The sequence below is a fragment of the Symphalangus syndactylus genome, chromosome 11, assembly GCF_028878055.3.
Source record: "Symphalangus syndactylus isolate Jambi chromosome 11, NHGRI_mSymSyn1-v2.1_pri, whole genome shotgun sequence".
Classification (NCBI taxonomy): domain Eukaryota; kingdom Metazoa; phylum Chordata; class Mammalia; order Primates; family Hylobatidae; genus Symphalangus; species Symphalangus syndactylus.
In genome coordinates, this window is record NC_072433.2 from 75643314 (window position 1) to 75787492 (window position 144179).

The following is a 144179-nucleotide window of genomic DNA, read 5'->3' on the forward strand; positions in this document are numbered from 1 at the left end:
ACATCTTATTTACCCCTCCCAATAAAAGACAAACCCTTTCTGCCTAACCTTTAAGGTGCATGCAAATCTTATGGTCATTCTCTCTACTGCAACAGTTCCTTCAACCTTCCTCTACACCCTTGCAATACTCCTTTCGAATAAAGTCTGTCCTTAATAAACTCGGGTTTTTTATTTGACACCCTTTTCAATTATGAAATGGCTAAGTGTAAAGAATAAGGGGACTGCCGTTTCTTTAAATGACAGGTGTTGATCTTGTACAAGGAGACCCGTTGTGTCCACCTGGAGAGGCTAGAAGTATTTCTAAGATCTGAAGTTCTTGGCCACTGTTCCGCGGCTGGAGAAGAGGGCAGAGAAGAGGTGACTGACCTGGCAAGGTCAACTCTGGGATCACCTGGCGCCACAGGCCATACACAGTAAATGGGCCATGAACAGGCAGGCTACCCAGTCCATACTCCCTGACAGATATGCCCCTACCTCCGGCCCGCTAGTCTCCCAGACAGGTAGGCGTAATGCTGCTTCCTCAGGGGCTCAGACACCCTGGGATAGGTGGTGGGTCCTGCCCAGCAGCTCATCCCAACGTCTCAACTCACTCCATTCTGAGCAGAGCACCTGATGGCTCTTTTCACAGGACTGACCTCCCCGCCCTTTTCGCCCCACCGTTGTCACTCCTGCCCTCACAGAAGAACTCACCATGGCGCCTAGGATAGGTCGTGGACCAGACAACCTGGAGTCGCCGGGGCAGTCCCACACCTCTTACCTCCCGGTCCTTGAGCCGAGAGACTCTCAAACAGCAAAAGAGAGGGTCTTCCGGCTCTGCCGGAAGTTGTGCGCGCGCGGGACAGGAAGTTCCTCCCTTCTCCAGAGCGCCGTCGACCCCACGCCACGCAGAGGTGAAGATACGCAGGGCGTCCTCTAAAGCAACTTCCGTGGGTGCCAGGTTATGGGCCGGGGGCGGTGCTGACCTTGAGAGCGCGGAGGAGGCGCAGGCGCAGCACAGGTACTTGGGCGGGTGGATCGCCGTGCGCTTGCGAGGACCCTGAGGTAGGTTGGGTGGTTTCAGCAGGAACGCATCCACTGTCTGAGAGGTAACGGAGGCACACGTTGGTGTGGGGAGCGGGAGGGGAGCGGGAGGGGAGCGAGAGGGGGGCGGGAGGGGGCCGGGGGTGGGAGTGAGGGTGCGCGATGGGAGTCGACTCCAGACCCAGGTGATTTAGAGAAAGTAAAGACCACGTTTGGCTGTCATTTTGTCTCAGCTTAACTGACGCCCTCTTTTTACCCTCTAGTTTTCCTGACTCGGTCCCTTATTAGCATATCCACATTTCCACAGACCTGTCCGTCTGTTGCTTCTGTTCCCTGCCTTAGTGGGTACCGTAGCTCTACCCTCCTTCAGGGCAATGGAATCTCATAGTGAGAAGTTTCTTCACTATTCACAGGTGGCAATTGAAGCCGGAAGAACATCTACCAAGAGCAGAGAACCCAGGAAGAAAATTCTGCCTGTTTAATACGTTCCAATATGGACGTTTTCCATATAGATATCTATCTATATAGATAGATGCTCTGGGATCTGACAGTCCTGGACACCTGCATGGCTGTGTGCTGTGGTCTTTGCCTAGCCTGCGGTTCACTGTTGCTCTGGCCACCACCTCCCCTCATGTACAGACTGCTTCTCTGCTCTGCCAGTCTTGGCCCCCGTCAGGCAGCGGTTCACTCCCTCACCAGGGATGTCTAGATAGATATAGATAGATACCGATAGATAGAGATAGGTATATAGATAGATAGGTATATAGATAGATAGATAGATAGGTATATAGATAGATAGGTAGATAGATATAGATAGGTAGATAGATAGATAGTTATAGATATTTAGATAGATATATAGACGTCTATCTATAGATATATCGATATATATCGATATATCGGGGTTCTCAGCCGTCCCAAAGAAGCTTGCACAGGGCCAGTTGCTTTATGTCAGGAAAGGGGACACAGACTTAGTGTATGAGGGTTTTTTTCTATAGATATATAGATATCTATATGAGATGCAAATCAGTGAAACTCTCATACACCCTTTAATTTTGTGTTTTTTCCAAACTCTATTCCATTCAACTTTTTCTGCCTTTTTATTTGATTATATTGAGACATCGTACTGGAGGCAGGCTTGAAATGGATATATAGAGCACTTTCAACTCAGAAACCTGTCTCATGACTTGGGGATCCTTACTTAAGTTGTAGCTGTTAGTAATTTCATCCATAAATTCACTTTGTGCCATAGTGTGTTTTGTTATGAAGTTGGAATTGGAAAGGGAAACTAGGAAGTTTTGGGAGAAGTTAAGAAGGTTGAGTAAGCAGGCGTTGTTATAGATACTAAATTTCACCCTGCTTATTAAAGTACCTGGAGGGTATGGTATCCAAGCTGTAAATGGCCCAAAGGAATCGGGGTTCTCAGCCATCCAAAAGAAGCATGCACAGGGCCAGTTACTTTATGTCAAGAAAGGGGACACAGACTGAGTGTATAAGGGTTTTTGTTTTGTTTTGTTTTTAGTTTAAACTTGGTTTTGTGGGGGGACGAACATCGTGACAATTAAAGAAGATCTAGGAATCGTAAGTACTGACAGAATAGCTGGAGGGAAGGTGGGACTGGAGAATAGTTTGTGAAACAGATCCTGCTGAGGATGAATCCAGAACTTCCTGAAGGGTTCCGCCTCTGCTGTGTAGGGACAAGGTTGTAAATAGACAAGCCACGGGGCACCTGCAAATGGTAAGTGTGGTAGAGAGGGGCTGGAATTGTCTGTTGGTGTATCTGTGGGAAGCAGCTGCTATCCTTGAGGAAGAAAAGATGGAGAAGGTAAGTGGCTATCAACCTGTCAGAGACAACACATTCTGTGAAATTGTACTCTTTCATTTCTGACACTTAATATCTGTCCGAAACCTGGCAGTCAATGAGGTTTGCAAAGTATCTTCTTCTATGTGACAGTAAAACTGGAATTACTATCAGAATGGAATCCATTCCTGCCAGAGTAAAACCATGAAACGAAATCGCAGTTTTGATTATCTGCTTATCATTTTTAATGGATCATGGAGTTCAGTGTTCCTTATGTGGTGTATGGCAAGTTGATAAATAACTCTTGATTAATATCCCTTAATGTTCTATTTCACACAGTTCTCTCAATTACATGTGAAAAATCTGTTATATAAGTAATGCTATTTAATGATTGAAATGGATATATGTTTTAAGGTAGTGTCACCCAGTCTTTTTTATTTTGTAGAATAATATTATCTATTGGTTGCCTGCCTTGAAGTACAATAATTTCCCTGTTTCCATTATTTAAAATAGGTGGGTGTCTTTGACGAAGATACAAAGAAAGGGGATAGTTATGAAAGGGAAGAAAAGATAGATGGAGATGAAAAGAAATTCAGTAGTTTCAGCAAGGGAATTAGGAGCATAATCTTTGAGAAAAGTCTTGGTTGCTTACCATTCGGGCTTTGTGAGGAGTTGAAATGTCCTGAGTGAGAACTGTTCTCAAATGCTTTCAAGACCAACAAAAAGTTAGATACCCACACTGACCTGGAACTCTTTCAACCGTTAAGATATATCACTTTTTCGCAGTTTAGTCCATATTTTTTACAAAATGTTCTGCTTAGTTTTTCTGCTAAGAAGTTACTGTTTCTGAACAAGGATAAGTGTCATATACTTTCATTGTAATTTTTTTTCCCTAACATATACTGTTTTCCTAATTAGACTATGAATTCCTCCACAGCTGGGACCTTGTTTTGTTTTCTCGCCTTCCCCTTAAGAAATATCATTTAAGTGAATGTTGTAAACAGTTACTTCATTTAAATTGCCCTTAAAATGCTTTATGACCAAGACGTTATTTGTAGTAATACCTATAATGGTAAAAAGTTTGTTGCAGTCTTACATACGATAAGATTGATCAGTTATACATGCTTAGTGGAATTTTATCTAGCTCTTCTAAAGAGCCATTAGATAGTCTTTCTAACGGGAAATGTTTATTGTCTAAGTTGAAACAGCATTTTAGGCCAGGCACAGTGGCTCACTCCTGTTATTGCAGCACTTGGGAGGCTGAGGTGGGAGGATCACTAGAGCACAAGAGTTGGAGACTAGCCTAGGCAATATAGTGAGACCTCTTCTCTACAAAAAAATTTAAAAATTAGCTGAGTGTGATGGAGTGTGCCCATAGTTTCATCTACTCAGGAGACTGAGGTGGGAGGATCACTTGGGCCCAAGAGGTAGATGTTGCAGTAAACCAAGATCATGCCACTGCACTGCAGCCTGGGCAACAGAGCAAGATCCTGTCTCAAAAAATTAAAAAGCATTTTATAGACTGCATGTTTGTGCACCCCTCTCCCTCCGCACCAGAATTCATATACTGAAGCCCTAATCTCCAATAACATGATATTAGTAGGTGGGGCCTTTGGGGGGTGATTAAATAATGAGGGTGAAGCCTTCCATGGGATTAGTGCCTTTACAACAAGAGACCCTAGACAGCTTGCTTCCCCTCTTTCTTTGCCCTTCACCATGTGAGGACACAGCAAGAAAACAGACAACTACAAATCCAGGAGATGGCCTAATTTGTGCCAACTATGCTGGCACTCTTCTCTAACTTCCCAGCCTCCAGAACTGTGAGAAATAAATTTCTGTCGTTTAAATCACCCAGTTTATGGTAGTTTGGTTATAGCTGCCCATATTAAGACAGCAGGATGCAAAATTGTGCCCAGTATGATTGCTTTGACATGAAACAAATTTTAAGCACAAATTGTAAAAACTAACCAAAATATATCAATCCCCACTGCTGGCGTTAACACTCTAAAACAAACTTTGTATGTTGGGGGATTTTATTTATTTATTTATTTATTTTTATTATTATTATTTTTTTTATGCTGACCAGAGTGGCTCATGCCTGTAATCCCAGCACTTTGGGAGGCCAAGTCGGGCAGATCACTTGAGTCCAGGAATTCAAGACCAGCCTGGCAAACATGGCAAAACCCCCTCTTTACAAAACTATAAAAATTAACCAGGCATGGTGGCACACCCCTGTAGCCCCAGCTATTTGGGAGGCTGAGGTGGGAGGATCGATTGGGCCTGTGAAGCAGAGGTTGCAGAGAGCTGTGATGGCACCACTGCACTCCAGCCTGTGTGACAGAGTGAGACTATCTCAAGAAAAAAAAAAAAAAAAGGATGAGGATTTTTTTTTTGTTTTCAACATGCTTTTTAACATCCACTATATTACTCTCATCCTTCTAGGTTGGAAAAAAATATTTTAAATGTTATTCTGAAGTATATTGCAACCTTTAACAATTCAATAGACTTCTGAATTTTTATTTTCATGTAGCTTACCACAGTTGTTTCTAGGAATATATCACATAGCTGATTAATTGGTGAAATAACCCTTGCAATTTTACACAGGTTGTACAATGCACATTTTCAAGGACCACTCACGTACATAATGGGAACTTGGCTCCATTTGATATTTTTTGGTATCAAGAAAGTCTTTAAACAACCAGTACCACCAAGAGCAGTAAAAAGACAAAACTGTCTGAAAGTACCTATCTGTTTAAAACTTTAATTAGCTTTATCCATCCATTAAATATTTATTGAATATCAAACTGTATCAGTTACTCTTCTACACTCTGAGGAAATAGTGGTAAATAAAGCAGATATTGTGCCTACTATCAGGAAATTTACATTTTAGTAATAATAAGTCATAAATTAACAAAAATAGAAGATAGTGGTAAGTACTAGGCATGAAATTCAAACATGACTATTTTAGATTAGGTGATTAAAGAAACTAAAATACCATTTAAGCTGCTGTGTAAATGACAAGAGAATCCAGCTTTGTAAAAATTGGGGAAACCTTTGCTTGCAGAAGGGACAACTGCAAAATCTAAGGCATGATATAGCCTGGAATATTTCAGGAGCCAAAAGAAGGCCTGCATGATTGGAGAATAGTGACTTAAGAGGCAAATACTGTAACTTTGGAGGGATAGGAAAGGGCTAGATCATGTTACCTTTGAAAGACAGGAAAGAGTTTAGATTTTATTCTATGTGCAATGGAAAAAAAAATTAGAGCATTTTAATGCAAAGAGTAATATAATATATTTTTAAAATCCACTTTGGTAATTTGTTAATTGGAGTAAAGAGTCTGCTTACATGTAACATAATTACTAACATACTTGGATTTAAATTTGTCATTATTCTTATTTGTCCCACCTCTCATATGTTCATTTTGTCTTCTTTTGCCTTTTTGATTTTTTTTTTTCTTAATTAGGCCATAGCACCTGATATTCCCAGGCAGACTCTCATCCAAGTGCCAATCAGCCCCAACCCTGCTTAGCTTCCCAGATCAGATGAGAACAGACATATTCAGGGTGGTATGACTATAGACCTTTTAGATTATTCCATTTTTTCTACCTCATAAGCTTGACAGATATCTTTTAGTATCTTTTTACTGTTCACCTCAGGTATTAAAACATGGAACCTTGGTTTATCATCTTTAAGATAATTTCGTATTATACTTCTTCCAGGACAGTGTAAGGACCTGCAAACACATCAACGTCATTTACTGCCCCACCTCGTGTTATATACATTGTATATTCTTGATGTGTATTTCCTAAATTCTCAAGGCATTTTTTTATACAATATGAATTTACATTTCCCAAACATTTACTTTTTCTATTGTGTTTTGTGGTTCCTGGAATCTGAGCTTCCATCTAACATCTTATTTCTTCTTGAAGGACATACTTTAATATTTCTTTGAATGTCTACTGGTAACAAATTCATTCAGATTTTCTGTCCTGACACTGTCTTATTTTACTTTCATTTTCTAAGAACCTTTTTACTGAATTAGCAGCTATTTTATCATTTTGAAGATGTATTTTATTCCTTCTGGCTTCCATTATGTCCTCTAAGACATAATGTCCATTTTGTTTTTTTCTCTTCAAAGGTAATCTTTTTTTGGATGGCTACTTTTAAGAGGTTTGTCTTAAGTTTGGTGTGCCCACATGTGTTTTGTGTTTGTTTTTGTGTATGTGTGTTTTTTTTTCTTCTTTGAGATTTATAATGTTTCTTGAATCTGGATGTGATGTCCTTAGGCTGTTTAAGAAAATTCTTAGCTCTGTTTCATCAGACATTGCTTCTGCCTTCACTCTCCTTTCTCCTCGTCTTTTGATACTCCACTTACATGTGTATTTGACTTTGTCCCTTGTATTTTCCATTTATTTTCCTGTCTGTTTCATCCTGAATATTTCTTCTTAAATTTCAGTTCACTATTTTCTCTTAGTAGTCTCGAATTTGTTAAAAAAAAAAAAAAAAAAAAAAATCTCTCTTAAAGCATTTATTTTAGTTATATTTTTGGTTATCAGTTCAAACATTTCTACTTGATTCTGTTTTATTGTTCCCAGTTGTTTACCCAATATCTCAGTCTTTTATTTCCTCAAACATACTAATCGTAATTATTTTAAAACCTGTATCTAATAACTATGGTGTCTGCTATTATCTGACACTTTTCTTGTTTCTTGCTGTTACCACATTGTCTTGCTTTTATGTCCCTTATTTTTATGTTCTTTTGTATTATTTATTTTATAAACATTATAAATATATAAAACTTGGCTTAGGTTATGTTTTAATTGAATGTCAGAATTGTTTTGATTGAATTGTATATGAGGAAACTATACTTTGAAGTACAATATGGTGGTATTTTCTAAAGAAAGAATTTATGTCTCCTGGCAAGACCTTTGGACACTAGTAATCCAAGATCATCTTAATCCAGTTAGTGATAGAGACAATTAGAATATAGGCAGGTCTACTTCCTGTTCATACTTGCTGTCACAATGTAGACCTCTGAAGTTACAACTCAAGCATGCAGAGTTTACCAGATCAGGCCCTAAACTTCAGTTTTTGTCTTTTTAATTATATGAGTTAGAAGGTCTGTTCAGCTTTTCAGCCATCATCTCAGGAATCAGAAGATACTCCAGAGGAAAAGCTAATATAAATGCTGGATTCAACAACTCTGTTTTTTCCTTCTGAATATTTCATTGTCTCTAATGCTGTCAGATTGTTTTATATTTTGTCCAAACTGAGCGTGGTGGCTCACGTCTGTAATTTCAACACCTTGGGAGGCCAAGGCAGGACCATCCCTTGAGGCCAGGAAGTTGAGACTAGCCTAGGCAACATAACGAGACCTTTGTCTCTTGGAAAAAATAAATAAATATTATTCGAAGTGAAAATGGGGATATTGTTACAAACGCTGTAGAGATTGATGAGAAATTATAAACAACTTTATAATAAATGGGAAAATATAAATGAAGTAGGCAGTTCCAGAAAAATGTAACTTTTCAAAAGCCAACAAGTAATGGAAAATATAAATGGTAGGATGTTGATGTAATCATGATGCCCAGAGACTTTTGCCAAACCTTCAAAGGACAGATCATTACAGTTTTACACAAACCATTCCACAGTATATTCCACTTATATACACAGTATATTCCACTTATATACTGTGGAATTAGCCCTTACTGCCCTTATCAAATTTAACATCAGGGTTACAGAAGCTTAATATTACTGCCCTGATTTTATTAGGGCACTAATGATTTGATAAGGGCAGTAAGAATTACAGCCCTGTCATATTCGCAAAGACAAAAATCCTAAATAAAACAGACCTCAGAAAATGTGTTTTTAAGAAAAGATAATAAAACATGATCAGGTTGAATTTAACCCAGGAATGTATTTTGTTATATTAAAAGATTAGAAAAACTATCTGGCTATCTGAACAGATGCAGGAAAATAAAACTATTTGAAAAAATTAACAGACATGGATAAACCTTTGAGCAAATTAGAATTGTGTAGAACTTCCTTGAGCCAATAAAACCTACAACAACAATATTTTAAGATGAAGTATTTGAAGCAGTCCATTAGAATCAGGAACAAGTACTATGTTGGAGATCCTAGCCAGCATTATAAGGCAAGAAAAAAGATTAAAAATTGGAAATAAACATAACTTAGTCTACAGATAAATTATTGAAGAGCTTTGCAAGGATTCTGAATATACTATTGATATGGTTTGGATCTGTGTCCCTACCCAAATTTCATGTTGAATTGTAATCCCCAGTGTTGGAGGTGAGGCCTGATGGGAGATTGGATCATGGGAATGGGTTTCTCGTTAGTGGTTTAGTACCATCCTCTTGGTACTGTCCTTGAAATAGTTCTCAGGAGATCTGGTAATTTAGAATTGTGTGGTACCTCTCCCCCTCTCTTGCACTTGCTCCCCCTTTGCCTTCTACCGTGATTGGAAGCTTCCTGAAGCTGCCTCAGAAGCAGAAGCCACTGTGCTTCCTGTACAGCTTGCAGAACTATGAGCCAATTAAACCCCTTTTCTTTATAAATTACTCAGTCTCCAGTATTTATAGCAACGTGAAAACAGATAATGTGACTATCAATATACAAAAGTGAATTGCATTTCTCTCCAGCAGAAATGAACTGTTAGAAAATGATTTTTGTAACATACCATTTACTGTATTCCTTTAAAAATATAAATTATCTATAGGTAACAACAAAAGGTATAGAAGACCTCTGTAGAAAATTACAAAACTTTATTGACAGGCATTTAAAAATGTCTAATTTTAAAATTGCCATGTTCAATTATTAAAAGACTGGAGTTATGGCAGTTCTCCCCTGCACAATGAAGGTAATTGCAATACAAATCCCAAATGAGTTTTTCAAGGAGCTTGACAAACTGATTCTATAGTCCGTATGACAAAGAGCAGAATTCAGGATACTCTAGGAGCAGATTTAAGGTAGAATTGACTTGTAGATATTCGTAACAGCAAAAAAATTAAAACAACTCAAATATCCATCAAAAGATAAAATGTTTATCCATGAAAAGATACTCAAAAAGTGACACATTTATATAATGGGATATATTTGGCGGCAAAAAGGAATGAGCTAATACCTGCTATAATGTGGATAAACCTTGAAAGCATGCTGAAATAAGCCAGTCACAAAAGACCATGTATGATTCCATTTAAATAAAATGTATAAAGTAGGAAATGTATTGAGACAATAGACTGTGGTTGTTTAGGGCTTACAAAGTTTGGGGTGATGGGGGCCTGAAGTAGTGATAGCTAAAGGGTGTGGTTTCTTTTTGAGGTAATAAAGTTCTAAAATGTATAGTTGCACATTTCTGTAGATATACTAAAGTCAATTCAGTTGTGCACTTTAAATGAGTAAATTGGTATGTGAATTGTACCTCAATAAATCTGTTAAAACTGTAGTAATTAGGATATTGTAATACTGGCTTAGAGATGGAAAAATTGATTTATAAGGAATCCTGATTGTAAGGAATCTTGACTTATGGCAGAGATGGCATTGCATACCAGCAGGGAAAGCTAGAGCATTTCAATAGATGATGCTGGATATTCATATGGAGGAAAAATGAAATTGGTCCTCCCTACCTAACCCCATACAGAAAAAGTAGTTTCAGATGACTTTAAAATATAAGTATGAAAGGAAAACATATTAAACCTTCAAAAGAAAGATTGCAAAATATTTTTATGATCTTGTGGTAGGGAAATGTAATATGTATAAAGGAAAGTATGTATGTCCAATATGTTAAAGTTAAAAACCTCTGTTGAAAAGACTCCATAAACCTATGGAATAGTGGTTAATTTCAGTCATGCACAGGAAACATACAAGATGAGCCTGGAATACCTTGTTATGCAAGATAGCAAGGAAGCTATTATAGACTACGAGAGTGTCATATCAAATGGACTCAGGAGACAACTGAAAATCATCCTTCTGGCCATAGATGAGACCATTTGAGTGTCAGTAAAGACAGTAATTGCAATTGATTGGAACATATCAAGTGTCTTTAAATCTGAGTACATAATGATTGTAAAACAAACAGCATTTAGTTGGTCAACAGTAGAAGATGCTGTTGCATCAATTCATTATTTTGAAAACCAGTTTTGTTTTGTTTTTAAAGTAATTAGGCATTTGTCCTGCCTTTTGTATGTGAACTGTAAGTAGCCACATAGTAGATGAGGAGAGGGTTCTCTTTTTACATGTATTCTAGCTAATAAATGGAGGAATGATAGAAAATTGCCATTTTGAAATTCCTAATGAACAAATGGATTTATTTATTGCATTTCAACAGCTGCTAACATGACAGACAAGAAAACATTATATGTTTCTTAATGGAAAAACACCACTACTGATTTTAAAGTCTTATAAAAAATTTGACCCTGATGCTAATCAGGTCTTTAGATCCATCCAATTTGCAGAAAATATAAACACCATTAAAACCTTAAGCCAATGAAACCTACCACAATGTAATATTTTGGAATGGAAAATATAAATGAAAAATCCAATTTTGGAGAATGTTGGGACAAATTAATTTCAACAAATATGTTGCAGGAGAAAAGGAGAGAAGAAGGACAAGTGGAGAAAACTGTAGATTACAAGAGACTTAGTTCAATATGAAGCAACCTGTGAATTTGCATTAGTTATCTTACTGTATAACAAATCACCCTAGCTTAAATCTAAAAATATTTATACACTTTCTTAGGATCCACAGGTGGTTTAGCTAGATATTCTGGCCCAAGGTGTCATGAATTTGCAGTCAAGATGTTGGCTGGGCTGTAGTCTGAAAGTTTGACTGGTGTTAAAGGATCTACTTCATAGAGGGCTCATTCACAGAGCTGCCTGTGTTTTCTCACAACATGGCAGCTGGCTTTCTCCAGAACAGGTGATCCAAGAGAGAGACAGAAACCATCATCATTCAAAGTGATATAACATTACTTCTACTATATACTGTTAGTCACACAGACATTTCCCTGACAATATATGGGAGGAGATTACACAAGAGCATGAATACTGGGAAGCTGGCTGTCACAGTTTGGCCCCAATGATTGATAGTTCTTGATTTGCAAAATATATTCATCCCCTCCAAAAGCTCTCCAAAGCTCTCATCTTACGACACCATTAGTTCAAAGTCTAGAAATCTAAATCAGTTCCAATTGTGGATGACACTCATAGGTGTACTTAAGTACAGCTCCTCAAGAAGAGTTCTTTTTGATCTGAAGACCCATACACTAAAGACACAGTCTCTGCTTCCACATGTAATAGAAAATGAATGGGATAATAAATGTGGACATGTATATTTAAAAAGAGGGAATATTGGAGGTACATAGGTTCACAGAAATTCTGAAGCCCACATGGGCACAGATTGGCAGTTCCTTGGTCAAGTTTCAAGGCCTAGAATTCTCTTAGCTCTGCCTTCTGGGATCTTGGATCTACTCACTGAGTCACCCTTTCTTTTTCTTGTTTACAGTTCTGCCTGCTTTCTGCCTATAGAAGCTTGGATGTCCCACAAGCTTCTTTCCATTTGGTTCTCTCTGTGCCTTTCAGTCCAGGCTGGCCGTGTTTCTGCTAATAGACTTCTCTTAAGAACTTTGTGGCTCACTTGTGAATTTTGAGTTCACTCCATTAGACAAAAGCACATCTCTTCCACATAAACTCTACCTCAAGCTTTTGCTGATGAGAATACCCTTAAACTTTTTAAAAACCTGTGATGTTATTCAGAGATTTTCTGAGAGACATCGTTTGTCTGATGAAAATACTCTGAGGCACAACTTAAGATCTTTCTGAGCTATTAAAGGACTTTATAACTACAGCCTCAACTTTATGTTTCACTGGCAGTGCCCTAGATTTGCTTTTTGCTCAGAGACATTCCCTAATTTTAGCATCATTTGTCATCTGCACAGGCTGGGAATCTTCAAATCCAGCAAGTTTTGACTTGTTTTTGTTTGTTTGTAATAGAGTGTTTTTTGCTGTTTTGGCCAGGTGATCTTGGACTCCTGGCTTCAAGCATTCCTCCCACCTCAGCCTCCCAAAGTTCCGGGATTTTAGGAATAAGCCACCATGCCCAGCCATGGCTCCTTTTTGTTTAACAGTCCTTCCTTTGACGGTCTCTCTCCTTACTATAAGCAACAAGAAAAAATACACATGAAATATTTAACACTTGGCTGACAACCTCCTTTGCTAGATCAATCAGTTAATTAGGCATTTTTCTACTTTGTACATATCTGTGGATGACAAATTTGCTAAACTTTCTGCCATTATGTAACAAGGATCTCCTTCCCTGTAGTTTCCAAGAAGAGTTTTGTAATCTGTTAAGATGTCACCTGCAGCCTCCTCAAAGGTTATCTATTTTGCTTCTATAAAAAATTTCTTCAAAGCTCTTCAAACTTTCATTAACACTCTCCTCCAAGTTCTACCTTCTGCTCACTGCCAGTTTCAAAAGCACACTTACATTTTAGGTTTTTGCTAACACCCCACTTGTGAGTACCAAAATATATACTAATTTTCTATTGCTGCATAATAAACTGCCCCAAAATACAACATGTAAAGCAATAAACATTCATTATCTCATGTAGTGTCTGAAGGTCAAAAATCCAGAAGCAGCATAGCTGAGTCGTTCTGATTCATTGTCTCTTGTGAAGTTATCAGTCAAACCATCAGCTGAGACTGTAATCATCTGATGTTTTAACTAGTACTAGAGGATACACTTTCACATGCTATTGTCAGGACACTTTAGTTCTTCAGTAGCTATTTAGCAGAATACTGCACTTCCTCACCACATGTACCTCTTCATAGAGCTTCCTGGCTTCCTCTAAAACAAGTAATCCGAGAGAGAGAATCAGAAGCCATCATGGTTTTTTATGCCGTTTTTGACCTAGCCCCCAAAGTGAGATATTATTACACAGATATGTAGCCAACCTGTCACTGATATGGTTTGGATGTGTGTCCCCTCCAAATCTCATGTTGAAATGTGATCCTCAATGTTGGAAGTGGGGCTGGTGATAGGTGTTTGGTTCATGAGGGTAGATCCCTTATGAATGGCTTGGCGCTGTCCTTGTGGCAATGAGTGAGTTCTCACTATGTGAGTTCACACAAGAGCTGGTTGTTTAAAAGAGCCTGTCATCTCTTTTGCTCCCTTTCTCACCATGTGACATGCTGCTCCCCTTCTCTTCTGCCATGACGAAAAGCTTCCTGAGACCTTCACCAGAAGCAGATGCTGGTGCCATGCTTCTACAGCCTGCAGAACTGTGAGCCAAATGAAGTTCTTTCCTTTATAAATTACCCAGCCTCAGGTATTGTTTTATAGCAATGCAGAACAGACTAACAGACACACACACCAACCAAGTACAGTATGAGAAGGGATTATTGGGTGCCATTTTGGAGGTTGTCTACCACAGGATTTTATCTGTATCATTATTCAAATTTCATTTTTGAAAAATTTTGTAAGGGCACATTTATAGAAATACGAATGCTTGTTTAATATTTGATGATATTAGGGAATTAAACCATTTTTGTGTGATCATAGTAATTTTTAAAGATTCCTTTTAGAAATACATACTGAAATATTTAGAGATGTAGTGATATGTCTGGGGTATGCTTCAAGATAAGAGATGCAGAAAGTAGGTGGTAGTATAAATCAAGATTGGTTATGAGTTCAGAATTGTTGAGTAATAGGTATATGGGGACTAAGTATTCTGTTCTGCATACTTTTACATGCAGTAAATCCCCACTTTTCTGTAGAGAATACGTTCCAAGACCCCCAGTGGATGCCTGAAACTGAGGATAGTACTGGACCCTGTATATACTGTGTTTTTTCTTTCCTTATTGAGAACTTTTATGTTTTCACTTAAAGGAAACACTTTACAGCTTCTCTTTGGCATATCCAAATTGCCAGCATCACCGCTCTTGCACTCCGAGCCATTATTAAGTAAAGTAAAGAACACAAACACTGTGATACCGCTACACTTGATCTGATAACCAAGAAGTCTACTAAGTGACTAACAGGTGGGTAGCATATACAGCATAGATACACTGGACAAAGGCAGGACTCACATCCTGGGCAAGATGAAGCAGAATGGCAGAGTTCATCATGCTGCTCAAAATGATGTGCAATTTAAAACTAATGAATTATTTCTGGAATTTTTCAGTTAATATTTTTGGACATGAGGTGACTGCAGGTAACTAAAACCATGGAAAGCAAAACCACAGATAAAGGGATACTATGGTATGTTTTCATTTTCCATAATAAAAAGTTAAAAAGGAAAAAGAGACCATAGGAAAATAAAAGACAAGTCACAAACTGGGAAAAGATCTTTGCAACACATATGACTATTGAAAGGATTAGTATTCACACTGTGTAAAGAACCACTACAATTCAATGAAAATGAAGATAATGCTCTCCACCCCAACAGGCAATTCATACAGGAGAAAACCTGAAAAGATACCCAACCACAAGGAAATATCATTTCACACCCACCAGATGAACAAAAATGTAAAAGTCTGGCAATATTACAATTCTTATACATTGCTGGTTGGAGTATGAATTGATATAATCAATTTGGGAAACAATATGGTATTATCTAGTAGCTGAAGATGCACATCTTCTGTGACCCAGGAAAAATATATAGCAGGAGACATGAGCAAGAAAATTCATAATGGCATTTGTAACAGTAAAACGTGGAAGAAAATCCACTGTCCATCAACAGTAGAGTGATTAAATACATTGTATATGCTCATACAGTAGAATATAGTGGTGGAAAAAATGAATTACGAGTTCATGGACATAGATAAATCTCTAACAAAATGTTGAGCAAAAAAACAATTCTCAAAAGAATTTTACAGTAGGATTCCATTTATATAAAGAACCAATGAAAGTAAATAGCCTACGGGTACAAACATAAGTAAATCTATAAATTAAAGCAAAAGAATGATAAGCACAAATTCAAGACAGTGATTTCATCTAGCTACAGAGGGAAGGGAATGAAGTAAGGAAAAGGTGAACAAGGAGCTTAAGAGTATGATAATTATATGTGTTGGTTTGGCCAAACAGTCCTGGTTTACCTAGCACAGTTGTGGTCTGCTGATTGCCTGGTGTAATGATTAATAGCACTGTCACTCCCCAAATTGTCACTGTTTGGATAATAAATTATATGCATCCTTTTTAGAGTAAAAGTAACTTTTTTCTCCTTAAACTGGATGGAGGGCATGTGAGTCTTTATCATTTTTCCTTATACATGTATTTTTAAAATATAATTTAAAACTAGTCAGTATTTTAAAATATAACTAAAAACTTTAGTCAGTGTTAGTCACTGTGTTAGTGACAACACAGTAAAAAAAATTTGTAAGACAAATATAAATAGGATCCAAATGAAATTCTTTTCATCTGGGTGGATACAGGGATGAATAACATACTGTGTGGCTGGCATTGTATTAAGCTTGTTACCGATATTACTTCATAGCAAGACTTTTAGGTAGGCATTATTATCTCCATTTTACACAGGAAGAATCTAAGACACAAAGATTATACATAATTTAACCAAAGTCATATTATATGTGACAGGGCAGAATTTGAACCCAAGCAGTGTGACTTCAGACTACATGCTCTTAACTACCATGCCAGAGTCCATAACAGATTTTCTTAACCTTTTTTATGCCACAGATCCCTTTGACAGTCTGGTGAAGCCTATAGAGTCCTTTTTAGAGTAATGTTTTTTGTACATCAAATATAATGCACAGGATTATAAATAAAATCAATTATACTAAAATATGATAATCAAAATATTTAACAAATGTATACTATACCTGTACTTTTTATTAATGCATTAAATAATAAAATCTAGCAGGTCTAATGTATAATTTTGAAATAATACTAATTGTATCTTGAGATATCTACAAATCTAGTAGTGTGATAGGAAAATGTTTGTGATTTTTATAAGTGAAAAAGTCACCAAAATACTTGTAATAACACTGTGGTTTTTTGCATATGTTCACAATGGAAAGAAATCCTAAATCTTACTTAGAAGTTAGCAAGAATTATAATATTTTTCCCACCCCAATTCATGGCCCTCTACTTTGTGATCTTATTTCATAGGCTTTCTGACATGTTTTGCTTCAAAGAGGTCATATTTCCCATCCCATTTCCTATCTTCTGGTTTGGGATTACACTCAAGATGTGACGTACAAATAGATTAGTGTATTAGAAAGAAAATATTTTTCCACATGGCGAATTTTAGTGGAGGCTAACAAATGAGAATGTGCTAAAATAGCCATGTGTACATATAGACAATGGGAAGTTTGGAACTGCTTTAGCGTTTTATACAAAAGACTTAAAACTAATTTCAGCTGGGCACTGTGGCTCGGGCCTGTAATCCCAGCACTTCGGGAGGCTAAAGTGAGAGGATTGCTTGAGGCCAAGAGTTCAAGACCAGCCTGGGCAACATAGTGAGACCCCCCACCCCCATCTGTACAAAAAAATTACAAAATTAACCAGGCATGGTGGCTCACACCTGTGGTACCAGCTACTTGGAAGTCTGAGACAGAAGGATGGCTTGAGCCTGGGAGGTTGAGGCTATAATGAGCCATGATCATGCCACTGCACCCCAGCTTGGGCAACAGAGTGAGACCCTGTTTCCAAAAACAACAAAAACTGGTTTCAAATATATTGCTACATTGGAATTCTCCATAGAGGAATTAATTTTTGATAGCACAATGCCCTCAGTATACTATTTGTCAATACCTATAACAATGCAACAAACAAAAAAGAAAATTTAAATAGCTGGACCACATTAAAAGTTTTATTGGGCTAAAATCAAAAACATCTGACAAGTTTTTGACTTGCCCTTCTCATGATTTCATGTCCCAGCAGAGCAACTGGGAACCTAATTCTGACCAACAAGGAGGAATTGTTTGGCTAATTGGAAGTGACAGAAACCTTGGGAGAAAGCAAGCGCATACCAAGGATAATTATAAGAAGGTAACATGGGCCCTAAAGGATAGTGTCAAGAAACCTGAAACCCCCAAATGAGGTGAGACTTGCAAAAAATGCTAAGAAGGGCAAAGAACAGGCCTTTTAAAATTCTGTTCAGAACCAGAAGATGATGAAGAAAGGGAAACGCCCACTAGCAGCTTCTACTGTAAGGTTAGAGCTGACAGAGAAAGAACTCCTTAACTACTATTTGCTTCATTCTCTACAAAGGAGACTAGAGAAGTGGGTTGACATAATAGAAAGAACATGTGTTTGTGGGGCCAGGCAAACCTGGGTTTAATTCTGTTTCAACACTGTTTAACAAAATTTATGGGAGGCTATTGTTTTGGATTGGGCTCCTGCACTAGGCCCCTCCAGACCAAACCAAAATGGAGTCACTCATACTAAAACTCCAGGTCACCAAACCAAAACTAAGTTGTTTATCTGACCTTCCAAGAAATCAGGAGGGAGAAAACAGCCAAATCTCCAAACAGGCCAATTTTAATCAGCGTGATAAGGAAGTCCTCTCTTTTTTAACCCTATAAAGAAAGTAACATTTTGAAATGATCAATATACTTTTTATTCCTTAGTTCTGCTTTCTTTAGCCCCTTTCTGCCTATAAAACCCACTTCCTCTGCTCAACTTACTGAAGCAGTATTCTATTGTATAGAATGAGATGCTGCCCAATTCTAGAATCACTAATAAAAGCCAATTAGATCTTTACATTTGTTGAAATTTTGTCTTTGACAACATTACTAGTTATATTATTCTGGGTATCCTTTTCCCCATCTATAAAATGGACATATCAATATCTTTCCCATAGGATTTTTCTCGTTAATAGAAGTAATACATTCAAAACACTGAGCCAGGCTCACACCAATGAGCAACTTAATATTACTCAGAAGCATATTATAGATATTGACAGAAAGCAATACTGTTCCTAATTAGGGGAAGAAATTCTAAGAGAGTACCTAACAGTTTGAATTTAGATTACAACATTTGCTCTGGGTATTTTACATTACAGCCTTTGGGGGAAAAAGTACAAATGAGATCTGAGAACAGTGGTACTCATCTTTGAGGAATTATGGAAAACGTAATAGAACACTAAACATGGGAAAATATCAGCCTTCAGGTTGAAAAGTGGAAATCTCAATCCCTGAATTTTTTTTTTTTAACTAAGTAACTTTTTTACCCATTGGTGTCATTTAACCAAAAGAAGAAGAAATTCCAAAAAAAAAATCAACTGAAACAAAAGAATAGACTGAATTTGCCAAAGGAGTGCTTAAAATGGAGACCTTAGTCTTCAAAGCTAAGGTGATGAGAAAAGAACAGGTCTTAAATTTCTTCAGAACTTCAAGAGGCAAAGCTTGAAAGAAGAAAAAATTTTATTCTTAGGTAAGATGTAGGGGTAGAATGGTGGCCCCTGCAAAAGGTAAGCCTTCCTCCTAATCCTAGAATCGTGGATGGTACCTTATTTGGATAACAAGGTCTTTGCAGATGTAATTAAGAACGTTGAGATGAGGAGATCATCCTGGATTATCTGGTGGACTGTAAAGTCAATGACATGTATTCATATATGACAGAAGAGAAGACATGGAGAAGAGGAGGGGGTAGTTGTGACCGTGGAGGCAGAGAATGGAGTAATGTGATCATAAATCAAGGAATGCTGACAGCCACTAAAGCTGGAGAAGGCCAAGGACAGATTTTCAATCCTCCCGTAGAAGTACAGCCCTGCTAATGCATTGATTTTGGACTTCTGGCCTCAGAACTGTAAGAGAATAAATTTCTATTGTTTTAAGCCATCGGTTTGTGGTAATTTGTTACAGAAGCCCTGTAAAATACACAGAGTTCAAAGAGAATCCAATAATATCTCTAAGAGACTTGTGTATTAGTCAGGGTTCTCCAGAGAAGCAAAGCCAATAGAATGATACATGTTGTTAAAGCAAATTAAAATGGAGACCATGCCTGAAGAATCAGACAAACCCAGTTAGGCCTCATAAGTTAACCTTGCTTGATTTGCAAACATAATCTAAAACTTAACTGAAGCTATTTCCGGTAAATGAATATAGCACAGAACTTAAGCTCAATCAATCAGAAGCAACTTTATAGTTATGTAGCTAGGGACTTTCCAAGAGGATGACCAAAGAAGGAAATGATATAACTGTAACCAATCAAATATTTTCTTTGCTTTCATGTTCCTCCTATAAAAGTCTCCCCACTGCATTCCTTCAGCAGAGCTCCCAAACCACTTCTGGTTTAGAGTTGCCCAATTTGTGAATCACTGTTTGCTCAAATAAACTCTTTAAAATTTTATTGTACCTCAACTTATCTTTTTTAGATAGATAATAGATGATAGATAGATAGATAGATAGATAGATAGATAATTTATTATGGAAATTGGCTCAATCACAGAGACCCAAGATCTGCCATCTGCAAGCTGGAGAACCAGGAAAGCCAGTGGTGTAATTAAGTTCAAGTTCAAAGGGCTGAGAACCAGGAGAATCAATAACTTAACACCCAATGTAAGGCCTGAGAATGTGGGGTAGGGATGCTAGTATAAGTCCTAGAGTCTGACTACTGCAGAACCAGGAGCTCTGATGTCCAAGGGTAGGAGAAGATGGAGGTCCCAACTCAAGAAGAAAGCAAATCACCTTTTCTTTGCCCTTTTTGTTCTATTTGGGCAGGCTTCCAGTGAATTGGATGATGCCCACCCACACTGGTAGAGCAGATCTTTAGTCAGTCTTGATTCAAATGCTAATTTCTTCACATAGGCACACAGAAATATTGTTTTATCATCTATCTGGATAGCCCTTAACACAGCCAAGTTGACACATAAAATTAACCATCACAATTAGGTTTTCCTGGGCTGGAGGGAATGGGAGATAATGAAATGGGTGCTGGAGGGTAGAGGAGGTCTAAGGGACTTCTTGGCGGGACTATGAGAACCAGAATGGAATGAGCAAATTACAGACCCCACAGTCTCTGCTCTGACAGAGATTGCCAGAGTTTGAAATAGACATGATAGGGTTACTACAGGTTACCAGAACCGGGAAGTCATGTGGCAGCCAAGGTAATATCCATAGATCACCCAGAGAGTATTTCATGTGATCAGAGTCTCTGTTTAATTGACAACTGCTTCCCACTTCCCATCCCCTTCAGGTGTAGCAGGAGTCACAGCTGTCTGTATGCAGGTACTTTACTCGACCTCATTCAAAGTAATAGGAAAAAGTACTTTTTCGGTAGTCTAAGTAGTCACAAACCCTAAGAAATACAGAAAAGATTATAAGGACATCTACGGGAGTGCCAGTGATATAAAATGATAATCCATATCACATGGAAACCCTCCCAAATAAATAATCTTTATTTGACTAGGACTTTATTCATTCAGCTGAGATTCTCCAACACCCCTGATAACCAGCCAGGACCATGCTGATCCTAGGCAACAATCTAAAAGGAATAATTAAAGGATGCTCTGGGAGCATCTATAAGAGAAAGCAGTAATCAATCAAATACAGCATGGGTTTATCTATGATAATTTATTTCAGTCTAATTTAATTTTCTTTCTGATAGTGTTACTAGGCTAGTCAACCAATAAAATTCAGTAGGTAATATTTTTCCCATGCCCATGAGGTATTAGTGACTTTTTTTTTTTTTTTATCATATCCTTGTGAGTAAGTTGGAGGGGTTGAGGAGGCTAGATGGTAGTACTGTCAGAGAAGGACTTAGCATCCAAAAGGTACTGACTCCTAGATGGCAGTCAGCCTCTCCAGAGGTTTTTAGTATAGAATTACAGTCCTGGGTCATCTGTGTTTCATTGACTTAAAAGAAAACATAGAATTCATATTCATCAAATTTTTACCTGATTCAAAGTCAGGAAGGATAGTATTTTTTCCAAACCTTGGAACAGCTTGATGTTGACTCTGGGCTAAATTCTATATGGGCATAATTAGAATCAATAAAATTTTGAGAGTCTATAACAATATAGGCAGAGTCCAACAAACTAGTAGGATTTTTAAGTTTATTCACTCATTTAGATGTCACAAATTTCTGGAATATCAACTCTGTGTAAATGTCTATGTTAGGCTTTAGAATATGAATAAGGTATGTTGGACTGCAGGAGTTTAAAATCTGGTGAATAAAACAAACTTGTAAACAGATAAAATATAACAAATATTAATTATAAGGCATTATATTTAGCATTATATTTAGTAAAAAATAAAAACTACATTTAATTGTATGATATGGACAGGCACTGGCATGTGTGAAACACCTTTAGACATTTAATAAGCTGGAAAAAATAATATTTACCTTAAACATATACAGCTGGTACAAACATAAAATAGTAATTTTGTGGAAAGTTATTATGTACAAGCCATACTATTTAATGCAGCAATTATCTTCTAAGAATCTACTTTAAAAACAATCTAAAATATATTCATAATGTTTTATATATATATATATATATAAGGAAGTTTATAATCAAATTATTTATAATGGCAAAAAAGTTTAACATGAATGATTAAAAAGATAGTATAGCCATATGATAGTGTCATAATCATAAACAGTTATGTCTCTAAAAAACGGGTGTCTGAAATATTATGTCATATTATAGAATAGCATGTTATAGTCAACCAGAAGTCTGGGAAAAAATGATTTTTTTACTGTAAAACCTCTTGAATGTTTTGAATTTTGTGCCATGTGCATGTAACACATTCAAAAAATAAACACAATTTTAAAATAAAGGATTCAACTTAAAATTTTAAAAATACACTTACAGATAGTTTTTAATGATATAAAGAAATACTCATGATATACTAAGTGAAAGGCAAGGACATTACATTATTTCTTGCAGTAGTTATGAATAATTGGAAAATGTATATACTCTGGCTGTATTACTAGGAATATTTTCTTCAGTATTTTGCACCGTAAGAAATCTAGGACTGGTTTACATAAAAGCAAGCAGAATGATGAAGAAACTCACCTTAAGAACGGCTGAATGAAAATGTAAATGTTTAGCCTGGAATGTATACATATGAGATCATGATGACTGTTTTCAAGCATCTGACGTCCTGCCATGTGAAAAAGTTATCACGCTTCCACTGGAAGGTCTCAGAGGATGGAACTAGACCCATTGGCAGGAGCTATAGCAAGCCATTTCAACTCGATGTCAAAATACTTGCAGACTTAGTCACTTGTTTATATGTCATTTCAGTTCAATGTCAGGAAACACATCCAAAAAGAACAGGGCAAAAACTGAGTGGTTTCCCAGTCACTTGAAAGATTCAAGCATAAATTATCACTTCCTTGATCGGACATTATGGAAGAGATTCAAGCATCGGAAGTGTGGTTTTTGGGTGTGATTCCAGCTGTACGAGAAGCCATTTAATCCCCCTGGAACTTAGTTCTCTGTAGAATGGGGACGTTTGACTAAAGTACCTCTATTTCTTTTTGAGCTTTAAACTCTTTTGATTCTGCTTTAGAGTAACAACATTTTTCTCTGTTCCAGATTTATATATCAGCTTTTTATCAATTGAAATAAACCACCCTAGGCCGGGTGCAGTGGCTCACACCTGTAATCCCAGCACTTTGGGAGGCCGAGGCAGGTAGATCACTTGAGGTCAGGAGTTCAAGGCCAGCCTGACCAACATGGTGAAACCGCATCTCTACTAAAAAATACAAAAATTAGCCTGGTGTTGTGGCAGGCGCTTGCAATCCCAGCTACTCAGGAGGCTGAGGCACAAGAATTCCTTGAACCTGGGAGGTGGAGGTTGCAGTGAGTTGAAACCAAGCCACTGCACTCCAGTCTGGGCAACAGATTGAGAGTCTGTCTCAAAAAAAATAAATAAATAAAATAAATAAGCCACACTGTACTTGTGAAGATTAATTGAGATGTTTAAAACATTATTTGCAAAAATGCAAGACATGATATAAGTGTAAAGCATTATTATATATCAAGATAATTGACCATTAGAAAAGTGCAAATTAACACCTCAATGAGATATCACCAGACACCTGTTAGAATGGTTAAAATAAAAAGTACTGATGATATCAAGTGTTGACAAAATGCAGAGTAACTAGATCTCTCATACATTGCTGATGCTAATATAAAATGATACCACCACTCTAGAAAACAGTTTGGCAGTTTCTTATAAAGTTAAACATGCACTTACTATACAACCCAGTAATACAACTACTGGATATTCATTCTAGGGAGATCAAAATTTACACACAAAAACATGTACATAAATGTTCATATCAGCTTTATTTGCAATAGCCCAAAATGAAACAATCAGATGTCCTCCAATTGATAACTGGTATAACCCTATCATGAAATCCTACTGAGCAATAAAAAGGAAAGCACTATTGATACATACAACAACTTGAGTGCATCTCAAGGCTGTTATGCTGACTGAAATAAAAGCTAATCTCAAAAGGTTATGTATTATGTGATTCTGTTTATATAACATTCTCAAAATGGCAAAATCACAGCAATGAAGAACTTATCAGTAGTGCCAGGGGTTAGGGTTGTGGGGAGGGTGTGACCATGAGTGGGCAGCATAAGATAATTTCTCTGGAGTGATGGAATAGTTTTATATCTTGATTGTGGTGACCATTATATTAAACAATTGCATGTGATAAAATTATATAGGACTGTATGCCAAAAATAAATTAATATGTTTATGTTTAAGGTCTGGAAAGCATGGAAATTTGTATCTTCATTCACTTTTGTTTTCGTGGACTCTTTTCATGTTTGAACTTTTCATAGTATGAGGTGTCTTATAATCTATAATATGGAATGTTTCTCATATGAATGTTTTTCTTATTGAAGAATGCCATAGAAATAAGGGTGTGAGGTATACTTACCTGACAGGGGAATTTTACTCCTTTTATTTTATTTACTTATTTATTTTTAAGACAGAGTCCTGCTATGTTGTCCAGGCTGGTCTTGAATCCCTGGACTCAACAATCCTTCTGCTTGGCCTCCCAAAGTTCTGGGATTACAGGTATGAGCTACAGTGCCCTGAGAGTCCTTTTTAAAGTAGTAGATGCTCAAATGTGGAATTAAATTTAGGCAAAGCTCACTTTTATTTATACATAAAACAACTTCAGCCGGGTACCTCATAACGACATTTTGGCCTATGTCTGACCTTACATACAATGGTTGTCCCGTACGATTATAATGAAGCTGAAAATTTTCTATTGCCTAGTGACATTGTAGTAATTGTAATGTAGCACAACACATTGCACGTGTTTGTAGTGATGCTGGTGTAAACAAACCTACTGCATTGCCAGTCTAGTATAAAAGCCTAGCACACACAATTATCCATAGTATATAATACTTGATAATGATAACAAACAACTGTCACTGGCTTATATGTTTGCTATACTATACTTTTTATCATTATTTTAAAGTATATTTCCTATACTTATTAAAAAAAAAGTTAACTGTTAAGCAGCCTTAGGCAGGTCTTTCAGGAGGCATTCCAGAAGAAGGCATTGTTATCATAGGAGGTGACAGCTCCCTGTGTGTTGTTGTCCCTGAAGAACTTCCAGTGGGACAAGATATGGTGGTGAAAGACAGTGATATTGATTATCTTGACCCTATGTAGGCTTAGGCTGATGTGTTTGTGTCTTCATTCTTTTTTTTTTTTTTTTTTAGATGGGGTCTCGCAGTGTTGCCCAGGCTGGAGTGCAGTGGCACGATCTCGGCTCACTGCAAGCTCCGCCTCCTGGGTTCATGCCATTCTCCTGCCTCAGCCTCCCAAGTAGCTGGGACTACAGGTGCCCACCACTACGCCTGGCTAATTTTTTGTACTTTTAGTAGAGACGGGGCTTCACCGTGTTAGCCAGGATGGTCTTGATCTCCTGACCTTGTGATCCGCCCGCCTCGGCCTCCCAAAGTGCTGGGATTACAGTATTTAAAACATTTTTTTAAATAGAAAAAAGGCTATAGCATAAGGATATAAAGAAAAAATATTTTTATCCAGCTGCACAATGTATTTGTGTTTTAAACTGTGTTATTACAAAAGAGTTACAAAGTTTTTAAAAATAAAAAGTTTATAAAGTAAAAAGTTACAACACATCAAAAGATAATACACCATGATCAAGTGGGCTTTATCCCAGGGATGCAAGCATGGTTCAACGTATGCAAATTAATAAGTGTGATGTCAACAGAATGAAGGACAAAAACTTTATGATCATCTTAACAGATACAGAAAAGCATTTGATAAAATTTAACTTCCTTCATGATAAAAACTCTCAACAAATTAGTCATAGAAGGAACATACCTCAGCATATTAAGGGCCATATATGGTTAACCCAGAGCTAAAATCATACTGAACAGGCAAAAGCTGAAAGCCTTTCTGCAAAGAACTGGAACAAGACAAGGATGACCACTTTCACCACTCTTATTCAACATGGTACTGGAAGTCCTAGCCAGAGCAATCAGGCAAGAGAAAGAATTAAAAGACATCCAGTTGGAAAAAAGGAGGTCATATATTTTCTCTTTGCAGACAACATAATCTTATATCTAGAAAAACCTAAAGACTCCACCAAAAAGGCTGAGCATGGTGACTCATGCCTGTAATCTCAGCACTTTGAGAGGCTGAGGCAGGAGGATCACTTGAGCCCAGGGGTTCAAGACCATCCTGGGCAACATAGTGAGACCCCAATCTCTAAAAAAAGTTAAAAACTTTAGCCAGGTGTGGTGGCACATGCCTGTTGTCCTAGCTACTTGTGAGCCTGGGGTGGGAGGATCACTTGAGCCCTGGAGTTCAAGGCTGCAGTGAGCAATGATCATGCCACTGCACTGTAGCCTGGGTTGTGACAGAGCAAGACACTGTTAATAAACAAAACAAGACAAAACAGATTCCACCAAGAAGCTCTTAGAACTGATAAACAAATTCAGTAAAGTTTCAGGATCCAAAACCAACATGCAAAAATCAGTAGTGTTTCTATACGCCAATAACAAACAAGCTGAAAAATACATTAAGAAAGCAATTCCATTTACAATAGCTACAAAAAAAAACTAAATGTAACCAAGGCGGTAAAAGACCTCTATGCCATAAACGACAGAACATTGATGAAAGAAATTGAAAAGGACACAAACAAATAGATATCTCATGTTCATGGATAGAAATAATTAATATTGTTAAAATGACCATACTACTGAAAGTAATCTACAGATTCAATGCAATGCCTATCAAAACACCAATAAAATTACTCACAGAAATAGAAAAAAAAATCCTAAAATTTTATGGAACCACAAAAGGCCCTGAGTAGCCAAAGCATTCCTGAGCAAAAATTACAAAGTGAAAGACATTGACCAACCAGACTTCAAAATATACTACTAAGCTATAGTAACCCAAACAACATGTTACTGGTATGAAAACAGACACATATACCAATGGAACAGAATAGAGAACCCAAGAATAATCCATCTATTTATAGCCAACTGATTTTTTATGAACATGCCAAGAATATACATTGGGGAAAGGATATTCTCTTTAATAAATCATGTTGGGAAAATTGGATATCCGTATACAGAAGAATGACACTAAATTCCTATCTCTCACCATATACAAATATCAATTCAAAATGAATTTAAAAACTTAAATATGAGACTCCAAACTGTAAAACTACTAAAAGAAAACACAGAAGAAACACATCAGGATGTTGGTCTACATTGGTCTAGCCAAATATTTTATGGCTAAGACTTCAAAAGCACAGGCAACAGAAACAAAAATAAATAAATAAATGGGATTATGTTAAACTAAAAAACTTCTGCACAGCAAAGGAAACAATCAACAGAGTGAAGAGATGACTTGTAGAGTGACAGAAAGTATTTGCAAACTATTAATCTGATAAGGGACTAATATCCAGAATATACTAGAAACTCAACAGGAAAAAAAAATCTCATTAAAAAGTGGGTGAAGGATCTGAATAGATATTTCTCGAAAGAAAGCAAGCAAACGGCCAACAAATACATGAAAAAAATGCCCAACATCACTAAACATCAGGGAAACGCAAATCAAAACTACAGTGAGATATCATCTCGCCCCAGTTAGAATGGCTATTATCAAAAAGGCAAAAAAATAGGTGTGGTGGCATTTGTCTGTGATCCCAGCTACTCAGGAGGTTGGGGCCAGGAATTTAAGCTGCAGTGTGCTATGATCACACCTGTGATCACTGCACTCTAGCCTGGGTAACATAATGAGAACCCATCTCTAAAAAATACTAATAATTAAACATTTTTAAGAAGACAACAAAAAAATGCTGGCCAGGATGCAGAGAAAAAGAAACATACGCTGTTGGTGAGAATGTAAATTAGTACAGCTATTGGCCAGGTGCAGTGGCTCATGCCTGTAATCCCAGAACTTTGGGAGGCCAAGGTAGGCAGACCATTTGAGGCCAGGAGTTCAAGACCTGCCTGGCCATCTCTACTAAAAATACAAAAATTAGCCAGGCATGGTGGGACACACCTGTAATCCCAGCTACTTGGGAGGCTGAGGTGGGAGAATCATCTGAGCTTGGGAGGTGGAGATTGCAGTGAGCCGAGATCATGCCTCTGCACTCCAGTCTGGGTGACAGAGTGAGACTCCATCTCAAAACACAAACACACACACACACACACGCACGCACGCACACACAAAAAAACAACAACAACAAAAACAATACAGCCATTATGGAAAACAGTATGGAGGTTTCTCAAAAACTGAAAATACAACTTCCATATAATCCAGCAATTCCACTACTGGGTATTTATCTCCCCAGAAGGGAAATCAGTATATCAAAGAGACATCTTCACTCCGTTGTTTATTGCAGCACTATTCACAATAGTCAAGGTATGAAATCAAACTAAGCATCCCGCAACAGATGGATAAAGAAAATGTGCTATATATACACAATGGAATACTATTCTGCAACAAAAAGGGAATAAAATCCTATCATTTGTAGCAATATGGACAGAACTGGAGGTCATTATGTTAAGTGCGATTAGCCAGGTACAGAAAGACAAATATTGCATAATCTCACTCATGTGGGAGCTAAGAAAGTTGATCTCATAGAGGTAGAGAGTAGAAAAAAAGTTACTGGAGATTAGGAAGGGTGTGGTGGAGTGAGTAAAGTGAGGTTGGTTAAAGGGTAGGAACACACAGGAAGAAGGGATAAGTTCTAATGTTTAATAGCATGTAGGATGGCTATAGTTAACAATAATTTATTGCATATTTAAAAATAGCTGCAAGAGAATATTTGAAATGTTCACAACACAAAGAAATAATAAATGTTTGAGGTGATGGATATCCTAAATACATTGATTGATCCTACACATTGTATGCATGTACCCCAGAAATATGTATATTTATTAGATATAAATAGTTTTTTAAAAGTTAAAAAGGAACAAAACCATGAAAAATTTATAGTAAGCTAAGATTAATTTATTATTTAAGGAATATTTTTAAAAATAAATTTGGGGTAGCCTAAGTGTACAGTGCTTATAAAGTCTACAGTACTGGACAGTAATGTCCTCAGCCTTCACATTCACTCACCACTCACTCACTGACTCATCCAGAACAACTTCCAGTACTGCAAGCTCTGTTCATGGAAGTGCCCTAGACAGGTGTACCATTTTTAATCTTTTATACTGTATTTTTACTGTATCTTTTCTATGTTTAGATACCAAAGTACTTCCCACTGTGTTACAATTGCTTAGAGCATTCAGTACAGTAACATGCTATGTTTATAATCTAAGAGTAATCACCTATACTGTACAGTCTAGGTGTGTAGTAGGCAATACCATCTAGGCTTGTGTAAGTATATTCTATGATTTTCCTACAACAAAATCACCTAATGATGCATTTCTCAGAACGTATTCTTGTCTGTTAAGCAACGTGTGACTGTGTTTTATTCTTATTTTTAAATTTTACAATCATCTTTTCAGGAAAACCTCTGGGAAAAAAATTATACCAAAATTTTCACTGCCCACTCAAAGTGGTCTATTTTTACTGTTTGTCTTACAACTGAAGAGACTATCTATGCCTTGCTAAATTCTACTTTAGCTGCTGAGTCTGTCTATATACTTAATAAATTTACTTTCATTCAAGTTACATAATAAACATAGGAGCTTACAATTACTTTTCTAGGATAAAATCTATGCAGGAAGTTTGTCTCCAGAGAGGAATTTTTGCTGGGTGGCACATGACTGTAATCCCAGCACTTTGGGAGGCTGAGGTGGGAGGATCACTTGAGCCCAGGTGTTCAAGACCAGCCTAGGCAACATTGTGAGACTCCATATCTACAAAAAAAAATTTTTTTTACTAACTGGGTGTGGTGGCATGCACCTGTAGTCCCAGCTACAAGGGAGGCTGAGGTGGGAAGATTGCTTGAGCTCAGGAGGTCGAGGTTGTAGTGATCTCTGATCACACTGCTGCACTCCAGTTTGGGTGACAGAGTGAGACCCTATCTCAAAAACAACATAAAAAGTGGATTTTTAATAAGATAATCCTTATGGATACTAAAATATTAGCTTTCCTTGGACAGTGTAACTTCCCCTGTCAATGAGATTACCAATGTTTGCCAGTATTTTCAGTCTTCCTGTCTTTTCTGGATATGTAAAATTTTACATTTCTTAGTTCTGCAAGTTGAGCAGGGCCATGTGACTAGTTCTATCAATGAACAGTGACCAAAGGTGATATGTATCACTTCCATGCCAAAGCATGTAAGAGTCAGTGTATGATTTGCCCATCCATACTGTCTTTTCTGGAACGAAGAGCCCTGAGATATCACATTGAAATGGAGACACCAGAAAAAGGGAGCAATCTGGAATGTTGAGTCACTATGTGAAGGGCTGACATGGAGAAACTCCTGCACTCTCGGCAGATTTGCCTGAGTAAGAAACTGTCATGTGATAGGACTCTCAGATTTTTGTTTAGTTTATAACTATCAGCATTATTCCCTAGCCTATCCTGACAAACAGAATCTGTACGCCAACTTTGTTGTGTTAAAAGTTTTCATGGCCTTTTGTGCTCCCATACATTAGATGAACAGTTGTATATACATTTTCAAATTTTCCAGCAAGAAAGTATTTAATATGATAAACATTTCAATTAATAATTTGTTCTATTAGTCTCTAGTACCAACTTAAGATGTCAAATTTCTAATCTAAATGAACAATACTTTTTTTTTTTTTTTTTTTTTTTTTGAGACGGAGTCTCACTCTGTCACCCAGGCTGGAGTGCAGTGGCGCGATCTCGGCTCACTGCAAGCTTTGCCTCTTGGGTTCACGCCATTCTCCTGCCTCAGCCTCTCCGAGTAGCTGGGACTACAGGCGCCCGCCACCACGCCCGGCTAATTTTTTTGTATTTTTAGTAGAGACGGGGTTTCACCGTGGTCTTGATCTCCTGACCTCGTGATCCACCCACCTCGGCCTCCCAAAGTGCTGGGATTACAAGCGTGAGCCACCACGCCCGGCAATACTTTTAATTTCATATATAACTTTATCTCATACCTTGTGTTAATCATTACCAAACAATAGAAAGGGTACATTTTTGTTGTTGTTACTATTGTTATTGTTGTTGTTTTGAGATGGAGTTTCATTCTTGTCACCCAGGCTGGAGCGCAATGCCACGATCTCAGCTCACTGAAACCTCCACCTCCCATGTTCAAGCAATTCACCCATCTCAGCTTCCCAAGTAGCTGGGATTACAGGCACGCACCACCACGCCTGGCTAATTTTTGTATTTTTAGTAGAGATGGGGTTTCACCATGTTGGCCAGGCTGGTCTCGAACTCCTGACCTCAGGTGATTCATCCACCTCGGCCTCCCAAAGTGCTGGGATTACAGGCGTGAGCCACTGCGCTGGGCCAGGTACATTTGTGTATGCAGTCTTCTTTTTAAAATTTTTAAAAAGTATTATTTTAAAAAATATTTTGTAGAGACAAGATTTCGCTATGTTTCCCAGGCTGGTCTCGAACTTCTGGCCTCAAGCAATTCTTCTGCCTCAGCCTCCAAAAGTACTGGGATTACAGCATGAGCCATCATTCCCAGCTATACAGCCTTCTAATTTACTAAATAACGTTGATGTGCTTGATCATGTTCTCTGGAAAACAGACCCTGAGATGGAGATTTGCATACAGGAATATTTATTCGAGAATGCTCTTAGAATCAACACTGGTGAAACGCAGGATTGAGTAGAGGGAGAAGTTGGCTGTGATGTACTTACAATAAAGCCTAAGCTGACCCTAGGATGGCTCTAAAGCTAGAGAGGCACTTTAGAGGCATCCCAAATGAAGGCAGGGGGTTGAACCTCTGTATGTACATCAGTGGCCACTCATTTATCTAATGGCTGACTCCTGGAAATGAGTGTGACCTTGAGTAAGGCTGAGAGCAGTTCCTGTATGGAGCTGATATTTTGAGAGCTGTCAGCCAATGTCATTCCCAGAAGCTGAGCAAAGAACTCTTTCATCCCTGAAAAGGAATCTGGGTAGTATAGCTGTGTTCAATATAACTGATAATCATAAAGAGACATGTATCTATCTGAAGTTGTTAGATGATCACCAACACCACCGCCACTACCATCATCATTCTCATCATCATCACGTTTACACTGACAACTTTAGCACGTGCCAGGCACTTGTCCTAAGTGCTTTGAAATAATATATTGTGTAATTCTCATGTTAACCCTATAATATAATCTTAAATGCTTTTTCCTCAAAAATAAAAACAATAAAAGTGCTTTTTCTGCAACACATTCCAATCCAGAATGCTTTACTAATGACCATTCAGTAATTTCCATTGTATGTTATTTTATCCATCATGAATAGCCCCATTTGGTGATAGTCATTGGCCAAGATAGTTACTTTTGCTCATGGTTTGCATCTTCTAAATAATGGATGGTATTAATGATGTCTGTAATTTACTTTCAAATAAGTGATCATAGATAATATGATATTGTGTGGATATATGTGTGTGTGATATTATGTGTGTTAATTTAGGCTATAAGTGCACTTGTTTGCCATAATTAAGAAGTCACATTCCCATGTGTGGTCAGAAAATATTTAATCAAAAGACCACACTCCAGAGGAAGCTATGTCAAGTGCTCAAGTCATACTTATCTTGAACAACATTATAATTTTTCTAATTAGCATATTGAATATAAGCAATGTGGCAATGTGTTTTCACTGGTGAAATTAGTGTTGTTCAAAGTATGTGCGTTGGCTAATATATTTTAGACGTCCTGCCTTTGCAAAATGGGATGTAAAAATCTAGTAAGCATCATAATCTTTATCTTTAGGAATGGCATCCAAGGTTTGATTTCTAAAATGTCCTGTGTATCTAGCTATTGATTCCATGGATTCTGGTTGCCTAAATCCTGCCTCAATATTGCCACATTTGCCTTAAATGAACTTTCATACATGTGGTAGTCATATATGGTAGCCAGCCTCCAAGTTGGCCCTCAGTGACCTGACACCAATGATCCTTACTGTTCATCTCTTTTTATAGTCTCTTCCCATATCAAATAGAGCTGGTCTGTGTAACTGATAAGATATTTTGGAAACGTGAAGATTAATTTGTCAGTCATGTGAGTGAGCCATCTTGGAAGCAGACCATCCAGTTCCAGTTAAGCCTTAGGTAACAACAGCCCTGGCCAACATCTTGATTCATGAGAGACCCTGAACCAAAACTACCCAGCCAACCTACTCTCAAATCCCTGACCTACAGAAACTCTGATATAATAAATATTTACTGTTGTTTCAAGTCACTAAATTTTGGGGTAATTTGTTGTGCATCACAGATAACTAATACATGAAAGAGTTGGATGTTAATTGAGTTTATTGAAGAGATTATATGAATTGTTTTGTGTATGACTCCCTGTCAATAACTGTTTAATTTTTTGAGATGGAGTCTCACTGTCCCCCAGGCCGGAGTGCAGTGGCACGATCTTGGCTCACTGCAGCCTCTGCCTTGCAGGTTCAAGTGATTCTCTGCCTCAGCCTCCTCAGTAGCTGGAATTACAGGCATGTGCCAGGACGTCCAGCTAATTTTTGTGTTTTTTCAGAGACAGGGTTTTGTCATGTTGGCCAGGCTGGTCTTGAACTCCTGGCCTCAAGTGATCTGCCCACCTCAGCCTCCCAAAGTGCTGGGATTATAGGCATGAGCTACCACATTCAGCCATAGGTTTTAAATGTTTGTGTGTACAACAGAATTTGGCCCAAGACTTGTTTTATCATAACTTAGTAGCCAACCCTTTCACTCAACAGTTGGTGACTACCTTTATCTGTCAAAAAGAACAAAATAGTTGTGTGTGACCAAACTTGCTTAGATCGTTTTTGCAAGAGAGCCATATTGATTTTTCTATGATAAAAAAATCAAGCCTATGATAGCTTGATTCAATCCACTTCTCTTTATCACCCTCTTCACTCCAGTCCAGTCATCTGTCACTTGGTCTATTACAATAAACTTTTAACTCATTTATTCATATTCATTGGTCTTTTTCCATCCCATTGTCAACATTAAAGTTAGAGTAGGCTTTTAAAAATACAAGCCTATTTATGTAATTTCCCCCATTTAAAATCTTTCAGTGCTTGGGCTGGGCATGGTGGCTCACACCTGTAATCCCAGCACTTTCGGAGGCTAAGGCAGGAGATCACCTGAGCCCAGGAGTTTGAGACCAGCCTGGACAACACAGTGACTGATCTAATCTCTAAAAAATAAAAGATTTAGCGGAGTGTGGTGGCACAGCCCTAGCTACTAGGGAGGTTGAGGTGGAAGGGTTGCTTGAGCCCAGTAGTTCGAAGCTGCAGTGAGCCATGATCATGCCACTACACTCCAACCTGGGTGACAGAGTGAGATTCTATCTCTAAAAAATTAAGAGTAAAAATAATAAAATAATATAAAATCTTTCAGTGCTTGAAAAAATAAGGCAAAGACATAAATTAACATGACCTATAAAACCTTTCCATCCTTGTCTTGCCCTCTTATTTCTCTTACTGTCTGTGACCCCACCTCACACTGGCCTTTTTTCAATTACTAGTACTCTTTCTGTTCCCACCTACCACAGAGAATTTGTACACGGTGTTTCTTCTGCCTTGAAATCTCTTCTTTTTCCTCTTTGCCTAGTTTAAGGCTGCCTATCTTTCATATCTAGTGCATGTGTGAGTCCCTCAGCAAAACTTACCCTAATCTCCCTGATTGATTCTCATAGCATGATACATCCCTCCTTTGTGTGCCAGGAACATTGCAATTTTACATTTGTTTGTGTAACTATTTGATTAATGTTCATGTTGACTGCTAGGCCTTACATTCTATAAAAGTAGGTACCATATCTGATATCACTCACTCATGATGCCTTGGAGTCTACCACAGTGCTGAAAATATAGTGCATATTTGATAAATATTTGATGAATATATGAATAACTGATTGACTAATTTAATGAGTTCAGGTGGCTACTAATGTCACTTCAGAGTGAGAGTGCCTAGTTTCAAATTCTGGCAGTTCCTAACTGCGATGTTAGGAACGATTTTATCTCATTTTTCCTTCGATTTGTTCTCTGTAAATTGGGAATAATAATTACCTTATAGAGTTTTGAAAGGATTAAATGAGCTAGTATACATTAAGGACTTAAAGCTGTCCTTAACACAGCAAGTACTTTATGCATATATGATAGCTACAAGTATGATTATTAACATCCTTAGTCAATCTGTCATACTAGTTCCTTAGGCCATGGCCACCAGTTCCTTGGGTAAATTCATTCTTTACTTGTAGATGCCAAATTTCAACTGTCTGTGTAAGAAACAAGAAGCTATGTCAAAGACACAAATTGAGGGTGGAAGCATATAATTATTTTTAGGTGGTGCAATTTTGACTTAGGTATATGGATGCTAATGTTAGCCCCCACATCACTGATATTTATTTGATATTTACTATTTATACAAAGAGACCAAAGGAGCAGATTTTGTATTTAATGAGGGAGAGCCTCAAAGAGTTCTATACCTACCTTTTAGTAATGCATCGCAAAGAGTTGAGTCCACCATCTCTCCATAAGTTTTTGCTTTGGCTATTAATTTTTGGGATTCCCTTATTAATCTTTATTTGAGCTTCAAATAATGGCAAAATATTAACATCATATAAAATGCTATTGCTCTCTTTGGGCTATAGACCTTCCACACTAAGGCCCTGACTTTAAAATGCTAAAGCAATAGGTTTATAACTTTTGAATATTATATGTTAGAAACTATTAAGATAATGTTCCTTCTTATTAAACAGTAGAAATGTTCTTCATGCTCAGTGCAAAGGCAGCAATGGTTGGATTTATTTACTTGCTAATGCTTTTTACAGAAGTCTTGAATGTTAGCATTTTATTATATTCAGGGTCTCCACTTACAGACATGTCCATTGTAAGCTGCCATTGATTTAGGCAATAGGTCATAAACTGAAGAGTTGTTTTTGGTTAAGTGTTACCAGTGATGCATTCTGTTCTTTGTTTACTACCAACCACGCAAAACAACACTTTGTACTTTGCAAAGAAACTGAGATCACCCAGTCCTTGCAACTTAGGTCATTTCAGTCTGGGTGAAAAAAAAAGAACTCTTTTCAACTCTTTGCCAGTTCCTCCTGGCTTTTTGAGAAGGAGATACCGCTGAAAGAAAATAGATCAAAGTTACATGGGACTAAGGGCAGATCACATAGCTATACTTTGTAGTCTGTTGAAAACAGAACTAGCTTTACTGGAAAAGAGATCTACTGTTGTAGCTATAAGGGGCAGAGGGAAGGTTAGAGGGAAGGTTACTAACCTAAAAATCCAACCACCATCCCTCTACTAGTTTGTCAGACTTTAATATTCCACCATCAGAAATTCATTTTAAAACATAATTTAAAAGATTTTAAAAGATAATTCCTTAAAGCAGTCACCTGTGGAAAAAAGTGAATTCTCTATCAAATCCTTTTCCTGAAAGTGAATTTCCTGAAAGCACTAAGACTAAGAGGTAACACTGGCTCCTGAAGTTCAGATTTGACTGTAGGGGTGCTGTGGAGAGAAAAGGTTGGAAGAGCACAGACTACTTTTGAAGAGAGGCTAGCAGGAAATCTCTGGCCATGGAAAACAGTGATTTCAATGTAAAGACTATGAGGAAAAAGAGAAAAAGAAGTGGATTTTTTTTTTAATTTGCTGTTCTGGACGTCTCTAATAGAAGAAAGGAAACATGTTACCTCTGCTGAGATAAAATGAAGGGACACTCAGACAAAATTGGAGGGTCATTATCTTTTCATACCTAGAATGTGAGAACAACTTCACTTCCCTAAATATTCTGGTCTTTAGTTTTTGTCTGATTATTATTATGCCAAATTCATTCCTATTTATAAAGTGATTAGTATATACAAAGCCGCTTGAAAGTAATAAAAAGAAAATTTTAAGTTTTCGATTTTGGGGGAGCTCTCCATGGGTACTCTCTCCTAGTAATTCTTTCATCAATATACAAATCATTTACCTGTTAAGCAAGACATAATAGATTAAGGGTCTCTCCATGATAAGTGAGGAAACAGGTCACTTTGTCTTGTAGTAAGGAACCAAGGAAAGTAAAGATGGGATGAATAGACAAGGAAGGAGGCTGGAACAGATTTATAAGTTTAGTTTTTATTATGTCCTTGGTATTTGCCAGTTGAACTAGAAAGGAAAAGCTATGTATGAAAAAAAAAAACTATCACCTTGTGCTAAGCAGAGGAATTTTGTTGCAGAATGAAAATTTGCTAATGGATATAGGAGATATAGAAATGGGAGGAACAGAGTGGTTGTACCCATTTAAACTCCACCAACAATATATAGAAGTAGCAGTGCTGATTTTGAAAGTATGTAATGGAATCTGAGTATGGTTTTAATTTTCAGTTCCCTGATAAATAATGATATTGAATTCCTTTTAATTTGCTTGTTGGCTGTTTAAATATCTACATTTATGAAAGGCCTACTTGAATCTTTTGTTCATTTCTTAAAACATTGAGTTGTCTTTCTCTTACTGATTTGTAGTCAAGTTTTATATATTTTGGGTACAAGTCATATGTCAATAGTTGTTTTACATTTTTCTTCTCCTAATCTGTCGATTATTGCTCACTCTCTTGATGCGTTTCAATGAACAGAAGTTTTTAATTTTAATGAAGTCTATTTGATCAAACTCTTCTTTCATGGTTAATGCTTTTTGTATTTAAGAAAACATTGCCAGGGAGTATTCCAAGATGGCCAAATAGGAACAGCTCCAGTCTGCAGCATCAATCACACTGGGAGCATTTGTTAGTTTTCCTTCTAACAGTCAGTACCCTCAGCTGCAGGTCTGTTGGAGTTTGCTGGAGGTCCACTCCAGACCCTGTTTTCCTGGGTATCAGCAGTGGTGACTAAAGAACAGTGAATATTGGTGAACCGCAAATGCTGCTGCTGATCGTTCCTCTGGAAGTTTTGTCTCAGAGGAGTACCCGGCCGTGTGAGGTGTCAGTCTGCCCCTACTGGGGGGTGCTTCCCAGTTAGGCTACTCAGGGGTCAGGGACACACTTGAGGAGGCAGTCTGCCCATTCTCAGATCTCAAGCTGCATGCTGGGAGAACCAGTACTCTTTTCAAAGCTGTCAGACGGGGACATTTAAATCTGTAGAGGTTACTGCTGCCTTCTGTTTGTCTGTGCCCTGCCCCCAGAGGTGGAGGCTACAGAGGCAGGCAGGCCTCCTTGAGCTGTGGTGGGCTCCACCCAGTTCGAGTTCCCAGCTGCTTTGTTTACCTACTCAAGCCTTGGCAATGGTGGGCGCCCCTCCCCCTTGCAGTTTGATCTCAGACTGCTGTGCTAGCAATGAGCGAGGCTCCGTGGGTGTAGGAGCCTCCGAGCCAGGTGCGGGATATAATTTCCTGGTGTGATGTTTGTTAAGCCCACTGGAAAAGCGCAGTATTGGGGTGGGAGTGACTCAATTTTCCAGGTGCCATCTGTCACCCCTTTGTTTGACTAGGAAAGGGAATTCCTGACCCCTTGCGCTTCCTGGGTGAGGCAATGCCTCACCCTGCTTCGGCTCACACATGGTGCGCTGCACCCACTGTCCTGCACCCACTGTCCGGCACTCCCCAGTGAGATGAACCTGGTACCTCAGTTGGAAATGCCAAAATCACCCGTCTTCTGCGTCGCTCACGCTGGGAGCTGTAGACTGGAGCTGTTCCTATTCGGCCATCTTGGCTCCACCCTATAGCTGGATTTTTAAAGCCCAGTTATATATGGGCTTTATTTCATTAGAAGGATTTATTTATATTAATTGTGATTTTGTTTATTCCTGCCATTTTATACGATTTACAACTTTTTTCTTTTATGCCATTTGTGAAATTAAGTTGCTTTCTTCTTCATTTTAGTAGCATAGAAATTACACCTCTGATTTTTCTTCTGCTCACAAATATTTCAATTTTAACCACCATTTTACATGTATTATTCTTCAACTCCTATAGTTAAGCAGCATCTGTGTCTTGCCCTTGATCAATTTCACTCCCATTGGTCCTCTTTCTCCTACTACTGCCATGTTGTATCATTCCAGGTGATAATAATCTGGAATTAATTTATTAATTTTATTTCCAGTTCAAATAATTGTTTAGAATTAGTTGTAGGTATTTCTGATTTTTTTTTTTTTCACATAACCTCTGCGGCTACTGCCCTAGAACAAACCATCACCATCTCTGCTTGGCCCTTTCCTGTAACCTCTGACTGGCTTGCCTACTTCAGTTCTTTCCTTCTGTACCCCCTCCCTCATGTTCTTTATTTGCCACATAAAAGCAAGAGTCATCCTTTTTTAAAAAAATGCAAATTGTGGTAGCACACCCCTGTAACCCCAGCTACTCTGGAGGCTGAGGCAAGAGCATTGTTTGAGCTCAAGAGTTGGAGGCTGTAGTGTACTATGATCACTCCTGTAGATAATCCACTGCACTCCAGCCTGGGCAACACATCGAGACCCTGTCTCTTATTAAAAAAAAAAAGAAACCTACAAGTCAAATTGTGCCTTAAAACTCTCTTTTGGCATGTCATCACATTTAGAACAAAATTCTATGTCCCTAAGTCCTTACCCTGCCTTCCTAGAAGGCTTTAATGATCTGTCCCCTCTGCCTTCGGCCTTCACTCTGCTTTGGTCACTGGGACCTTCTCAGTCCTCAATTCACCAAACACACTCCTGGATCAGGGTCTTTATACTTACGTTCACTCTGCCTGAAATGCTCTTCCCTCAGGTGAGCACTTGGCATGCTCACATACTTCTTTCAGGTCTTTGTTCAAATGCCACCTCCTCAGAGAGGCTTTTGCTGACCAACCTATTCAAAATAGCATCCTCTGGCCCCACTTTACACTCTAATTCCTTACAGTGCTTTATTTTATTCTTCATAGTACTTATCATTATCAAGCATATATCACTTATTGTTTATTTGCTTGCTTCTTGTCTGTTTTCCTTACAAGATTGAAGTCTTCATGAAGGTAGGGACTCTGTTTTGCTCACTATGTTATCCTTAGTGCTAAAAACAGTGCCTGGCACCTAGTAGGCACTTTTTACTTAATATCTAAATCAATACATATATGAATGAGTGAATGAATGAATGAGTGAATGAAAAACTCCAAGTCTACTCTCAACTTTGCAGGAATTCTTTTTTAAGTATCAGTCTGATCCTGTCTGGCTTCTATCTTTTGTGCTTTTATAGATTCCTTAAAATTCTAGTCTGCCAATAATACCTATTCTGATTTAAGTAAAGTTATGAGATTCATTTTGTTTTTATTTTTTTCTGCAGAGATAAGCAGATTGATAAGCTCATCTTGATCTTTGTCAGTATATTTAAATCATTGGTTAGGATAATTTTTAGCATGTTAAACTTTAGGGCTCAGAGACTCTTTAACTTCCTCATGTTACAGGTTGTAAAATGAGACTCAGAGAAGCGGTTCAGTTTACCCAAATCCCCCTACAAAACACAGCTCTAAATAAATACTAATTCTGGGCCTCTGCAAAATATTGTGCAGGCTCACTTGCGAGGCATGCAGGAAACTCAACAGCTGTCAGAAAGAAAGCTCGGAAATGGCAGAAGGATCTCAGAAATAATCTTAGCTGTAAGGATTGGCCTCGAAGACGGTGGCATCATTTAAATCATAGGGCTTAGCAAACTCAAGGTGATGTCTTGCCTCAAGAGACTTCGATCAGTTGATAGGTGAATTGCAGCAATGGAAATCTCCAGTGTGCTCATTTTTCATTAGGGCAGGGGGAAGAATCTTGGTTCTGGGAAATCTACCACATGATGAGGAATTAGTGATTCAAGAGACAAGATTTGGGCCCCGAATGAGGGGTTGGCAAGGGTTATACAGTTCACTTGTGATTCAATCAGGAGCTTATCTTAACCCAGAGATTCCTTTCTAGTGGTAATAACTCTTTTAACCAATAAGAATATGTTTAAATCTATCTATGACCTGGAAGCCCTCCCATCCCACCCCTCGCTACCTCCAGTTTTCTTGCTCTTCCATATTGAACCCATGTAAATCTTACATGTATTAATTAATGTATTATGTGTCCCTAAATATACATAAAAGCAAGCTGTGGCCAGGCGTAGTGGCTCACACCTGTAATCCCAGCACTTTAGGAGGCCGAGGCAGGTGGATCACCTGAGGTCAGGAGTTCGAGACCAGCCTGGCCAACACAGTGAAACCCTGTCTCTACTAAAAACACAAAAATTAGCTGGGCGTGGTTGTGCACACCTATAACCCCAGCTACTCAGAAGGCTGAGGCAGGAGAATCACTTGAACCCAGGAAGCAAAGACTGCAGTGAGCTGAGGTCGTGCCACTGCACTCCAGCCTGGGAGACAGAGCAAGACTCCATCTCAAAGAAAAAAAAAAGCATGCTGTACCCTGACCACCTTGGGCACATGTCACCAGGATCTCCTGAGGCTACATTCTTAACCATGGCAAAATAAACTTTCTAAATTGACTGAGACCTGTCTCAGATATTTTGGGTTCAGGAGTAGTATAGAACGCTAGAAGTTATACCTCCTATCTAACTGTAATTTTGTATCCTTTAATAAATCTCTCCCTATCTCCTCCTTCCCATCTTTCCCAGCCTCTAACAGCCTCTATTCTATTAGGTTGGTGCAAAACCTGTTTTATTAGGTTTGCACCAACCCAAAATCAACTATTTTACACTTCCACATATGAATGAGAGCATGCGATGTTTATCTAATTTTCTGTTACTGGCTTATTTCATGTAACAAAATGTCCTTTTGTTTATCCATATTGCCGCAAATAACAGTATTTCATTTTTTTTATGGTAGAATAGTATTCTATTGTGTTTATATAACATATTTTCTTTATGCATTCACCTGTTGTTGGACACCTAGGTTGATTTTATGTTTTGGTTATTGCAAATAGTGTTGCAATAAACATGAAGGTGCAGATGTCTCTTTGATACACCAATTCCCTTTCCTTTGGGTAGGTGCCCAGTAGTGGGAATGTTAGATAAATGGCAGTTCTATTTGGAGAGATTTTAGGAATCTACATACCGTTCCCATAGTAGCTGCACTAGTTTACATTCCCATAAGCAGTGTGTAAGAGTTTCCTTTTCTCCACATCTTCATCAACATTTGCTATTTTTCACCTTTTTTTAATCACCATCCTTACTGGGATGAGATAATACCGCATTGTCATTTTGATTTGCATTTTCCTAGTGATTAATAATGTTGAGTTTTTTTCATACATTTATTGGAGATTTGTATGTCTTCTTTTGAAAAATGTTTGTTCATTGCTTATAGGCCTTTTGGCTAAGATCAAGTGAGAAATGTCTGTTCAGATCACCTATCCATTTTATAATGGGATTGTTTGCTTCCTACAGTTGAGATATTTGAGTTCATTGTATATCCTGGATATTAATCCCCTGTCAAATGAATAGTTTGCAAATATTTTCTCTCATTCTGTAGGTTATCTTTTCAATCTGTTGATTGCTTCCTTGGCTGTGCAGAAGCTTTTTGGTTTGATATAACCCCATTTGTTTATTTTTGCTTTTGTTGCCTATGTTTTTGAGGTCTTATTCACAAAATCTTTTCCCACATCGATGTCCTAAAGTGTTTCCTTTGTTTTTTTTTTTTTTTCCTAGTAGTTTATAGTTTTGGATCTTACATTTAGGTCTTTGGTCCATTTTGAGTTGATTTTTTTAATAGAGTGAGAGGTGGGGGTTTAGTTTCATTCTTCTGCATATGGACATCCAGTTTCCCCAGCACCATTTATTGTAGAGACCGTCCTTTCCCTAATGTATGTTTTTGGTGCCTTTGTCAAAAGTCAGTTAGCTGTAAATGTCAGGATTAACATCTGGGTTCTCTATTCTGTTACATTGGTTTATGTGTCTGTTTTCATGCCAGTACCAGGCTGTTTTGCTACTACAGCTTTGTAGTATATTTTTGTTCTTTTTGCTCAGGATTGCTTTGGCTTTTCAGGGTCTTTTGTGGTTCCATACAAATTTTAAGGCTTATTTGTTCAGCCAGGCATAGTGGCTCACGCCTGTAATCAATCCCAGCACTTTGGGAGGCCAGCGTGGGAGGATCGGTTGAGCCCTGGAATTCGATACCAGCTTGAGCAATATAGTGAGACCCTGTCTCTACAAAAAGAAGAAGGAGGAGGAGGAGGAATAGAAGGAGAAGAAGGAAGAAAGAAAAAAAAGAAAAATAATTTCTTCTAATCCTGTGAAGAATATCATTGGCATTTTGATATTAAATCTGTAGATCACTTTGGGTAGTAATAAGCAGTATGTTAAGTGAGTACCTTCTTGTTTTTTGTTTGTTTTTCTAAGACAGGATCTCACTTTGTCACCCAGGCTGGAGTGCAGCAGCATGATCTGAGCTCACTGCAGTCTTGACCTCCTGGGTTCAAACATCCTCCAACCTCAGCATCCTGAGTAGCTGGGACTTAGGCACACATCACCACACCTGGATAATGTTTTTCTTCTTTTTTCTTTTTTTTTTTTTTTCCTCATGATGGAGTCTGTCTCACTCTGTTGCCTAAACTGGAGTACAATGGTATGACCTCAGCTCACTGCAAACTCCACCTCCTGGGCTCAAGCCATCCTCCCTCCTCAGCCTCCCAAGTAGCTGGAACTACAGGCATGCACCACCATGCCTGGCCGATTTTTGTATTTTTAGTAGAGATGGGGTTTCACCATGTTGCCCAGGCTGGTCTCAACTGGGCTCAAGTGATCCTCCGCCTCCCAAAGTGCTGGGAGTATAGGCACAAGCCACTGCACCTGGCATGTTTTTTTTAAAAAAAAAAAAAAAAAACAAGAGAAAATTATCTTTAAAATTAACAGTTAAGGTGAAGTTTAAAAGAGTATTTGTCATCCTAATAATGCTTCTTAGTGTTTTTCTTCAATAGGAGCCTTTCTTGTCCTCTCGTTTTTCACGTTAGATGAGATCTAAACACACATCAAAACTGGGATTTGTGTAACAGGTGAGGAAAAACCAATGCTCTTTCACTGTACCCAGGCATTAAATTTGACCCCTAGCACTCCTGGAAAGGGACAGTTTTCCTACTGACTTCCTGATATGTACCTAAACTGCATGTGATCTCATCCTTTTTTGTAAAGAGCAATAAAATATTTCATTTAATACAAGAACACCTTTCATCCAGCCTCATTCAATTTTCTAGGTTAATTTTTGCTTTCCATTCCTCCAGGATGCTTAAAATAAGAAGAGTAAATTCCAAAACCAACTCTGTTCGTACTAGAGCAAGGCTGAGCAAAGCATAGCTGACTACGTGCACAGTGTCAGGGGCCAAGCAAACTCTTCAGCCCTCATTTTCTGGGGACCAAAAGAAGCTTCTGTGTTCTTGCCCTAGGGCTCACCCTTAGTGCCTTCTAGGTAAAACTGCCTTGGCTTCCCTCTGCTAATCAGGGAAAAGGTGATTGGATGGAGTCATGTTTCACCTGAGGTATTTTGGTCCCTTATCTGAACCAGTCATTACATCTTAAGGCAGTTGTAACTAGGCTGCTATAATGATCTGACAAAAGACTTATTCCTCCAACATTACCAGTCATTAACTTTCCAAGACAAGATGTGACATGCCACAGCCCTCAGACAGTTCATCCAGAAGGAGTCTCTTCTTGACAAATATAATCCCTCTTCACCTTTGTTCATGACAATTTTATTTCTTCCATGGTGTCAAACTACCAATTTTTCCAAGTCAGCATTCCCTAGTTAGACCAAGGGACTTTTTCCACTTCAAAGGGAGGTGCTGCTATCTTTTCACTTTTGATTGTTCCTTACTTTAATTGTCTTTCCTAAAATAGTAGTTTTAAGTGGATATATATTTAAAGTAGCAAAGCCTGATGGCTTATTTTTGCTGCAAATTTTACAGTTCTATGTATAAAAGCTTGCTTTAATCATATGTCACTACGTCATGTTCAGTATGCACAAATAAAAACTTATTCTCCAGATATGATGTCAGAATGAATAAAAACTAACAATTGGGATATTTGCCTAAAAGTAAAAAAGAAGCAGGACACTTGGTGTGTACTCTTTAGTTCTTAACTTTATTTGAGTAACTTTGCCTACCCTGAAAATTATAAAATAATTTCTTTTGTAAAAATAAGACCATTGCTTCAAAATATCTCTCTTTTCCCCTCCAATGGCTAAATCTATACAAAGCTATAAAGTTGATAATCAAAATTGAAAACAAGCAGTTCTCTCTAAAGTTAGAACTGCAATTCCCTTGAAGGGTCTCATGAGATAGAATCCAGGTGCAACTCTCTGCAACGTAGTTTTAGATTCTGAGCAGAAGCAAAATAGAGCATGATTCCTTGACTTAAAATGTAACTAAGCAAAGAACACAAGAGTACAGAGGAAACTAAGCTGGTAGAGTCAGGGGAAAGATAAGTGACAGAGAGCCTGATGGCTTTCCAGTAGTCTGAGATGGCAACTTGAAGAATGGTCAAGGAAAGGCATTCAAAGTCAAGTTCCAGAACTGACTGAATGGAATCAAGAAAAGTGGACTGGGCAATTGCCAGATGCTGTCTGAAGGCATAAGGGTATGGACTCTTGTACTGGACCTGGATTCTCTCCAGATAACCTTCTCTAGATTATATAATGTCTGGATTTTAGAATGGCAAAGTTCAACGAGTTTATCTAAGGTTAGTTTAAGATGAAAAATAAAAGAAAAGAGAAAAAACTAAGAATCGCAGAAAGGGTAGTAACCTCAACATCTTGTTTAATGAAGAAGGAACTCTTATCTCTCTTGAAGTCATTCACATTGGGTCTACCATAGGATTTCTCCACATAGTAATGAGAGCTGAATTAATGAACTCTGAAGAATTAAAAGAGATCAAGTGCTAAGATCTCAGTGATGGGTGGTACCTAAAGAGGTGAGGCTAAGAGGAGAAAGAAAACCCCCTGGGGGAGATAGAGAGTAAGGGTCAATGAATATAGAGGAGTAAACTCAAAAATAGCATTTAAAATTTATTATTAGCCTGTAGGTAACTTTTAATTCTTCAGTTACAGAGAAAACCCCCATTTTGAGGTTACAAGGATTTTCTTTTCTTAAAAGTGTTATTAGATGTGTCCTACTCCCCCTGTATATATAATTTTTTAAAATAATAGTCTGGATTATGAGCTGAAAAGTCTAGTTATTACCATGTAACTGTTTTATGCAATGTGATATAATTATTTACTAATTGTTCCATATTCTCTCATTTTTGTTTTTTCTCTCTTAATTTGATCTTCAGTACCTCCAAGGTTGTACACATATGCAATGCTTACAGGCCTCAACTCTGAAGGCTATTAGAGCTGAGTGTAATTCTTAGCCTCTCTTATCTCTGTGGCCTTGACCTAATTACTAATCTAAGTTTCAGTTTCCTCATGTATAAAATGGGAATAATAAGAATATCTTTCTCATAGGGTTGTGCCAAGGAATAAATAATGTAAAATGAATAAAATAATGTAACTTAAATAAAATATTTCCAGTTTGTGATAAACAGCACAGCATTTAAGTTTGCTGATAAAGGCTTGTCTACCTTATTTTCTCCTAACATATATGCCCTTTTTTTTTTTTGAGACAGAGTCTCACTCTGTCACCCAGGCTGGAGTGCAGTGGCACATTCTTGGCTCACTGCAACCTCCGCCACCCTGGCTCAAGCCATCCTTCCACCTCAGCTTCACAAGTAGCTGTGACCACATGTGCCCACCACCACGCCCAGCTAATTTTTTATATTTTTGGTAGAGATGGAGTTTCACTGTGTTGCCCAGGCTGGTCTCGAACTCCTGAGCTCAAGCGATCAGCCCAACTCAGCCTCTCAAAGCTCTGGGATTATAGGCATTACCACTGCACCCAGCCTATATGTGCCTTTAACTCCATTGTAGAAGGCATATTGTGTAGAGTGTATTCTATTTGTTTATTATCACATCATGTGAAAAGTTCAGGACTAATTTTAACAAAATTTGACGTTGTGTTTATTACGGTCTGACTGAAACTAAAGATTCCAAAATGCAAATAATCCCTCAGGGCAGCTGAAACTAAAGGACAACATGTATGACTACTCTTAGAAGAGGCATGCCATAAGCAACAACACACAATGGAAGGGAATAAACAAGCAGTGGTTTCTGAGGGTCGGGGACTCCAAGTGGCAGTTAATTTGAATTGACTGCTTCCCACTTGGGTAACTCTAGGTATATACTCCAGAGGAATTAGTAGCAGGAAATTCATTCTTTTTTAATATAAATTTCTTTTGATAACAATGTATTCATTATGAGGACATGAGCATGGGAAAGAAAAGCTAAGATGTTAAACAGTTGAAAATATTTACATAACTTCAAATAGTTGCAAATACAAAGCCAAAGAGAAGTAGATTGAATTGCAGTTTCTAAAGAAACTGTTGGACCCAGCCACTGAGCTTTCTCATCATTCTCCATGGTCCTCGAACCTCTGCACCCTCCTCTTCCATCCTCTCCCCAAACCTGGATAAGCAATGTAAAAGCAATTTCAGTGTTTAAGTTGAACTGTGGTTAGTGTAGCTGAGTCATAGAATAAACTGGACAGAGCCATTCAAGGAAAAAGAAAAACACGTACTAAAATTGAAGACAAACATCACTCAATCTATAATGCATTTTCAGGAATTCATGTATGTGTTTTTATATATAAGATATATAAATATAATATGCATAAATATAGTCACTGGGCAATCACCAGAAAGTATTTAAGGTAACTTATATGCATTGCCAAAATCTGTGATATGTCGTATTTTATTTAGTGCGTCCAAATACCCTAATTATTACTAAATGGAAGCAAGCTGATAAGCTGCAAGCTATCTCTAGAAAATTGTGCATGAGACTATGTTAGAAATCTTCCAGGAATAGAAGTAAACAGAAAACAACTAAGATTGGTTGTTTGCATATTTTTAGTTAATATTAAATTAAAATGTACCATGTAGTTTTCAAACCTTTGATTTAAGATATTAAACAAAATTTTTTTGTTTTAAATGTGAAGAGTACCTCCTCCGAAGAATTCCTAAAATAAAACAGAATGCTTAATTACATAAATAACTGTGATAAAGCTGTGTTTCATTGTTATATTTGTCTGGCAATAAATGAGGGATTTCAGTCTTTCATTTGACATCTTTTAGAAGTACTAAATTTACCAAATAAAGTAATCAATCATTTTTATTTTCTTATATACTTTCAGAAACTAAACAAACTGGTGGTTTTATTAAGCATTTATTAGCCTTATTGTCATGTTACAGATTTAATATTAAATATATTGCTTATGTGTTGTGAAGATTTGAAAAATATATTCTAAATGGAAAGAAATAGGCTATTTCTTGAAAAACAGAAGAAATACAAAACTAAAAAATATACATGTTCAGTTCTACTAGGATTTGAATATATATCCCAAAACGCATGTGGTGGAAACTTAGTACCTGATGCAACAGTGTTGGGAGATGGGACCTAATGGGAGGTGTTATGGGAGGTGTGGGACTCTGTCATAGCAACACAAAACAAACTGAGACAACTTGCCATAAAATGTAAGCTTTTTTTTTCAGAGAGGGAGAGAAAACAAAACAAAACAAAACAAAACATTTTTCTCCTTCAATCAGAGTTTAAAAAAAAAATCAGTGGCCAGGTGGGGCGGTTCACGCCTGTAATCCCAGCACTTTGGGAGGCCGAGGTGGGTGGATCACGAAGTCAGGAGATCGAGACCATCCTGGCCAACATGGTAAAACCCTGTCTCTACTAAAAATACAAAAGTTAGCTGGGCATGGTGGTGTGTGCTTGTAATCCCAGCTACTTGGGAGACTGAGGCAGGAGAATCGCTTGAACCCGGGAGGTGGAGGCTGCAGTGAGCTGAGATCGCACCACTGCACTCCAACCTGGCGACAGAGTGAGACTCCATCTCAAAAAAAAAAAAAAAAAAATTAGTTACTTGGGGCTGACAATGGGAAGCATAACAGCGACAACGGCAGATTTAGTTGTTTGATATTGTTTCTGTAAGACTTAACACAGCATGTGTGAGATATTGTCCTAGCCCTCAGCTCTACTGCACTCTAAGGCACATGCAGGCATGCAGTGGTAGACAGTTCTGGTGCCATGTGATCGAAGATTTAAAATGCCAGGAAAACAGAGATTGCCCATAATTTGGTAAGCAGTGAAGAACAAATGAAAATTAAAGGGAAAAGAGGGGCTTATGCTCAGGAAAATAAATTCTAATGAAAGAATCCAAATAATTTATTTAGTGTGAAAAACTGGTAACTAAATGAATTTGAAATGAAGACTTTGAAAGACAGTGTCTAACTCAGACATGGACCAATAATCATGTAATCGATAAAGGACCTCACAAATGGGATCATAACTGGTATGTCACAGATTTTTTAGATGCAAGTAAAATCTTACGTAGAGGAAAGCTGAGGTTGCAGGAAACCTGGTCAGTAGTTTTCAAACATTTTTATTTTAATAGTAAGTATTTAAATTAAAAAATAACAATAAAAAAGAAATGAATATATGCAATATCTTGTCAAGACCAGTGAGAAACATCTCATTGGGTGCTTCTCATAGAGACAAGGGCACCCAACAAGTTTCAGTATGGCCCCACAGCCCACAACTTTGGCTTCTCTGCATTTTGTTTGTTTGCTTGGTTTGTTTTTTATTTTGTTTGTTTGTTTTTTAAGGAGACCAGGCCTCAATCTGTCACCCAGGCTGGAGTGCAGAGATATGATCATAGCTCACTGCAACATGGAACTCATGGGCTCAAGCAATTCTCCCGCCTCAGACTCCCGAGTAGCTGGGACTATAGGCATGTGCCATCACACCCAGCTAATTTCTCTGCATAACTTTAGGGCACTGCCCAACTCAAGTAATGAGAGCTAAAAAGATGACTTCTCCAGGTACTCTATATTCCCTTGTCAGTGATAAACCAGCCTGGCCTTTTCAAAGATGCATCCTTAGATCTTTGCAAATTTCCAAATTACTCAATACTACCAAAGTATATAATTATTCTCCCCTACTCTAATATAGCATATTATAATTTTATCAGAGTAACTATACATGCTATTAGTCGAAAACTACAAAAACATCATGAAATGCTAATGCTAGGTAATTCTTTAGGCTCACTTGTTACCTACAATACTTTTACCTTCACATCAACCTTGCATAATAATGTAACTGTTTAGATAGTCTTTTTTAATGCATGGATTTTTTTTGGTTCAATAAATAAATTTTTCCCAGCTTTACTGAGGTATAGTTGGCAAGTAGAAATTGCATATATTAAGGGTGTATAATATGATGTTGTGGTATATGTATATATTGTAAAATGGTTACCACAATCAACCTAATAAACATATCTATTGCGTCACATAGTTATCTCTTTGTGTGTATGATGCAAATACTTGAGATCTTCTCTCTTAGCAAATTTTAAGTATACAATGCATTATTATTAATTATAGTCACTATGCCATACATTAGGGCTCCAGAACTTGTTAACCTTATAGCTGCAAGTTTATACCCTTTAACCAACATCTTCCCATTTCTCTTTTCCCCTAACCACTGGTAACCACCCTTCTACTCTCTGTTTCCATGAATGTGACTTTTTTAGATTTCACATATAAGTGAGATCATGCAGTACTTGTCGTTCCATGTGTGGCTTACCATAATGTCTTCGAGGTTCCTCAATGTTGTCATAAATGTCAGAATTTCCTTTTTATAAGGGTAAATAATATCCACTGTGTGTGTGTGTGTGTTTTGTGTGTGTGTGTAGATCACATTTTCTTTATTAACTGATCAGTTGACGGACACTTAGATTGATTCCATATCCTTGCTATTGTGAATAGTCCTGCGGTGAACGTGGAAGTGCAGCTGTATCTTCAACATATCAATTTTATTTTTCTTTGGATATATATATTCAGTAGTGAGATTGCTGGATCATACAATGGTTCTATTTTTAATTTTTTGAAAAACCTCCATACTTTTTTCCATAATAGCTGTACTAATTTACATTTCCTCTAACTGTGTATGAGAGTTTTCTTTTCTCTACACCCTAACCAACACTTGTTATCTTTCGACTTTTTGCTAATAGTCATCATAACAGGTGCGAGGTGGTATCTCATTGTGGTTTTGATTTGCATTTGCCTGATAATTTAAGATATTGAGCACCTTTTCATATACCTCTTGGTCATTTTTATGTCTTCTTTGGAAAAATGTACATTCAGATCTTTTGCCCATTTTAATTTTATTTTTAATTTTTAGTTTGTTTTTTTTTTTGACAGGGTCTTGTCTATCACCCAGGCTTTAGTGTGGTGGTGTGTCACTGCAGCTTCAAATGCCTGGGCTCAAGCAATCTGCCTGCCTGAGCCTCCTGAGTAGCTAAGACTACAGGCACATAGCACGATGCCCAGCTAATTTTTTTAACTTTTGGTAGATACAGGATCCCACTATGTTGCCCAGGCTGGTTTTGAACTCTTAGCCTCAAGCAATCCTCCCTCTTCAACCTCCGAAAGTGTTTGCATTATAGGCATGAGCCACTCTGCGCATTTTTAACTCAGGTTCTTTGTTTTTTCTGCTATTAAGTTGTGTGAGTTCCTCATATATTTTGGATATTAATTCCTTTTATGGCTATGTGGCTTGCAAATATTTTCTCCCATGCCATAGGTTCCTTTTTCATTTTGTTGATTGTTTCCTATGCTGCGCAGAAACTTTCTAGTTTGATATAATCCCTTTCATTTATTTTTGCTTTTGTTGCCTGTGCTTTAGGTGGCATATCCAAGAAATCATTGTTAAGTCCAATGTCATGGAGCTTTTCCCCTGTGTTTTCTTCTAGGAGTCTTAATAGTTTCAGATCTTATATTTAAATCTTTAATCCATCTTGAGTTGATTTTGTGTATGGTGTAAGATAAGGATCTGATTGATTGATTTTCTTTTTTTTTGCATCAGCATATCCAGTTTTCCTGATACCATTTATTAACGAGACTATTCTTTCTCATCATTGTGTATTCTTGGAGTCTTTGTCAAAGATTAGTTGACCATATATTAGACAGAGTCTTTTGCATAGTCTTTTCTGTAATCTCATTTTTGGTTTAATGCTGGATTTAGTATTTCACTTCAAAGTGCACATAAGCATAATAGAAACCAAACAATCCACAATTTTATTCCCAACATTAGAAATTATCATGGAAACATGGTAAATGGTTTCACAAAGTTCATATTTTCAATTCTTTATGTTCTTTTAAGGTTTGATAAATTCTTATTTTTTGATGAAATTCTTGAATCAATAAAATATTAAATTTGAAGAAAAATGCTGTCCATGATAAAGAGAGCACATGCACACGCGCATGCACACACACACACAAAAAAAAACAGACATACAGATATGCAAACACTAGCAACCACAAATACAGACTTTCTCTAAGGAACTCAACATGCTTCACAGATGATTCTTTATCATTCATATTAATCAAAGACAGATGATCTTCATTTTAGTTAATGCCTTTAATTTTCCACACAGCCAAATTTTTTGCTGACCCTCACTGCTACATAATTTAAGCTTTGTGTCCTCTTCATCCCTTTGCATCATCTTCTGAGAGGAGAATTAGTAAATAACAAAAACACAAAATTGGACAACAGATCTAGATAGGGCACAAAATAAATTCTCAATGGTTCATAACCTGTATAATCAATAGGTGACTATGCTATTTAATCTCATAATTCTTTTGTGAGCTAGAATGGGAATATGTAGTTTGCTAATAAGGAAACAGGCAAAGAGAATATATTCACTATGCTAATTCCACATGATTTATCCAATGTCACCCAGAGCTAACGCTCAGCATAGAATTGAGTGATTATTGAGATAATCCAAACAGGGCATTGGATTACTAAAGAAGCACATGGATCTCCTTCTCAGAAAATTTAAAAATAGGATTGGTGCTCATGTTGGCTTTGCATAGAGATAATTTTTTTCAAAAGATCTGATTATTAACTTCGGGAAAAATAACTCCTTTTAAAATAGCATTAGGTATTTCAATTCATATTCAAAAAATGTGTTGTTTTTTGTCTATTAGACTCAGTGCTGGATAGGTGCTGAAGGCAGCAACATAGAGACCTTACCTTCAAGGGACTTTACATCTAGGAGAGAGTACAAAATATATGGAAATAGGTATAAAATGCATATAGCAATGCTAGTGCTGCAAGAGAGGTGCAAAGAGAAAGGAGTGGTTGTGTTCACCTTGGAACCTGATAAAGGAGAAGGCAGTGAACAAGGGTGAATCAAGACTCGATATGAGTTCGTCATTACTGAAGTTATATAATGGGCACATGGGGATTCGTTGTGCAATTTTGTTCATGTCTTTATACATTTAATTTTTTCATAATAGAAAATGTTTCTTAAAAGGGGCTTCATGAAAGAAGTGGCATTTGAGAAAGACCTTGACAAAAGAGCACTCTTTTGATAAGCCGAGGTAACTTCTATAATAAACAGCAGTCCTATATCTTATGTATCACAAATGTAAAGCTTTTAAAATGTAATGTTATTAAAATGTTCAACACTTTAAGAAAGGAAGAGAAAAAAATAGGCCAGGCATGGTGGCTCATGTCTGCAATCCTAGCACTTTGGGAGGCCAAGGTAAGAGGATTGCTTGAGGCCAGGAGTTCAAGAACAACTTGGCCAACACGGTGAGATTTTGTCTCTTAAAAAGAAAGAAAGCAAGAAAAAAAAGTCCAGGTAGATGTGTAGTTGAAAATGGCCTAGGCTGTTTGTGTTTAATGCTGTGATGCTTAGCGGGCACATAAAGCATCTATTGAGGTATAGGAGAATGAGATGGAGCTAAGAATTATTTTTATTATTGTTGTTTGATGATATTGGATGTTAAATTGTGACATTTAAAATTATTACAGCAGTTGATAGCCTAGCCATCAGTGACTAGCGTGACTTGATTAGAGCTTTGATTATGGGGGAAAGAAAGAGACTGAAGTGAAGCCGATCTGAATTCAAATTCCAGTTAGGAAGATTAGTAACTGTTACAGAGTTCAGGAGGGGTTATGCAATGCGGAAATACAATGACAATAGAAAAGAAAAGGAGAGGACAGAAAAGAGAGGGGCTGTAGAGGGAGAATATTAGGATAATTGATTGAATTGTGAGGAGAGAGAGGGAGGACAGAAAAGAATCAAAGATAAATTCAAGAATATGTTCCCAGTCTGGGTGCACAGAAGTAGAGATGTCAGGGTCCAGATTAGTAAAGACAAGGTAGGTTTACTCATAACTGGTCTGAAGGGTGAGGAAAAGGACACCTAGATAGAGGTGACCAAATGACAGGAAAATACTATGCCTCTGAAAGAGAAATGAGAGATCTAAGGTACAACCTAAGGACCAAGTTAATAAAACTGTATTGTGTTAGGGATTTTTGTTAAATAACTAGATTTTAGCTGTTATTGTCACAAAAAGAAGTAACTATGTGAGATTATAGATACGTTAGTCTGCTTCACTGTAATAGCCATTGCATTATCTATGTTTCTATAGTTATCTATATGTGTTCCATAATATCATGTTGCAAACCTCAAATATACACAATAACAGTATTTTAAAATTAAAAATAAATAAGACAGAGGAAGAGAGAAGAAACTTTGGATTTACTCACATGGAACAGATCACCGAACATAAAATTGCTGAGCAGATGATTGAGTAAAGGAAATAAAGAGGGCTGTAAACAAAATCTTGGAGAATTAAGGACTTGGCTTTATATGAGAAAAGAAAAAGAGCAAAAGACAGAAGATAACTCAGACAATAATAATACCACTAACATCTTGTGTTCACTCAAGGTTGGGTAATGATAAACATTGCCAAATTTCAATGGTTTAAAATAATGAAAGTATATTTCTTACTCAAGCAACAGTCTAATGTGGATGTTCCTTGTTAGGTACCTCTTCTCTCAGCAGCAATGCAGGGACTCAAATTCCTTCTACCTTGTAGTTCTGCCCTTCTCTACATCCTTGAAATTCTTTCTATTCAGTTAAAGGATAGAGAAGCAAATGGAAGATCATGGTAGGAAGGCTTTATGGGTTAGCCCTGAAAGTGATGTGTATCATTTTGCCCACATACAGTCACCTGGCTGTACCAAAATGCAAGGCAAAACTAGTTAGAATCCATCATGTCTTATATTTGTATCACACAGCTTTTAGAGACCTCTCATATATGTTACTATATAATATAATTTCATGAAAGGCCATAAAGCACAGTGGTTAAGGCCAGGCATGGTGGCTCACACCTGTGATGCCAGTGCTTTGGGAGGCCAAGGCGGGAGAATTGCTTGAGACCAGCAGCTCAAGATCAACCTGGGCAATATAGTGAGACATCCTCTCCTTAAAACAAGTTAAAAATTAGCTGGGCATGGTGGTGCGCACCTGTAGTCCCAACTACTCAGGAGGCTGAGTTGGGAGGATCTCTTGAGCCAAAGAAGTTGAGGTTGCAGTGAACCATGATTGCACCACTGCACACCGGCCTGGGCAATAGAGCAGGCCTATAGAGCAATAAAAAATAATAATAAAATTAAAAAGCACAGTGGCTAAAAGCATGCGCTCTGGAGTTAAAATCACTGAAATTTGTGTTCTGGCTTCACTATAATATTTAGTAGCACAGGGATTACCTAGAGTAAACTAATGCACCTTTCTGTATCTCACTTGTAAAATTATGATAATAACAAAATCTAACCCATAGGGTTGTTAGGAAGTTAATAAATGTTAATAAGTATTAAATGATACTTATTAAGGAATTAGTAAATGTATAAATAGTTTATAAATAATAGTGCCTAGCATGTGTCTGGCATGCAGTAAGTACTCAGTAAAAATTAGCCATCAGTATCACATTAGGACTCTAGCAATTTAATGGTGGAGTAAGCATTAAATAATGTGAAATGTAGAGAGTCAACAGCAGTGACTAGAGAAAAAGTCATCAATTTGTCCATTAAGTTACATGAACACTGCAGAAAATTCTGCTTTGTTGCAGTTAACACCACCCAAATAAGAGACAAGAAAGGCAGGATTCCCAACTACCATCAATTTTCAGTTCACATATTTAGAACTGCAGAATAAATGATCTTTGAGAAAAATCACAGGATATTGCAGTCAAGTTAAACAAGAAGGTTCAGATAGGGTCTTACTCTAAATGTCTTATATTGAAGTATGTAAACCATATTGTGGAGAAAGGGTGCTTATCAATTTAAGATTCACTTTCTATCCTTCCTTCTCTCAAGATGAAATCTTTTAGTAGGTCACAACTAGTGGATCTCAGTCAGTTAATTTTACCTCAGCAAGTAGTTGGCTGTAGTTTATATATACATTAGTGTAAACATCAATATTGCCCATGGGGGTTTCTTGATTTCTGGAAGCTTCACTTTCTTCCTTGTATTTTATTGCTCCCTCCCCAGGTCTGCCATATAATATTTCTGTTCTGTCACTCTCACGGTTTCTTGGTAAATGTCCAAATATCTTGCCTGTTTTTAAAAATTGTATCTTAAAATTAAACCTTTTGTTGTGACATGGCTGTAGATTCACATGGAGTAAGAAATATTAAAGAGATTCCAGTATACCCTTTACCTACCTAGTTCCCCTTAGTGGTGGCATCTTAGGAATACAATATAGAACAATATCATAACCAGGATATAGACATTGATACAACCAAGATACAGAATACTTCCATAACCACAAAGATCCCTCTGGTTTGCCCTTTTATAGCCACCCTTACTTCTTTTCCATTGACCCCTTCCTAAAGCTCTGGCAACCATTAATCTCTTCTCTAGTTTTATAATTTTGTCATTTTAAGAATGTTATATAAATGGCCGGGCACCATGGCTCACGCCTGTAATCTCAACAGTTTAGGAGACCAAGGCAGGTGGATTACCTGAAGTCAGGAGCTTGAGACCAACCTGGTCTACATGGCAAAACCCCATCTCTACTAAAAATACAAAAACTAGCTGGATGTACTGGAAAGCACCTGTAGTCCCTGCTACTGGAGAGGCTGATGCAGGAGAATCGTTTGAACCCGGGAGGTGGAGGTTGCAGTGAGCTGAGATCGTGCCACTGCACCCCAACACTCCACCCTGGGTGACAGAGTGAGACTCTGTCTCAATAAAAAAAAAAGTTATATAAATGTAATAATCAATGTGTAAATTTTTGGCATTTTTTTCCACTCAGTACAATTCTCTGGTGATTACAGTAGGTTGTTGTGTGTATCAATACTTTCTTTTTATTGCTGAGTAATATTTCATGGTGTGGATGTACCAGTTTGTTTTACCACAGAGACCTGTTGAAAGATATCTGGGTTATTTCCAGTTTTTAGCTATTAGAAACAAAGCTACCAAAAATATCAAAGTACAAGTTTTTGTGTAAACTCATGTCTTCATTTCTCTAGAATAAATGCCGAAGAGTGAAATTGTTGGGTTGGAAAGTGTTTGCATGTTTAGTTTTTAAAGAAACTGTTAAACTATTTCCAGAGTAACTGTACCATTTTTAATTCCCACCAACGATGTATGAGTGATACAATTCCTCCTCATTCTTGCCAACATTTGGTGTTGTCACTATTTTCTCTTAAGTCATTCTGTTAGGTGCTTAGTGTTAGCTCATTGTGATTTTTGGCATTTCTCTAATGACTAATGATGTTGAGCATCTTATTTTTATCTGCCCGTCTGTATATCTTCTTTGGTGAAATGTCTCTTCATAATTTTTGCCTATCCATGTTTTAATTGGATTCCTTGCTTTAAAATTTTTTTTAACATTTTTATTTTAAAAATAGAGATGGGGTCTTGTCATGTTGCCCAGGCTGGTCTCAAACTCTGGGGGTTAAGCAATCCTTCCACCTCATTCTTCCAAAGATCTGGGTTTACAGATGTGTTCCACCATACCTGGCCGGATTCTTGGCTTTTTTACCATTGAATTTTAAGGGTTTTATACATTCTAGATCCACATTTTGTCAGGTACATGGTTTCAAATATTTTCTAAATAGGGTATTTTGCTCATCAAAGTTTTAAATTTTAATCAAATTGATTTAGCAATTTTTTTCTTTTATGGATCATGCTTTGGTGTTGAGTCTAAGAATTCTTTGCCTTGCCCTTAGATTCCAGAGACTTTCCCCTATGTTTTTTTTTTCTAAAAGCTTTATAGTCTTATGTTTTATATTTAATTTTGTGATCCATTTTGAATTACTTTTTGTATAATATATGGGACATAAATTCAGGTTGGTTTTTAAAATTTGTTCTTTTTGGGGGGAGAAGGTTGCCTATGGTTTATCAATTGCTCCAGCCTCATTTGTTTAAAGGGCTTTTTTTCCTTCATTTAATTTATTTTGCACCTTTGACAAAAATCAGTTGGGCATATTTGTATGGGTCTATTTCTGGGTTTCAGGTTCTGCTTCATTGATCTATAAGACTGTCTCTCCACCAATACCGCATAGTCTTAATTTCTGTAGCTATATAATAAGCTTGGAAATCAAAGCTTATTTGATTCCTCCCACATTACTTTCTTTCAAAATCATTTTAGCTTTCTAGTTTCTTTTGTGTTTTTTGTTTTGTTTTGTTTTGTTAGTTTGTATATGCATTTTAGAATAAGCTTATCTATAGCCACAAAAAAACCTCGCTGGGATTTTGATAAACAATCCCAGAGAGACAAAGATATGTGTCCATTCAGACAGATAATTCATGTGTTGTTTTGAATTTCACTGAGTTTCCTTAAAACAGCTATTTGTCTGACCGATGGCTGTTTTCAGGAGACTCAGTGAAATTCAAAATAACACAGAGAATGAATTTGGAATCCTATCAGATAAATTTAACAAAGAGATTGAAATAATTAAAAAGAATCAAGCAGAAATTCTAGAGCTGAAAAATGCAATTCACATACTGAAGCATGCATCAGAATCTCTTAACAGCAGAACTGATCAAGCAGAAGAAAGAATTCATGAGGTTTAAGACAGGCTATTTGAAAATATGCAGTCAGAGGAGACAAAAGAAAAAAGAATAAAAAACAATGACACATGCCTACAAGATCTAGAAAATAGTCTCAAGTGGACAAATCTAAGAGTTATTGGCCTTAAAGAGGAGGTAGAGAGAGATAAGGGTGGAAAGTTTACTCAAAAGGATAATAGCAGAGAACATTCCAAACCTAGAGAAAGATATCAATATTCAAGTACAAGAATGCTATGGAAGACCAAGCAGATTTAGCTCAAAGAAGACACCTCAAAACATTTAATATTCACACTTCCAAAGGTCAAGAATAAAGGAAGGATCCTAAAAGTATCAAGAGAAAAGAAACAAATAGCATACAGTGGAACTCCAGTATTTCCGGCAGCAGACTTTTCAGTGGAAGCTTTACAGGCCAGGAGAGAGTGGCATGACATACTTAAAGTTCTAAGAAAAAAACTTTTACCCTAGAATAGTATATCCAGTGAAAATATCCTTCAAACATGAAGGAGAAATAAAGATTTTCTAAACAAAAGCTGAGGGATTTCATCAATACTAGATCTGTCTTACAAGAAATGCTAAGGGGAGGTTTTCAATCTGAAAAAAAAAGGACATTAATTGGTAATAATAAATCTTCTGAAGGTACAAAATTCACTGGTAATAGTAAATACACAGAAAAACACAGAATCTTATAACAACAATTGTGGTGTATAAACTACTCATATGTTAAGTACAAAGATTAAAAGACGAACCAATCAAAATAATGACTACACCAACTTTTCAAGACATAGAAAATACAATAAGATATAGATAGAAACAACACAAAGTTAAAAAGTGATGGGACAAACTTAAAGTGTGGAGTTTTTATTAGTTTTTTCTTTGCTTGTTTGTTTATGCAATCAGTGTTAAGCTGTCATCAGTTTAAAGTCATGGATTATAACAAATTATTTGCAAGCCTCATGGTAGTCTCAAATAAAAACACATACAATAGATACACAAAAAATAAAAAGCAGGAAATTAAAACATACCACCAGAGAAAATCACTTTCACTAAAACGAAGACAGGAAGGAAGAAGGAAGAGAAGACTACAAAACACCAGAATACAAATTACAAAATGGCAAGAGTAAGTCCTTACTTATTAATAATAACATTGAATTTAAACAGACTAAACTCTCCTATCAGAAGACATAGAGTGGCTGAATAGATTTTTTTAAAAAAAAGACCTGGTGATCTGTTGCCTACAAGAAACACACTTCACCTACAAAGACACACACAGACCAAAAATAAAGTGATGGAAAAAGGTATTCTATGCAAATGGAAACAAACAAAAGCAGGAGTAGCTATATTTATATCAGACAAAATAGATTTCAAGACAAAAACTATAAAAAGAGAAGAAAATGGTCATTATGTGATGAAAATGGGTCAGTTCAGCAAAAGGATATAACAATTATAAATATATATACATCCAACACTGGAGCACCCAGATATATAAAGCAAATGTTATTAAAGCTAAAGAGAGAGATAGACCTCAATATAATCATAGCTGGTGACTTATACACCTCACTTTCAGCATTGAGCAGATCAACCAGACAGAAGATCAACAAAGGAACATTGGGCTGAATGTGCACTATAGACCAAATGGACCTAATACATAATTATAGAACATTTTATCCAATGGCTGCAGAATACACATTATTATTATTCTCAGCACAAAACAAGTTTAAAACATAAAAAAGGAAATAATATCAAGTATCTTCTCTAATTACAGTGTAATAAAACTAAAAATTAATAAGAGGAATATTAGAAACTATATAAACATGGAAATTAAATAACATGTTTCTGAATGACCAGTGGGTCAATGAATTAAGAATTAAGAAGCAAATTGAAAAATTTCTTGAAGCAAATGATAATGGAAACACAACATATCAAAACCTATGGGATATAGCAAAAGCACTACCAAGAGGAGAGTCTATAGCTATAAGAGCCTACATAAAAACATAAAGAAACTTCAAATAAACAGCCTAATGATGCATCTTAAATAACTAGAAAAGCAAGAGCAAATCAAACCCCAAATTAATAGAAAAAAAATAGACCCAGAAACAAATCCATACTTCTACAGTGAATTCATTTTTGACAAAGGTGCCAAGAACATACATTGGGGAAAGAACAGTACCTTCAATAAATTGTACTGGGAAAACTACATATCTATAGGCAGAAGAATGAAGCTAGACCCCCACTTCTCATCACGTGCAAAAATCAAATCATAACAGATTAAAGACTTAAATCTAAGATGTCAAACTATGAAACTACTAAAAGAAAACATTGGCAAAATTCTTCAGGAAATTGGAGTAGGCAAAAGTTTCTTGATTAATGCCCCTCAAGCACAAGCAACTAAAGCAAAAGTGGTCAAATGGTACCACATTGAGTTAAAAAGCTTCTGCCCAGCAAAGGAAACAATAAAAAAAGTGAAGAGACGTCCCACAGAATGGGAGAGAATATTTGCAAACTATCCATCTGATAAGGGATTAATAACCAGAATATATAAGGATCTCAAACAATTCTACAGGAAAAAAATTCAAGAATCATATTTAAAAATGGGCAAAACATCTGAGTAGATATTTTGCAAAAGAAGACATAAAAATGACAAACAAGTATATAAAAAGATGGTTAACATCATTGATCATCAAAGAAATAAAAATCAAAATTACAATGAGATGTTATCTCATCCCAGTTAGAATGACTTTTATCCAAAAGGCATGCAATAACAAATGTTGATGAGGATGTGGAGAAAAGGAAACTCCTGTACACTGTTGGTGGGAATGTATTAATATATTAGTACAACCTCTAAGGAGAACAGTTTGGAGATTCTTTAAAGAACTGAAAATGGAGCTACCATATGATCCAGCAATTGCACTACTTGGTATATATCCAAAAGAAAGAAAATCAGTGTGTCAAAAAGATTTCTTCATTCTCATGTTTGTTGTAGCAATATTTACAATAGCCAAGATTTGGAATCAACCTGTGTCCATCAGCAGATGAATGAATAAAGCAAATGTGGTGTATATACTATATGGAGCACTGTTGGAGCACCGTTCAGCCATAAAAAAGAATGAGATGCTATCATTTGTAACAACATGGATGGAACTGTAATACATCCTGTTAAGTGAAATATGACAGTCAAAGAAAGAAAAACTTTGCATGTTCTTACTTATTTGTGGGAGCTAAAAATTAAAACAATGGAACTCATGGAGATAGAGTGTTGAAGAATAGTTACCATAAGTTGAGAAGGGTAGTTAGTGGGTAGAGGGAAGGGAGGACAGCTAATGGGTACAAAAAAACAGTTAGAATGAATAAGATCTAGTATTTGATAGCACAACAGAGTGACTATAGTCAATAATAATTTATTGTACATTTTAAATGTAACTAAAAGAAAATAATGGGATTGTTTGTAACACAAAGAAGAAATAAATGCCTGAGGTAATTCATATCCCATTTACCCTGATGTGATTATTATGCATTGTATGCCTATATCAAAGTATCTCATGTATCCCATAAATACATACACCTACCATGTACCCACAAAAATTAAAAGTAAAAATATTTTATATTTTAAAAAGACAGGAAAAAGAAAAATAAATGCAATTGATTTTTGTATGTTTATCATATATCCTGCAACCTTGCTGAACTCACTTATTAGTTCTAAGAGTATTTTATAAATTATTTGGGATTCCCTATGTGGATCATCATGTCACCTGCAAATATGGACAGTTTATTTCTTCCTTTTCAATCTGTGTAATTTAATTTCCTTTTCTTGCTTTATTGCACAGGCTATAACTTTAAATTCTAGGTTGAAGAAGAATGGTAAGAGTGGACATCCTTGCCTTTCTCCTAATCTTAGAGGGGAAGCAGTCATTCTTTCATCATTAATTATATTATTGTAAGTTTTTGGTAGTTGCTCTTTATCAAGTTAAGGAGATTCCCTTCTATTCCTACTTTTCTGATATTTTTTTCTCTCTCTCTGTGAACATGAATGGGAGTTGAATTTTGCCAGAAGCCTTTTCTTTGTCAATTGATATGATCTTGTGATTTTCTTCTTTAGTCTGTTTAATAGCATTGATTTGACTGATTTTGAATATTGATTTTTAAATATTGAACCATCAGCTGGGCATGGTGGCTCACACCTGTAATCCCAGCACTTTGGGAGGCCAAGGTGGGTGGATTACTTGAGGTCAAGAGTTTAAGACCAGCCTGGCCAACATGGTGAAACCATGTCAATACTAAAACTACAAAAATTAGCTGGGCATGGTGGCAGGCGCCTATAATCCCAGCTACTTGGGAGGCTGAGCAGGAGAATTGCTTGAACCCGGCAGGTGGAGGTTGCAGTTAGCCAAATCGCACCACTGCACTCCGGCCTGGGAGACAGAGTAAGACCCAGTCAAAACATTTAAAAAAAAAATAAAATAAAAATTGAATCATCTTTGCATCCATTGATAAACTCCATTAGATCATGGTGGATAATGTGTTTTGTATATTGTTAAAATTTATTTACTAATATTTTGTTAAGGTTTTTTTCATCAATATTCATCAACGATTTTGGTCTGTAGTTTGTTGTTCCTGTTATTGTTTGTACTATCTTTGTCTAGTTTTGATATCATAAAATGAATCGGGAAATATTCTTTTCTATTTTCCTGGGACAGATTGTATAAAATTAGTGTTAATTCTTCTTTAAATATTTGATACTATTCTCTAGTAAAACTATTCCAGCCTAGAGGATTCTTTTTCAGGAATTCTAAGTTATCAATGTCCTGAATAGTTACAGGCCTATTCACATTTATTTGAGTGAGTTGTGATAGTTTGTTTATCAAGGAATTGTCAAATTTATGTGTGTTGTGGTCCCTTATTATCATTTTGATGTCTGCTTCTTCTGTAGTGATATCCCCTGTTTCATTTCTGATGTTTGTAATTTATGTCTTCTCTTCTATTTTTTTTGCCAGTCTTGCTAGAAATTTGTATATTTTATTGATCTTTCCACAGAACCAATGACTTGCTTCATTGATTTTCTCTGTTTTCTGTTTTCAACTTCATTGATTTCTGCTATTATCCTTATTCTTTCCTTCTTTCTGCTTGCTTTGAAATTATGTTGCTCTTGGCTTTTTAGTTATTGAAGTGAGAGCTTCTACTGTTGATTTGCCATTTCCCATTTTTCTTTTTTTTTTTGAGATGGAATTTCGCTCTTGTCACCCAGGCTGTAATACAGTGGCGTGATCTCGGCTCACTGCAACCTCCGCTTCCCGGGTTCAAGGGATTCTCCTGCCTCAGCCTCCTGAGTAGGTGGGATTACAGGCGCCTGCCACCATGCCTGGCTAATTTTTTGTATTTTTATTAGAGACAGGGTTTCATCATGTTGGCCAGGCTGGTTTCAAACTCCTGACCTCAAGTGATACAGCTGCCTAGGCCTCCCAAAGTGTTGGGATTACAGGCGTGAGCCACTGCACCTGGCCTCCTTTTTTAAGTTATACGTTTACTGCATAAATTTCCCTCTAAGTCCTGCTTTAGCTGTGTTCCACAAATCTGATGTGTTATATTTTCATTTTCATTCAATGCATTTTTTAAAATCTTTGTCAGAAAATTCTAACATTTCTGTCATCTTGGTATTGGCATTTACTGGTTGTCTTTTTTATTCTGTATGAGATCTTCCTTGCTCTTAGTATGAATAATTTTTAATTGCAGCCTGAACATTTATATATTATGTTATGAAACTCTGGATATTCTGTAAACTTTTTGTTTTAGCTGGCTAATTTTTTTTTATAGTGCTCTGGCAGGGAAAGTGAGGGCATCACCTCATTACTCCCAGCTGGAGGTAAAAGGTCAAGTTCTCCACTCCAGCTGGGCATAGTGGCTCACGCCTGTAATCCTAGCACTTTGTGAGGCCAAGGCAGGAGAATCACTTGAGCCCAAAAGATTGAGACCAACCTGGGCAATGTAATGAGACCCCTAACTCTACAAAAAAATCTTTTTTAATTAGCTGGGCATGGTCGTTCATGCCTGTAGTCTCAGCTACTTGGGATGCTTAGGTAGGTGGAAAGCTTGAACCCAAGAGTGGGAGGCTGCAGTGAGCTATGATTGTACCATCGCACTTTGGCTTGGGCAACAGAGCAACACCCTCTTAAAAAGAAAAAAAAAAAGAAAAGAAAAGGAAAGAAAGAAAACAAAAGTCCTCCACCCAACCTCTGTTGACACCTGAGCAGGAGACACTCCTTGTCACTGATGGGCAAAGGTGGGAGTTCCAGCTCCCCAAGGTGGTCTCCACTGACACCCTTATGGTAATAGTTTCATTACCAGGGGATAATAATGAAAGTTTGGCTCTCCATTGGATTTCCTCTGGTGTAGTCCCAGCATAGAGAGGAAGGAATGAGTCATTACTGGCAGGTGGGGGTGAAAATCCAGGTTCTCCATTTTGTCTCTACTGACAGGATGGGGATGGATATGCTCATCACCTAACTGGTGGGATAATAGCTAGCTCCTTCCTTTCCTTTTCTAGTATCATCCAGGCAGGAATGTTAGGGATCCTTATTACAACCTTACAAGAGTGAAAATCTAGGCTCCCCACTTGGCCTTTACTGATGGAGGTGGGGGTGGGACCACAGTTTTTTGTGGGGTTCAGCTAGAGTAGAGTGATTATTACTTATATAAGTTTTTAGTCTTGCTAAGTTATTCCTTTTCTGGTTCTTTGGTTAGAGATAGCAAGTTTTGTTGGATAATTTTTTTTGTCTGTGCCTATTAACATTTTCAAGTTTTCAGGTTCTTCAGCTCTAAGAATGGAATATATGAGGCAAGAAGAAAACCCAGGGAACTTAACCACTGTGGCATTCCTCAGGTTCTGTCATCTCTAGTCAGTCTGCCTTCTTCTCTCCACCTTCTAGAATCTTCTTATATTTGTCTCATCTATCATATTTATGGATTTTATTTGTACTTATTGGAAGAAATAGGGGAAAGTACTTCCACTCCATTTTCCAAGAAGTAGAAATCTCCTGCCTATTTTTTATATGGCACTATTGTAGCTATTTTTATTTGTAATTTATAATTTGTCATTTTCACACTTTACCAAATTTGTTATTATAATTTGTCATTTGTCATTATATTATAATTTGTCATTTTCAAGTGACAAATTTTCAAGTAATCCACCCACCTTGGCCTCCCAAAGTGCTGGGATTACAGGTGTGAGCCACCATGCCCAGCTGATGGTTCAATATTTAAAAATCAATATTCAAAATCAGTCAAATCAATGCTATTAAACAGACTAAAGAAAAAAATCACAATACTATAATTTGTCATTTTCACACTTTACCAAAGCCCCATAGGTTTGTTTTGTACCAATTTGGAAACTAGTATTCTATTAGATTAAAGTTTCAATTGGAAATTTTAAAACAAGGTCCTCACTAAATGAAAGTCTGGATCAACTTGGAAAGTTTTTCGTTTTATTTTTTATTTTTTGAGATGGAGTCTCGCTCTGTCGCCCAGGCTGGAGTGCAGTGGCACGATCTCAGCTCACTGCAACCTCTGCCTCATGGGTTCAAGCAATTCTCTGTCTCAGCTTCCCGAGTAGATGGGATTACAGGTGCCCACCACCATGCCCAGCTAATTTTTGTATTTTTAGTAGAGACGGGATTTCACCATCTTGGCCAGGCTGGTCTTGAACTCCTGCCCTTGTGATCCACCTGCCTTGGCCTGCCAAAGTGCTGGGATCACTGGCGTGAGCCACCGCACCCAGCAGAAAATTTTTTATACACGCACACTGTATGTATGTGCCCCGTGAACAAAGGACAAATTGTTGTTCAGGAATCCACGGACAAGGTGATCATAAATAGACTACAAAGAAAACCTTGATAATTTTTAAAAATAAAAATTATACAGACTTTATTCTTCACTATAAAACAATACAATTTAAAATTAAAAACAGAAGATTAAGCAAAAACAAGTACTCAAATACTTGGATACATGAAATCTCATAATCATTGAATTAAAATGATATCAAAAGTGCTGTTTTAAAACAAACATAAATATGCTGTTTTTAAATTTTTTCTGCAGGTTTAAAGACTTTCATAAGAAGTTTCAAAAATTTACACTGTGAGAATTTCATTAATTTGAATACTATCTCATTCTGCTGTCTTTGCTCTGCATTTGTGAAGGGAAGGCATTTCATGGATGACTTTGGCATTCGTCATAATGAGAACAACTTCCATGGTGAATACTAACTGGAAGAATTGTGTGTTTTTTAATGGTTTGGAACATCACTCCTGGCAGCACCTTGGAGACTTATTTTTTAACTAATTTATGCTCACGAGGTCTGGACTTCAAGAGCATGTGTCCATTCAAACCACTTATACACTTTAATACAATCTCTATAATAGGAGTTATTCATGTGGTTATTTGAAGCCTGGTGGTATAATCCTCTCATATGATAGTGTACTTTTGTGAGTCAGAAGTCAACATTAAAAGGCTCACAGAGTTAATTTAGGTTCTGTCTGATTCATCACTCAGCTAGTCTTTGCAAACTACAGGATACTGTTGTTGGGGACAAGTGGGAAGAGAAGTGCCAGAGCTCTACTTTTAGATACAATTAAAATCTTCAATCTGTAGGACTATCCTGCTCAGAATAATGTGTACCCTTTGGTGGTAATTCAGGATTTTAGTGCTAAACCCAAAAGAACAGGGCAACTTGACTTTTTAAAAATTTTAGATGTGAGAATAAACAGTAATGGTATGGAGGAATATTCACAGGTGAGCACCCTCTCAATTCAAAATAACACATTGTTACTAGTAGTGATTCAGGTAAATACATATTTTCCAGTTGGACTTCTAGTTTCATATGTGTTCCTTTACTTTGTCATTGTTAAAATGCACTTCTCAAATTTTTGATAGTTTCTGCCTCCTTCTCCTCAAATTTCTGTGGTATTTACCACATTTTTTAAAATCTTGCATTTTTTTCCTTTCTATTTTGACCAATAAGCCTCACTATACAATTAATAGTTTTTACATGGTTGAATAAGAGAGGGATCAAAAATATCTTTTGAGAATCTAGAAACATGATCATCTTAAATCTTGCAACCAAAAATTATTCTCAGGGTATATAATTTTAAAAATTAGGTTTACAAGGCTCATTCAGCTTTTATTAGTCATTGCTTTAACTAATAATATCAAGATAATAAAAGTTAATCCATGGACAGGTTAAATTTCTCACTTTTAAGTTTTATTTTTTACTTGGTGTCATTCATCTAGTTTTTAGATAAATCTACATTCAATGTTTAAGAGCTCAGACCTAATGAATCACATCCTTAGAAGTGTTTTCCCTCTAGTAAAGTCCAATAAACTATTGAAGTATTACTGCCTCGAGGAACAAAATTTTTTTTATTATACTTTAAGTTCTAGGGTACATGTGCACAATGTACAGTTTGTTGCATATGTATACATGTGCCATGTTGGTATGCTGCACCCATTAACTCGTCATTTACATTAGGTATATCTCCTAATGCTATCCCTCCCCCCTCCCCCCTCCCCCCTCCCCCCACCCCACGACAGGCCCCGGTGTGTGATGTTCCCCTTCCTGTGTCCAAGTGGTCTCATTGGAACAAAAATTTTTTATCCTAATAATTAAAATAACTTAGGAATAGAATAGTTAAGTACTGGTGTGTCTACTAAGTTCATCTCCCAAGATGAGATAAGAAAGAAAGAATAAAAGTGCTTTGTTAAATTCCCTTTGTCAGTCTTCACAGATTGGAAAAAAAGAAAAGTGTACTTTGGAAAAGCCGATATTAAATATTGTACAGACCACATATAATTTATTTATCTTTTTGTCACAGGATTTAAATAGAGATAGGATATTGCAAATAAAATAATATCCAATCAAAATATTTGCCACATTTTCTAGTTAACCCTATCCCTTCCCATCCTTCCTAAACTCCTTTTCTGCTTTAACAGTATATCATCTAAAAAATACTGTTTTATTTACTCATGGTAGTACATCTTAAGTTAAATGTTTTGATTTCAGCTTCAAAGGAAAAAAGAAAAGAAAAGAATTGAGCACTAGAATTTTGATAATAGAACATATTTTCTTAAATTTCATTCCAATCCTATTTAGAGTTAACAACATTTTATCAAAGACTTACACTTCAAAAAATATATGTTTCAGGCAAAAAATGGCAGAGGTTCTTAATCCTGAGTTCTAATTTGATTGTACTGTGGTCTGAGAGACAGTTTGTTGTGATGTCTATTCTTTTACATTTGCTGAGGAGTGCTTTACTTCCAATTATGTGGTCAATTTTAGAATAAGTGTGATGTGGTGCTGAGAAGAATGTATATTCTGTTGATTTGGGATGGAGAGTTCTGTAGATGTCTATTAGGTCTGCTTGTTGCAGAGCTGAGTTCAAGTCCTGGATATACTTGTTAAGCTTCTGTCTCATTGATGTGTCTAATATCTCCATTATTATTGTGTGGGAGTCTAATAGGCCTCTAAGGACTCGCTTTATGAATCTGGGTGCTCTTATATTGGATGCATACATATTTAGGATAGTTAGGTCTTCTTGTTGCATTGATCCCTTTACCATTATGTACCGGCCTTCTTTGTCTCTTTTGATCTTTGTTGGTTTAAAGTCTGTTTCATCAGAGACTAGGATTGCAACCTCTGCTTTCTTTTCTTTCCATTTGCTTGGTAGATCTTCCTCCATCCCTTTATTTTGAGCCTATGTGTGTCTTTGCACGTGAGATGGGTCTCCTGAATACAGCACACTGATGGGTCTTCACTCTTTATCCAATTTGCCAGTCTGTCTTTTAACAGGGGCATTTATCCCACTTACATTTAAGGTTAATATTGTTATGTGTGAATTCGATCCTGTCATTATGATGTTCACTGGTTATTTTGCCCATTAATTGATGCAGTTTCTTCATAGCGTTGATGGTCTTTACTAATTGGCATGTTTTTGCAGTGGCTGGTACCGGTTGTTTCTTTCCACATTTAGTGCTTCCTTCAGGAGCTCTTGTAAGGCAGGCCTGGTGGTGACAAAAATCTCTCAGCATTTCCTTGTCTGTAAAGTATTTTATTTCTCCTTCACTTAAGAAGCTTAGTTTGACTGGATATGAAATTCTGGGTTGAAAATTATTTTCTTTAAGAATGTTGAATTTTGGTCCCCACTGTCTTCTGGCTTGTAGGGTTTCTGCCGAGAGATCAGCTGTTAGTCTGTTGGGCTTCCCTTTGTGGGTAACTTGACCTTTCTCTCTGGCTGCCCTGAACACTTTTTCCTTCATTTCAACCTTGGTGAATCTGACAATTATGTGTCTTGGGGTTGCTCTTCTCGAGGAGTATCTTTGTGGCATTCTCTGTATTTCCTGAATTTGAATGTTGGCCTGCCTTGCTAGGTTGGGGAAGTTCTTCTGGATAATATCCAATACCACCCCCATCAAGCTACCAATGACTTTCTTCACAGAATTGGAAAAAACTGCTTTAAAGTTAATATGGAACCAAAAAAGAGCCCACATTGCCAAGACAATCCTAAGCCAAAAGAACAAAGCTGGAGGCATCATGCTACCTGACTTCAAACTATACTACAAGGCTATAGTAACCAAAACAGCATGGTACCAATACCAAAACAGCATGGTACTGGTACCAAAACAGACAGATAGACCAATGGAACAGAACAGAGCCCTCAGAAATAATGCCACATATCTACAACCATCTGAGCTTTGACAAACCTCACAAAAACAAGGAATGGGGAAAGGATTCCCTATTTAATAAATGGTGCTGGGAAAACTGGCTAGCCATATGTAGAAAGCTGAAATTGGATCCCTTCCTTACACCTTATACTGAAATTAATTCCAGATGAATTAAAGACTTAAATGTTAGACCTAAAACCATAAAAACCTTAGAAGAAAACTTAGGCAATACCATTCAGGACATAGGCATGGGCAAGGGCTTCATGACTAAAACACCAAAAGCAATGGCAACAAAAGCCAAAAATAGACAAATGGGATCTAATTAAACTAAAGAGCTTCTGCATGGCAAAAGAAACTACCATCAGAATGAACAGGCAACCTACAGAATGGGAGAAAATTTTTGCAATCTTCTCATCTGACAAAGGGCTAATATCCAGAATTTACAAAGAACTCAAACAAATTTACAAGAAAAAACAAACAACCTCATCAAAAAGTGGGCAAAGAATATGAACAGACACTTCTCAAAAGAAGACATCTATGCAGCCAACAGACACATGAGAAAATGCTCATCATCGGTCATCAGAGAAATGCAAATCAAAACCACAATGTGATACCATCTCACGCCAGTTAGAATGGCAATCATTAAAAAGTCAGGAAACAACAGATGCTGGAGAGGATGTGAAATAGGACCGCTTTTACGCTTTTGGTGGGACTGTAAATTGGTTCAACCATTGTGGAAGACAGTGTGGTGATTCCTCAAGGGTCTTGAACTAGAATTACCATTTGACCCAGCCATCCCATTACTGGGTATATACCCAAAGGATTATAAATCATGCTACTATAAAGACACATGCACATATATGTTTATTGTGGCACTATTCACAATAGCAAAGACTTGGAACCAACCCAAATGTCCATCAATGATAGATTGGATTAAGAAAATGTGGCACATATACACCATGGAATACTATGCAGCCATAAAAAAGGATGAGTTCATATCCTTTGCAGGGACTTGGATAAAGCTGGAAACCATCATTCTCAGCAAACTATCACAGGGACAGAAAACCAAACACCACATTTTCTCACTCATAGGTGGGAATTGAACAATAAGTTCACTTGGACACAGGGAGGGGAGCATCACACACTGAGGCCTGTTGGGGTGTGGGGGTCTAGGGGAGAGATAGTATTAGGAGAAATACCTAGTGTAAATGATGAGTTGATGGGTGCAGCAAACCAATAAGGCACATGTATACCTATGTATTAAACCTGCACATTGTGCACATGTACCCTAGAACTTAAAGTGTAATAATTAAAAAAAAATTTTAACTGCCAGAGGTTTGTAGACATGATAAAAAATAAAAGGCATTCTGAGTCTGAAAGACTACCTTACGTTATAACATTTGATTAAGACTATAATGTATATTATATTTTATTGAGAGGAAGCCTGTCCTCAAAATGACCCAGAACTACTAACCTTCCACACAAAAACTTTATTTTGCCAGTCTCCCTGTTTTTCTGCCCTAGTCACTACAATTCGGGTTGAATACTCGTTAAAACAACTAATCCATTCTTTCTCTTTAAACATATTTCCCTCCTCTTTCTTGAGTTAGCCAGAACTCACCTGTATTAGGGTGTCTCTAGATCTGTGATTAAGAGCCTCTTGGCTTTTTCTGATTGTATTTTATTCCTGTATGCTTTTCACTGATCACCAAATTTTATATGTAAGCTAGATCTTTAAATATCCATAGGAAGTGAGAAAAAATAACCCACAGAGTGTCCCAGAAAACAGATGAAATAGACTCATACCAAGGCACGTCATTGTAAAATTTTAGTACAGTGGAGATAGTGTTTCAGAGAGAAAAAATAGGTCACATAAAAAGAATTAAAAATCAAAATTGTTGATATTTCACACTGGAGTACAGGAAGTTCAAGGTCATTGGAAACATGCCTTTAAAATTCTGAGAGAAAATGACTTGCAACCAAACATTTTATACCAAGCCAAATTTTAAGCAAGTTTCAGAATACAGTAAATACATTGCTGGCAGGAAATTTCTAAAAAACTTTTTTCCTTATTTCTTCTCTCAGGAAGCTCTTGGAGGCTGAGTTCTACCAAAATGGGGGAACAAACCAAGAAAGAGGAAGGCCTGGCAAACCAGAAGCAGTATTTTCAATCCAAGATGAAATGAAAGTAATAACCATGATGTTATGAAGGGAGACACTAGGATGAAAAATGCAGGCATAGAGGGTAACCCATACATATTGTAGCACGGCAGAAGACACTATGAGAAACACCATTAGGAACATAAAATTGGAATACCTGATATGTTTGAACATTTTGAGAGGAGATTTAGATGATTGTGAGGAATTTGCATGGAATCAAATAAATACATGGCAAACTAAGCAAATAAGAAAAGATAATTATTAAATTCTAGACAAATAGAAGTTAAGTCATAAAGGAAGAGCAATGATTTCCTTCCTGGCCCAGTTGAGACTAGTATTTATATTAGTGTAGGCACCCCAGCTCTGTTCTGGTAACTATTTCCACAGTGTATCTTTTTTTCCCTCTTTTTACTTTCAACTCATTTGTGTCTTTGTGAAGTGTATCTCTTGTATACAGCTCATAGTTGGATTATGTTTTTAAATCCATTCTGTCAATGTCTGCCTTTTGATTAGAGTGTTTAATCTATTTACATTTAATAGAATTTATTGCTATCATTTGAATATGTTTTTATGTCTTTATTTGTTCCGCTATTCCTCCATTACTGCCTTTTTGTATGTTAATAGATATTTTCTAGTATACCATTTTAATTCACTTGTCATTTCTTTTACTTTTTTGAGTTATTTCTTAGTTTGGATTAATGCCAAAACTTTTCTTCAGTTTAGCTCTGTTTCCGTCCCCTCCTTTATGCTGTTATTATCATATAAACTACAAGTTTAACCCATAAACAGTTTTATAATTATTGCTTTATGCAGTTGTCTTTTAAGTCAGATAGGAAACAAAAAGAGATAGCAACAAATATAAATTTATACTGGTCTTTCATATTTACTTATATAGTTACCTTTATGGGAGTTCTTTATTTATTTGTGTGGTTTCATGTTACTATCTAGTGTTGTTTCACTTCAGCCTGAAGTACTCTCTTTATATTTCTTGTAGTACATGTCTTTCAGTCATAAACTCTTTCAGTTGTTTATCTGAGAACATCTTAGTTTCCCTTTGATTTTTAAGGATAGTTTTGATGAACATAGAATTCTTGGATGACAATCCCTTGAAATGATGAGTCATTTTTATTTCAAGATTATCTTTTTCGGACCAGGCACAGTGGCTCACGCCTGTAATCCCAGCACTTTGGGAGGCCGAGGCGGGTGGATCACAAGGTCAGGAGATAGAGACCATCCTGGCTAACACAGTGAAACCCCGTCTTTACTAAAAATACAAAAAATTAGCCAGGCGTGGTGGCGGGCGCCTGTAGTCCCAGCAACTCAGGAATCTGAGGCAGGAGAATGGCGTGAACCAGGAGGCAGAGCTTGCAGTGAGCTGAGATCGCATCACTGCACTACAGCCTGGGCGACACAGTGAGACTGGGTCTCAAAAAAAAAAAAAAATAAATAAATAAATAAAATAAGATTATCTTTTTTTCTTTGGCTTTTGACAATTTGGACTATGATATGTCTAAGTGTGCAATAATTTCAATTATTTTACTTGGAGTTTTTTGAGCTTTTGGGATGTGTAGATTAATGATTTTCATCAAATTGGGAATTTTTTGGTCATTACTTCTACAGATATTCTCTCCACCTCTTTATCTCCCTCCTCTCCTTCTGGGCCTTCCATTATGCATATGTTAGATGTTTGATGGTGTCCCACAGATACCTTAGGCTCTATTCTTTTCTTCTTTATTTTTTCTTTCTGTTCCTCAGACTGAATAATTTCAATTAATTTATCTTCTTTTTTTTTTTTTTTTTTTTTTTTTGAGAGGGAGTCTCACTCTGTCGCCCAGGCTGGAGTGCAGTGGCATGATCTCAGCTCATTGCAACCTCTGCCTCTCGGGTTCAAATTATTCTCCTGCCTCAGCCTCCTGAGTAGCCAGGACTACAGGCATGTGCCACCATGCCTGGCTAATTTTTGTATTTTTAGTAGAGACAGGGTTTCCCCATGTTAGCCAGGCTGGTCTTGAACTCCTGACCTCAGGTAATTCACCCACCTCAGCCTCCCAAAGTACTGAGATTACAGGCATGGGCCACCATGCCCAGCCAATTTATCTTCAAGTTCACTGCTTTTTTTCTTCTGCTAACTCTTACCTGTTCTTGAGCCTCTCTAATAAATTTCTCATTCTTCTTATTATACTTCTGAACTCTAAAATTTCTATTCAAATTATTTTATAATTTCTATCTCTTCATTGTTATTTTCTATTTGACAAAACATTCTCAGACCTTCTTTTAATGCTTTAGATGTGATTTTAGTTCATTCAACGTATTTATAAAAGCTGATTTAAAGTTTCTGTCTACTAGTCCAATATTTGGGCTTCCTTAAGGACAGTTTCTATGAACTATTATTTTTCCCTACTGTGTGGACCATACTTTTCTGGGTTTTTCCCATGTCTCATAATTTTAATTGAAAGGTAGACATTGTAAAAGATGGATTGTGGCAATTCTGGAAATCAGGTATCTACTCCCTCCAGAGTTTATTGTTGTTGCTGTTTGTTATTGTTCTTTTTCACTATTTGTTTTGTTCAGTGACTTGCCTGGACTGATTCTGTGAAGTCTGTATTCCTTGTATTTAGCTGCTGATGTTTCTCCTTGATTAACTTTGTAGTCAGGTAATGATTGGACATAGATTTTCTTAAGTGCTTTAAAACAATAAGTCTTCTACTCTTCACCTAAGGTCTCCATGTGTACGGTGGGGCTCCAGTAGTTTATAACCTTGCTTTAGCCTCACGTCCTGATTGCACAGGGCCTCAGCATCAGCCACAGTTGAAATATAAGGGTGTTCTCGGGTGTTTTCTCTGGACAAGCACATTGTTCTGCCTTCTGGATTCTCAGGAATGTGTTGGGTTTTTCAAATCCCTCATGGAGATTTTTATTTTCTACATATTCTTTTTAAGTCTTCTGGTCTTCCTCTGTTTGCCACTACTGGTATCACTAGCTCAGGAAACTGCAATGTGAAACAATTTCCTCTGATTATTTTTGAAAAACACCCTGGGGATAGGGCTTTTTTCACTGAGCAAGATCTGAGACAAGTCAAATAATGACAAGCCCTGCAAATAAAGATTTTCCAGGAATTTCCAGATATGTCAGATAGTGACAATTCTCTGGGGATGGAATTTTTTCAATAGATACTGTTTTTAGAGCAGTTTTAGGTTCACAGCAAATTTTAGTGGAAGGTACAGAGATTTCCCATAGTCTCCCTGCCCCACACATGCACAGCCTTCCTCATCATCAACATCCCCCACCAGAGTAGTACATTTCTTACAGTTGATGGACCTACATTGACACATTGATTATTACTCAGAGTCCTCAGTTTACATTAGTATTCCTTCTTGGTATTCTATATTCTATAGATTTGAAGAAATTTGTAATGACGTCTATCCACCATTATAATATCATACAGTATTTTTACTGCCTTAAAATTATCCTCTGTTCTCTCTGTATTCATCCCTTTTATCTCCCCAACTCCTGTCAGCCACTGATCTTTTTACTGTCTCCATAGTTTTGCCTTTTCTAGAATGGCAATAATTGGAATTATATAGTGTATAGGCTTTTCGGATTGGATTTTTCACACTGTAATATGCATTTAAGTTTCCTCCATGCCTTTTTTGTTTTTGTTTTTGTTTGAGACAGAGTCTTCTTCTGTTGCCCAGGCTGGAGTGCAGCAGCATGACCTAGGCTCACTGCAACCTCCACCTCCCAGAGCATCCTGGGTTCAAGCGATTCTTACATCTCAGCCTCCCAAGCAGCTGCGACTACAGGCATGCACCACCACCCTTGGCTACTTTTTGTATTTTTAGTAGAGATGGGGTTTCACCATGTTGGCCAGGCTGATCTCAAACTCCTGACCTCAAGCAATCCAACTGCCTCAGCCTCCTAAAATGCTGGGATTACAGGCATGTGTCACCATGCCTGGCCTTCCTCAATGTCTTTTTATGGCTTGATCGTTTATTTCTTTTTTGCTCTGAGTAATATACCATTGCCTGGATGTACTAGTTTATTTATTAATTCACCTGCTGAAGAACATACTGGTTGTTTCTAAGTTTTGGCAATCCTGAATAAATCTGCTCTAAATGTCTATGTGCAGGTATTTTGTGTAGACCTAAGTTTTCAAATCATTTGGGTAAATACCAAAGAGTAATATTGGTGGAGCAAATAATAAAGATATGGTTAGTTTGGTAAGACACAGCTAAACTGTCTTCCAAAGTGATTCTATCATTTTACATCCCTACCAGCTATGAATGAGAGTTCTTGTTGCTTCACATCCTCACCAGCATTTGGCATTGTCATTCTTCTAGATTCTGACCATTCTTATAGACGTGTAGTGGTATCTCACTGTTTTAATTTGCACGTCCTTCCTGACATATGACATGGAGCACCTTTTCATATGCTTGTTTGCTATCTGTATATCTCCTTCAGGAAAATGACTGTTAAGATCTTTGGTCCATTTTTTTTATCAGATTGTTTATTCTCTTATTGTTGAGTTTTAAGAGTTGTTTGTGTATTTCAGATAACAATCTTTCATCAGACTGTCTTTTGCAAATATTTTCTTTCAGTCTATAGCTTATCTTTTAACTCTCTTGACAGTGTCTGTTGCAGAGCAGGGATGTTTAATTTTAATAAAACCCAGCTTATCAATTCTTTCTTTCATGAACCATGCCTTTGATTTTGTATTTAAAAAGTCATCACTAAACCAAGGTCATCTAGCTTTCCTCCTATGTTATCTTCTAGGAACTCCAACTCTCATATCACTTGGTCCTTCTGGTGACTATCTCTATCATGAGGCTCTCTAGGTACCCCACCTCATTGCATAAACTCACATGTGTTAAAAAGGGGCTCATTAATAATAAAAGGCATTTCTATCACTCAGGAAATTCCAAGAGTTTTAAGGGCTCAGGCCCAGAGCCAGGGACAAAGGCCTGAGCCCTTAAAACCCTTGGCATTTATAGGCTGGAGGCACAGGAAAGTCGGTAGTGGCGTCCCAATCTGAACCCAAAGCTCTGAGAATCAGAGGAGTCAACACTGTACAACCCAGTTTAAGTCTGAAGGCCTGAAAACTAGGGGGTACAGGAAGGAGGACGGAGATGGTGTAAGTCTAGATTCAAGTCTGAAGGTCTGAGAATCAGGGCAGAAAAAGATGGTGTCAGCTCAAGCAGAGAGATAAAATTCACCCATCCTCTGCCTTTTTGTTCAATTCAGGCCTCAATTGATTGAGTGATGCCCAACCACGTTGGTGAGAGCAATCTTCTTTACTCTGTCTATGGACTTAAATGCTAATCTCTTCCAGAAACATCTTCATAGAGACACCCAGAAATAATGTTTTGCCAGCTATCTGGGCATCCCTTAGTCCAGTCCAAGTGACACATAATATTAACCATCACAACCAGCAATCTGCTTGATGCTTCTGATGACTCTTCAGTTAGATCACCTGACATGAATTGCATTCTCACAGGCCACAGAGAAAAGATTTTGACCATAGTGGGAGGAAGGTTTGTTGAACTCCATGGCAAGTATTGTGTCATTATGGCATTCTGCCTTCTGTGCTGGTCAGGGCTGATGCAGTGTCTCCTCCTGGTTCCTTATGTTGCTCATAGGAGCAACCTAAAAGTCCCTTGACTCATGTCTTAGGAAAGGAACTTCTCTTCTCCTTCCTCTCAGCTCATCTCTGTAACCAATGAAGTACAAAAGGCCACTGGATCTATTTAGCACCCATGTTCCCTCAGAAGTTACTCTTTGGCAGGGCTCACATGGATGCAGTTTGCTGGTGAACAGATAGAGGTTGCCATTAACATAGACCCACTCACTGTCTGTGTGTACTGTAGCTTAAACCTCAGATGTCACCACTACATTCCTGGACTAAGGCTTCCTCAGCACCTGCCTGGATATGCTAGACAGTCTGGAAACACTGGGAAGTTGATATTTAGTGGAGCAGACTTTGACAAAAGGGAGACATGAACTGTTAGATAATTTTTTCTCTATTTTAAATGACCTTGTTGAAGACATCTCACAAGACCAATCTGCTACACTTACTGCAAAGCTGAGACTAGCTAATTAATGCATACCCTCTTATTTGTTCCCCTTCTTTTCCTTTCTTACTTTATTTTTCCCTCACTACTGTGTTCCTGGGATTGCACCACAAAAAAATATATGTAAAACATAAACTTCTGCCTTGAACCCAGTTTTCTAGGGACCCCAAACAAGGATATTGTGATTTTTCTGCACATACCTATAAAACTATTTTTCCTTTCAAACTGAGTACATGAATAATGTTGATAAAAACAAAATATGGGTTTTTTAAAAAAGATGGAAAGGAGTAAAAAAAGATACTAAAGAATGTCCTACATCTAAATGAGAAAGTATGCTGAGAAAGAAGAAATCTGATCCAAAAAACATAGGATTCATCAGAAGGGTGACAAAGAGAAGTTTTGGAATGATACCTAAGTCATAATCTAGAGGAGAGAGATAGAGAGAGAGAGAGAGAAAAGGCTTGCATGAAAAAGGGCCAGAACAAAATGAAATGGATAAATTTTTTGATGTCTGTTATTTTGAAAAATAAAGTCCAGAGGGTTTAACCATGCAGATTTTAGAATGTTTGGGAAGAATTAGCTATATGTACATAGAGAACCAAACAAATTTTGAAAAGAAGCAGTTATTAATTTCAGTAAAAGCAAATGGTGTTCATAAAGGAAAAGTAATCAGAACACAATGTAGCTTAACAGTACATAAGATTACATAATTACAGTAAATTGAACACTGAATGTGGATTAACCAAAAGTTGTGAAAATGTAATGGGCAATGAGCAGAAGGGACATGATGGAAGAGAGCTAAGTCCTCATCTGCCATCACAGGAAGTCAGTGGATAATGTCTAGTATGAATAAATGAAAAAAACTTGCCACAAAAGCATATTATTTAGAAATATACAGTAAAGCCATAAGAAACAATTCAATGAATTGAAAACAGTTGGCACTAGGACAAAGGACTTATGGTAATCATGGACCTGCTGCTTTTCATTTTAAGTATTATAGTTAGACTGATTTTTTTCCCAGTCATCTAATTTATTTATACTATTTTTCTTTCTTAAAAAATACTATTTTTTAGGACAGTTTAAATTCACAGGAAACTTGAGAAGATAATACAAAGTTTCCATATAGCCCGTAACAATTTCCCTTACTATTGACATCTTACTTCAGGAATGATGCATTCCTTACAATTAATGAACAAACATTAGTAAGTTATTATCAACCAGAGTCCATACTTTATTCAAATTTTTAAAGTTTTTTTTTTTTTGACAGCATCTCACTCCATCACCTAGGCTGGAGTGCAGTGGCACAATCTCAGCTCACTACAGCCTCCACCTCCTAGGTTCAAGTGATTCTCATGTCTCAGCCTCCTGAGTAGCTGGACTTACAGGGCATGCCACCACCTCTGGCTAATTTTTATATTTTTAGTAGAGATTGGGTTTTGCCATGTTGACCTGGCTAATCTTAAACTCCTGACCTCAAGTAATCTGCCTGCTTTGGCCTCCCAAAATGCTGGAATTACAGGCGTGAGCCATTGCAGCTGGCTGAAATTTTAAGTTTTTACCCAGTGTTCTTTTTGTGTTACAGGATCCTATCCAAGACACCACATTATATTTATTTGTCTTGTCTCTTTGGGTTCCTCATGGCTGGGACAGTTGTCCAGACATTTTTGTTTTCAATAATCTTAACATTATTGTTGTAAGAAATACTCGTCAGGTATTTTGTAAGATGGCTCTCTACTGGAGTTTGTCTGATGTTTTTCTCATGATTATGTTGGGGTTATAGGTTTCTGAGAGGAAGACTTTAGAGGTAAAATGTCATTTTCATCATATTATATCAAGGGTACATACTGTCAACATGGTTTATCACTGTTAATACTGGACTTGATAATCTGTCTGTGGTGGTGTTTGACAGATTTCTGCACTGTAAAGTTACTGTCTCCTACACCCACACCCACCTTTTCCTGACTGTACTCTCCATTGACTTTTAAATTATATAAATGTATTACTTTCATTGAAACTAATGAAAATATGTTGGAGTTTTACAGATGCTTTATTTCTGAACTACATGTTATATTCCTAGAACTGTGGACAGCAGCATGGGAAAGTGTAAGACAAGTAGCCAACAAAGAGTCGTAGTGAGCATGGTGGGGCATGTACCCAGGGAGAAGCAGAGCAGCCTATGGGATGTCAGTATGAGCTGGATGGAAACCATCATCAGGCTCAAGAGTAGCTATGGATTAGAGGTGCTTGGGTGGATTAGACATTGATGGGTTGTGTCCAAGGGCCCAGACAGAGAAGTGAGATAGGCCAAGATGCCACAAAACACCAAATTAGATTGGGCAGAGGTAGTTCCTAGGCAAAAGATTTGAGTATAAGAAAGTTGGAGATCTAACTAGATAAGGAGATTAATAGTGAGTCAAGAATTGAGGCAAGAATCTGAATAATAAGGTTAGAACACTCCTGAGGAAAAAAAAAAAAAAAAAAAAAAAAAAAAAACCAAAATAAAAGTTACTATTCTAAAGACATTTTGACTCAGCTCAGAAACTATTTCTGAACACAGAAACCAGTCTCCTGTATTACCTACACTGAGGCGAGACTGGATCCCTTGGCTGGAGTACAGAGTGTGGAAGCAGCATTCCTGATGTAGTATAAATCATATCTTGGTGATGTATATCATAAAGTTTCAATAAAATGACACAGTTAACATTTTATGTGTTTGATAAATTGAAACTGGTATTCCTTCTATCTCCAGAAGTGTATAAGCCACTATTTTGGGCCAGAAGGAATTAAAAATCCCATTTTCTTCTGGGATATTTTTCTAGAACTGATGGCCTCTCCAACAATAATCAAAATTGCTTTCCTACATAGTTTGATAAGGGACAGTGAAGGGTGGCAATGCTTGCTGCCAGACCTTTGTCTAATCAAAATTGCCCCTTCTGGGCTTGAATGTCATTCCTATGCAGAAGGAAAGAAATAATCCCCATGTGATGTCCCGTTCCTCACCCCTAGTCCGTTTACCCACAGAAGTCAGAAACGGTTTCTCAGACCAGTTGTCCATCTTCACAGGGGAAAAGGCTGGCTGTTAATTTAATTAAAAAATTAAGTAGTTACCCTTAATTGGACTCTCAATTGTCTCAGAACTCTATGGGGGATCAGGGTTATGAGGTAAAGAGAGCCCAGAGCCTGCCCTTAGAAGTTCACATTCTAATGAGGAATTCAGGCAAGAACACAACCTTGTTCCCCAATGTGATCAGCCCTCTCAGTCCTCTGATTGGGATAATCACATGACATTATGAAATCCCTCAGAGGAGTATCTAAGGCAGTAGATACTCCTAGAAGAGTTATCTAACCCAAGACTTGCTAGAGTAATGATATTGTGAAAGAAACACAAATCTGCTTAGATAAGAAGAGATTTTATTCAAAAGAGTTATTGCAATATGAGAAAGGGGACTATTGCAATAGGGAGAGTGCTTTGACTGTGAGATCTGCAAACACCTAAAAGTCATGCAGAAGGGAATTTTTCCTTTACAGGGAGGTAGAAAAAGGCTAGAAGGAATCAGGTATGGGGGAGTGGGATGAGCAGGTGGCATGATCAGACAGTTGATCAGGGAATGTCTTTTCTTATATCTGCTGATCATCTGGAAAGGCTGCTCAGGAGGGACTGTTCTGTGTTCCAATACTCAAAAATGGGGCAAAGTTCAGGGGTTTTGGGGGTGGGAGAGAAGCCTGACTACATTTTGGTCAAGTTCAGTATTTTGTCCAGATTGGTCAATGTGGACAGTTTAGGTAATTATTATGAGGCAAAAAATGGGAATTGGAGGGTCTGTGGGAAGTCTTGTCATAAGTAAACAAGAAGGACCTCAGTGAGTTTGTTTTTTTTTTTATACTTCAAGTTCTAGGGTACATGTGCACAATGTGCAGGTTTGTTACATATGTATACATGTACCATGTTGGTGTGCTGCACCCATTAACGCATCATTTACATTAGGTATATCTCCTAATGCTATCCCTCCCCACTCTCCCCACCCCACAACAGGCCCCAGTGTGTGATGTTCCCCTTCCTGTGTCCAAGTGTTCTCATTGTTCAGTTCCCACCTATGAGTGAGAACATGCAGTGTTTGGTTTTTTGTCCTTGTGATAGTTTACTGAGAATGCTGGTTTCCAGCTTCATCCATGTCCCTACAAAGGACATGAACTCATCCTTTTTTATGGCTGCATAGTATTCCATGGTGTATATGTGCCACATTTTCTTAATCCAGTCTATCATTGATGGACATTTGAGTTGGTTCCAAGTCTTTGCTATTGTGAATAGTGCCGCAATAAACATATGTGTGCATGTGTCTTTATAGCAGCATGACTTATAATCTTTTGGGTATATACCCAGTAATAGGATGGCTGGGTCAAATGGTATTTCTAGTTCTAGATCCTTGAGGAATCACCACACTGTCTTCCACAATGGTTGAAGTAGTTTACAGTCCCACCAACAGTGTAAAAGTGTTCCTATTTCTCCACATCCTCTCCAGCACCTGTTGTTTCCTGACTTTTTAATGATCGCCATTCTAACTGGCGTGAGATGGTATCTCATTTATGATTTGCATTTCTCTGATGGCCAGCGATGATAAGCATGTTAGGCCGTTTTTTTGCAGTAAGCCTTGTCCTGGAATATAAAAGTATGCTCAGGGGGTGAGGGAGTAGTAATTATCAGTTGTAGCTATTTCCCGATAGCTCAGAGATCAGGGAAAGTTCCTTATTGTCAATGTCTAAAATGCTATTAAGCAAATCAGGGATAAGATAAACAGCCACGGGATAGGACAAATATCCACAAGGTAGGATAAACAGGGCAAAATCAAGAAACATGAGGAATTGGTGCAGTTGATCCCAGAAGTAGGAGACTGTTCCCAGGCTAATGCAGCAATTTAGAAAGAAATGTTCACTTGAATCAAGGAGTGGTAGTCAAACACCCAGCTCAATGTTGTCCTGTGAGATGGAGTCAAGCTGTCATAAAGGGAAACCTAGGTAAAAAGTGAGCCATAAACTACTGAAGAGGCTTACCTCAGTTGAGAAAGCAGTGAAAGCAGTAATCAGATCAAGAAATTGGGCATTCAGTTTGATCTGTGACAAGATATCAGATCTTGATATCCAAAAGGCCAAGAAGTGAGACCACATGAAGCAGACATATTTTAAGCCAATTAGACAACTATGACTGCACCGTAATGTCAAACTTCACAAACATGTTCATATTGTTACTATCAATAGCTTTAAATTAGGGAATGCATTCTTATAACCAGTCACATTTAAAGAATTAACAAAGTATACTCAGCACTAATCCAGAGCTTTAAGTGCATAACTGGTAGAGATCAAATATCTCCCTGACAAATTTCTTCTTTACGTACAATTTGATAGTTTTCTCAATATCCCCATTCTTATCCTCAGACACAGTTTTTAGAGAAATTTTTCTAAATATTGCACACAAGGTATGAGCTTCCATCTTCCTAAAAGTACCACAAAATCAAGACTATATTTTTTCAAAACAACAAGTAAAATAGATTTTTGTCAATATCTGTTTAACATAGTTAATGTCAACAAATATTAATATTAAACCAGTAGGTTTTTTTTTTACTGTTTACAATAATGAAATTAACTGGGAAACCATCGTCTCTCTTACCATTGAATAGATTTTGCAAATGTTATAGCAGCTAAGATTAAACTTTCTTAACAGACTTTCTCTCTTCCATCCATCTATCCAATAGTTATTGAGTAACTGTGATATGCCAGGAAATGTGCTAGGTTTCAGGAATATAAAAATGAGTAAGTCAAGACTCTATATTCAAATATTTCGCAAAAATGAAAAATAGACACATCCATATAGTTGTAACATATTGTATATGTATTATGCACTAATTTACAAACCATGATGTGAGCCCTTTCATTATCTAAAGTCAGATTCCACTCTGGCTTGTTTTTGCACAGCTGGGGAGCTAAGAATGTTCATTGCATTTTTAAGGGTTTTTTTAAAAAACAACAAAGAACGTAAGACAGACACCTTATGTGGCCTGCAGAAGAGAGGATATTTACCAGCTGCTTCTTTCAGAAAAAATTTGCTTATTCCTGGACTAGACCAGTAATTCTTAAATGAGTGTGTCCCTCAAAATCATTTGTTCACTTCATTTGTTATTTTAAATACACATGCTAGCTGAGATCCTGGGATTTTTTTTTTTTTTTTTTTTTTTTTGCCAGATTTGGGTGATTCTCATGTGTGCTGTGGTTGAGAAACTCTGCTTTACACACTTTCCCTTAGTTCTCAGAACACTTACCTGGGTTTATAGAGACTCTTAGCGAAGACTTTCTTCATTAACACAACTTACCCTGTATATCACAGAATATTCCTCTCACCCTATTTCATGTGCCTTAGGATAGTCCCCTTACCTCTTTTATAACATCTTAAATTAATATAGTTAGCTCTTTGAAAGGCATAAAACATTCATATCTATTATATAATTTGATCCTAACAATAATAGGTCCTAGAATTACTACCTTACAGATAAAGAAACTAAAGTTCAGAGAAGTCAAGCAGCTCAAGGTCATATGGAGCTTCTAACACCGACTCCATTGTTCTTTCTCGACAGTCTCCAACTTACTTTATCCGATTCTCCATTGAAAAAGACTACAGTCTATTCTTACTACCCGGTAGCAAAATTTCATTACATTCCATAAATCTGTTAGCTAAAGAATGTAATTCCTGTTTAACTTGAGAGCCTGTATGTCTTAAGGCAGACTTGTGTTACAATAATTCCTCTAATTTGCAAGCACTTTTTCACATATATTATGTACTTGAAATAAACTAGACGCTAACTCCTACTCAGGTATAAATGGAGAAAAAAGTATCTCTCTAGAGCATTATTCAACATAAAGCTCATGAAATAATTTGCAGAGGCACAAGGTTCATCCTGCCTAAGCAAATTAAACAATTTTGTTAACCCTGATGTCTTTTGTTAGAAGTGAAATTTATGATAACTGTATTGGCTCTGTACTACACAGCACCCAGAAGCCTTTGTTTGCTCTCAGCTAGAGCTATTTATACCCCAGGATATTGATATTCTGCTACTTAATCAAAAAGTACAACTAAAAATAAATATAAAAGTCACATTCTTTGGAGTATGCAAAGAGAAAACAAAGGAAAAATAATAATCAAAGAATTATTTATAAACATTTTGAATATATTCTTCATTTTTTCCAAAAGTCTTTAATTTTTGACCAATCATTATATTCAGAAGATGTCAGAGGCGATATAACTTGAACACATTCCTTATTAGATTATATATTTGTCCAGTTTCTCTTAAAAGTAAATTTGGATATTATTGATGGTGGGATTGAAGGAATAACATATTTTTCCCTGTATTGGCATATCTTGGGAAGATACTTGATGTTGCGGCATAGGAAGTGTCATGATATTCACGTTTCTGTCCAAAGATGGGTGGAGGAATCATCTAGGAATAAATTTGGAGATTCATGTTGTTAGGGAAGCAGGAGCTTAGGAAAGCTGAAGTGAGGCCATTTTAAGTAAAACCCCATCTTAAAACTAGCAAGGCACATTCCTTGCCAGTCACAGCCCATGGTCCTGAGATGTTTATAGCTAAGGAAGTAGCTTAGTAATGCTTGCAAGGACAAGCTCCTACAACAGAAAGTCCAGATGTTCCAATACCCATGACAATATATGCTTTCAAGATAATTATAGTTGTGCTTTGATGTACTTACACACTAAAATGCCAAGGATATAGTTTTCTTTAAATCAATAGAATAATAAATTTTGTCATGCTGTCAGCCCAGCCGCACGTAGGCACAGCTTAGTTTAGTCTTTACATTTTTCTTTTTTTATATAAGAAAAACTTAAAACAAAGGCAGTGCATTCCTCCCCTTGCTTTCTAAAGATGCCCTCCTCTGTAACAGAGTAGCTCTCAATAAACTATCTCTTCCCACTAAACTCTGAGACTCCTTGAATTCCTTTCTGTGTGAGATCCAAGAACCCTCCCTTGGGGTCTGGATCAATATCCCCTTTTCTGGTAACAATGTCAAAGGACACAGTGGAAAGACAATTCTGGAATGTCATTGTGTGCAGAAAAAGAAGTTACCTGGCCAGAGGATTGCTTTATTTAGAAAAAAAAAAAAGAAAAAGAAGAAAAAATAGACTATTTTTAGAGCTATATGAAGTTTACAGAAAGATTGTAAAGGAATTATACTCGTTCCCCCATGCTCTCCCCACCCCCACACTGTTTTCCTCTTATTAACATCTTGCATTGGTGTAGTACCCTTATTAGTACCGATGGACCAATATTGATACATCATTGGGTACACTTTTTAGAGACAACAAATTCCAGAGTTACGTAAATCAGCGAAGCTCTTTGGGGATAATAAGTAATTAATAACAGCGTTTTGAGGAGCATATTGGAGGAAGTCAAGTATTATAGAGACTTTTTACTAATTCAAACTAGTGCAACATGAGATTAACTTTTCTGGTGGCTTCTAGGAAAGCAGGTTCCTCCATTTTCTGTGGTATCTTTCAAAAACTAGTCCTCTCTTTTTTTTCCCTTTATTTTAATTTAATTTAATTTTGTAGAGACACAGTCTTGCTTCATTGCCTAGGCTAGACCTCTCTACCGTCGTTTTACCAGGACAAGATAAACCAATTTTAGAATGAAGATGATGATGTACAAGGCAGAGAAGAGAGACCAACGAAACAACAAAAAACAAAATAAATCAATTTTATTTTGATGTCTTTAAGTCATTGAATCAAATTTGTCCTGAAGCTTACACTGTACTACTTAACAATCTGTTGAACCAGTAAATCCTCTTTATTGTTTAAGCTAGTTTCAATTGGATTTTCAGTGCTTGCAACATAAAGCATTCTAAATGGTATATAATCATATTAAAGGTAACTGCATAGTTTCGTCATCCTCTTGAATGTTCCTATCAGACATTGTTATTGGTAGACATCCAGATCAACTGCTACAATCAAAAATCTATAACCGACTAGGCAAGCTGCAACCCATGTGCAAATTTCTTCCCTAATTGTCTATGTTTCTGACTGTGTGTGCTGTCATATGTGTATTCATACACAATTATTGACTGTGCTGGAAAAGATCATGGTATCTGAAGGAACCATGGTAGTACAACCAAAGGCCCAAGATGCAAGGATATTTTGAACATTCCTTACACCACTTAACTTCACAAAAAGACACAAGAGAGCTCATTGCCTAATACAATTTGGTGTGAAAAATAGAGGGGAGTACATATAGCATGATGCTCTTTATATAAAGTTAAAAACACAATTTTTCAACTACTATTTATAAGTTCCCAAAGACTACATAAAAAGAAAAGCACTGGAATTATGAAATAGGATGCTGAATGATGGCTCCTTCCAGCTGATATGGAACCACAAGGTTAGTTACAGGTTTCGCCATGGTCCTGACTTTTGTCTTGTGTGGTGCTTTTGCAGATGTTTATTACATTATTATTTAAAAAAAAACAAATAGCATCTTTAAAGATTAGAGAGTAAAATTGTGTAAAACGTATTCATATATTTTGTTTCCCGTTTGAAATTAGACAGTTTCAGAAATTAAACACAGTACATCAATAAAGGGTCCTAAGTAGAAGATGGGTTTCCAAAGAACTTTTCAGATATCTCATCATTTTCTGGTTCAGCTCCTCCTTTTTCATTCACAGCATAAAGGTTTTTCACTGGTTTGTCTATTTGCTTAAGTTGGAACATGGCAGGTAATGGCTAACCATGTTAGATAGTTAAATCAAATCCCATACATTCTTTCCTGCTCTACTGTCTCCCAGGAAGCCTAGGAATATATTTTCAGTGACTAATGCTCTGAAATTCTTTTATTCCTGGCAAAATTAACTGATGTAGTCATCTTAGTTCTTTAATTTACAAATTATAAATAGTTTCATCATGTGTAATGTCAGAGAACATTCTAAGAACAGTTTGGACCAAAACTTTTGACCAAACTAATTAGCTCAGTTTGTCTATACAGCAGATTACTTACGATGAAGAATATATCTGGGTCTCTGACAGTCTGGCCACCCTAGAGATGATGCATGGATGTTAGTGTTGGTGGTCAAGACTCGCTGTTCTTAGTGTCTAGACAGGGTCTAGAAGGGGAAGACCACAGCGGGATCTACAACAGACCTGCAGCCCCAAACCAAACTTCATTCATCTATACTTCCACATATGTTATTTTTCAGCCACATCTGCATGTGAGGATAGTAATCAATGTCAGCAGAATTTTTTTTGTAACAGATAATTACATATGTACATTCATACACACACACACACACACACACAAACATAAACATACATTTAAATTTTTTTCAGAAATCATCTTCTTTCTTCAATAAATCATTCTTCTTTGAGCACCAAAACACCAAAAACCCTTTTATGTGGTCCCAAACAAGTTGTTGTTTTTTCAAATCTAGTGGGTAATAAACCCAGTTTCTAGTGTTGTAATAAGGTCATACATGAATATTCATAAAGTCATGTCATGCATTTTAGGCAAGCAAATGGCAGACTTGGGATTTCTCTTTTGACATCCAAGTATGAAAATTACTCTCTCTATTTCATGTATAAAATGGTTACTATTCCTCCAACACTAACTTTTAATTTACTTATCAGTGGTGAAACTATTTTTCTTTTGTGAATTAAGAATAAAGTTGTTGAGCAAAAAGTGGATTCTTGCTGAGAAATGTAGGACATTCAGGAAAGACCTGCAGTGTGTTATGACTTGGCTTAACTACTAAACACTACTTCAGTTTCAACAATAACTCTCATTAGAGGATTTTATTTCTTTTGAAATACATATGAGAGGTTTGGATATTTTCTTCTTCACGTATATTTGAGTGAGTTATTTAAAAGATATTTACAGTTCAGGTACATTTCAATTCCTTAAAAATCGGTGTTTCAGAATGACAGGAAGAATTTAATTAAGTTAAATGTAGTCTATTTTCTCACTTGTGGCCTGCATGTATCAAAGTCTTAGCATGATTATTAGAACTTAAAATTGAGAAAAGTGTTCTAGATTCGCACTGAAGAAAATGTAAAGGCCTTTTCAATATGTCTAGTTAATAGATGTGAACAATAGACTTGTACCTGCAGTGCATGAATGAAGGAAAGTAGCTTATGTGGGGTGCAAGAACAGGATCACTGAGGGTCTTGTGGGTCAGAAATGGAATTTTAAAACCACTCCACTGCTTCAGAAGAAAACCATATAAAGAATAAAGTCATAAGATGTGCTCTGAGGCTGGGGAGTGAGCTAACAACCTGAAGGCAACCACCTTCAAAAGCTGTGCAGAAGTGCTCTCAGCCCACTCTCTAATGTATTCCAAGGCTGGGGCATGGCTTCTCCACCTACTGATACTGAATTCTCACGAAAATACAACCAAAGGACTTTGCTGACCCTGAAACGGGTTTGGGGTCCCTGAGGTTAAAGTGTAAGGTTAAAGAAGTTCTAAGTCTAGACACCAATAAATAATGACCTGAGCCTCATAAATCAGCATTTTTGCAAACTGCAGCAGGCTGTCTTTGGTTTCTTAAGCCAGCTGAAACTTTAGGCAGGCTTAGTTCATGAAAACTGTGATCACCTCACCTCAGACTGACTTTTTAGAGTTGTTAAACTGGAATAGCATGATTATGTTTAAGGAAGTCAACTTTTTTGTTTAACTATGGGGGACATCTTTTGTTTCTAATCAGTAAATTAATAATTCTAAGTATTGATAAAAAGTTATTTAGGAAGGGTCTCCCTCACTAATAGGATTCGTGTCCCACTGCTGTTCAAAATGCTTTGCTTATACAACACTGTTACAGTTAGTGCTTCAGTGATGGTCAAACAGAAGTATTTGTCAGTGATTAATAAATCAAAGCCATTAAGGATCTGTGGTTTTCGTGTATTTCTTGCTTTCTAGGATTAGTATTTAACTTGGAGGAAAGACTGAAATTATCTGATATGGACAAACTAAGGACGCCTTTTAGATACATCCAAACATGCTGAAAATGAGACTAAGAGGAAGAGTTTAGGTTTCTTAAAAAAACGAAAACATTTATGTTTGCCTGATAGTGATTTCAAAGTTACCCTCACAGCAAAAATTTGAGGAAATATAATAACTCATAAGAGTGATAATTAGCTACTTGGTAAAATGAATAGCATAATCCAGTTTCTGGCAAAAGATGCTCAAGCATTTGATATTTTGTATTTTCATGGGAAAATACTCATTTCTGGATTACAATTGAGTTTGGAGAGATTTTTGAAAAAGCAAAGTGCTTTCATCCATGCCTTGGTGTGTCATTTTGATTAAAAAATAGCCCCTCAAGTAAAATTTAGGTATTTTTTCCAAGAAAGTCATGTCAGCATATTTTCTGGCAAATTCAAACAATTGCTTAGAAGTACACTCATCGGTATTAGCAATTATTAGTAATAATGGCAACTAAATATTTATATGAACAATGAGTGCAATTATTTACCTTTAAAATTTACTTGTAATCAAGCAAGAATACTCTTCACCTAATATTAAACTGTGCACTGGTGAGTGAGCATTTTTTCATTTAATATCCTTATTCGCATTTTTCTTGATGCTTATTTGTATATTTCTATTGATGTAATAGCTTACAAGAAAAAGAGCTCATGTCTCTGCCTGAAGGTGAAATCTTATGAATATGCAAATAATGTTTTGATGAGATGAAGTTTTTCTTTGGAATGGAACTGTTCCCTCTTAAGTTATACTGAATATTAGCCATAGCTTAGGACACAAAGCACATGAAGACTGAGTTTTTAAAGAAAAAATATCTGAGAAATAGTTGCTTTCTAGTTATAAAACATGCTGTGTTGTTGAATCTGGTCTTCTCAGTTTAGCTTAATGCTTTGTTGTAAAAAAAAAATGCCATTTAATTTTTATTGCATAGAAGAGTACTGAACCAGTAATATGAAAAGAAGTATGGATTGTCTGCCCTGTATGTTGCCCTGTAGTTCTTAAAATGCAAATTCTGGAGGCACATCTTTTAACAGTTTTAATTTAACCTAGTACGATGTGTCCAGATGACTTAAAATGTTCCTTTGGTGAACTCTGCAGAATAAACCCAGTTTTTTATAGTATCTTGTTCTGTAAAAATATTCTACTGATGTTCAATTTCAACTCTAGACAAAAATCTTGCACACAAACCTCAGTAAAGTATTAGGTTGAGAACTTAGTGAGATAACAGCACTGGCTTCTGAAGCTATTATTGGTGTCTAGACAAGCTGAGTTCTCTATTCAGGATTAGATTGGCCCTCAGCTGGAAAGGACTGCCTCACTTTCACTTTTCTCCAAACACCAAACCAGTGGTTCTCAAACTTTGGGTGGTATCAAAAACACCTGGGGATCTTGATAAAAGTACAAAAGTCCATGCCCCATCCTAATTTAATGAGCCCGGGCCAGTGTTCTTTTCTGGCTCTCTGAGATTCTGATACACACGAAAGTTGGGGAACTACTACACTAAACAAAAGCTTAAAGGAAAATATTGGGACAATAAGAAACCTATGAAGTAGGTTAAGCAGTTCGAAAATATTTGAGGTATGGCTACAGTTAAATACAGTGATTTTTTCAAAGAGAAAAAATACTTGGTATAGAACTTAATGAAGCAACAATGAAGTCATGTCCTTCTTCCTCACATTAAGAATTTGGAATCCTTCTGAGCTTTAAACTAATAAAAATTTACAGTTAAAGAAAGAGATTAGGCCCTTAGAAGTAATCCAAGATACTGAGTCTAAAAGTGAGGCAGAGATTTGGAGAATTATTAAAACACCAATCAGGATACATTAGGACAAGAATATGACCAATTAAAAAGTGTGAAACCCAGCCGACCATATTTCACCCTTAAGGAAAAACTATGCTAAAATGAAATATGGCTAAAGAAGATATATAGATGGCAAATAAGCATTTAAAAAGATGCTCAACATAATTTGTCATTAGAGAAATAGAAATTAAAATAGCAAGGAGATACCACTATACACCTATTAAAATGGCTAAAATCCAAAAAACTGTCAATACCAATTGCTGGCAAGGATACCAAACAACAGGAACTCTCATTCATTGCTGATGGGATGCAAAATGGCATAGCTACTTTGGAAAACAGTTTAATAGTTTCTTATAAAGTTAGCATAGTCTTACCATACAATCCAGCAACAATGCTCCTAGGTATTTCAACTGATTTGAAAACTTATGTCCACACAAACACTTGTATAGGAATGTTTATTCATAATTCTAAAAAATTGGAAGCAATCGAGATGTCCTTTAAAAGATAAGTGGATAAACAGATTGTTGTGCATCCATACAATGGAAAACTAGTAATAAAAAGGAATAAACCATTAAGCTATGTAAAGACAAGGAAGAATCTTAAATGCATATTGCAAAGTGAAAGAGATCATTCTAGAAAGCTATGATTCCATTTATATAACATTCTGGAAAAGGCAAAACTATAGAGACATTAAAAAAAGGTTAGTTGTTGCCAAGGGCTTTGGGTGGTAATGGTATGGGATGTTGATTAGGAGAAGCACAGGGGAATGTTTTAAAGTGGTGAGCGTCTTTTATGTGTTACTATAATGGTGGCTACATAATGCTGTGCCTTTGTTAAAACCCATAGAACTAATGTTATGGCAAAAAGAGTAAAACAATATATGCAAATTTAAAGATATTTCAGAGATTGAAGGATCCCAGAATGAAATGCAACTGTGACATAAGAATCTAATTGTACTGCAATTATATGAAATAATCTCACTAAAGGTAGTTGAATAATCAGTTGCTGACCTAAGGAATTTGAAAATGAGTGGAATCTGTAAGACTAATGGCAAAAGCAACTGTACATAAGCACCTTATTATAGTTGATCCAGTAAATTTTCCCATGGGGGTATGAATACATATACACAGCATACATGTATACTGGAATTGAACAGTTAAGTAAATGGATGATCGCTATGGTTTGAATATGTCCCCTAAAGTTCACATGTTGGAAATTTAACCCCAAACACAACAGTGTTGAGATACGGGACCTTCAAGAGGTGATTAGATCATGAGAGCTCTGTCTTCATAAATGGATTAATAATGTTATCATGTGAGTGGGTTAGTTGCCATGGGCGTGGGTTCCTTAAAAAAGTGAGTTTGGCCCCCTCTTGCCTTCTCTGGCACAGCTTCCTGGCCATGTGGTGGCTTCTCTCATACAACATAGTAAGAAAGCCCTCACCAGATGTGGCCCCTTGATCCTGGACTTCCCAGCCTCCAGAACAATGAGTCAAATAAACTTCCATTGTTTGTAAATTACCCAGTTGGTGGTATTTTGTTATAGTAACACAAAATGGGACTAAGACAATGATGAATGGTGGAAGCCAGGTTTCTCACCCGTTGGAGCGGGAGCTTACAGATCAGCAAGTGTAACAGGCTAGAATGATCCATATGGTAATAAATTAGAGTTGGAGACTTCAATATGAAATCACGTTTAGCTTAACATAGACACAGATGAATAAAGGAAAAAAATTAGAGGTATGTGCATATATATGTGAGTTAGTATATACACACATATTTCCTCACTTCACCTTCCCTTTTATCAAACAGCCTGGAGGCAAGGAAGCCCCAGAAGAAACTAGCACACCTAGTACCCAGATCGTGTTTTGTAATACCATTCTCCAATGAAGGGAACCAGGGCTCCTTGGGGAGATGGCTGATTCTAGAATTGAGGTAGAAAATATACAAGATAAGTGTGGAGTATCTGGTAGTTCCAGAAAGTAAGGAAGTGCTCAAGAAACAAAAACAGAAAACCACAATGGGCATATGTCAAAGACACATAGGAACTAGATAGAGAGGCTTCTGCAGCTTTACAGGAAGCACAGAGCTGTCATCTGCTTGCCTTCTGTGTAGGCCAAAAGAAGCTTACAATCATGGAGGAAGGCGAAGCAGGAGCAGGCATATCACATGTTCCTGCCATGTGATTTCTGGTTCTTATAAAATATTAAATCCATGAATTGACACTTCTGAAGTTATTTAAAGAAATTTGTCATAGGCTTTGAAATTATAAAGACAACTCCAAAAATATTTTGAGTAGTTGCAACAACTTTGAGCTAAGTGCCTTACTTCTTTAAGGTAAAAGCTCTGAAGGAAAACATTCATTTGATGTTTAAGTTCTGGTAAACTTTATTTTAAACATAACAAAATGAACATTATAGTGAACTTGTGTGAGTAATTGGTCAATGTACCTAGCATAAAAAAGTGAAGCAGTTATCTAAATAATTGCTTTATTTGATCACTTCTGCTTGGACTTGTTTCTTTTGTATTTTGCAACAGAGTTATATATGCATAATGTAAAATGTAAACTACATTTATAAGCCTTGCTATAGAAAAATGGGGGTTCCTGTCTTCTCTTTCCCTGTTCTATTTTCTCTTCCCCAGAAGCACTTCTATCATTTTTGGCTGATATTTTGATATTTACCTTCATGTATCCCAATAGGATGCTTGCATAGCCTCTTGTTTTTTTTTTTCCACAGCTTTAGGTGTTATCTACAGATCAATTGCAATAGAAGTTGAAGATCTAGCTTACTTTCCCTCCCTATGTCCCTACAACACATACACAACTTTTCCATTTCTTCATTCTGTACGTATATTTATATCCCAATTTAGTGTTTACATTATTATGACCATAGTAAATATTATTTATGTGCCACGTGTCTGCCTATGTCATCTAGTAAATAGCTGTGCCATGTAGTCAGCAAGTATTTGTTTTCCTTTCCTGCACAACTTTTTGGATTAATTATTTTATATTATTGTTTGTTTTCTTGGTTTTCCCTGATTTGTTTATCACTAATGCAAGCCCAAACTCTGTCAACTGTCTAACTTTCTCTCAAGTATATTAAGAAGCAGTACATATTCTATCAATTTCTTCTCTTATTCTCAATTTCATCTTATGGAAGAAATCTTTCCAGGTATGTTGCTTCGTCAACCCTGTTTGGGATCCTCCTTTACCATCATCTTGGGATTCCCTTTGTCTTATTCTTATGCTGATTATCCTGTACTATTCTTTGGTTTTGTTTTCTCATCTTTTTAATGGAGCAAATCCTCAGGCATTCTTCTGAGAAAAGGTACATGGGCAATAATTGAGATCATACGTGTCTGAACATGTCTTTATTTATCCTGAAATTAGATAGGTAGGTTTTCTAAGTATAGAATTCAAGGGTAGACATCATTTTTGCTTTATAATTTTAAACACATTGTTCCATTGCCTTTGACATTGAAGTATTGTTATTTAAAAATATAATGTCATTTCCATCTCTAATCTGTTTTGTGACATGAACCCTCTCATCAGAGTTTCCTGTAGCCAACAGTTTTCTCAAAGGCTGGTGTGGATCTATTTTCATTACGTATGCTGGCATTTTAATGAGTTATTTCAGTCTGGAAAATCATATGTTTCAGGTCTGAATAGTTGTCTTGTACTGTTTGTTTAATGATCCCCTCCCCTCCTCTGATAGCAGAATTCTAAGATTACCCCCATGATTTCTGCCTTTATAGAAACTCCTCTCCTTGAGTATAAGTGGAAGTTTGAACTTCTAACCAATAGAATATGGCAAAGGTATCATCAGTGGAGGTTGGAAAACTGGCTGGCCATATGCAGAAAACTGAAACTGGACCCCTTCCTTACACTTTATAAAAAATTAATTCAAGATGGATTAAAGACTTAAACGTAAGACCTAAAACCATAAAAATCCTAGAAGAAAACCTAGGCAATACCATTCAGGACATAGACATGAGCAAAGACTTCATGACTAAAACACCAAAAGCAATGGCAACAAAAGCCAAGTTTGACAAATGGGATCTAACTAAACTAAAGAGCTTCTGCACAGCAAAAGAAACTATCATCAGAGTGAACAGGCAACTTACAGAATGGGAGAAAATTTTTGCAATCTACCCATCTGACAAAGGGCTAATATCCAGAATTTACAAAGAACTTAATTTACAAGAAAAAAAACAAACAACTCCATCAAAAAGTGGGCAAAGGCCACCGTCTGGGAAGTGTGGAGCACCTCTGCCCAGCCACCCAACTGACTAGGAAGAGAGGAGCACCTCTGCCCGGCCGCCCTGTCTGGGAAGTGAGGAGCGCCTCTGCCTCGCCCCTTCACCGTCTAGGATGTGGGGTTTCAGAAGAAAGTAAAAGCAGATGTATATGTTCAATTTGCCATATTTACCAGTAAATCTGTTAATATTTTACTTGAATAATTTTCTGATTTTTCAGAGGAAAAGATACTTCAGATAACTGCTTTGGATAAAAACAAGCCAAAAACCCACCTGCCCTATGTTTTCTGGGATTTATATGAGAAAGTACATTCATTTTGTTTTTCATCAAAGCTTTGACTCAGGTCAGTAAGTTGATTAATCAATTTTAGAAAATAGTTCTTTTCTCTGGGAAGACTTAAAAAAATTGTCAATAAATATATGGACTTTGAAAGAAGTAAATACCCTTTCATTGATAATTAATTTTTCATGCTCACATAAAGCCAGCAACTTCCACCTGCAAACCGATTATCTTGGAAGACTGTTGCCTGAAGCTGACGTTTCTTTGTGTTAGCACTGGCTTCATTCCAGTGTTGACACCCTAGTCCGTCAAACTAGAAGAGCCTCTGACAAAAGTGACGAAGAACAAACATTGCATTTGTCTTATTTTTTTTGTACTTATTCACATAGAAAGTATCCAAGACAAAATTCAAGCTAATTTGTAGATGTGAACAAATGTTCATAATGTAAGGCATTACTCCCTAAAAATGTTATAATTTGTATTTGGCAAGTTCAAGGTTGAGAACATCATCAAAAAGATGATCACAACTGCTATTGAAAAATTTGTGTCTCTAGGAGCATTTTAAACATCTGTTGAATTTTCCCAATATTCCTAACCTTGGTAGAGATGACTCTGCAATATTTGTTTATGTTTTTGCTTGAAGAACTCTTAGGAAATTCACCTCCCTGAGCAAAGAGTCCCAATATTGTATTTGAGGGACACCCTCTAAGTCATAAATCTCCTACGTCTCTGTGTAATGTCACTTCCTTCTGAGAGGCCTTTCCTGCCCATCCTATCCAAAATAGTTCCTGGCCTGAAGCCTGCAATTCTCTCTTTCGCTTCCTTTATAACATGTATCTGAAATTATGTTGCCTATCATTTGCCTCCCTTTAACTGTCTAGATACCCTCTACCAGAGATAAACTCCACAAAGGCAAGGGCGTTGTTTGTCCTGCTTTCTCTGCACCCCAGCTCCAGTACCATAGTCTTTACATTTCTTCAGCCTGACTGCTTCCCCAGCTATTCATATTACTTGCTCCTTCACATTCTTCCTGCTCCAGTTCACCTTCTCAGACAGACCTCTTTAACCACAGTGTCCAAAGTCTAATGACTATCTATTTCCTTCAGGACCTTCAGTTGCAAGAGATCAAAGGTGACTTCAGTTAGTTAAGCAGAAAAAGAGTAATAAAAAGATGTTTTGTGGTTTACAGAATTGTTGAGAAGGGCTGGAGAGCTAGGCTTGGGCTCAGCTTCCAGAACAGCATCTGAAGCTATATTGCAGAAGCAGAACTTATCTGATGAAGTAGTAATTCTGGCTACCAAAGGCAAGTTGGCTGTTTTGTGCCGTATATTATCTTGTAGCCCCAGCTACTATTACAGGAGGGAGGGAGATAGAGAGTGAGAAGGAGATAGTGGGAAAGAGGGCTGGAGGAAGGGAAAGAAAGAGGAAGGGAAGCAGGGAGAAAGAGATTACCTGAACTATCTTTCCCTTTTGCATCAGTAGCCTCTAATTTAAATTCTAGCATGGCTGTATTATTAGTGGAGCCTAAGCAAAATGCCTGTCTCTAGCTGGAAAAGCGATACATAATAACTCCTACAGGGGGAGCTAATCTTTGCCTAACACCAAAATTCGTGCATTGGAGCATTCTTAAAGCATTAAAAAGTTGACAGATGAGTCCATTATAGTCCCATTCACATCACTTCATTCATTTCCTTCCTACCTCTTATTAGAATATTTAAATGCCCTGTTATTTATATTTAATTTTATTTTCTCTAGAATACAAGCCCAAAGAGGATGGGAATTTTATTAGTTTCCTATTGGCTGTTGTGATAAGTTACCACAAATTGAGTACCTTAAAATAACACAAAACCTATCATCTTACAGTTCTGGAGATCAGAAATTTGACACAGGTCTCACTGGGACAAAAGCAAGATGTTGTCAAGGCTGTGTTCCTTGTCTTATTGCCTCTCCTTCCACTTCAAAGCCAGCAATAGTGGATTGAATCCTTCACATTTTTTTTTTTTTTTAATGTAGACAGAGTCTCACTCTGTCACCCAGGCTGGAGTGCAGTGGCGTGATCTCAGCTCACTGCAATCTCCACCTCCTGGGTTCAAGCAATCTTCTAGCCTCAGCTTCCCAAGTAGCTGGGATTACAGGCACGTGCCACCACACCCAGCTTATTTTTGTATTTTTAGTAGAGATGGGGTTCCACCATGTTGACCAGGCTGGTCATGAACCCCTGAGCTCAGGTGATCCACACACCTCGGCCTCCCAAAGTGCTGGGATTACAGGTGTGAGCCACCATGCCCGGCCTCACGTTTTGAATCTGTCTTTCTTTTATCTCGTCTTTCTCCCAGAATGAAAAAGGTTCAGATTTTAAGGACTCATACGGTTAGATTAGGGCCACCTAATCCACGATAATTTTCCCATCTCAAAGTCCATACCCTCATATCTGCAAAGCCTTTATTTTATTTTATTTTATTTTATTTTAATTTTATTTTATTTTTTGAGACAGAGTCTCACTCTTTTGCTCAGGCTGGAGTGCAGTGGCGTGATCTAGGCTTACTGCAATCTCCCCGTCCTGGGTTCGAGCGGTTCTTGTGACTCAACCTCGCGAGTAGCTAGAATTGCAGGCATGCGCCACCATGTACAGCTAATTTTAGTATTTTTATTAGAGATGTGGTTTTGCCATATTGGTCATGCTAGTCTCAAACTCCTGGCCTTGAGTGATCCGCCAACCTCGACCTCCGAAAATACTGGGATTACAGGTGTGAGCCACCGCGCCCAGCCTACTTTTATTTTTAAAGACAGGGGTCTTTCTATGTTGTCCAGGTTCGTCTCAAACTCCTGAACTCAAGAGATCCTTTCACCTCAACTGGGACTACAAGTGTGTGCCACTGTGGCCAGCTAAAGACTCTAGCCATTTAAGGTAACTATTCTCAGGTTCTGAGAGAATAGTGCACAGACATCTTCGGGAGTCAGGATTCTGCCTACCACTGTAACCTTTTCTGTCTTCACTGTTTTATCCCCATTCTCAAATGACGCCTGCCACACACTCAATAAATAGTGATGGGATGAAGGAACCTAGATAATAGCAGAGTTGCATCAGCTTCTCTGTGCTCTCTGTGCCTTACACTCAGTCGGACTTCTCTGGGGCCAAGTCTGGTAGTAGAGGGGGATGTTTAGAAGGCAAAATTCTATTAACAGCTTGTTGGGAGAAAAGATGAGTGTTGGGAGAGAAGCTGAGGCAGGGCTTGCATGTCTGCTAGACTTGCTGGTTCCTTGCTTCTAGTACTCCTGTTATCTCAAGCAGCCGTATGTTTCTCATTCACCTGATACACTGTTTCCTTTCAACCCCCACATCCTGACCACCTGTTTGAGCACCAATAAACAGTGTGGGCTCCCAGAGCTTGGGGCCTTTGCAGCTTTCACACTTGCGATGGCCCCCGGTCCCACTTTCTCTCTCAAACTGTCTTTTTCTCAATCCTTTGATTCTGCTGGACTTCTTCACCCCCATGACCTGGTGTTGGGTCTGATCACCCCAACAACAGCCCATATGGGGAATGGCTGGCAAGGATGCTTCACCCATATTCATTTTGACCTGGAATTCTGGGTCTCATATTTCCTACTTGTCCTGGCCATCCAAGCCCATATCATTGGCAGTCAGATGTAGATCATAGAAAAATCCTTGGAAACTTGGGGGTCCCAGTAATGAATGGGAATCTGAGACAGACCAATCACACTCTTACAAGCCAACTGAAGGTACTCTCAGTTCAACTAAACCGTGGCACTGTGACTGCTCAGACAACTGAACATGTGTATTCAGAATATTCCCCAACAAAACCCTGTAAAACATCCTCGTGCATGTGCCGAAGTATGTGGGTGGACTGAGACCACACAGTTATCATGGCATCTCTTCTCAGAGAGTCAATTTGAATACTAGCAAGTATTTTAAAGGGCATTGCTTAAATGTAAGACAAACATGAGGTCAGGCGCAGTGGCTCATGCCTGCAATCCTAGCACCTGTGGAGGCTGAGGTTTGTGGATCCCTCGAGGCCAGGAGTTCAAGACCAGCCTGGGCAACATGGCGAAACCTTGTCTGTACAATAAATACAAAAAAAAAAAAAAAAAATTAACCAGGCATGGTAGTGAGTGCCTGTAGTCCCAGCTACTTGGGAGGCTGAGGTGGGAGGACGCTTGAGCTGGGAGGTTGAGGCTGCAGTGATTCCTAATGGCGCCACTGCACTCCAGCCTGGGCGACAGAGCGAGACCCTGTCTGAAAACAAAAATGAAAACAATAAAAAACATGAACCTGTTATGGGGTAGTATATAACAATTGCTTAAATTTTTTTTTTTTTAATTATACCCATATATATATATATTTTTTTTTTTTATTATACTTTAGGGTTTTAGGGTACATGCGCACAATGTGCAGGTTTGTTACATATGTATCCATGTGCCATGTTGATTTCCTGCACCCATTAACTCGTCATTTAGCATTAGGTGTATCTCCTAATGCTGTCCCTCCCCCCTCCCCCCACCCCACAACAGTCCCCGGAGCGTGATGTTCCCCTTCCTGTGTCCATGAGTTCTCATTGTTCAATTCCCACCTATGAGTGAGAACATGCGGTATTTGGTTTTTTGTCCTTGCGATAGTTTACTGAGAATGATGTTTTCCAGTTTCATCCATGTCCCTACAAAGGACACAAACTCATCATTTTTTATGGCTGCATAGTATTCCATGGTGTATATGTGCCACATTTTCTTAATCCAGTCTATCGTTGTTGGACATTTGGGTTGGTTCCAACTCTTTGCTATTGTGAATAGTGCCGCAATAAACATACGTGTGCATGTGTCTTTATAGCAGCATGATTTATAGTCCTTTGGGTATATACCCAGTAATGGGATGGCTGGGTCAAATGGTATTTCTAGTTCTAGATCCCTGAGGAATCGCCACACTGACTTCCACAATGGTTGAACTAGTTTACAGTCCCACCAACAGTGTAAAAGTGTTCCTATTTCTCCACATCCTCTCCAGCACCTGTTGTTTCCTGATTTTTTAATGATGGCCATTCTAACTGGTGTGAGATGGTATCTCACTGTGGTTTTGATTTGCATTTCTCTGATGGCCAGTGATGAGGAGCATTTCTTCATGTGTTTTTTGGCTGCATAAATGTCTTCTTTTGAGAAGTGTCTGTTCATGTCCTCTGCCCACTTTTTGATGGGGTTGTTTGTTTTTTTCTTGTAAATTTGTTTGAGTTCATTGTAGATTCTGGATATTAGCCCTTTGTCAGATGAGTAGGTTGCAAAAATTTTCTCCCATTGTGTAGGTTGCCTGTTCACTCTGATGATAGTTTCTTTTGCTGTGCAGAAGCTCTTTAGTTTAATGAGATCCCATTTGTCGATTTTGGCTTTTGTTGCCATTGCTTTTGGTGTTTTAGACATGAAGTCCTTGCCCACGCCTATGTCCTGAATGGTATTGCCTAGGTTTTCTTGTAGGATTTTAATGGTTTTAGGTCTAACATATAAGTCTTTAATCCATCTTGAATTAATTTTTGTATAAGGTGTAAGGAAGGGATCCAGTTGCAGCTTTCTACATATGGCTAGCCAGTTTTCCCAGCACCATTTATTAAATAGGGAATCCTTTCCCCATTTCTTGTTTTTGTCAGGTTTGTCAAAGATCAGATAGTTGTAGCTATGCGGCATCATTTCTGAGGGCTCTGTTCTGTTCCATTGATCTATGTCTCTGTTGTGGTACCAGTACCATGCTGTTTTGGTTACTGTAGCCTTGTAGTATAGTTTAAAGTCAGGTAGCGTGATGCCTCCAGCTTTGTTCTTTTGGCTTAGGATTGACTTGGCGATGCGGGCTCTTTTTTGGTTCCATATGAACTTTAAAGTAGTTTTTTCCAATTCTGTGAAGAAAGTCATTGGTAGCTTGATGGGGATGGCATTGAATCTATAAATTACCTTGGGCAGTATGGCCATTTTCACGATATTGATTCTTCCAACCCATGAGCATGGAATGTTCTTCCATTTGTTTGTATCCTCTTTTATTTCATTGAGCAGTGGTTTGTAGTTCTCCTTGAAGAGGTCCTTCACATCCCTTATAAGTTGGATTCCTAGGTATTTTATTCTCTTTGAAGCAACAATTGCTTAAATTTTTAAGGAAAACAACCACAAGATTTTAAAGGCATTTCAAACTTCCTGCCTTGACTTACCCTCAACAGTTCTCTTGTTCCCTACCTTCACTGGTATAATTCTGTTGTTGGAGTTTTGCCACTCAAAACTTTCTCCTGTACTACCAGTTAGGGGTGCTTTGGTAGAAAATGTTTTTTAAAAAAAACTGTTCTAAACCTACCTGAAATATCAGCTATCTGGCTCATAATATGGTCTGACATAGAACAGACAGAAAGACTGAGCCAGAACATATAGGAACATATAACAGTCTTTCTATCTTTCTGTGGCTAGAATGATCACTCATGAAAGATTACTAAGAGGTGATATTTTGCAGACCTTATTCAAGGTTGATAAAATCCAAATTCTTGCCTTTTGGGTCCCTGAACAGCACCATGGTGGTTGGCAAGAATAAGCGTCTTATGAAAGGCGGCAAAAAGGAAGCCAAGAAGAAAGGGGTTGATCCATTTTCTAAGAAAGATTGGTATCACGTGAAAGCACCTGCTATGTTCAATATAAGGAATATTGGAAAGACACTAGCATTCAAGGAACAAGAATTGCACCTGATGACCTTAAGGGTCATGTGTTTGAAGTGGGTCTTGCTGATCTGCAGAATAATGAAGTTGCATTTAGAATAAACTAGCTGATTACTGAAGATGTTCAGGGCAAAAACTGCCTGACTAACTTCCATGGCATGGATCTTACCCATGACAAAATGTGTTCCATGGTCAAAAAATGGTAGACCATGACTGAAGCTCATGTCAATGTCAAGACTACCGATGGTTATTTGCTTGGTCAGTTCTGTATTGATTTTATAGAAAATGCAACAATCAGATACAGAAGACCTCTTATGCTCAGCACCAACAGGTCTGTCAAATTCAGGAGGAGATGATGGAAATCATAAACACAGAAGAGCAGACAAATGACTTCAAAAAACTGTTCAATAAATTGATTCCAGACAACATTGGAAAAGACATAGAAAATTCTTGCCAATCTATTTATCCTCTTCATGATGTATTCATTAGAAAAGTAAAAATGCTGAAGAAGCCCATGTTTGAATTGAGAAAACTAATAGAGTTTCATGATGAAGTTAGTTGTTCTGGAAAAGCTACTGGGGAAAAGACAGGTGCTAACGTTGAATGAGCTGATGGATATGAGCCACAAGTCCAAGAATCTGTTTAAAGTTTGATTTTAATAGTGGCAAATAAAAAAGCCTATTTGTCTGCATCCAATTAAGTTGACCAAGCTCTTTTCCTCATGGGGGCTTGGTGTGCAATGGCTGCAAACAGCAGGTTCCTTGGTAGTGTATGCCTGTTTCTTGTATGGGTTGCCTCTAAGGGACCTTGAAGACAGCCCTTTCCAGTGTATGTTCATGTCTCTGACCTTATGCCGTCCCAGTGTAGGCTGTAGACAGGTATGCAAGGTGCCTTTGGAAAGCTTCACAGCATCATAGCCTGGGTTCATATTGGCCAAGTCATTGGGTCCATCTGCACCAAGCAGAACAAGGAGCATGTGATTGAGGCCCTACACAGTGCCAAGTTCAAGTTCCTGGCTGCCAGAAGATCCGCATCTCAAAGAAGTGGTGCTTTATCAAGTTCAATTTGAATGAAGTTGGAGACATGGTGGCTGAGAAGTAGCTCATCCCAGATGACTGTGGAGTCAAATACATCCCCAATTGTGGCCCTCCGGACAAATGACAAGCTCTGTACTCATGAAGGCTTCCACTGTGTGGCCATCTCCTAATGCCAACCAATAAATCCTATCCATAAAAAAAAAAAAAGTTCTGTTTGTGGGGAAAAAAATCCAAATTCTTTAACAAGGTTTCTAAGTTCACAGATTCCTGGGTCAATGAATTTGACACCAAGATCCTTAGGCAATAAGAAAGCAATGTTTTCCTTGGTCACTCCTCTCCTACTTTTCTCTAGACACCCAAACCCCTAAGGTAACCATGAGCTTTTCATGGTGGTATCATTTCATGGAATTCTCAGGTCTCTAATCTAGTGCCTGACAGTAAATGAGTCCTCAATATTTGTTGGCATTGCATTCTGGGACACCCTCCCCAGATTCTCCATGTTCTAAAATGACCTCTCACTTTTTTATTGTTCTTTCTTTGTTTTCTGCCCTGCAACCTCACCATGAACAACAAAGTTGAACTGTCACTAACTAATATCCTCCCATAACAGAGAGCCAAGAAAATTGATTATCCATTTAAAGTAATTCTTACTAAAATATGAATGGCTGGAAAGTATATTAGCTTATATTTTGAAAGTAGAAAAGATATTCAAATTATTTCATTCAATACAGTAAGAATTACATCTGTTTTGTTCATTCTCAGATCTCTAATCCAATGCCTGACAGGAAATGAATGCTTGATATTTGTTGGTTGACTCGGAGAATATTTGGAGATGGTAGCTTTGAGTAAGAAAAGTATCTTAGTAGTCAAGTTTTTCTTTCACTGCCTATGTTTTTACTTATTTTGGCAAACACACAAATAAGGCCAGTAGTTTTGTAGTGTTGATTGTCTTCACTACTTATAGCTAAAGATTTCCCTCATCTATGTTGTTGCATAATTATAAATATATGTTAGGGTTTTGCTTTTTGGGGGAATGAATGTTTTGACTTAGAAATTTAGATGTTTTAAAATTTTTCTTCTAGACCTGTTTGGACATACCCTAATAAAAGAATAAGCTCACGAGTGGATAATTCTAATGCAATTCTCTATAGCATTTAACACATGGCAAGTGATCAATAAACACTGACTGAAATGATATATATATATTTTTTGACAGAGTCTCACTCTTTTGCCCAGGCTGGAGTGCAGTGGCGTGATCTTGGCTCACTGCAACCTCCGCCTCCCAGGTTCAAGTGATTCTCCTGCCTCAGTCTCCTGAGTAGATGGGATTACAGGCACCTGCCACCATGCTCAGATAATTTTTGTATTGTAAGTAGAGACTGGGTTTCACCATGTTGGCCAGGCTGGTCTAGAACTCCTGACCTCATGTAATCCTCCCGGCTTGGTCTCCCAAAGTGCTGAGATTACAGGCATGAGACACCACGTCTGGCTGAAATGAATTTGAAAGGCAATGTGGTAAGATCCAGAGCCTAAAATAAAACTCCAGGTTCTCAATCCAGACTCAGCCAATTGTGTGATCGAGTTCAAGTCATTTAACTACTTTGATGAGTGATTTTCTCCCATTATTTCCACATCCTTCTCCAAGCCCACTAACCTGTGAGGCTTAAGATCTTCAATTAAAGTTGTACTAAATTGTTTTCGAAGAAGATAAAAATGTCAACAATGGTACAAATTATACAGGTTATAACTCTGTTACACTTCCAGAAGGAGATTTAAGATGCAATACATAAAATATCAGCTACGTGGTTGCAATGAGCAATGATAGAATTTAATTTTGTTATATTTTCTGATGAGCTCATCCATGTTCTAGGTAAAAGCTAAACACAGAAAATAACATGACCTCATGCTTAAGGGGAAATGTGTAATAGTGCCCACTGGGGAAATGGAACAATCGAGACGTGGCTCTAACAGTGACCTTGCTTGCCAGGCCTTTCCTGCCCACGTTCTCCTTCCTTTGGTCGTCTTCTTCTTCTGGGGGTATACTTTCACTGGCAAGGAGTATAAAAAGCTATTACAAAAAGAAACCGGTAAAGTAATAAAATACTGACCCAGTGGGCAAGGGAATGAATTCTGTAACTACAGAATGCTGTGTGGGAAAATATGTACAGACAGGAGATGAATAAAAAGAGGCACTGTGCCTGTTATGAACTTGAACAGGAATTTTTTAAAACTCTATCATCTCACTTTTTCCCTGCCTTATTTTTCTGGATATATTTGACAGCTCAGAATTCCTCAGTGACTCTTTTTAAAAATTTCACATATTTTTGGTTCATCTTTTTTCCCTCCCTTTCGCAGTTTTTAAGCTCTCATCCTAACTTAAAAAAAAAAAAAAAAAAGAAAAGAAAAGAAAAGAAAAAGAATCACAGGGCTGGAGCTGGCATGTAACTCTTTATGTCAGAGGAGCCTCAACTTCTCTGCATTTGTGTCTCTTTATCTGTATAGTGGGCATAATAATGCCTGTCTCAACTATGAAACAAGAACATGTGACTAGCAAGTGGGAGGACATGTGCAAAAATTAACCTCTTCAGTGGCATCATCACCATCTCTCCTCTCAAATCTCTCCTCAACTAGGTATAAGACTAGTTGCATGCCTCCAGGACCCATGTCTTTTCATACTTTTCTATGGCCACATCCTCTTACTTGCCCACCCTGTAAATATTACTTTGTCTGCGCTGCCATCCCATTTTATTTTTTCTATTTCTCTCCTGTTTTTAGTTCAAATGAATTAATAGCTTATCAGTATGTACAGTCTATTTATCAATAATTTTTTAAAGCCATATATAATTCCATTCCTGTGTGAAATTAAAATGGCCATTCTAATTCTTTCTCAAATTGGAACCACGTGAAATTTTCTTTAAAACCTATTAATCATATTTACATCATATTTTTTTAAATTAAGCTTTCTTATTAATCATATTTACAAATAGGAAAGCTTGATTTTAATATTCTTATATATTCACTGTAGTTACTGATTTCCTCTTTGCTCTAACTGCCCTCTTTTGAAATTGCCCCTAAAAAAACACCTTTAGTGTTTATAGACAGAGTAGGATAAGTAGAACCAGTTCCCCAAACTCCTAAAAATTTCTGTAAGAAACATATTTCCTTCACACTGTCCACACCAACTCAGTACTATGAAAACATTTTTTTTTCCTTTCATCTCTACAATGTGAAGAAAAAAATAAAAATTAAAAGTTTGGTTCCCACATTACTTCAAGGATATAATTTTTTTTGTTAGATAAGGATCCCAAAATACTTCCTACAGCATAGCCCCTACTGTTCCTTGTTTAGTCCAGACTATTGTTTTAAAGAAAGCAAATTAAACAAAGCTATTGGTGACACTGGACTGGAGTTCTCTGATGCAAAATTATAGATCTCAGGAGATATTTCAAATATGTCTTACCTAGTTGCTATTTATCATCAAACATACCCAAATGTTTGTAGTGTGTGAATATTTTAAAACAAACCTAGCATAGTGTCTGAGTACAAAGTTAAGTCAATAGTTTGCAAACATCCCTTTGTTTCTTTATATGCATTTAGCTACTGCTATACCTTTTTCAATGAATGAAGCAGACCTGAGCACACACAATAAAAGAAAGCAAAAATTACCAGGTTTGGACTTCACTTCCCAGCTGGAAAGATTCTGTTGAGGCTGCCAGCAGGGGATCTTGCGTATTAATACCCTACCTGGAAGAGCTGACATGTTGGAAATGAGATTAACACCTTCCTGTTTTTACATTAACTAAGGCTAAAGTGTCATTTGCCTTATCAGGAGAAAAAATTTAATACTGAAATGATGGGGTTGCAAACAAGGTATGGTTTTAAGAAAATGTCAAACTATGAGGTAGGGTTTTTGTGGTGGTGGTGGTGATCCTTTCAAGATAAACACCTGTACAAATAAAAGCCAAAACTATCAGGACAGCTCAAAAGCTGAACATAAACACATGTAGCACAACAACTCCTTTTCAGGCCAATGCTAATTGACACAGTAAATAACTTGTCAGACTGCTTAAAAAATAAAAATAAATGAATACACTATGTCAAAGAGTACTGATGCTTAGGTATTTGTTGCCAATTCCAGACTAGCCTAGAAACAGAAGAGCTAATATAAATGATTTATTCATTCAGATATAAGATAGCACTTTTTAATTCTCTCACTTCACAATTCATCTAGTTACATATTTACTAAAGATGAGCATTTAGATGAAAAAAATATTAAAAATTCTAATGTGAGGAAGCCTCAAAATCATTGTCATGTATAAGTGGGAATGAGGTGGGAGAAGGGGGCCAGGAGTGGCTTGACATCTCCCTCATCCAGACATGCTCAAAACAGGTAGTGGTGGCCTTTTCTCAGGCTCAGAAGGCTGAGATATCATCCATACATATATCATCTTCAGTGGACAGAGTCACTCTGTTGTGCCAGGCCCTGTTGTAGGAGTAATAGAGAAACCAGTAAGGACAGATAAGTTCTTTGTGCTCCAGGCCTCCTGGTCTGGGTGCAGACAGACATCAACAGTGGCTAGAATACAAGTGGGTGAGAGAGGAAAGACATCAACATCCTCACTAGGAGCCCTGCAGAAGGGAGAATAACTCTTCTGGGAGGATCTGGGAAAATTTCCTAGAGGAGATGTGGTGTAAGTTGGATCCCACAGAACGGGTAGGGTTTTAACAGGTGGGAAGGAAAAATGGTGGAGAGGACTTTCTAGGGAGAATGGACCAATTCATCATATTTTGACACCATGATCACATAGAGAATTATGGTGAAATAGACACCCAAAATGTATCAGTGAAAAATATGTTGTTATGGAGATTATAGTCAGTAATCCACTTTTTTCTTTTTTTTTTCTTTTTTTTTTTTTTTTTTTTTTTTGAGATGGTGTCTCGCTCTGTCGCCCAGGCTGGAGAGCAGTGGGGTGATCTCCGCTCACTGCAACCTCTGCCTCCTGGATTCAAGCCATTCTCCTGCCTCAGCCTCCCGAGTAGCTGGGACTACAGGCACTCACCACCATGCCCAGCTAATTTTTGTATTTTTAGTAGAGACGGGGCTTCACCATGTTGGCCAGCATGGTCTCGATCTCTTGACCTCATGATCCAACCGCCTCAGCCTCCCAAAGTGCTGGGATTACAGGCTTGAGCAGCTGCTCCCAGCAAGTAATCTACTTTAAAAAAAAAAAAACTATACATATATACTGAATATACAAGTGATGAGAAAGAGGAATAAAATCGGCCTTTATTCTGCTTGCTAAATGTCTACTATTCGAGTTTTAAGAATAACACACACTGGCAGCTATTGTTTCTATTCATTTCAGAGCTTCTAATTGCTGCTATGGGGTCTCAATGAGAAAGAAGGCAAGTTGGGAGGAGGCAATGAAAATGCATGAGATTTTCAGGAATGCCAACAATGTGAAGTTGGAATCCTACTCTGACTACTTTCATTCATTCTTCCAAAGGTGACAGTGGTCCGTTGTGTTCAAAAGGAGCTGGAAGAGGAAAAGCAGTTTTAAGGTAGCACAAGGGAAGGCAACTTGATGCTTCCCTAAGGAGAAACCACATGGGCTGTGCTGGTGGAGAGGATAATAATAGCAATAATAAAAATAAAAAAGAATGTAGAGGTGGGATGGCAAGTGTGGGGAAGGAGTCCTGATAACTTGGAATGAGGTGGGAGGAAGAGGTGGAGGTAACCTTTGCAGGTGTTTAAGGAGGATTTGTAAGGGATGCAAAAATAAGGACAACTGAAGCTGTGAGGCGGGATACAGGAACACATGCAGTGAGCTCCCAGGAGTAATGGAGAGCACACATTGCATCATCAGGATCACTGAGACCCAAATCCTCTGGGGAAGTCATGTCTTTTTTGTACTAGATGTTTTGAAGCTTGAGCTGGGGCGGGGGGTGAGGCGGGGAGAGTGAAAGAGGAGGGGAAAATCACTGGGAAAAATTAAGCAGTCTGAAAGGAGGGTAAGATTATGAAGATAAATGTTTACATCTCTGCTGCATTGTATCTCTTGAAATGAAACTGTTTTTGAATAGTGCTGCATCTGTACTGTAAGAATGTGGGCATTGTGAACAAATTGACTGCCTCAGATGATTTGACACATTTTGATTTCTGCTTAGGAAAATATCTGTTAATCCTATTAGATAGAGAAGGAGAGGGTCCTGAGCAGGAATGCAAAAGATCAAATGCTTCCCCGTCTTGTGCACACTCTCCCAATGCCAAGGTATTAAAGTCTCAGCTATTTCCAAAGACCCAGTGCCTCATCCCTGACCTGCTTGGCATTACATCAAAATCCCTTCTTCTCCACGTTCCCTTCCTTGCCTGGCACTAGCTAAAATCATGACAAAAGTGGTTGGCTGCCCTCTTTCTCTGGCAAGCTAAAGCAGAAAAGAGATCTTATTTTATGCTTTCCTCTTCACGTAATTTTGCTTCCTTTCTTCCATCCTTCTTCCCATTCTTTTCTTCCTTCTCCTTCTCCCCGCCCCCCCGACTTTTTTTTTTTTTTGTCTTCTTTATGTGGTTTGCTGTTTGCTAATATCCAACTCCAGACCATTCTTTGTGTTTGGCAAAGGAAGCAGTTTTATTGTTTGGTAACTCCAGGGGGGATATAGTGTCTATGATGTTGTCTAGGCCAAACCTCCCCCAGGAAGGTTAACTACCTCTACCCTACTCTCAAAAGGGAAAGGATGGCAACCACATACTTGAGCACCAGCCATTCTCTTTTCGTGAGAAAGTGGATCTGTTCCTGCCCAGAAGTACTTTTTCTTTCCACAGTGGTGTAACTCAATGTTGCAATGCAATTAATTTACTGAGATCAGGACCAGTTATCTGGAATCTGAATCTATAGAGTGCACATTAGGAATAAGGGCAACAGAAGACAATTTTTTTTCCTAACGACTTTCTGAGAAAAGGTTCTTCTTGGAGCAACACCCAAGTCTGATCAAAGGCTCTGTTCGCCTGTCTCAAGAGCCAACGCTGAAGCCCAGCATGGAGCTAAAAATATGCACTCACAGTCCTAGAAAATTGTATTCATTAAACTCTACCTACAGGTCCTCACCCAGAATCTGCTCTATGCCAAAGCAGCGTGCTGCTGTTAATCCTCCTTTATAGATTAGGCAGTAAAATAAAGAAGGTGGGGCTGAAATGCAGGGGAAGTCTGCACACGTGTTTGGAGAAGAAGAAAAGGAAAAGCACAGGGAATTCTTGTTCTCTTCTTCATGTTCCGAGTTGCCAGGGTTGTCCAGACACCACCGAGAGACACAGGGCTTTTTAGCGTTCACTGTATTTTCACTTCCACCGGGTAAGTGCTACATGTAAAATGGAAATTTAGAGACAAGATCAAATAAATGCCTTTCAAACTGTGGCACACTGTTATTTTTGGATCCCCTCCTTCTTTGTGTGTTAAGAAGGAAATAATAATAATCATAGCTGACATTATCTAGCACTTACTATGTGCCAAGCACTGTGGTAAGTTGTTATTTACATATTCTCATTTCATTCTTTAAGATCTCTGAGCTAGGTGCTTGTGTTGCCACCATTTTGCAGATGATGACATTACAGTTTAGAAAGGCAAAGTAACTTGAGCAAGTAAGTGGCAAAGCTGGGATTTGAACCCCAAGCTTCCAAAGCCTTACTCTTAACGTCTATGCCACAAATATGCCATCTCTAAATACTTCCCTTAAAAGTACGTTTTTTGGTTTTCATTTATGATTTATGATTTTGGTGACTGCTCCTTAATAACTTAATGTTTACCACTTTCTGCAATCAAGTAATAGGGTTCCTTGGAAGCCGGAAGTGTGTTCTTCCTCACCTTTGTATCCCCTGCAGCTCTTAAAGCAAAGTATCTTGCACAGAATAGGAGCTAAATAATTATTTGTTGAAATGCACTTTACATTATCTCTGTATCTAAATAAAACCCATCTAAACAAGTCCACTTCCCAAACATTGGAGTTTTCCTCCTCCTTGTAGCCATCCCTTTCTCCTTGTTTTGTTTTCGAAAGGTTGATTTTGAACTGGAGGGACATTGCAGTTGTCTTCTCACTTAGCGGGATTTGAAAGTGAGAGTCTGTGTAGTGTTTTAGCCTGCCCTCAGCAATCAGGCCTCACACTCGCGAGGCTCTGATTGTAGGAGTTGCCTTATTTGCATTGATGAGGATGAGCCAGCTGCTAGAGCATACAGAACTGCACCTGACACAATCACCGAGTTCCGGATTAGCACGGGGAATCAGGAATCCACTGCGCTGGCTGCGTGGCAATCTCAGCCCTACATTAGAGTCACTCATGCAAAATGACCCAAATTTGCAATGAGCACAATTAGCAATCCAAAGATGCATGTTAATGTGGGGGCCTGATATTTTCTTACATTTCCCTAAATTAAAAATAATAAATACACTCGTTCCTAGACAAGTCTGGGCATGAAAACAATTCAGGGGATTATGAGTTTGTAAAAAATGTGCAAACCCCAGAAAATGTGGATTTCTTTGGGTAACTAGCCTCTGCCCACACCCCCCCACAAAAGTATTAAGTCTGGCATCAAGTAGGGTAAGAGCTTTGTGGTATCATGCCCCTTTTTCAATCAGTAGAAAACAACTATTTACAAGGATAAAAATAATTATAGCTATAATAGGCAGAAAAGAAAAATTTAAGCATTAAAGAAAGGATTTGATATTTTAGATTATATACTAATATTTCTGAGACTATGTTTGGGTCACACATAACCACAGATATACTCAACTGTTTCAGAATTTACTAAAAGTACAAGAGATTGTGTTGAATTTTTATTAAACAGAGTTTATAAATCAAATTGAACATTCTCCAACTCTGGGCTGTGTTTCCATATGTTTGCAATCTATAGGTATTGAAATGCTCACCTATACTTTAGGAAAAAACAAACCACAACATTTTGCAAAGATTGAATAAATGATCATTGGAAGCAAAAGCATGCAGTTCAAAAGCTAAACCTCCCATTGGAGAACAGAAAATTTAATGAGCTTTTAATGGAATGCAATGCTCAGAGTAGTAAATTATTTGTTAGTTGACGATGCAATCAGCATGCTGATTAAGGTTGCTTGGTTTTTTACTAAACATTAACTGAATGAAAACGGGTAGTCCTTGTTCTGCTTGGGGGGCTTTAAGGAAGCAAATGGACTTTCAGAACAGAGATTGTCAATAAAGGTGAGTGCACTCCAGGTGTCATTTGAATATGATGATAAAATACTAGTGATAAATATTTAAAAGCATTTTAAATCCACAATGTTCGCCTAGGGTATTATGGACTCTGTTTAAAGAAACAGTGGGCCTTAGCAGGCCTAACAACAATCCCTCTATCTCTCTCTAGAAAGAAATATCTAGATCTGCTTTCTTTTATTGCAAAAGAAAAAAGAGGGGTGGGTATGCTTTGAAAATATGAACCAGCATGGATGCAGAGACCAGGAACGTTTGGGAGTTTGGAATGTAAACCTAAAAAGAGACAAAAAGGACAAAAATCAAAACAAAGAAAAAATATTCTGACAGCAAATAAAAGAAACATCTGTTTCTCTGGATAGATTAAGATAAAAATTTAATTAAGCAGTTTCAATATTCCAATGTTTAAAATAATTGCTATTAGAATATATATATTTAAATTTATAAATGATGGCATTCTGAGGGCAAGAAGTATTGTGATATGGAGTTATATTCTGTCTAATTTAGAGGGTCTGAAAAGGAACAAAGAAAAAGAACAAAACTTGGAAATACCTTATATAATGCTTATTTTTGTTGTTAGATTGTTAATACAGAATTTATTTTAAAAATCATTTACTATATATTAATCGATATGTACATTAGTCATAAATTATTGATTTTGAGAGAGATTTTGTTACTGTTTAAATTGCCAGATTTATTTCTCTCCCAAAAGAGGGGTTTTTTGTTTGTTTTTCTCCCTACCAATTGAAGAATTGTGGGTTTGTAGGTTAATTTTCTTTGAACAGCTACAAAGTTCTTTTTCTATAAATCCCAATTAGTTTCATCATCGGTGATTCTCTGGCAATGATCAGGTACCCTTAAAATCCGATAAATAACTACCTCTCACTTTTAACTATTCCTGTTTATGACCCAAGAGGTTAAAAGCCTTTGACTGGCATTTGACTTCTGACCTCATATAAATGTTATCTTATCAGTTCCTGCTTGTTAACTTGTATTGAGTGCTTGTCCCTGATGGCTTTTAGATAAAGGGTTGTGGGGTTTTTTCCTTTTTTTTTCTTTTTAATATATTTCCTATAGGAACTAAACCATTTGCTTTGTTCTTTGCCTAGTGCAGTCAAATCTGCTCAGTAACCTGCTATAAATCTATTAGAAAGAGCCAAATGTGCTTTTATTTATTTCCTACATTATTTTTAGTTTAGCTTTATGGGTGGAATTTTATGATAAAATATATTTATTATAATTAATAGTATTAATTACTAGTGATCTTAATCTTTTAACATGTTTGTCAGGAAGATGGTTAGCTTAGTATTTTCTCTTTTTAAAAAAATATTAAAAATTAAAAAAAATTTAGCTTTGCATTTTGCACCAGCATGAGATGAGTTAGAGAGATAATTTATGGAAATCTTGTCTCCCCAGACTTGGAAGTCTGGCTAATGAGAGAGTCATCAGTAAGATATATCTTTTTTAAAACATCGAATCCAGACCATGAACAGTGCATTTTCTAACCTTTGGGGAGAAAGGTGGTGGCCTGGCACCTTCCTTTGCCCTTCTGTTCTAAGAATTAAGAAGGATTTTGGCCTTTTATTCCATTTGCAGCTGTGTGTGTTGTTCACACGTTCAAGTGTGTATGTGTGTGAGTCTAGTCACTATGTACAAACCTAAATACATTTGAATGTTTGCATTTTAATCTCTTTCCATACCTCGATGGCATCATGAGGGTATTCTAGGCAGATGTGGGTGCCTCAGAGGCTGCCTCATTTGCAAATGACCTACAATGTGATTTCTAAACAAAATATTACATTAATTTTCATGTGGAAAACAGGCAGTAAGGAGGGGGAAGAAGGAAGAGGCAGCCATCTTGGAGTCGTTTTGCCTTTTAGCCTCATTCTTTCGCCTCCTAAGGCTCGACAGTCAGAATATTATCTTTATTTTTAATTAGCCCTCAACATAAAGCAAGAGGCATATACAAGAGACCTTTGTATTCATATTTAGAGTAGAAGAAAAGTTGTAACCTCTTTGGACTTTAAATAATAACTGCTACTATAGCAAAGCTACACCTATTATTCTCTAACCTTCTAAATAAATATACATATAAATGAAGTATATGCCACAGCTTGTAAGAGACCTGTATAAAACTTATTAAGGGAAACAAATGTCTATTTGGCCCATTCATTTACCGCTATCTAAAGAATTAATATGTCAGTAAAGTTATCTGCCCTTCCTCCTCCCCATTCTTTCTTTTCTCCCCAAACACACACTCACATGCACGCACATAAACAGGCACATTCAGACACCCCCACTATGGAGAAATGGCAACCCTGGAAACTTTTTTTAAAACGGGAATTCCCTTTCTCTTAGATCATAGGTATTTAAGAAAGAGAGAGAGAGAGAGAAACAAAAACAGCTTTTACGTTTTATTTTATTTTATTTTTCTGTGTGTGGAGAGCTGCTATGGCTCCATAATGTCCCAACCCTGCTTTCATCATGCTCATATTCTGGCGACACACAGGTTTAATGCAATTTGTCCTAACTTTTCATTTCGACCATTGCTTTTCTCAAAGTGGTCAGAGTTTAAAGACTGCAAAAGCAGAAGGAAAAGAAATACCACGGCAGGGGGAAAAAACAAACCAACCCCCAAACTGGTGCTGGTATTCAGTGCATTGACACATTCTCAAATGTTTTCTCTGTAGTTATAACACAAAAGCGCTTTCTTCCCTGTTTTGATGTGTTAAAGACGGAAAGAGAGAGGACACTTCGAAGTGGTAAAATAAGTATTTGGAAAGCACAGGGAATGTATTTCTCTTTTGAATGTCCAGAATGTGTCAATAACGTGTAGATACTCTACCATTTAATATTAATTAAATTTTTAAAAATGGAAAAGAGATGAAAAGTTAAATTTAGGCACATTGTCTCTCATGTGCCAAACTTTTAGCGATCAATGTTGCCTTCTGTTTTGTGTAATTAGAAGTGCATCCAAAGCCAGTCACTTTACTGTCTATAAAATAAGGATAACAAGGATGCTAAGTCCCCCTGAGAAGGGTGTGAGTGGATCAATAATACATTATTGTCTAATTTTGACATTTGGCAGAAGAAACTTTTACTCCTGTAATGTCAGTAATCTGAACTAATTTTCCTAGGCAATATTATTTGCAGATTGTTTTACTGAGTGAAACAAATAAGAATTTGAAAGACAAAGATGACCTGGTTCTTAAACACTGGCTCCTATCTAAGGACCAAATTCTCTGAGTTGAATCCCAGAGTCCTTTACAATTGTACTGGTACCCTGGCTTTTTAAAAAAATTTTAAAATGTTAAGCTAGATGATTTCAAAACTGATGAAAGTTATGCCACCATTCTTATTTATATCTAATTCACGTTTTAATAGTCATAAGTTTTAGTATGCCTAAAGTACAAAGAAGTGTTTACTTAAACCAGTTTCTATACCAGTAGAAACTAACTACCCCAGAATATTTTTGATGTAATTATTTTAAATCATTGTAATTAGAAGAACAATAAGGTGATGAGAAATCAAGGCCCTCGGGTTTTCTGTATGGCTGTATCATCTAGCTTCATAAAGTTACTTAACGATGTATTTTAAAATATTGTTTATATGAATGTAAACTTACCCTAATTATATACTAAGAAATGTAGTCCATTTGATTTCTTCCCATTCCTGGCCTCAAAAATCAAACTTGCTCTGTTTGGAAAAAGCTGAGGCTTCTGTGATATCATGGACCTTTTTATATTTCAGCAAGAAAGTGGGGGTCATGGAGTCATAAATATCAAAATTTTCAGGACCCAAGTTATTGCTGTAAGGTTTTATCCTTTCCTTTGTGAAGGCTGATGCAGATGGATTTCTAATTTCCTTTGGTTTCTGTCCTCTTGTCTGTGTGTTTTCTTTATTTGTATAAATTGCATTGTCCTTTCTATAAGAATGTTTGAGCACACTCTCCCTGATAGATTCTCATTCTCACTCCCCTCAGCTTGTTTGAGGTTTAGAATGGGGGTGCTTTTCCTTATTTTAAAAGCTTTGCAATTTAGACTCCGAGAGCCAGGACTGGTTTTCTATCCATCGGGACCTGCTCAAAGGTCACACTCAAGATCATAAGCCATGTTCTCATCCTTCTTATGGGAAAATGATAAAATAATATCCACAGGCATCTGATACTAGGGGCATGGCCTGGACACACACCTTGCCCTCTTCCCCTTGGCCTTGTCTGCCTTGACGAATGAATACATCCATCCCCAAAGTTGATGCTTCGAAGTGACCAGTCAGATGCTAGCAGGTCAGCTGGCTATCCTCTTGGATAGTGGGTCCATAAATTAAAGAAATGTTGGTGTGGTTGAAAGAGGAAGGTAGTCCAGCCCAAGGGAAGTCACGTAAATCTCTCCTGGAGCTTTGTTCCCAGTAGGGAGTTGGGGTGAGAGTTGGGGTAGCTCGGGGCTGTGGGCTGTTATTAATGCCCTGGCCCTCCTGCAGTGGGTGCTAACTTGTGCATGAGAGCTGCCACCATCCTTCCCAAACATCGGGCGCTTGGAAAAGTCAAGCACAGTTGAGCCCTGATTTTCACTTAATAGTCAAAACCAAGATGCATTTGGGCTATGATGATAGGACAGCTCCCTTGAAAAGATTATTTGAACTACAAAGGCATTCATTTAGGGCTAGCAATGTTGCAAAAGGGCCCGCTAGAAATTAGCAGCCTGTCCTGGTATTTGGAGAGCAAGAGTGACAACTTATTGGAAGTTCTCAAGGAATCATTTATATTTCACACTCCACTAGGCAGCTGATTTGAGATTGTCTGTTAGCATAACAAAGGCTCTGAGCCTGTGAACTTCAGAAACCTTTCGACCTCTTAGCTGCTGGCATGAATAGCCCCCAGTCCTGCCTATAGAGATCTCCCAAAGCTCCCCTGTTCGTGGCTAAATTGTTAATCAGGGTAATTTAATATAGTTTTCAATATGCCTCATCTCTTATTGGGAAAGGTATTCACAGCTTCCCTACCCCCGAAAAAAAAAGTTCTTTTATTCAAGTGTGAGAGGGGCAGCTGCAGACAGACCCCCATCCCTTGCTTCTCCCCCCACTCCTTCACAGCAGCAATGTTCTGAGCAACAACCATAGAGAAGGGCCAGAAAGAGAAACTCAGAGCGACGATCCGATCCCCTGGCATGCACTCCACCCTGAACCTGAAATTTCAGCCTATTTATGCTGGGAACCGCCAAAACAAAAACCCAAGGCTCGGCCATAACTGAAACCTCAGAGTCACACACACACACACACACACGCACGCCACACCTCCTTCTCCACCCTCCCTTCACCAACACCCTTCCCCTCCCCCCTCATCTCCCAACTAAGCTTCTCTTGTGGTTCTGGACAAAACGCACCAGACCCCAAGGCCTGCTAATTTTCATTTCTCTCACTCTGTCCAGAGAGCCCACACCGTCCTGCACGCTCCTTCACACAGTCACACTCGGCCTGGCCCCTGCATCCACTCCCGGTGTCATATACACTTGCTCTCGTCTGCTCCCTCCACACTATCAATTCACATGCACATTAGTTAGCTGAAAAGAGCCGGAGCACAAATATATTCATTTTAATCCAGTTAAGACCTAAGAGGTCTCACAGGATATTATTCAATAGTTTGAAAACTAAGTATAAAACTCAGATTTTGCTACGCTGTTTCATCTCACAGAGGCCTACAGTATGCCTTTCTTTCACTTTATACCATGCATGTATTCTAAAAAAGTAAAATAAAACCGAATTAAAAAAAAAAAACAATCACAAGCAAAATACCCAGCTTCAGGCAGGCACTGTGCTCAAATATTATTATCTTTTTAATGACTGTTTCTAGTACTCATGTGCACATCAGAATAGCAATTTTATACAAAGAAGGAAAAAGTATGGAGTCACTAATTACATTTTTAAAAATTAAAAATAAAAGGATACAATCTCTTAAACTTATTTTCTCTTTCTTTTCCACGTGAGCATTTTAAGGCATCTCTAAAGCATATCTGAGTGTTTCTGGGTTCCTTTGGTGGTGATTTTCTGTGTAATTGGTGCTCTGTCTTTGTGCGAGTTTAGGCTCTGTGTGTTGCTTCTTTCTGGAACAGCCATTTCTCGCTTGTGCCCCGTTTTGGTTAGTGTGTTTGTCTCTCAGCCTCCTGAAGTTGGATAAAGGCAGGATGTAGTGCCTGAAGTATTTTCTTTGATTTTTCTCTAGTTAGAGTAGTCCCTGATGGGGGTTGGGAGATTTCTTCACTCACTTGGGTTCCTAATCTAGAATCTCAAAACTGCTGGGAGGTGGGAGACCAATTTCTATTTACAGCATCAAGGAAAGGAATATTAAACCTCCAAAATCAGAAGTACAAACATAGATTTACACTTAATAAAACAAGACAAAACAAACAGCCTAGCTTCTTTCCCAAAATAATTTTTTGGAATTAAAAAAAAATTAAGAAATAGGTTTACTGCCCAATTTTAACATCTAAACAATGCCCAGAGGTGACATGTTAAAATAGAAAATAAAATAAATGTATCTGGTGGTTATATTATATGGTAATCCTAAAGACTGCATTTTCCTTTAAAAAAAAAAAAAGGAATCTGACAGTTTTAATTTCAACGTTGTGGAAGTTTTTAGATTATAAATGTTTTTGCCAATAATCTGTGTATTATTCATGTTAAGAATGTGCTTTTTGGTTTATTGTATTTTGTAAGTAGTGATTTTCATTTTCCCAGTGTTTTAAACCAAAATATTTTAAAAATATTAGTTGATAGTTATCGTAAATTGATGGGTAAATATGGCTGGTTTCTTTTTTAAAAAGCCAAAAATATGAAGTTGTTCATATATAAATATCACAAATTCAACTTTCGGAAAATGTTTAGAGTAAAAAAATTATGACCTTAAGCCCAAGAAAGAAAAAATACACAATTTGCATTTTTTCAATGCTTTTGCTTAACATTTTTTTCATTAGGTTTTTTCCTCATTAGAATTTATGATCCATGTCGATCATTACACTTTCACATCTTTGATTTCTGTTAAATTTTCTGACAGAGGCTAATAAATATAAAAGAGTAAAAAGGCCTATTTGCTTTCATCTAAGGTGCTCAGTATTTTCAGGTTGTTTGTATTTGCAGTGAAATCTATTCCATGTTCTTAATTTAAATTATTAAAATTTGACTGAAATTAATTCTATTTGGATCTAAGATGTAACCGAGGTTTTTTTTTTTTTTCAGGGAATTAAACAATGTGATTTTGCTAAATTATAACGTTTTCTTTGGCTTGAGCCATCTAACACCCTCTCCAACATGGCACAGTTTGGGCTTCATATTTGTGGAACAAGAAGGGTTGGGGGGAGAAGGATGTATATTTGGAATGGTGTTTGACAGGGAGAATGAACGCAGACACCAGAACAATTATATTACAATCCCGTTGGGAATGCCAGCACCAAATTTAGCCAGACTGATGGGGTACTGTCTAGACGGTCCCTTTTGTGTATCAGCTGTTTTTTCCCTGCTTTATTGCACTGCCTGAATGTGTGAGTTGAACATGCATATGGATCCCAAGCATAACCATTCCTGCAACCATACATTGCTATTAAACTTCCTCTCATTTGGCTAGGAATCAAAGATTGTGTATTCCTACTATATTCCCTTTACAATATTTTGTAATTAAAATGCAGCTTCCAGATTAGTGGCTTAACAAAGGTCATAAGACAAAGTAGAAGGTGCCTAGGCTCTCTTTCTTTATATGAAAAAAAAAATGTACAAATGTACTAGGTAAACATTTCTATCTTCTCAAATATGTCCACCTCTTTTCTATACAAGTAAAAAGAAGCCAGAAAGAAAGGAATTAAAACAATGAGAGGAAAGAGGCACAGTACATGTAAATTACCGCCTTTCCTTTTGAAAAGGGCAAAGGATAGAAAGAAAGAATATTTATTTAATGTTTACAGTGTAATTAATGGCAGTGTGTGTGGTTTTCCTTTTTTTTCTTTCCCCTCTTTATTTGGTAAACCAAATGGAGTTCAGTAATCAGTTCTTGTGAAGTCTTAGAAATGGATTTTCAAACTCTTTTAAATACACACTTACACAATTGCTTTTGTGTTGTTGAGCATATAGGAAATCCTAGAGACATCTCAGATCTGGGCAACTGTCAGGATTTTGTTTTGTTTGTCAAGATGGTGCAGGAAGGGTAGGGCTTACTTATATACGAATACAGTAGCCACATAAAACATTCATTGTTCAAAGGAGCAGAAATGCACCCCTAAATAGGAAGCACACTCCATGGGTGATGGGTACTAAGGTTGGATGCCTTTGCTAACAACCAAGAATTTGAAACGAACTCAAATTCATTATTCCAATTAGAAAATGAGAAATAGAATAATGCCTTAATGTTAATAAATGTAGGTGTCAGATCCGCCTCTTTTTGTAAAAGTTTATCAAAAACTTTTGTCTACAGTCACCAAAAATTGAAAGATATGAGAAATTGGAATTCCACAGGATGTAAGTCATTATAAATAAAATTATTGTCTTGTAGTAGTATCTAAAATGAATCCACTCTTTCAGGAAACTGGATCCCACTTTTCACAGCACAAATAACTTTTGTTAATATGTACACACAAACTTTGTTTGGAAAAGGAATTCTACTTTCCATTTGCTGAAATTGTTTTCCCTTAGTAAAGAGAGGAGGCAAAAGTTTTGCCATAAAGAAAAAAAATCGAGGTTAAAAGTGATAAAAAAAATTTGTACAGTTACATCCTTGTTTCATGCATTAAATTTTGTCTGACTAAATGATGGAATTTAGATTTTTTAAATAGTAATTTTCTATGCTTTACTGCTGAAATTTAATAACTACCATCTACTATGGACAACGAAGATTTTATTCATCTTTTGAGGACTGGATATTGAAGAGAGGTCTGTAGGAAAGATAAAGTAAATTGTAGTCTCAATTTTACTGAACAGGATAAGACAAGAAGTGATATATTGTTTGGTTTGAAACATTATGTCAGCAAATCCACAATCATAAAATATGACCAGTGACACAGGATTGGGGAAATTCACTGTCTGGAAGAGGGGAGGAGATTGAACAAATGACATTAAACATGGAGACCTTGAGTAGGCACTTGTAGGCATTGGTGTTAGCAATCTCTGAGGCCTAACTTTGGTACTATTAAGAAAAAATATAACCAAAGGCAGGGGCAGAGAGCAAAAGAAACCAAGACTGAGAGAGAAAGCAAGAGGAAAATGGTGGTGGGTGGGTGGGTTGGGGGTGGGTGGCAATGCAGGGGTAGTGAGAGAGAAAGAAAGAAAAGGGGAGCAGAGAATGAATATTCTAAGCATTGTTTTAATCTAAAACAGAGACGCTTCCAGGAGAATGAATTTCAATGGAGCTGAGCCAAAAATAATTATAGAGATTTTCTTGTTTTGTTTTGTGAATGAAGAGCATCTCTTTTCTCTGGAGATGCGAGAGTGAGAAAGAACCAGAGCCAAGAGATTGAAGTGATGCCCCTCTGCCCCTTCACTTCCACACACCACAGTGGCAGACCTTTCTTTCTTCCCTTTTCCAAAAGCTATTGGCACCGAATTGTGCTAGGAAGAGAGGGACGTGGCAGCAGCCCTCAAACTTTAGCTGGTTTTTCTATTCTAACAATAGCTTGTTTACTTGATAAGGCCAAAGTATTGAAATTGGAAGCAAGATTGGGGTTGGTGGGGGGAGGGATACATATTTTAGGTTCTAGAAATAAAATTGAGCTATTTACAACTAAGAATATTCCCCTATTTGAGATACTTGAAACTTCCTTTGGGGTTTGTTTCACCAATTATATTTGTTTCCTTGTTTTTCATAATCAATAGCAAGCTACTAAAGGAAATAAAGTATTCTCTCAATTTTCCTCCATTTTCTCTGTGTTGTAAAATCTTTATCTTGAAACCTTTTTTACAGGGAAAAATTGTCATTTGTTAAAATAGCTTGAGCTATGACTGAGTTGTTGTGAAAGCAATATAATATACTCTTCATGAAAGCAGGAATAAAAGGCTTTATACTAATATGAAATACACAGGATTGGAAGAGAAACCCACTAACATTAATAGACTTTTGTGACAGAGTAATCATAAACAACTCAGAATTAATACCTAAAGACTATTAATTTTCTTAAGTTAAATTGACTCACATAAAAATCACACCAGTAAGTACTGTCAGAGCCTAGATATTCTCTCCAAATCTCTTATTTTAGGTGTTATGTTGTGTTAAAGACCCTGTTGTCATTTTTATCATTCAGAGATATTAATTCTACGAGTAGGTTTAAGGTATCACTTTTGTCTTTGTGTTGTTGCCTGAGTTTGGTTTTTTTAAAATATATTTCAGAAACTTAAGAACCAGTTATTTTCCTCTACATCATATTTCACAACTTGTAAAAATTAACATTTATTCTTATAAATATTTGACCTGCTAAGTTTTAACAGTTTAGTGACCCAGTAGACCAACAGCATAGAGAGTTGTAAATTTAATGGCTTAACACCAAAACAACCTTGATATGAATTAAAAACAAGAAAAAGTGTTTATGTTATATTTGTAGCCAAGATTATCAATAGGCTTAAGGATAAACCTCTCAGAAAGTAGCAAAACTGGATATATTTTCCTTTAAAAGTTTTACATGTTAAAATTGTTCCTGTTTTTCTGTCAAAGAACTATTAACATATATAGTAGTTAGCAGTAAAGATATATGATTTTATTACGTAGATACTTTTTTTATTTTTTAAAGATGAAAAATGTCTTCATGTACGTGGGACTTTATTTAGGGATTTCCAAACATGTTCTAAATGTCACTGTGAATATATTGTGTAAATCTGTGAATATGAGCTTTATGAATCCACATTTAATTTAATTAATCATATTGATTCACTTGACATTTTTCTCCTCCTGAATCCCTCCTCCCCACTTTTTTTCATCTCTCTATTAAAAGCATTTCTTTCACAGTGGTAGACTAATTTTTGAAAAGGATTTTACAAAATAAAACTGACAATGGTTTTTGAAGAACTTTTAAAAGCATTCAACTTAGATTTTTTTTAGGAGTGGTTAAATGAGTATTTAAGAATTCAAAGTACTTAATTACACTAATCTTAACATTATATTTAAGAACTCAATCCCCCTAATGAGTAGATCGACTTTTTAAAGAGAACAATTATTAATAATCACTATGCTGTATGCCAAAATAAATGTATGAAATTAGCAACAAATATTTATTTTTCCACATTTTAAAAGAAAACATTACCTTTTTAAAAATAAAATAGCTTGCAAAGTAGCAACAGATTTAATAATATTTTTCCGTTCAAAATCTCAATAGATACAATTTCAGAATTTGTTTGGTTATGCTGTATCATTAAAATTGCCAAGAGAAAATGTTAGTCTGCTAAAACATTTAGAATATGGTATATAATAATTTGTTATTAATGGCAATGTAATATATCACACTAACGTGTATTTACTATCAAGCTCTACAATTGATTAGAAAATGAGGAGATAAAGATAGATTTACAATGGATAAATGTCCCAAAGATATTAATGATAATAACTAAGCAAAGATGAATACAGAGCCTTTGGTATGTGCACCAAGGTTTCTATATTTCACAAGAGTACACAGGTATATGTATGCAGGTAAGTGCAATATAGATAGATTTGTCATTATTTTAACATTGATCATCATATAATAAAATGGATTTTTAAAGTTTCTATCTTGACAAATTCTTTTCTACACCCAAATTACTAAACCAGTTTTAGAGTTTAGTAACTCAAATTACTAAACGCAGAAAAGTTGCATTTCACTTGAAAGCAACCATGGAAATTGCCCCAAAGGTAGTCTTATTTGTTTGCTCTTTTCATTTTGTAGTGGTATGGAGTCCAGTATATGGCTGTAGGGAGGAGGAAGGAGCAAGAAGCGATTGAAAGGATTAGGACGGAAACTTCCTCGAGCTTCACGGGCTTGTTTGCTGGCCACAGATGCCATTATGGTATACAGATAAGATATGCTTAATATTAAGACTTTAAAAAGAGCCTCCACACTCCTGAAAATTCTGAGGCAAAGCTGAGCCTCTTTCTTCAGACCATATACTTCACTCCCGTTGGCCCAGGAAACCTGGCTAAAGATAGTCTCATCCAGCTCACACGCTTGGGTTTTGTCATTTCATGTCATAACCTCCACATTCTTTAAATGTAGTTTTAAAATGTGTTAAACAGAAATGCTGATATAAGCCTAAATGTAGCTGTACTTGCTGTTTCTGCTGTAACTTCATTCATGGTAGTGGATTTAGTTAAAAGGCCCAGAACAGCCATGCTTAACAGTAAGGAAGCAAAATCCTCTTGGCTTCAATTTGGGTTAGGTGTATGTAAGAGCAGAATGAACACTCTTTCTGATATTTGAGATAAATACCTTCTGTGGAAATGTACACATTTCATTGATGTCTTCTCTAATGTATAGAAAAATATGCCGCATTAGGAATAAAGCCCCATTTGCTTTTTTTTCCTATATTAAATGCTATCTTATATATCTTGAACACATGGAATATGCAGTAACATTTATGATAGTAGTAGCTGACACCAAATAAGAACTGTTAGTGATCCTTGGTGTCTATTTAATCACAATCAAGGACTACCTGGTAAGCATTAAGTGACAATAAAGGGTCTTCTTGCTAAAATATTAGATGAATTGGTAATAGAGAAAATGGTCACTTAGACAGAAAAGTCAACAGAAAATAGCAGTAATTATATGTGCCTTGTACATGAGCATACTGTATTACATTCAATGTACCATTGTACAATGTGCTATTATGAAAAAAAAGCATGGTACCTCTCTTTGGTGATACAGCTGCATTTGGAAGTTTCCCAGAGCACAACATTTAGCTTTTCCAAATGCTTTTTTGGTAGAATTTCCCCTCCCAGTTAAAAACTGGGTTTCATCACACAACTGCATAATTGTTTTTCTGCAACTAACTGTAATTACTTGTTTTGTGCATATCTACTAGTGTAATTCAGTGTTTGCTGTTCTACCTCATAAAATGTATCTGTATTAGAGGCATGTGAAAAGGAGTATTGACCTTATATAATATATTGCTATATTGGTAGGGGCACACGGCTCTAATTCTTTGTAAAGGGCACAGAAGTCTATATTGCTTTGAGTTTTCCTATTTGAATGCTATGTGATTTTTCTGACTAAAGCATAAAATTGGAGGTATCTGAAGACAAGAAACCTCACAACATGGAAATTACTTAGTATACAAAGAGACTTTCTCTCATATAGAGATACAATGGGTAACTGAATATAAAAGGCTGTTGGAGGGATTTGTTGATAGTGGCATCATAGAAAACTCTGGAATCATTGATTGTGAGATTTGTCAAGCCGGAAAATCAGACACAGATTTTAAATCATTCAAGAATATCTAATAATTTTATGTCATTCACAAAGCTCTCCACAAATAAAAATGAAAATTAAGCCCCTCCTGCCACAGTCTTCTTTTATCTACAACAGTCATTCTCTTTCTGTCTTTTCCTTCCAACTCCTATTTGTCTATCATTCTTTTTTCCTTTCAAGTTCTCTTTAATCCTTGCTTTCCCATGTCCCTCCTTAGTCTTACTCACCAGTGGTGTTGATAAAAATAAACAGTCTATTTAAAACAGATGAGTCAAAGCCAAAAAATAAATGACTGGTGTGTGCTTTATTATTATTTTTAAAGTAAAACTACACCTGTGGCATTGTCTTAAAATTTTTTTATAATTTTAAAAACAAGCTACAAAGAAAATGGAGAACTGAAATACTGTTTAATGTCTCTGAATTTATTTGTAAATATACATAATGTTAAATGCAGTGAAGCCCTAGTGAGACTACTTTTGTGCTTATTGATCCCAGGGTGCAGAAAGAATTAGCTTATCCAGGAAAACTCAAAGTCATAATTAGTCTTGTGAGTTATAATAATCGGGTCTCATCCTGCATTTCTTTCTCATGTGGTACTCCCAGTGGGAGTTCTGCATGAAAAAGGACTACGGGATTGGGCATTAATAATGGTATGCCTGTGAAATATGAGCATTTTCCTACAGTGCCAATCAGTAAAATTAGAAATCTGCCCTATCTTGGTCTTATATCCTTCAGTTAAAAGAATATCATCAATAGATTTTTCCAATTCCAAAAAAAAAACTCTTAGTTTTAAAAATGCCTCTCAAAATTAGAAAATAAAAATGAGTTCACCCCCTAACTATCTTTTACTCTTAGCTTAGTTATAAATATGACTGTAATTAATTTTTGTTTAAAAAATTAGTAACACCTGAGTTTTACATAGTTTCTTCAAACAAACAGAAACAAAAGATTAAGAAAAGAATCAATGAAACTCAGTGGAAAACTATCTTCATTCCCAAGGATCTCAGATAAACTTTCAATACTTTTTCCTAATTTGGCTATTCAGGTCTCTCAAACACTGTTGACTGACTAAGCTGACCAAACCAGCCTAAATTAAAGGGGAAAAAAAAGTGCAATAGCTTGCAAACCCTAAGACGTTGACGTTTTGTGAAATAGAAATATTCCTTCAAAGAATTACATGAGGAACTGCTAAGTAGGGTTAGAAAAATAGGCTAAATGGAATAATAGTTGTACACTCATCTAAAGCTCAACACTGCACAGCTTAATAACCCTAAAAATTTAGACAATAGTCCATCGACAATGAATAGATAAACAAATCATGGTATAGTCCAATAATGAAATATTACCCAGCAATACAAAAGAATAAACCACTGATACATTTTACAACATGGAAGAATCAACATAATTATTCTGAGTGAAAGGTGCTAGACAAAAATGAATACAAATCATTTATGTAACATTCTAGGAAATTCAAACTAATGTATAGGGACAAAAGCACATCAGCAGTTATCGTTGGGGAGGGTTAGGAGGCAGGAATTACAAAGAGGCATGAGGAAACTTTGGGAGGGGTGATGGATGTGTTCTTTATCTTGATTGTGATAATGGCTTCACAGGTGAATACCTAGAGATACATTTAAATTACATAGTTAAATATGAGCAGTTTGTTACATATCAATTTTACCTCAATAAAGCTGTTAAGGCCCAGCATGGTGGCTCACATCCATAATCTCAGAATTTTGGGAAGCCAAGGTGGTAGAATTCCTTAAGGGCCAGAGTTTGGGACCAGCCTGGGCAACATAGCAAGATCCCACCTCAAAAAAAAAAAAAAGGCCAAGCATAGTGACACATGCCTGTAGTACTAGCTACTTAGGAGACTAAGGCGGGAGGATCACTTGAGCCCAGGAGTCGAAGGTTACAGTGAGCCACGTTTTTGTCACTGCACTCCAGCCTGGGTGACAGAGTGAGACTTTGTTTCTAAAATAAGTAAATACAGTTGTTAAATATAAATAGACGAGTTAAAATAGATATAGCAACCAATCAGAATGGATGCTAGCCAGTAACCAAAAATTTCAAACCATAAGTTTCAGAGTTATCTGGGCATCTGGGACCATGCATAGTTGAATATAAAGAATTTGGGGATTCAGACTGCCCTCTTCAACCCCTCGTTGATGTTTATGAACTCTGTTTTAACTTAAAATCTTTTTCCATTTTTTCCTGTTAAAAAAAGATACAGTCTTGAATGAGGTGGGGATCACGTTTTAGATTCTTTCTCTAGCAGTGCTACAAACTGTGTGACTTAACGGCAAGTGACTAAATTAATGTCAGAATATGACCAGACAATTGTTCGAGGCAGAAGTAAATTGAAATATACTTTTTTCTAGAGAAAATAGAATCTCTCCACCAAGCATTTTGACTTTACAATTGTGTGTTTTGTCACAAAATCTCCAAAGATTTTTCTCTTCCCTTTCTTTACCACCATATGTGTGACAAAAACAGAGTGGGGGTGTTCACTGGAGGATGTTGTTAGCCAAACAGAAATTCCCTGAATATATTTGCCTATGGTGGATATCACTATGTAGGCTGATAAATTTCAATTTGTTTCAGCCAAAAATTTATTAAAATCCACAATAAGGTGCAAAAACATAGTATTGAGACTATTCTGAAATGAAGCACTAATAACTGATTTACCTAACAAATGTCTTGTTTGGTACAGAGCACATAACTCAGATAACTCCAGGTTGTTGTTTTTATTGTTCTATTTTTTACTTACAACTAAGTTTTTAGGTGTATAACTTGAGCTACATCAGTCCCCATCTTAAGGGAGGAGAAAATAATTTGTAAGAACCTCAGGGAGTAAGCTAAAAGTCAATAAACATATGGGAAAAAAGACTGGAAGCAAATTGAATATATGTGCAAATTGACATTTTACTAAAAGAACATGCTTAGAACTTTGGGTTTATTAAGCATATGTCAGGAAAATCGAAACCAAAATCTACTTAGCAAGTGGAATGTATTTGTGAATGCAGAAATAAATGTATTTTACATTACCTGAAAACACATTTTTCCATATTATCATATTATGACTTAAACTTACCCTGATTTTAGAGATATAATATTTAAAATGTGTTGATGAAAACATTTTTATTTAGAGAATTAGGTGTATTTTTGTTTTGTAAAATGTTCACCTTTTTGCCAGGGCCAATCCTCATACCTCATAGTTAGGTTTCTAAGAAAAAGGTATCATTGACCTTGGACGTGAACTTCTAACTGGTCTTATGTTGATGTGTAACTAACTCCTGCATGTTAAACCTTTATACAGTAGGTATGGTTATAATCTTTGTTCTGAATGTTTTATCAAAGTGGAAAAAAATGAGAAAGATTCAACTTCTTTTACTTTTCCTTTGTACTTTGCTCATGTCTTCTGTTTTCCTTTTTAGTGTGTTCTTTCCTCTCACCTTCCTTCACTCCTGTCACTTCATTATTTAGCTAATGATTTTTTTTCTTCTATCAATGTTGGTCAGTGACCCGGACATTGTCTTCATTCTGAAGTGAAATTGATTTAGGCAAGTCCCCTCAACTATTTCTTGACTATGCTTAGGATTAAAGAGCTCTTCAGATACATGAACTATTTCTTTTTGTTCAGTATCTGTGATATTGTTTTCTTTTGTTTAATCTCTTTGCTCAGGATTTTAGCTTTAACTAGACACAGTTCAGTGACGAAGGAATTCAAAAGACTTTGAAGAGATTCCACCACTGCCACCCCACCTGATTTCTGATGTTCCGTATAATCTAATGAAATAAGTACGCCTCCTTTCCCTTCAGACTGTGTGAGAAGGGATCCAAAACCAAGCAGTCTGGAAGCCATTATACAGAGAGTTTGCCCTGTGTTTGGCTTCCTGGAACTGGGGACTCCTGCTAGAAAAACTCAAAAGGGCCTTTTGGTATTGAGATGAACATCTCTGTCCAAGCTGATTTCTTTTCTTGGTGGAATCAACTCTTGCTCTTCAGCTGTGACTTCCTGTTCCTGAGATGCTCAGCTCAATTAACTTCTCATCCCTCCCCAGATCCTAATCTGAGGGGAGATACAAATCAGCATCATATTTATTATATGTTATGGCCACATTCTAGATGTCTATATTTCTTATTAGTGTATCATTGACAAAAATCTGCCCTACTAATCTCACTGGATTCTCTTTCAGATCTAATGTGATAATTTATGTGAAATCTTTCTGCAAACTATACAGTATGATAAAAATATAAGGTAGTTTTACTGGAAACAACGGAAGACTAGAAGCTGATGTGACATGACAATATCAACCAGGTACATATTTGTTGATTCAGGCCCTTCATACTTTTATTAATAGATCCTGACATCACCTTGTTTGTGCAAATACACTTTTTTTTTTTTTTTTTTTTTTTTTTTTTTTTTTTTTTTTTTAGCTCACACAGAATCAGATCATTAGGTAGCATCAGTGAGTTGCTCCTTGTGGCGTTTTACCATGTTAATATGGAGGTGATGTTGGGATAATTGTCAGCACCGAACCATTTGGATGTAGAGAATATTATAATTTTAAAAATCTTGTCTTCTCAGAAGAAATGTGAAGAAAGTATCTATGGTCAAGACATTTAGATGATATCTTTAACAGGTTTTATCCTCTACTACATTTCCACACACCCACTCTCCCCAAAACCTAGACTCTCTGGCTAGGTGCAATTGCCCTTGCCTGTAATTCTAGCAATTTGGGAGGCTGAGGTAGAAGGATTGCTTGAGGATAGGGATCGAATACCAGCCTGGGCAACAGAGAGATACCCTGTCTCTACAAAAAAATTAAAACATTAATTGGCCGGGCGCAGTGGCTCATGCCTGTAATCCTAGCACTTTGGGAGGCCGAGGCGGGTGGATCACCTGAGGTCGGGAGTTTGAGACCAGCCTGACCAACATGAAGAAACCCTGTCTCTGCTAAAAATACAAGATTAGCTGGGCATGGTGGCACGTGCCTGTAATTCCAGCTACTCGGGAGGCTGAGGCAGGAGAATTGCTTGAACCCAGGAGGCGGAGGTTGCAGTGAGCCGAGATTTCGCCATTGCACTCCAGCCTGGGTAACAAGAGCAAAACTCCGTCTCAAAAAAAAAAAAAAATTATCTGGGTGTGGTGGCACACCTGTAGTCCCAGCTACTTGGCGGGCTGAGGCAGGAAGATCCGTTGAGCTCAGGAGCTCAAGGCTGCAGTAAGCTATCATCATGCCACTGCTCTCCAGCCTGGGTGGCAGAATGAGACCTTGTCTCAAAAAAAAAAAAAAAAACTTTTCTTTTTCTTTCATGATCCATTAACATAAAATCACTTTCTATTTCACTATTATAAATAGTTACAAATAAAATGAATTCATTAATTAATGGCTATCATAATCATTACTATTCTTAACTATACAGCATTTCATATAATCTGTTCCATAATTCTTGCATATCTTTATGTTTATTTTGCCCGTATCAGATTGAATTTCTTAAAACTGAAAAAAGCAAGCCCGGCATGGTGGCTCATGCCTGTAATCCCAGCACTTTGGGAGGCTGAGGCAGGCGGATCAACTGAGGTCGGGAGCTCAAGACCAGCCTGACCAACATGGAGAAACCCTGCCTCTACTAAAAATACAAAATTAGCCAGGTGTGGTGACACATGCCTGTTATCCCAGCTACTCGGGAAGCTGAGGCAGGAGAATCGCTTGAACCCGGGAGGCAGAGGTTGCAGTGAGCCAAAATCAAGCCATTACACTCCAGCCTGGGCAACAAGAGAAAGACTGAAAAAAAAAAGTAAAAATAAAAACAAAACAAAATAAAACCCAACATCAACAACAACAAAAAAATTGAAAAAAACAGAATACAATCTTAGTATTCTATTGTGTACATTTCTTGTATTTATCAACTAAGCAAGGGATGTGGTGACCTGACATTTTTATCTATACAAGTTTATAACATTTGGATAGACAAAGAACAATTTTATCTACTTTCATTAACATTTTCACAAAAAACTAAGAGAAGGTAGTTTTCAAAGCCTAAGAATTATTTGCAAGAAGTTGATATTGATTGGAAAACAAAACATTATTTTATTTTATTATTATTTTATTTTTTATTTTGTGGGTACATAGTAGGTATATATATCTCAAAACATTATTTTAATTTATGCCTAAAGAAACTTATTGCTTAGAATCTACCAATTTCCATGTATTTACTTTAGCTAAAATGACATCCTTTGTTATACGCATTATTTACCTATAACTAATTATTTTTACAGACTGTTTACTACCTAAAGAACAACATATCATGTCAAGACTTTGTCTAATACAATGGCAGGCAGCAAGAACAAATTGTACAAAATCCTGTTTCAAAATAAGGAAAATTATGCTAAGGGGGGGACCAATGTAGCCTAAGCAGATATCAAAGCAGAAACAGATAGTTATATATGAAATAAAGGCAAAGTTCTTTGCCTTAAGATCTCCTAGAGTGAATTTGAGGTAGAGACGCTAAAATCGACATATAATTAGACATATATTTTATCTTTTTCCAGAATAGTTTACTCAATTATTCCCTCCTATTGACCACTTGTGACTCAATAGAGTCGTCTCTAACTGTGGATACAGTTAAAATATTTTACCCCACTTCTTAAGACCATGTATCTCAAGGAAGATGCTGCATGACATCTTTCAAGATGCCATTGTAACAGAACCTGCAAGTGTACACCTCGTTTATGAAAAATGGCCTGGATAAAAATAAGATATTCTGCAGAATCCTATAAATCCCTCTACTGCTGCTCCCTGGTTTCTGTCTGTAATTCTGGTTGGTTTCAGTAGTTGCTGATCCTTGGTTCTTGTCCTTGCCTTAGAATTTGGCTTTTTCCTTATGACACTCGGTAGTCACATTAGCTGCCTTTTATATCCCACCTGAACCAAGGTCCCCTGGCTCTTTGGTAGTACTCTCATTGCCTTCTTCCTGCAGTCTTGTTGTACCTAGTTCCACACTGTGCACTGTCTTGACAGCTGTGTCAGGTGTCTTATCTATTTTAGCATACATGATTGGTCAGTTCAGGAAAATAAGCACTTTATTTTTATACTTAGCTGACCACCTGGGAGGCCAATTAGGAAACTGCTGCATAAAGTAGTCAAAGATTGTGAGATTCAGAACTAAGGTGGTAGCAGCGAGGATGGAGAAATAAAAGGTTTAAGAGCTATTAAAGACAGAATATCAACAGATTTGATGACTGGTTGGGTAAAGGAGCAAAGGACAGGGAAATTCATGGATCATGCTTTATTTCTGGCTCAAAACATTGAGGTGATATGAAGCCATTTATTGAAGTGGTGAACAGAGGAGGAAAAGCAGATTTGGGGTGAGGAAGATGTGATGAATTCAGTCACATAATTGAATCATAGGTGTGTCTGTAAGACATCTAAGTTGTGATGCCTGGTATTTAGTTGAATATTGCGTCTACAGATCAGGCAAGAATTTTGGCTTGGGATAAACATTTGAGAATAGAGTATTTTTAAAAGGACGTAATGGTCAAAAGTGTTAAAGAAAGTCAAGAAATCACATACAATAAGGAGTAAAACCTGTTGGATTCACAAGAGGCTATTGATGAATATGGCAAATGGAGCTTTAGTGACATGATGGGCGCAGAAGCTAGAATTCAGTGGATGGAGAAATAAATTGGAAAGTAAGGGAACAAAATGTCCTACCTTACAATAGCACGCAGATTTTTATCTCCTGTCAGAGTTAAGAGCCAGAATTACTTATATATTTTCTAAAAAATTTAAAATGAGATCTTCTACCTCTCTTCCACATCTATTCTCTATTTTTCCTGTCTAGGTATGTCTGCTGGTGTTTATTTTAAAGAAAAAACATATACAAAATGTTTAGCACAAGGCTTTACATAAGTGCTCAAATAATGTAACTATAGCCATTTCTAATTATCTAAATCTAATCCACTCCTGAAAACATGTGAGAAGGCAAATTTTTGTGTAACAGAAGCAAATAATTTATATTGTAAATGGGAAAAATAATAATGCATTCTTAGTACATGCAAAAACCCAAACAATTTCTCCAATAATCAATAAAACTCTCTTAAACATTTGTTTAATAATCTACTAAGAATGTATGCATTATAAAAAGCACCTAATACTTGATTATTTAACATTTAATGAACACATTATTGGATACATTTGTGTAAATTATAGACCGCTTCAGATATGAACTGCATTTTCCACCTACACTGCAATTAGCACATGTGTTCTAACACAGACAAACAAGAAGATAATATAATATGTAAAAAATACATATTGATGTAATTTACATAACAAAATAAAAGAGGACTTTTTAAAAAAACTGTTACTTTCCTGAGGATTAATGGTGAAGGAGATCTTTTCATTTAATAATACGTACCGCCTTTAAAGAAGGAAAACATGAAGCACCACCCCATCCAGACGATTTTTGAAAAATGAATGCAATGTGTTCAGCATTCTCTTGTACAACTCTATGGAAATTACATGGAGAATCCTTATAACAGATTTAGATTCAAATGCTAAATGTGGGATAAATGTTCTAAAAAGTCCCTGGTACGATAATGTGCACCTATAGTGTAATCTGAGAGTGCAGTTGTTATGGGATATGGGCAAATCATAGCAGAGGAGTGGTTCTAAATTGGGGATGATTTTGCCCCCTGCCCTGGGAGAGTGGGCAATGTTTGGGGACATTTTTGGTTGTCACAAAATAGAAGTCAGGGATGCTGCTGAACATCCTACAATGCACAGGACAGTCCCTCACAACAAAGAATAATGCCACCCAAATATTGATAGTCCTGAGGCTCACAAACTCTGAAAGAGAATAACGTTCAAAGGCATGTTCTAAGTAGAGAACAATGATGAAGTAAATTTGTATACAGGACAGGGCAAAGCTAGGGCCTTTAGGATATTCAGAACTGATGTTGGAGAAATAAAGTGCTGGATGGAGGTGCAGTTGGTTACAATTTCATGCAGAGTCCTGAATGTAACATGAAGAAATTAGATTAAAGGCTTTATTTTTATTTTATGTATTATTTATTTATTTTAAGAGACAGGGTCTGACTGTGTCACCCAGGCTGGAGGGCAGCTGGAGTGGGTGTTGCAATCACAGCTCACAGCAGTCTCCAACTCCTAGGCTCAAGCAATCCTCCTGCCTTAGCCTCCTGAGTAACTGGGAATACAGGCTTGCCACCACACCCAGCTAATTTTTCAATTTTTTTGTAGAGACAGGATCTCACTATGTTGCCCAGGCTGGTCTCTAACTCCTGTTCTCAAGTGATCCTCCCACCTTGGCCTCCCAAAGTGCTGGGATTACAGGCATGAGCCACCACACTCAGCTGAGATTGAAGGCTTCAATGAAAAAGAGTGATGTGATGAGAATGAAGTTTGAAGATTTGTAGGCCACTTGAATATGTTCGGGAGAAGAGACACTGGCATCATAAAAATGCATGTGGGGCCGGGCGCAGTGGCTCACGCCTGTAATCCCAGCAGACGTGGGAGGCTGAGGCGGGTGGATCACCTGACATCAGGAGTTCAACACCAGCCTGGCCAACATGGTGAAACCCTGTCTATACTAAAAATACCAAAATTAGCCGGGCATTGTGGCATGCACCTGTAATCCCAGCTACACGGGAGGCTGAGGCAGGAGAATGACTTGAACTCAGGAAGTAGAGGTTGCAGTGAGCCGAGATCACACCACTGCACTCCAACCTGGGCGACAGAGCAAGACTCAATCTCAAAAAAAAAAAAAGTTTAAAAATTCATTTGGAGTGGGAAAAGAGCAGCATATGCCAGGACTGTCAACGGAAATATAGACAAAGGGTGGAGCTAAACCAATATTTCAGAGAAAACCTCAATTGGAATAAGGAACCAATTGAATATTGCAAAATCAAGGGTTGGAATAAATCTATATTATTAACATAGGGAAATACACTACAGTGGAACTTTTCATCAACAGTATAATAAATACAAGAAAGGCAGCTGGTTTTGGTGGGGAAAACAAGAAAAAATATATTACATTTAGTTTTTACCATGTTACACATCAGGTACGGATGAGACAGGCAAGTGCATGAAATAATGTTAATTAGTACAGGAGTTTTTGTCTAAGTTTTCTGATTAATTCTTTTTTAAAAGTGTTTAAGTGCTCCTCAGATTATAAGTCAACTGACATAATCTGAGCACTAACTCTGCACAATGTGTCATACATTTTTTACATGCAATCTCCCTTAAATTTCAAGGAATTACTTGGAATTACAAGGAGAATGATCTTACTACTCCCATTTTATTGATAAGAAGACTGAGGCTTAGCAAGGTTAAATGACCAAGGTCCTACAACTACCGAATCAGTGAACTAGACTTTAGCCCAATGTCTTCTAGCTCTAAGTCCTGGGCTTTTTACTAAAATAATTTTCTTTCAGTAGTCATGTCTGTTTCAGTCACTTTCACACAGTCTCCTACAACCATGTCTTTATTGATTTTATTACATCACTTCCTCTAGCTATACACTCTCATACACACACACACACTTTTTAAATACCTTTTTTGTTCTTTGAAAAACAATACTTGCTAATGTAGAAATTTGGAAAACACAAAAAAGCACAAGTCAAAAGAATAAAAATCATCATTAATTCTACCACATAGAAATAGCTACTAATAAATATCTCTTAGGTCATGATATAAATTTTTACCATTTTTCTTTTTCCTTTTTTTCTCTGTTGATGGCTTTCTTGATATACAGTGATATTTCCAAAGTAAATCGTGAGGAATTAGAAAGAGGATATTAAGGAAAAGCATGGTACACAAGCTAGAGAATTAGCTCTCAAATCCATAAAGAAGAAACTTGTGTGGGTTGGGGGTGGGGAGAGAGAATGGGGAGAGGGTAATTTCTAGAATCTCTTTTTGCCCAAGGATCACTAGGAACTTAATAAATCTTAGTTCATTTGTCATCTTTATGCTCAGCTAATGACAAGATTAAATTGAAGCTACACTTTCCTGAGTGCTTATCATTTGCCAGGCGCAGTACTAAGAGCTTTACTCACATTATCTCATTTTATCCCTGCAGCATATTTCCAACTTAGAGAAGAAGAAACTTAGGCTTAAAAAGGTTTTTAAGAACATACCCAAGTTCCACATCTAGTGAGTGGGGAAGTGAGGATTCAGAAACAAATTTGTGTGGCTACGGAGGCAGTATTATTCTTTGCTATGCTGCCTCCTCTTGATGAAGAAATCAGGTGTGAAGTATATAATTCAGGAAAGTGAGTCAGAGAAGAGCTGAAGGAGATCTTGGGATCTCTAGTACAGAACACATTCTCATGGTTTTTAGCCTCAGACTCTCTTTTCTGTTCTTTTTTAGGAGTAGGTGGACATTTGGCATCCAGGATGTGGTTGCAAGCTTGAGCCATGGGATGGTTTTTATCTATCTTCATCAGAAAGGAGTATGCTAAAGAACACATATGAGATTACTGTATGTCTGACACATAGTAGGCCCTTAATATTAATTTGCTGAATGCACAAAGAAGGGAACTTCACCAAACTGAAGATCATTTCTCAGGAGTAACTTTAATAACAAGCTGAGGCACAAAATCCCACTAAAGTTTACCAGCTACCTGTTTAGAATGGCTGAATTTTAACAGATGTTGACTGACTCTCAGGAACTTAATATTATCTACCACATTTCTTTTTTTTTTTTTTTTTGAGATGGAGTTTCACTTTTGTTTCCCCAGGTGTTAGTGCAATGGCACGATCTTGGCTCACTGCAAACTCCACCCCCAAGTTCAAGCAATTCTCCTGTCTCAGCCTCCCAAGTAGCTGAGATTATAGGCATGCACTACCATGCCCAGCTAATTTTGTATTTTTAGTAGATACGGGATTTCTCTATGTTGGTCAGGTTGGTCTCTAATTCCCGACCTCAGGTGATCCACCTGCCTCAGCCTCCCAAAGTGCTGGGATTACAGGCGTGAGCCACCATGTCCGGCCTACATTTCTTAAAGTCAGAATACTGCTCTTGGAAAAAAAAAAAAAAAAAGAAAAGAATATTACAATAACATTGTGTGATTAGAAGTTATCACGTTTTGGCTGAAATTTAAAATAAATAGAGATAGTCTTTTGTTTTTGAAAAAAATATTTGGGAAACATAGTCTTTGGTTTTCAGTTTTACACTGTTGATGGAGTTTTTATGGAAAAGTAAAGACTTTAAGTGAATAAAGTTTGGGTGCCTTTTCTCAGCTAGTCCTCCAGCTTGGGAATATTCCACCTGTCTGTGGAAACATGCCCTTCCTGTGAAGCTTGTTGTTAGCCATTGATTTTACATGAAGGCCTGTATTAAGGTGAGTGCAGTGGCTTGTGCTTGTAACCCCAGCTACTTCGGAGGCTAAGGTAGAAACATCACTTGAAGCCAGGAGTTTGAGACCAGCCTAGGCAACATAGTAAAACACTGTCTCTACAAAAAATGCTTAAGGATTAGCCAGGTGTGGTGGCATGTGCCTGTAGTCCCAGAAACTTGGGAGGCTGAGGCAGGAGGATTCCTTGAGCCTAGGAGTTTGAGGCTGCAGCGAACTATGATCACTCCACTGCACTCTGGCCTGGGAGACAGAGCGAGACCTTGTCTCTTTAAAAAACAAAAGAAAATTAACAAAATATGAAGGCCTCTATTGGCCTAGTCACTCAAATGTATTTTTATACATAATAATTGGGCACATAGCCTGCATTTATTTTAATGATAAATGTATCAATGCTACTGTTCCCTGAGGACTTCACATAAAGGAAGATATTTATCTCTGGAATTTTAGCCACATTACGATGAAAATAAAATGCAATTAACAAAATATTAATGCAAGTGTATTTGAAGATCAACTGCTTAATGGTTAGGTCTGTATTATTCTCTAACTTCCTGAAAGTCAATACATAGCAGAGGCAATGAGTTAACCAGCCAATCAAAATCACAATATCTATCTACTTGTGAGTCTATTATTAATTCTTTAATCAAATGCATGACTGGATAAGAGTTCATGCTTCCTGGTCTTTTAAAAACTTTAGTCAGACTGAGTTGCTACTCTGAAGTCTGAGATTATTTAACATTATTTTTTAACACTAGACAACTACTGTAACACTATAGGAAGTAGACAGAATCATGGAACGTTAGAGCAACAAATGACTATCTAGATCCCTTCTCGCCTTTTCCCTTAGAGATGGGAATACTGAAGCCCAGTAAATACAGGAGAGTTGCTCAGTGTCACACAGTTAGTGGTAGAGCTGGGCCTGGAGCCCAGGGCTCCTGATTCCCAGGCCACTGCTCTCCACAACACCAAGTCACAGAATTTCAAGATCCCACCCAGGGTCTGATTTTGCAGATCCTGTGAGGAACTTGCCTTGGAGTCTGTGGACCCAGACTTTTCATAAATGAACCCAGTGTTCATTTATTATTTTTCTAGACAAGATAAAGTAGGAATTAAGTAGGTGAAGGCATAAAGGAGCAACTGGAGCTTACATGAACTTGAAATTCTCTCACAATGGCAGATGCCATGGGGATTTTTTGAGACTGCTTCTGGTGAAGGTGAACCACCCATCTCCTACTCAGAAGTGAGTGTCAGAAATGGCTAGCACTAGATTTAATCTTAGGAATTGTCTTTAAGACTCAAGATGGATAGGTTTCCTTGCAGTAACTGCCAAGTAAAATGGAGTATTAAAAATATTGATATCTCAATTGCCATTATGCTGTTTTATGTTGGCAGTAGAAGTAAAAACCAAAAAAAAAAAAAAAGTGAATTATTCCACTAATTTTCTATTGTTACTTTCAGTATGAGTCTGCTTTAATTATTATTTTTACTTCATGCTAGATAATGAAAAGATAATAAACTTTGGTCATTTGTGTAACTCTAGCAGCAAAGGGGAAAGTAAAGTTTTTGAACAGAAGTTTTACTTTGTGTTTAACTATACAAGCTTACAACAAAAAACCACAGACATACAAACAAAACTATGAACAAGTATAGCAGACATAGCTATTCATTTCAGCTTTTAAAACATTCACTTTTACTATATGAGTGGCTACTGGTAGTTATAACATGTTAAAGATGGTCGAGTAATTTTGCAGTATTACCAAAACTGCACCAATCCTCTATTAAAATACAACTACTTTGTCAAGTTGATCCCAGCATTTGCCTTTCAGCTCTGACAAAAATAGTTTTGGTTTATTTAATGACATTTTTCAATCTGATTGTTAGATAAAGGTCTTTTACAACAACCAAATCAAGTTGACCAGTTGGATTCTCATTCCTGCCCTTATTCACACTTCCTTATTATCTTTTCGTGTCCGAACAAGTTACCCAGAGTCATGGAGTATAGAGAGGAGTCAGCTCTTTTTACAAGATGCTTGCGTTTCAGCATTTTGAGCACCAGAAGAGGAATGTACCACTCCTCTGTGTCTTTTGTGTGTCTGTAAACTGAAATTACAGATCTGCAATATAATAAACTGTTAAGAACAACGTTCAGTCCAGTTTTTTTCTGGGATGAGGAATATGGATCACTAATGTGTACAAGATAGTTTTAGGAAGCGTATGGATAGTGAATAACGCAATGAGAAAATTAGCCTCTTTCAGGCTTTTTGAGACTTCTAATTATGTCAAGAAGAAAGTCTCAGTCTGGTGCTAACAAAGAAGTCTCTAACACTTTTATCTTCCTTTTTGAGAAATAGAAGACAAGCCTCAGGCTCAGCGTCTTTAGCAGATAACTATGTAGAGCCAGAATTTAATAATACTGTATGGTTTTCATTAAAAATATAATTTTTTGGGTTACCAACTATATGGATGACACTTTTTTAAATGGCAGATACACAAAGCTTCCTTTTAAAACACTTTTAACTTTAAAGTTAAAAATAAAAATAGAGTTAGTTTAAAGACAAACATTAAGTGAAAATTAGTGCAGTGAATATAGCAGTGGAAATATTACATAATGGCTGTAGTCAGTGACATGGTAAAAAGCACGAGGCTGCTGTGGTAATGACTATATCTTGGGGAGTTGGCAACCAACTCCCTCACTGGACAGATGGGAAACCCAAAGCCCAGAGAGGTCAGAAAATCATAAAATCAGTACTGCTATCCATAGGCCACCTACCAAATGGATCTTACCACTTTATTTGACAGCTTGAATCATTTTTTCAAAATGACCTTTTTTCCATCACTTTGTGAACAATATACATTAAGTTTGCAGTTGAAAAACAATAAGACTTTATTTCTTCATCCCCACATTATGACAAGATTGACTTGGCAAGGTTATTGAAGAGGAACTGTAAATATTAGAAAAATGAAGCCAGAATTGTGAGACATGAGTTAGTGAGAAGGTGAATGGAAAAGAATTGCTTCAATATAAAATTTAACTTTAAATTCAAAGCTAAAGTAGGGTTATTTTCTCTTTTGAGGCTGGTTTGCAAAGGTAAAAGTGGGTTTTAAGTTTACAAGTCTCGAATTCTTGAAAACATGGCAAGACAAACTTTCTAATGAATCTTTTTTTAAAAAAGTGCAGGCTTTTACAGAAATGAAAAACTGAAATGCTCCTAGAAAAAGAAAGCTTTAAATTAAGAGGAAATTCTGTGTCTTAAAAATATCATAATTAAATGCAGTTGAGTAAAGAAATTGACAGATTTTTGTGAAATCCTTGTGTTTCTGTGGGGTTTGAGAAGGATGCAGGAGCAACTTCCTCCTACTGTGCAGGGACTCCAACCACACTGATGCTCCAGCCAAGTAAACAAACATTCCCAAGGACAAAGAACAAAATTTCAGAATGACAGAATGGTCACTTCTGAATTAAAATGGACTTTTTAAAGTCAGTCTTTAATTGACTTAAAAAATTAAAAACTTTCGTATTTGGCTGGGTGTGGTGGTTCATACCTGTAATCCTAGCACTTTGGAAGGCTGAGGTGGGAGGATCGCTATGAGACCCTGTCTCCATAAAACATTTTACTTTTTTTTTTTGAGACGGAACCTTGCTGTGTTGCCCAGGCTGGAGGGCAGTGGAGGGCAGTGGTACAATCTTGGCTCACTGCAACCTCCGCCTCCTGGGTTCAAGCTATTCTCCTGGCTCAGCCTCCTGAGTAGCTGGGATTACAGGCATGCACCACCACACCCAGCTGATTTTTGTATTTTTAGTAGAGACAGGGTTTCACCATGTTGGTCAGGTTGGTCTCAAACTCCTGACCTCAAGTGATCTGCCCACCGTGGCCTCCCAAAGTGCTGGGATTA

The 144179-nt window shown here is 37.2% G+C and overlaps 1 protein-coding gene, 1 non-coding gene and 1 pseudogene across 6 annotated transcripts in view; 2 read left to right on the plus strand and 1 right to left on the minus strand.

Moving 5' to 3' along the window:
* The window catches only part of TMEM161B (transmembrane protein 161B), an 84726-nt gene extending 83855 nt beyond the window's left edge, over nt 1–871 (minus strand). For 3 of the 5 annotated variants that reach the window (XM_063612222.1, XM_063612220.1, XM_055232943.2), the window contains exon 1: nt 691–871. In XM_063612222.1, coding sequence (XP_063468292.1) covers nt 691–693 — 3 coding nt within the window. In that variant the 5' untranslated portion in view covers nt 694–871. The remainder of the gene's footprint in view (nt 1–690) is intronic. The other 2 variants (XM_055232946.2, XM_055232944.2) reach the window with 1 other exon arrangement.
* Nucleotides 872–14117: 13246 nt separating this feature from the next.
* On the plus strand, nt 14118–107694 carry LOC134731319 (small ribosomal subunit protein eS1-like; annotated as a pseudogene).
* On the plus strand, nt 104924–105056 carry LOC129457906 (small nucleolar RNA SNORA70). Its single transcript, XR_008649445.1, has one exon. It is a non-coding gene; the product is annotated as a small nucleolar RNA SNORA70 (small nucleolar RNA).
* Nucleotides 107695–144179: the final 36485 nt, after the last annotated feature.